Source organism: Chaetodon auriga, chromosome 17 (genome assembly GCF_051107435.1).
Source record: "Chaetodon auriga isolate fChaAug3 chromosome 17, fChaAug3.hap1, whole genome shotgun sequence".
NCBI classification, from domain to species: domain Eukaryota; kingdom Metazoa; phylum Chordata; class Actinopteri; order Chaetodontiformes; family Chaetodontidae; genus Chaetodon; species Chaetodon auriga.
Window position 1 is genome coordinate 19,167,643 of NC_135090.1, and position 135,440 is coordinate 19,303,082.

General features: G+C 43.2%; 3 protein-coding genes across 8 annotated transcripts; all 3 read left to right on the forward strand.

Moving 5' to 3' along the window:
- Positions 1–18,352: 18,352 nt before the first annotated feature.
- hivep1 (HIVEP zinc finger 1) lies at positions 18,353–73,245 on the forward strand. 6 transcript variants are annotated; one of them, XM_076754789.1, is made up of 9 exons: positions 18,353–18,451; positions 20,787–20,921; positions 59,883–59,936; positions 62,786–68,583; positions 68,699–68,832; positions 68,961–69,136; positions 69,894–69,995; positions 70,709–71,241; positions 71,513–73,245. In XM_076754789.1, the coding sequence occupies exons 2-9, from the start codon at positions 20,882–20,884 to the stop codon at positions 72,635–72,637; spliced, it is 7,962 nt and encodes a 2,653-aa protein (XP_076610904.1). In that variant the 5' UTR covers positions 18,353–18,451; positions 20,787–20,881; the 3' UTR covers positions 72,638–73,245. The 6 variants fall into 6 exon arrangements, with proteins under 6 accessions (XP_076610904.1, XP_076610905.1, XP_076610907.1 ...); XM_076754790.1 differs by having other exon boundaries at positions 18,382–18,816; XM_076754792.1 differs by lacking the exon at positions 18,353–18,451 and adding an exon at positions 19,461–19,629.
- Positions 73,246–76,054: 2,809 nt separating this feature from the next.
- On the forward strand, positions 76,055–79,141 carry edn1 (endothelin 1). Its single transcript, XM_076754830.1, has 5 exons — positions 76,055–76,277; positions 76,562–76,712; positions 77,046–77,195; positions 77,448–77,552; positions 78,126–79,141. Exons 1-5 carry the CDS (start codon positions 76,145–76,147, stop codon positions 78,262–78,264), a joined length of 678 nt encoding a protein of 225 aa, XP_076610945.1. The 5' UTR covers positions 76,055–76,144; the 3' UTR covers positions 78,265–79,141.
- A 46,031-nt stretch (positions 79,142–125,172) lies between these two features.
- LOC143335187 (cyclin-dependent kinase 5 activator 1) lies at positions 125,173–129,106 on the forward strand. The gene is made up of 2 exons (XM_076754424.1): positions 125,173–125,684; positions 126,410–129,106. Exon 2 carries the CDS (start codon positions 126,595–126,597, stop codon positions 127,585–127,587), a length of 993 nt encoding a protein of 330 aa, XP_076610539.1. The 5' UTR covers positions 125,173–125,684; positions 126,410–126,594; the 3' UTR covers positions 127,588–129,106.
- Positions 129,107–135,440: the final 6,334 nt, after the last annotated feature.

Genomic DNA, 135,440 nt, shown 5'->3' on the forward strand with positions numbered 1-135,440 from the left:
GGCCTGCTCCCACATCCGAAGCATCTTACAGTGCTGTGGCATGAACTGGAGGAATAACTGGGAAAAAAAATGATCTGCAGAGGGTTTACTGGCTTTTCAGGTTTATTCTAAATTATATATCCAGTACATTGACTGACAGCCACAACGTCACACCTGTGAGTGAGTAACATCCTTATAAAGTAGATGTTATCACCAGATACAACAGCTGACTGACAGGTAATTATCCAGCCATCCTTCCCTCCGTTATCAACATCTACCCGCCTATCCTGTGCAGGGTCCCGCAGGGGCTGAAGTCCATCAAAGCTGACGCAGGGTGAGCGGCAGGGTCCTCCTGCACAGGTGACCCGTCTGTCACAGGGCGGATACAGACGCTCGCATTCAGACTTGTACACTTTGACTAGTTTTTGCTGGAATTTGAAGAAGCGAGTCTGCATCTAAAACCTCTGTGCAAACACGTTCACGTCTGCAGAAATGTCATCCACTCTTGGAATTAAATGTGCTTTGAAGAGTCTTTTTCTTTCTTTGCCTTCTGTTAGAACTTTGTTTCTCTTTCATTTTGAGATGAACAAATCTGATTTGATGTCTATCAGATGCTCTGTGTGTGTGTGTGTGTGTGTGTGTGTGTGTGTGTGTGTGTGTGTGTGTGTGTGTTTGAGGATGACATATTTTACAGAGTGTGATGATAAGACAGGCTGAGATAACATCACGCCGCACGCTCAGGATGCTTTTCAGACACAAGGATGTCCTCCTTCATCCGCTCCACCGCTTTGTTATGTAATGTGCTCGCTTCGGTTAGAGCTGCAAAGTGTCGAGTGGTTTCTTGATTCAAATGAGTTGTGCTATAAACAAGCTTCATCCTCATCAATAATGGATTCGCACTGTAAAAACGTTTGTCATCCCTGCTCTTCAGGACCTCCACATCCTACCAGAACAGTTATGTAACAGCAGGCAGAGGGCAGGACTGGGGTTCAGTCTGAAAGAGAGGGCGAATAGTGAAAAAAGAAGAAAACCTGCAACTTACTTACATCATTAATTCAACGTAACAAATGAAATCCAAATAAAAAGCATTTTAACATGAACTGTCCTCAATAAATAGCTGATATTTGTAAGTCCAAACAGTCTGCAGCCACCACAGATTACGAGACCTGGACACAGACAGAAAGACACTGCAAACAATGTGTGTCTTTGTAGTCACTTAGCATCTGTTTGTAGTTGTTTTTTGTGTCTTTGTGGCTCTTTCCAGTTATTCCAGGCTTCCTGGAAGTCATGTCAGGCATCTTTGTGGGCACCCGAACCTGACAGGCCTGTTCAGTAATCCATCCATAATACTAACCAACAAGCCAACAACTTATCACTTAAATGCACATTTTGAGGAATCACATTAAAAAAAAAAAAAGTTTGATGACCGATTAGCTGTTTCCAGAGAGAGAGAGAAGAAGAAGAAGAAGAAGAAGAAGAAGAAGAAGAAGAAGAAGAAGAAGAAGCTGAGACTAAAATGCATTTACTTTATTTTTCTTTTTTGCAACATTTGCAAAGTTAGCTTGAAATTCACCCAGCACTTTACATGGAAACAGAGTTAATGTCTGACTCCTGGGGGGCCGATCTGACGGCCGCCCCCTTGGCTCTGCCTCTGTGTAACGTGAAATGCCACACACAGGGAGGATGGCATTCTTCAAGATGGAGGGGACAATGGCAGACCCCTATCAGGCCCCCTCCAGACCCGCCTGGCCGGACCTCAGCCTTCCTGCCAGGCCCGGGCCCTGACATTTTGATTGAGCACACTGGGTCGGTGGCGGTAACAAGCCACCGCTGAGATGTCGCTGCTGATTTGGGCTCCGGCTGCCATCGCTCAGCGAGGGGAGGGACGGGGGCACTTTCGTCCCAGCCGTTGCTCTCAGACGCCGGCTGGGACGTTGACCTTTCAGCCAGTGTCGGTTTGGAAGTAAATGGTGATTAGTGCATTGGTGCTGAGCAGGAATGTGACAGTGATGTGCTGGCAGGTGTGAAGCGAGCCTGCAGGTTGCTGAGCACCGGATGAGAGAGATTCAGGCAGGTGAAGCATTATGTAATAAAACATAACGCTGGATTTGTGCTGACTGCAGTCTCTTAAAATAGTGACTATGCACCAAATGTGATCAGCTCTCGTCAGAGGCAGCGTAGGGAGGCGATGGAGTATACTTTACCGTGTGTTTGAGCATGGGTACAGCAAGATGAGCCACTCTTCATTTTCTAGATTAATCATGTGATCACAGATTTTGGAATCATTTCATCAAATCTGAAGAAGGCCGCAACTAACTTTAAGTGGAAAAATGAGAATTCTGACTTTATCTTTGCAGATATTTACACATATTTGTGCAAAACCTTAACTAAATTACAGTCCTATCAAAATAAATGTGTTTTTAGAGCCAATTTTCAATTGTTTGTTTTTGCAAATTTGCATCAGTGAAAATCCTGTTCTGACCTCCATAAAAATAATCCAGAAATGTCACTGAATCGGATTGTCATTATTGACTAATTATGTAAAATTGGGGCCATAATTTGTCACAGTCTATAAGTTTTTGGCTTTTGATTTAAAATCATAGGACTCAGCCATGAGTCCTATGATTCAAAACTAATCACGATAATAAACTTTATGCCAAATACGCACCTCACAGTGCTCCATAATAAAAAAAATGACATACACAAAGTGATTCATAGAAAGAATCAATGTAAAAATAAAATGGAGAGCAGACCTGCTTTACAACAACACTAAAAACAGGATAAAAATAAGAATTAAAATACAATAAAAAGTATGCATAACATCAGATGGAAAAAATACTCATTGAATAAGAGCAATAATATAAAGTTAAAAATGGAGTGCCTATAAAATCAAGTAAAACACAACATTTTTAAAGAAGTGCAGCCGTGCAAAAGAGCCAGGTAAAACACACAGGTTAGAGTAAACAGTGATTTACAGTCAGACAAACTGGAACAACAGCAGGTAAAGACAGAAAACAATGCATTAGTTTGAGAAGGTCTCAAAGCTGCGATGGGAAGCAGCTTTGGGTTGAACATCTAAAATGGTGAAACGCTTTGGCTCAGTGAGTGTCCAGTGACTCAAACTGCCAAAAGTGGTTTATTTTAACTCGCTCCCCCGTCCTGGCCGAGGCCCGCTCGTTTCTAATGTTCAAAGGATCCCAGTGCATGTACAAAAACATTTAGCTGAGGATTTATTTTAGCTGAGGTTTTGTGTGATTTTTGGATTTGATATTTACTCTCCGAAGCCTGTGATTGAAGAAAACAGGGTTTGGATGATTGACGTACGTAATCAATACTTTGATTAACTCCTCATGTTTTTCTGGAGAAGAGTGAAGTTTGTAGAGAAAGTTCCTGGAAAAGATGTCTGTAATCTTAATATTTCACCCTGCAGCTTTGTTTATACGGGAGAAAATGATCCTACAGGAGGCTGATTTACCTTATTTTATTTATTTTCAACATCATTCTGGGAAATAATGTCTTCGGTTTGTGTTAAGAAGGTGCAGTGATATTATTATAACAACATCGTACAGTTGGGAAATGTCTAAACTAATACTCTTTTCTTCTTCTTCTTCTTCTTCTTAGAGATAGGCGATGGGTGGGTGGGTAGATTGTGGGGTAAAAATAAAGAGCAAAGAGAATGAGTCACCGTTCCCTCAATCCCAGTCTGGATATAAATACATCCACATAGACACTCATACACGCACACAATTCTCCACGCGTGGCTGACATTACATAAGCTGGAGCGTGGGAGGTGTGTTGCGAGGCATGTATAATTCATCAATGTGGGACTCAACTGAGGGGTAGCTCTTATACCCAAGTGAGCCCCTGAACGCATCACTGATGTTTGATTGATTTGATGTTCGATTCTGCGCGGACCGACCCGAGAATCGGACCGCAGGCGGCCCAGAGGCTTCACGCCGCAGAGCGGTTATCAAATATGACGGAGAGTGAGGAGAAGGATCAGACTGTCACAGGAGCAGAAACATGACGACGTGCTGAAAGGTTTCCCAGGAGCTGCAGGAGGAGGACAGTGTCACCGTGTCCGCTTCAAACGCACCACAGTCAGTTCGGCTTCAGTCCGTTTTAAGCCTGCAGCTGTGAACACAACACTGACAGAGTCACCGTTTAGTCTGATGTGCTGGACATCATCACTCAGTTGGAGTCGTGTTTCCGGCCACCTGATAAATGTAAGTCTCACATTCACTCCTTCAGTTCTGTTTTTGGTTATTTAGATTGTCTGAGAAATCGCTCGGGGTGACCCTCATTTACGAACACACACAAATCGATAAACAGAATCAGTGAAAACAGTTACAACCAGGTAATGCTAAAGTACATTTTTAGTGTGTCCACAGCAAGAATTTCTAGCTTCAGGTCACACTGCAGCAGAGTCTGCTGCAGCAACACTCACAGCAGCCCCTCTGAGATCAGTCCTGGCACGAATGGGAGACCCGGCCAGTCACTGGAGCAAGTTAAAAATGGGTTCTAATGTAACATTGATGTCATGTGTGAGAGCTGCAGCCATCACCAGTAATAAAGCTCAGAGCTGAGCAGTAAACTAAATATAATCAGCGTGGTGGCAGCAGCAGCATGTCTGTAAATTACATCTCCATCGTCCAGAAGTGACAGGAAGTTGATTCAGCTGTCCTCTTGGTACAAACCGAAGGGACGCTGGTTTATGTCTGTAGAAAAAGAAAAGGCTCCTAATTGTGCCGTTTAAATGTAAATTTGGAGTCAAGCCAGCCAATATTTAAATAAGTGACAGTAGAAATGCAGATTATTGTGGTCTATGTTTTTGGATCTTAAGAAAACCACCAAAGTTTGATCTTAAGATGACTTAGAGGATGTGGCAGTGAAAGGGGAGTTACAGCAAAAGAGGCAGAGTCATTAATGTAAACGTGAACGCCGACTCCAACATCTCCTGAGTAAAATCTCTGGTTCTGTAGCAGCTAAATGCTCCACTGCGCTCATCAGCTAGTCGCTAACTGTGTGTGTTTGCTGTTTGGAGCTGAGCAGGTGGTGCACAGTCGGACTGACATCGGCTGACAGATGCTAACATGCTCAGAGCTGAGGGGAACTGCAGGGTTTGGTTATGATTCTACGTGAGTCCGTCACGACAAGAGAGCCCTTTCACATACAAGCAGTCACTAATTTCAACTTTGTCATTTGAAATTAAGGTTAAAGCTGCTTTAACTGACAGTATTTCAGATGATAGATTGACAGTTTAACACATTTCAAACACAGGAAACTGATGTCACATTCAATATAATTCATTCACTTTATTCAAGCTGAATAGTCCTACTGAGTATCAGTCCTGGGTAATACAGGTCTGTAAGTGCCTGTTGAACTTTATTCAAAATTTTAGTGGAGATCCCAAAGTTTCTAAAGATGCAAATATACAAATTGGGGAAACGTAAAAAAATTCCATTTGACAAAACGCTGCAGCCAGTTTGAATATTTCACTGAGTATTAACATGGTGTGGCTTCAGTGAAGAGCTGCTACAAGCTGACGGCGAGTTTATAAGTTATTCTTTCACACAGAGAAGAAAAGATTTTTAAAGCCACTTTGGGAGAAATACAAGTGGAAAACTGAGCTTTAATTGAGTTACTTGTGTCCTATATGTGCTGTCATTAGCAGCCAGTAGGTCTCACAGAGTGTGGCTTGGTATTTTGAAATCCAGGTAATCACCTGTCAAATACACACACACACGCACACAAAATACACACACACACACACACACAAAATACACACACACACACACACACACACACACACACACACACACACACACACACACACAGAGTGGTGGAAGAAGTGTTCAAATCTTTTATTAAAGAAGAAGTTGAAACAGCAACTAAGTATAAAAGTCCTACATTCTCAACTTAACTCAGGTAAAAATATTTAAGTGATGCCAGCGACATATACTGTAAAAGTACTACACATTTTTATATGTTACACTATTATATTTTTAATCTAGATGTACTGACATGCAAGCAGCTTTTGAATATTGTAGCTCTGAGGTAAAGCTAATTTCACTAATTATATAAGCTGTCAGGTGGTTTTCGTTAAGGACTGAAGATGATCTCTTTATAAATATCAGTTTTAATTCAGGTTCAGAAAACAGTCAAAGCAGGTGCAGGAAGTGCTGGTGTGTTTCTGTTTTGTCCACAGGGGGCGTAAGAGAGCTGAGAACTCAGTAACAGCTGCATGAGTCTCCACTGCAGCTGGACTCCTGATCAGTAAACTAAAGCCAAAATACTGGGCCAGTTATATCCAATATGTGTGCTGCATCCTCCTAAAACTACTTTATTTTACACAGACATGGTGTTATTATTTTTTTATTTTTTTTAACTCGTCTGTCTATCAGAGAGAAAAGAAAAGCCAAGAAAGCCGAGCCGCTGCCAGCAGTCGTATCAAGAGAGCAGTGAGGATGTGAGAGAGCAGCTCTGGGGAGAGCCTGAATTTGATTTTGATTACGGCTAATATACTTAAAGTACTTGAAATCCCGTGTTTCCACTCCACAGTGCTCAGATATGAGTGATTTATTCCCACTGAAGATTGTAGAAGAAGTGAAAGAAGTGTTGCTCCATTTATGAAAAGCCATGAAAAAGGGGTTTTATCTGATATTCAGAATAAACTCTATCCAAAATTTCAGATGAAATATGTGACATGTTGTTAATATCTGAGGTTGATTGTTTGACAGTTTCGATATTTCTTAATAGTTTTATAACACTTGAAATATTCTGCATGACCCTGAAAGTAAGAAGTAACCTGCTTTCAGGCTCTCAGGTCTGTTTGGGGAAACACTACATTTCATATATCAACAACAGAACAGTTTCATTTCCTCATAAATGTCAGATGACAGTATGGTTAAAGGATGAAGGAACCAAAACAAACCGGTTTAATCAAACTATCAGTCCAAAGAAAACACTTTGATTCAATGCAAAACATGCAGGAAGTTTCAGCTTTCTTAATTCAGTCCCAGCTGAATGTTGTCCTCAGCATTTTGGGAAAATTTACTGATTTGCTTTCTTGCTTGACTGAGATGAAAAAATTGTTTGTTAAATATGAAGGTGGAGCTCAGAGACGGTTAGCTCAGCTCAGCATAAGGACTGTGAAGTATCTGTGTGCGGTGGTGTCTTGTTGTCAAGTCTTGACTTTTGTACAGACTAAACAAATAAGACGTCACATGTTAATTAGTAATAACAATAAACTTTATTTGTAAAGCACCGCTCATGCTAGAATTACAGCTCAAAGTGCTGGAGCTCAGAGGGATAGAAAATGAATCAGGAATCAGATGGAGAATAAAACCCACTTGATAACAATGATAAGAATAAAATAAGGGTGCAGACAGAAGCATCAAAGGACAGTTATTTCTTTAATACAGTGGCAGAATTCAGAAAGAATTTCACTTGGTCTGCACACTCTGTCTTTATGCTAAGCTAAGCTAACTGTCTCCTTGGCCTTTAATTTTTTTTTTTTTTTTAATAAACAAACATTACAGTGGTATCAGTCTTCTCATTTTAATCTTGGCTGGAAGGCGAATAAGTGGACTTCTGGCTATAAAGAAACCCCCAGCTTCATCCATCCGAACGTTCTTAGTTTATCTTTGATCGTGGTCATCGTTTGGGTGCACTAACTCTGAGTTTGGGGCCTTGTCCGACATCTTTTTATCCAGATTTCATCATGAAGTTGTAATAAACCAGAATTTCAATGTGACACAAACCTTAAACGTTCATTCGCGTGGATCTGAGGTGGACAGCATCACAGAAAAGTAGATGTCCGTGTCAAGCACGGATCGTTTACCTTCCAGCACTCAGAGAACAATTAATGGATCAATAAATTGGATAGTGGCGCTTTCCCCAGCACCGCTCTGACACTCCCCAGGGCCCAGCTCACAGGGACGGCCGACGGTTACCGAGTGCTGCGTGTAACCCATAAATCAGCTGATGGTTGAAGTACCAGGGGAGCAGCATCCGGCTCCTCCTCGCCTCTCTGACCAGTGCAGCATTTTTCCAGGCAAACCCAGTGCGTTTCTTTGTTTCCTGCCCTCTTTCTTTTCCACTGAAGGGTCTAAAAGTAGCAACAATACAGCTGACATGATTTTTTCCTTCTGTTTTTTTTTTCCCCTCTTCTTCCCGCAAATGTTTTCCAGGCATTCAGAGTGCAAACAAGTGGAAAGTGCAGACACAGAATGAAGACTCCCACTTGAAGGATGGGACTGAACTCTTAGGTAGCTAAACGCTGCGGTGTCATATTCCAGTTATGATGTTAGAAAAAGAGCATTTTTCAAGAGGCTTTAAAGATAATCTGCGCTCATTTGCTACGCCATGTCCTTTGTGTTAAAAAAAAGAGGTCGAGTTCATGCCAGGTTTTGGGTTGACTTTTTCACTTTCACTTCAGTATTCCCCTAAGCGATCTGCAATCTCTTTTGTAGAAATAGTGATCGCATGAGTCAGTGCAGCATTACGCCACTCCATCTTTATGAAATGTATGACTCTTAACCCAGAAATGTTTCAAAATCTCTCCAAATATTTTCATTTTCCTTCACGTCTCAGGTCTCTGACTTCCCTTTTTTCCTGATCATATTTTCATTTTCGTGCCTAAAATCAGTCAAACATGAGGATACTGAGTACACGTACCTCTCAGCCTTTTACAACCCAAAAGACAGTAGTACCAGCTAGTTCAAATATTTATAGCATTACTGTGTACTAAGCTGAGTGTTACACATAACTAAATTAAAATGGGGTTGCACCATGTAATTTAGTTCTCACACAGAGATTCATCCTCAGTAAATATTTAAGCTAACAAACTTCCAGGCGAAACTGTTAGCAAACTGATCCAAAACAAAGCTACGTTAGCCTGCTAACATATGACCCGTTTTATAGAGGAAAACAGAGAAAGTGGGAAGATTTTAAATTGCATTTCACAATAATCAACATAGTGTACAAGGAGGTAATTTTCCAAAATAAATCAAAACCTAGATGAGCAAATACAAAATGAACCCTTCCTCAAATGAGTATCATGCTAATGTCAGGCTAAATGATTAGCCAAATGGATCAGTTCCTTTTGACAGTGACGTGGTTTGGATCTTTATCGTGTCACAGGTGCTATTGCTCAGTGGTCCCACAATCAAGAGGAAAAACATGATTAGATTTATAACACTGTGGTCTATTGATTAAGATAATATGTAAGAGTGTAGTCTTTCTGTATTATCTGGGAGTCAGGGAGGAAATTCGCTTTTTTGAGATTTTTATATTATTGGAAGCGTTAGCTAACGGGTTAATGTTCATATGAGGCTGGATAAGAAGTTCTGAACCATCACAGCTGGTCATCAGATCAAATAAATCATCTCATGCATCTAATACAACCCTGTCTGGATAGTTAAAGCCTCCCAGACATCAAAAACAATGCAGCGAACATCTCATAGTGTCGTCATCAGTAGCTATGGGCCTGTGTTTACCATTGCTTTCACAATACATATTAGCAACAGTAATCTAACAGAACGCAGCCACTCACTTTGTCTTTTCTGCTCCACCCTCGTACGGAATTATTAATTTTCTGCTCTTTCTTCTCTCAAAATGGTGTATTTACTGTCATATGAGCAGACACTCAAAGCATTTTCCCTTATTAGCACAGCCCTGGCCTTCCCAACAGCAGGGAATTTTCCCTCTGTGGTAACGTCACTGGAAATGTTGACACAACACCAGGCTTCTCCTGAAAAACACTCTTCTACTTCAGGATCCAGGATTTCAGTCTGGCCTCCCTCAACCCACATCCCCCTCAGCGATGCTGCGGAGGTGTCGTCACAGCTCCGGCTCGGTGTCGTACCCCGGTCTGCAGGTTTGTGTCTGCAGCTGAATGGAAACTCTGCAGGACTGTAGTAAATTCATTGGCACCAAGTCTGTGGCAGTGACTCAACGCAGGGCAACAAAATCCCAGAAGAAGGATGTTGGCCATGCTTTAAAGAGCGGCTTAAAAAGCAGTTTATTTTTTATTTTTTTTCCTGCGGACAATATGTAGGTCACATGGGAACAGTGAAAAACGGGGAATTTATTTTTCCTAAAGACTCATTTTGCAGGGCACTGAGAGCTGGATGGAGCCACTGGGGTCAAACGGGGCACAGAAACGGGGTTTACCTCAGCTATACTTTTCCGAGAAGCGCTGCATTTAAAGCTGGCATCGGGCAAAGTGATTTTCTCACCAGGGATTAGAGAAGGGCGTAAAATCTTTCACTTAACGACATCTTTCCACTTCTGCTCCACTGATTAAACATCAAATCCACATACTGTATGAAGCTTAGAGTCGGCCTTAAAAGTGGCTTTAGCTTGAGTGGATTCCAGCTTTAACCAAGATTTACACAAACAAAATCTCCATATAAACTAAGTCTAAATGTCAGCTTTTTTCCACACTTCACACACAGTTATACACACTTTGCATAATCTTGCTCTGTGCTGCATATGTTGAAACAAAGGCAGCCGAAGCCGTCTGACTTGCCATCGAGTATTCGCTGCACAGCTCTGCATGGCCATGACGGATGACACGGGAATACCGTCAATGTTCTCCCTCTGAAGGCCAACAATCAAGTCTGTTCACACACATCCTGACACATAATACACACACACTGCTTTCTTTATTGATAAGCATCTCTGGATCTGTGCCAGGCTGCTTGCTTTTGGACAGTTTTTACGATCCCTGCGTGCCGGAAGACGCCCACAAGACCTTAGTTTCATTTCTTAATATGTGTGTGAGGATGTTCTCTCTGCACTGACGAACTGTACATGAGCACATTATACACACATGCCTTTTCCACAGCATGGCCGGATTTTAACCTGATTCAGTTTGCTGGTGGAAACACTAGTGGAACGAGTCGTCCAAAAAAACTCTTTATACTGTGTCTACAAGCTTTTGAGACGCATTTTTTACTTGCACATCTCACGCAGCAGATACACTCTAATTTTAATGTCTGCAGCTGTCTGCATCAACTCTGTTCAGGCTCAGGTCTCAGCTGTGTCTCACAGGCGAAACTACGATCCGACGCATTTATTTGCAGTTTAAAACTGTTTTTTTTTTTTAACAACACCTGTGTAAATACGAAGTTGATGCCCAATAAAAAGGCACTGAATAAATATATTTGTCTACATTATTAAACTTTTATCAAGTTTATTTCTATCATCTCTATTTTCTTGTCATTATCTGACCTCATCCTTTGATTTCATTGTTTCTGGTTGCATGTTTGCACTTTTATTGTTGTTCATTATGTTTAATTAAAATTATTATTACACACTGAAAGTGTGGATGCTCCTCCTGGATGCACATAAAAACACCTCCATGGAAACAGGGCTAATAACAATGCTAACAAAGTGTCAGCATTTGGTGATCAATGTCAAACAAAGTATTGCGGTTGTTGGTGGTAGTTGATGAAGACTTGGGGGATCACCAGAGTCACTGAGATTCATCGTCTGGGAACCACGAAGATCTGTACGAAGTTTCATGGCCATCCATGCAGTAGTTGTTGAGATATTTCAGTCTGAAACAAAGAGGTGGACGACCTGAGTGATGACGCCAGGTACTTTTCAAAGATTTGGATTTCACTTTATATAAGCTGCAACAATAATGTGACTAACATGCCGTTATATAAAAGACGTAAAGACGCATTGCAGAAGTTTGAGGCAGTATTATTCTTCTGGGCGACTTTCTTTGAAACAGGAGATGGGTAAAATAACTGTGGGGCGGTGGAGGGGGAAATGTCTTTTAATTGATGAGTTTGCTGACATATTCAGCAGCCGGGAAAGCCCAGAGCTACTATTCCTGTCTCCTGGACCAAAGGCTGGTTCGATGGACTGTCAGATGGCATGTGAATGGCGCTTTGAGACGGCGGCGAGAGCTGAGAGAGTACTCAGCGCTGTACCCTTCAACACAAAGAGACAGCTCTTGTGCGGGGATGCCTGGTGTTGTTATTGTATGGCTCAGGAAGGCAGGAGAGCCTCCCTGACCTTGAATTCAACTAGCGGAGCTGATTGCTCACATAAAGTCATGAAAACTGACTCACACTGTCGCCATTCAACTACTGACAACATGCACATTGTGCTGCACAGCCTGAGTGAGAGCTGACATCCCATTTTGGTTGGCTTTGCGTTGATGGACAGCCATAAATAACAGGATTGTTTCAGTGCTGGTAGTAAAATGTGGTGAATGTTTAATTTGTTTATCAAACAGCACCGGGGTGGGCCATCAGAGCGGAGATGTTTCGCCTCCTGGTGACTGTAAAATATCTCTCAGGAGCAACATTTCCAGACACCAGAGAGAGGCCATCTCGTTAATAGTGTGTATCAGCGAGCGTTCAATCAACCAGTCGAGTCATGTGGCCGGAGAACGTCCTGTTGCCACAGCGGGGTGTGTGTGTGTGTGTGTTTATGCGTGTCTAAGGGTGGTTGGATGGGGGGTGGAGTCCCGGTGTTGCCAAGGCAACAGCCTCAGTTATGTAACATCATATGGTGCGCTGTAAACAAAAAGCATCCAGGAATGTGTACAATCCCGCCTTTTATCAGTGCTGTGGGGAATATATGGAAACAGACATTTTGCACAGCAGTTAGATTCAAACCTGCAGCCTGTCTCTCTAAAGCCTTGCTGCACTGTGGATTAAAAAAAAAAACACCCGTTATGGATACAAATTACACTGAGAGCAGTGGACATTATAGCCCCATAATTTACCTTTTACAACCATGCATGATACCTCTAATTGAACACCCTGAAATATAGTTTATTAGGTTAGAGGGGCGAGCTGTGCTTGTGGATTCTGTAATGGTGTTTAAGTGTCCGGTGTGATATGTGTGTAAGCTTATCTACACAGGACAGCTTGGGTGCCAAACCATTGTAGTGTATTTATATAAGGTGTTTATAGCCAGTTCCTTGCATATCTGCAGCAATAGGAAGTGTACAGAGAAAAAAAAAAAGGATAAAAGGACGCCACCCTATAAATACTTCAACAACATCAATCTTTACCCAAACGTCTCATTGCTAAGAGAAAGAGGACACCCAGGCATTACGAGCACTGTCTTTCTTTGGAAGGTGGCATTCAATAAATATCTATATTTGATACGAAGGGAAACAAAGATGTAAAACAGCACACGAACCCCCGTGAATGGTTATCGGTTAGCAAGGGACACAAACAGCAGCGCTTCCCTTCACATAAGAAGCTATTGTTCATGAGGACAGTTCTGCTGGGCAGCTGTGCTTATTTTCTGTTACCCTCAAGGATATTAATAGCCCCGCTGTCATTCACTAACACTGCTGTGGGGGCAGTTGAGGAAGTCCCCCTCTTTAATGTGACCAAACTGTGATTATACTGCTGCCCTGACAAAGGTCTTACTGACATGTCAGAGCTTGGGAGTGTCAAGAAGACTGTCCATTGAGTCGGTAAGTTGACAAACAGCTCTGTACCAGTGTAAGAATGTGAGGATTCAGGTCAAGACTAGCTCATTGAATTGAACAGTTTTCTAATCGTACAACACACAACACTCTATCCTGAGACTGTTCGGATAAAGACAAACTCCAAAAAATGTCCTTTAACATGAGGGGAAAAAAGAGGAAACCTCAGAAAGAGCAATAGGAGAGGCATCTCTTTTCATGCAACAGATGTCATGTGTACACAAACAACAGTTGGAACACTAAAATATGGAGAAACAATGAAAATATTAAGTAGATAGATGACAGAGATGAAGAAGCGACATGTATAGGGCTCTAATAAAAGCAATATTATGGATAAAAAGAGTTTGTAGGATGAGGTCAAGAGCAAAAATGTGTTTATCTGCTCTAACGTAAGATGCTATCACCCTTTTTTCCACAGATCACCAAGATTATTATGTGTTGTTACACATAAGCTATATTAGAATACCAGTTCAGGGCTGATCCAACCTGAGGAAGCCGAGATGCTAGTGTAACGTTAGCAGCTCCTTCCTGTCCTTGATTTGGTTTCGGGAAGTTTACACTCCAGAAACTTCAGCCAAATTTCCATCAGATCGTCACATTTGCCAAACTCTTCAGTTATTCCTCATCTTCTAGTCCTTTTTTCTCCTGTGAAAGTAAAGCACGCTGTTTGAAAATACAAACCATAAAGCACAGACCTAGCCCATGGCTTGTTTATCTAGAACCATTTTATAGGAAGCATCCAAATCATCCAAAGGTTATGTTACAATAGATTTAATTTCATTTTTACAAGAAATACTTATGTCAGGGCTGACTAGCTCTATTGTCCAATACACAGACAATGATGCACTTTTATTAACTTGTTTTGTGGGATTATTAACTCATTGACATTTAGCTTTAGCTCTGGGTTTTAGCGCTATATGATGGATGTAGCATTTGTGTGCATAACCATTTGACAGGTTTTACACATTAAAAAATCAGTTAGAGACAGAATATTCAACCAAGTCATGGAGTTTAAGCATTAGCGTTAGCTTACGCAAGCTAGCTGCAACTGACAAACCCCCCCTCCTGAGCCCCTCCCATCACATACTCCACTACTCCAACTCTGCTAACACCACAGCAATACTGCATTTTTGCTGAACCTTAAAGACACAAATGGATGGAGTCCAGCTTCAACCACAAAAAGCTCAGATTTGATGGCTACTCGTATTGACTTTGGCTGACAGGACGGCAGCTGAGGGCTCAATTAATAAACAATTGTTCTGCTCTTGGCATTGCCTTAGCTCAAACCAAACAAGCTGTCTTCTCAGGGAAAATGTGGTTATGTAAAAAGGTTTTCACATCACACACACACAAACACACACACACACACACACACACACACACACACACACACACACACACACACTCCACCCCCCTCCTTGCCTTTTTTTTCATCCTGCACTGAAGAACTGAAAACATCAAAATTTTTGTGTGGGTGTTCAGACAGCAGTGAATGCAAAAAAAAAAAAAAAAAAAACTCAAAGCAAATTCTCATTCTTAGAAAAAATGAGAAGTCATTGTGACAAAATTTGCTATTTCAGTTGATGTAATTATCAAAAAGTCTTTGGGAATCACTTTTACATGCATGCAGTCATCAGCACCCCTCAGTCATCGAAAATAAATCGCCGGAACGCACAGAAACGCTGGATCAATGTTCAGATATCTGGCTGTGAACACCTCGTTCCTATTCTTGCAGAAAAAAAAAAAAGTTCCACTATTCAAATGTGCCATTTTAAGTTGTTGCAGTTGAAAAAGGTGAGTCATAAAGCTCGACTGAGCCAGGAGTCCCACTCTGCAGTCTGCAGGAAGCCTGTGATATGATGGTGGGCGGCTGTCACACAATCACTTATTAATGGGTAGATTTGCCTCACTGCAGCAAAGTTTCTCTGGGTGACAGTGTGTTTCTCTGAGACGGCTTTTGCAGGAACTGCAGCTACTGAAGTTTAGTTCGGCAGTGTGGCTCCTCTCTTCTCATACTAAGGATTAAATTCAATACAAATCAGCCTGTCTCTAATTTAAAGAAAGTCCTGTCCATGTGTGCTGATTATACTGTGAGGCTTTCGGGTACACATGGACATTTTATGTGTTTTTGCTTATAGATTTCTGGTTGCTGGGGGAAAACTTTAGATTTATTTACGTATTTATATGAGAGCTATTTCTGACTATGTGGCAAAAAATAGCATGACCTTTTTGGTTCAGTGATGTGTCATCGCTGGACCATCACAGGATAAAAATAACAACATGGTGTCTTGGCATTAGGCACACCAGAGCACCCAGGCAACCTGTTTCTTCTGCTGCCAAGGACATAAAGATATTGACACTGTGACAAAAAAAACAAGAGCAAACATATAAAAATATTAAATTAGAATCAACTTATTTTATGTTTTCAAATCGTTTTGTTTGCAGACCTTTCTCTGACTGAGTGGGCTGTGAGAACATGTTGCATTATGGGACGGCCTTGTCTCATGGTATTTTCACATGTTTATTGGAAGAAAGGTGAAACTGAGCAACAAGTAGAATTTCCCTCCATGTTGGTGTTTTTCTCTCCACTAGCTTTAAGACAACAGCATTAACGGTTTGCTAAGAAAAAGCTTCTGTGGAAAATGTGAATTAACGAGGGGAAACACAAGCAAAAGTGAGTGTGAATTCACAAAGGTCATTTGAAACTTAACACGTTTGATATGCGCTCACATAGTTAGACCTACAGCGGGTGAGACACTGAGGATTTTGTGTAGGTCTTTTCTCAACTGATCAAAATACAAAAATGTTGGACAAATATTGCCGTTGAGATTGGGAAATACTAGCATTGGCTATCCTGTCTTTTTGATTTTTGCGGCAGGCATCACAAACTAATCTATGCCTTCCGAGTTGATGCTGTTTTTCCCATTTCTACATCATAAACCCACTTTGTTTTGCACTAGTTATCAATGCTAATACATGCTCACACTATCCATTCATCTGGTGCAATTCCTTCACATCTTATCATTTCTAAGTTGTTATATATTTTTTCTCAACTGTGCAATAACATTATTTATTATTCATTTTTGCAACAGTATTTTTATAAACTGTATATATTGTGCATATACATAGAATTAATATTTCTCAAGTGCAATACAACATATGCGTATTTTTTTTTACATGAATATTGGCAATAGTACTTTATGGGCAGTAGGATTTTTATGGCATTTAGTGTTTTTACAATCTGTAGAAATGTACATATACATAGTTGTTTTTCTATTCTGTATCCTGTACACTTTTTTTTTTATCTTGACCCTTTTGTGCCACTGTGTTTGCTGGCTGTAATGACTTAATTCCCCCGGTATAGGATCAATAAAGTCTTATCTTAAAAAGTAGTTTATTTTTAGGCTAATCTTATTTTATTTATAAAAGGAAGAAAGAAATATATTTGCTTGGGAGATACTGTAGCTATAGCTCCTGTAGCCTCCCAGTGTCTGCAGTTGATTTGGCACAGAGACAGTTGTTTTGGTTAAGCTGTAGCTAACTGGGCTACAGACAGAGCATGTATTGTTAGCAGCGAAGAACACGTTTAACACTTTTCAACATCTATGATGATCAATGATATCAACATTTGTAGGTGAGTTTTCAAACCGTTCACAGTGCCAGTTAGCTAGTTTAGCTCATTGCTAGCTAGCCTACAAAATGCCATTAGCTAGCGCACTTCTCTGGATTTTTGTTTGCTAGCTTGTTCAGCAAGCCGGAGGACAGACAGTATTGTCTGTACTTTAGGATAAGACGAAGGTATAAATGTTATGTTTGCTCCACTCCACTCGTGTTCTGTATTAGTGTTTTTGACTGGTTTATGATGGTCAGCTAGCCTTCTTTCACACAGATAGGCTAACACACAAAAGTCCCTCTCTGGGGCCAGTGTTCTGTTTGTCCGTTCTGGGCTACTGTAGAAACATGGCAGTACGAAATGGAGGGCGCTGTGGAAGAGGACCCGCTCCCTCTGTGGATATAAAGAGCTCATTCTCAGGTAATAAAAACAAACTTATGAATACTATATCCCATTTCTGCATTTATCTGTCAACTTTGCAGACTGAGAGTAACAATACAAAATATAATCAAAATGACTGATGCTATCAGTAAGACTTTATTGATCTCCGGGGAGAAATTCACAAGCTGGCCAGCAGCAACATTAATGTACTAATGCATCAGTAAGTATAATTAAATAATATAATACACATTATACTGGAACAGACCATTTTGCATAATTAACATAGTTTCTCTTTAAGTATATTTTATGCTGATACTCTTGTACTCCTACTTAAGAGAGATTTTGAATGCAGGACTTCTACTTGTAACAGTATTTCTACACTGTGGTAGTACCTCCTCCACCGTGAGGTTGCTTGGCACCGATGGAGGCCACGGCTCATGTATGTTTATTTTCACTGAGCACCGGTCCTTTGCAGAGAGACCCGCTGTTGCGTCCGTGCTGCAGGTTTGTGCACGGGAAAGCCCGGTCGGTAGTGGCGGAGGGGCACAACGTGACCTGACAACAAGGAACCTCCGGGAAAACCGTCAGTCCTAAACTATGTGCAGAGGAGAGGGTGGGTGGGGGTCCGTCAGAGGGGTTTACGACACTCGACACGACCTGCGGCTCCTCGCCGCTCGACCAGGAAGAAGTCTCAATACGATCCTACCGCGAGAGGAGGAGGAGAAGGACGGGGCGCAGGCTCACGAGCACGCATCGACGCGAGGGTGAAGTTCCGGTTTCAGTGTCAGCACGAGGAGTCATCGGTGCTGCGGCGGTGGCGCGGACGTCGGGACCCCCCCGCGGCCCGGAGAGGACCCCCTCATGGCTGAGAGGCGGAGACGGGACCCCCGTTGACGTCAGTGGGCCTGTCTGTTTCCTGCAATAGAAAGTGAGCGAGAAGGTGAAGGGAGAAAACACAGAGCTGTACCCCCTCCTCTTTACACGCAAAGGTGTGTTACAACCCTGCACCTGTGAGTATTAATAAATTAACTTTGAGTGCGCTTGATTTGTTCACCCCCGTGTTCTTCCAGCGGGAGCCGTAGCGGGTGTCTGTCAGTGTGATATAGGTCGCTGTCGGTAGCTGCAGCCTCTGAGGGTCGGACATGCTCTTATCGCTGTGTGTCGCTCGTCCGGTTTTAGCCCGCCGTGAACTTTGAGGGGTCTTCACGGTTTGACCAGGTGGAGGCAGGTGAGCTGGCCGGGTTTTTTTTTTTTTTTTTTTTCTTGGCGCAGTTTCCTGTGTGGAGTTGTGCAGCAAACCGTGCTCAGAGGACGCAACTTGAGCTCCCCGGCGCTTCTCTACGCAGCGCTCTTTGTTGCTCTTTTTGCGCTGTAGGTAAGCCACAAGCTATTTCTGTCACCCCGAGTGTGTTCGTGTGTTCACTGTCTTCGCTTGTGATGTGACCGGGCTGCATGTGTGCAGGCTGAGTGTTTGGTTTTGTTGGATAAGGGGGAAGTGTCCCGTTCGAGCGCTGTTGCAGAGACGGTGAGGGGTTTTCCCTGGCTCCTCCCTCACTTACAGGGCGTTCACGTGTTGCAACAGGCACAAAATACGCTATTCCCATGCATTGTTTTTGCTGACTTAATTCCATGCATTTAAATCCCATCATTTCTTTGCCTTCTGCAGCGTTTGTCACGGCTGCACCCCGTGAACCGGGTGCTCATTTCCCCTGCAACGTGTACAAAAACATACACATGCAGCATCGCTATGTGTTTATTTTTTCTGATATTGAAGGTTATTAATTATGTCAGGCAGTCTCAGACACCACCAATGCGTGAGTATGCGTGCTTTTCCGCCGCTGCTGCCCCTCGTGCACGTCATGCCTCTGGTTGATCCTCAGGTGTGAAGGAAATCATCACTCATTAGTCACCTGCAAGTTGCATTTCGGCCTGACGCGGTGAGGACATAGCGTTACAGCGCTGGTATGTGTGTGTGTTTTTTCTGGTGTCAGCATCAGGGTGTTTCCTCACATATCTGTGCACACACACACACACACACACGCGCGCACGCACGCAGAGACACGCAGACGGGCCGGCAGACGGACTGACAGACACGCCAGAGGAAATGTGCACGTCTCCCTCCTCCGCCTCATCATCCGCGACGTCGAACCTGCACCGAAGCAAAACTGTGCATCACCGCGGGATCCAGGTGAGCCGCTCTTCGTGTTTCTGTCGCGCGACCTGGACGTGTTTTTATGCGACCTGGTGCAGGCGCCGTGCACACAGCGAGTCTATACCGAAATCCACCGTGAGATGATGTCATTGCTCTAGCGCCACATGTACCAACTGTATGGAGGAAAAAAAAAATCATCATCATCCAGTTGTAGTAAGTGTTATGTAATATTGGTGAGGGGGGAAACAAAGGCTGGTTCCTGAAGCTCTGCTGCTCTCTGCAATGCTCTGACAGGGGTTGAGGTGTTGTGGGGACATGATGGAGATGATGCAAGGGCAAGAAAGCTAAAAAATGATTTGAATTAGATATTTATTCATGATTTGTGTTTTTTGGGGGGTCTATGCAGAGGTGAGCTTCTGCAGTTGTTTATGCATATCAAGCAGCTGACAAAAGCTTTTGCAGCTCTGTGGCTTTGACATCTCAGTAACATTTAACTTCAACACCCACCTTTCTGCCTCACGTTGTTTTAGCAAACCAGAATTTGCATGAAACCCATATTAAGCCTGTGATCTTTCGTTGTGCTAAAGGGCATCGAAAGCGATCAGATCAAATGTTTTCCACTGCGAAGGTGGGTTCAGCCGCTTCGATGTTTTGACTTTGTGCAGTGATCTAACTTCAGCAGGGAGATCGCTCTGATAGTAACCTCTGTGTGGCCGCCCAGCTGCCCTGAGCGTTCATCACCGGCGTACACAGGACCTTATTGTTTGCATCATTCGTCATTCGCGCTGACATTCGTCAAAGTGAAGAGCGGGCGCTCTGTATCAGCCGCTGACATGTCAATCAGACGTTTCCCATAAACAGCGGCAGCGTCTGAGATCAGAGTGGCAGATAGCAGCTGCTGCAGAGGTTATATTGATATGGGGAGAACATATTCACACCTCCTCCCACTGACAGCAGACAGTAGCCCGAGCCGCACTGCACACTATCACAGAGCAGCTCAGAGAGGAGAGGCCTGAAGGTCCGGCCGGGGCACCTGTTTGAGGAATAAACTCAATCGGCGACTCGGTCCTGGACTCGCAGATGGCCGCCGAGTGAGAGCAGAGGACTCCACAGGCTGCCAGGCCTGCAGAGCGCCTCGATCAGTGTGAGTTCACCTTTAGCCCATTCTGACTCCATGCATGTGTTTTCTGCAGATGTACCCAGACTGTGGCTCCGGAGTCGACTCTTCTCGAGGTCCAACGCTAGAATCCACTTTCCCCAACATGCACCTGTGAACTGAGGTGGAAAGATGCCGCGGACCAAGCAGAATAACCCGAAAAATTTAAAAGGTGAGTCCACACGTCCACGCTGTGTTCTGCATTTCCTGTCGGCTGATGGGTTTGGATGTCGGTCTGAAGAGGAACTGCTCAGTTGTCTCTTCTGACCACAAAGCAATTAGATCACTACATCCTGCTGGCTTGAGTTGTGTTGTTTGGCTTAAAATAGGATGATTATTTCCTTCCTACGTGGCCTGAATTACGATTAGAGCGAGTTCAGCTGAGAGCAGGTGGTCTTCCATCATAGTGGTGAGCGATACTGCCTGAAAAAGATGTCATGATATTGGTGATATTCATGGAAACGTGATAAATACTGGAAAATACTTAATTGACTTGTTGGAACCACTTGCCAGTTTGGTTTTTCAGACCTCTCATTATTATCGCTGCCCAGTGAAAACCACAGATCTCTAAATTTGGTGGTGTTGAATTTCATCAGCTGGTTTTCATGGATTGAGAAGAAATTCCTGCTTCTGAGGGGAAAAAATCCAATTGATCATCTGAGCTCAGCTCATGAGAAGTAGATGTTTTTGAGATGCCTGGTTTTCACAGGACAGCGACGTGTTGCTCCTTCCTCTGCGTTTTCTCACACCTGCCTGGCTGTCGATCTGACCTTTTTACAGTATTAACAAACTTTTCTACGTTACCTGAGTCGCTGTTTGTTGGATTCAACCGTTGTTGCCAGATTGGATCATTCCCTCCCATTTCAGTGTGTAGAAATGGTTGAATTTGGATCATTTCCTGGACTGAAAGTGGAGCCTTTTTGTTTAAGAGGAGGAAGATGAACGGAGCGCTGAGTTGACAGATGATGACTATCCAGAGCCTTGGTGGAGACTCTCCGCTCCACATCGTGCTTTCCTTAACGTTACTGGACTTGGATGTTTGAGCTCATTGTGCAGAATGATGGATGTGCAGAGTGTGACACTAGAACCTAATCTTGACCTAAATCTGAGCTGAATGTGCCCGTACGTGATGGTTTGGTCACATCGCAACTAGTTTGGAAGCAAATTGTGGTTCAATATGCAACAGAAGCTGAACATTATTAGCAGTTCTGGGCTAAACCTGCAGCAGTGTGAGATTTTCATGGTACTCATGGTAATAATAATAAACTTGTATTGCACCTTTCTTTAAAAGTAATGTTGTGTTGTTTTTGAACAAAAGCTTTATTCTAACTTCATGAAACTTGATATAAACTTCAAATCTATATTTTTTTAGTCACACGGTAGAATTCATTACCATAGATGAGCAGTACAGGGTCTGACACCTGTGACAGCCACGGGACATATCAGAGGGCCGAGGTGAAGGCATCGGTGGGGCAAAGCTGTAATATAGTTTTAATTTCATGCTTTCATGTGGGTAAAAGTGAACGTTTTACGAGAATTGGGTTGGCTGTGGTTTTCAGCCAAACATTGAAATCATGACATGAATACGTCAATAAGACACGAAGCTGATGAATCATAATGACAAACATTTACAACATTACAATTTACGTCTGGTACATGAGTACTCTGTGACGTCTCTGCGTCTTTCTGAGTCTCTTCTCTTCTGAGGTCTTTGATGCAAACAGATCATTCTGGCTTTTCTTTGCTTGTGTGTGTGTTAACATACAGTCTGCGGCTGCATTGTTTGTTCCTGATCTCTCGTCAGTGGCTTCAGTTTTGTCTCTTCTGATGTGACCGGTGTGTGAAAGGAAGACGTGTTTGTTCAGGATTTGGTGCATATGAATGTGTCGTCGTGAGTGAGGAAACAGACACTTTTTGAGGTGAATCTTCAGGGATCCTCATGCAGCCGGAAACACTTGGATATAAATCGAATTAGAACAAAATGCATTAAAAGTACATATTGAAGGTAATTGGGCTGACACATACTGAAGCTGCAGCAGCTCTTCATGCTAATGCAGAACACCAATTGGCTTGAAGGATTTTGTGTTATGTTGAGAACTGACAGATTTACGTGTCAACAGACGTTTGCAGTTCACAGATCTACGAATTTGCAGCGTTACATGCTGGGTGTGAAAATGTGCATCACTGCCATTCCCCAGCAGTCGATCCGCACGGCAGATTTCCTCATGTCCCTGAGCGACGAGCCAGCGGGCCAGTCCCTCTGTTTATTCATCATATAAACACTGTGCTTTTTTTTCATTGAGCTTATTTGGCCAAACAACATAAATAATTAAGTTTTAGAACAGTACATTACATCGCCCAACAGAGGACGGGAGAAACGGCGGCCAAATGATACTTGGTTCTATTTTTAATGGTGGCTGTTCCCTCGTTTCTCCTGGTGCAGGCAATAGACTGCAGCTGCTGCAGTGTTTGGGGGATTTTTTTTACTTGATGCTTAAAGATCTGGACTTGAAAAGAGTGTAATTGACAGTAATTTGATTGGGATGGAAGATCCTTATTTCAGGGGTGGGTTTAGAGACTTGAAGGGACGGAGGGGCACATTTGTATGATGAGTAAAAACGTGTTATGACTCATATTTGAAGCCTGAGTTCTCAGCAGTAATAAAATACATTATTAATAGTCTCATTGTTTCTTCAGTGTAGTAAATTAATGCCAAATAAACAACTCATACCAATAAATAGCTGCTATTTGTAACCGCAGACACAAATCAACTGTGTTTTTGTTGTTCTCTTTGTGTTTGTTTTGTGTCTCTTTGTAGCCATTTTGCGTCTCTTTGTGGTTGTTTTGCGTCTCTTTGTGGTTGTTTTTTGTCTCTTTGTAGTCCTTCTTATGTCTCTTGTGGTTGTTTTACATCTCTTCGCAGTCGTTTTGTGTCTCTTTGTGGTCACCCCTCTGCCCTCTGAATTTAAGATGCTGAAGTCTTTTAAATTGGGTAAAAAATTAAATTCAAGGCTCCAGATGCAGATTCAGTCTCTTTTGTTTTCCCTGAACACACTGAAGTGTCTTCAAGGTATTAACTTAAACTTGATATAACTTGCCGTCTCCACTTCTGGTGAATTTCTCAGCACGTTGTGGGAGCACCCGGTTCACTTCCTCATCATCTGATAACTTGTTGAGACATTTGTTTGGCTTCTTGTTTTGCCTTTTGACCCAGTTCGTCACCCCTCCTCCCGGGCCTGCACTCAAGGCTTTTCCTTCATCAGAGAGGAAATGATAATTGCGTGGCATGCTATCACATGCTTAAACTCCGCTGTGGAGAATGTCTTTCCCTGGGAACTCAAAGAGCCCTCCTCATACTTTGTGCCCTCAAGCCATCACATAATGATGCTTAATGTCCAAGACTGGCTTGAAAAACTCTCAGCTTGGTGCTAAATGAGGCTTCAACTCAGTGTTTTCTTTGCTCTATAAGGTAGCAGTGATTAATCTTAGCACAGTTACAAACATGCTAGCTCTTCAGGAGTCCTCTCTGCCTCAGAGGTTGCGGTCTGACTCTGGTACAAAGGAAACCGCACCAACCTCGTCCCTCCTGGTCTTCAGGGGACACAAAGAATGAATCGTTTTATTGACGCCGTCCCGACCTGGCTGCTCTGCTGACATCCATCAGGTGAATTTAATGCCTTTGGATGGAACCAGTCAAAGCTAGCTGTCAGTAAAGCTTCAGTCTGAGCTGTAGACTAAACTTTGCGTGAGCCATGATAAGATGTTATCTTCAGCGGTTTTCACAGTGAATATCTCGACTTCATGAATACAGTGTCTGTTTATTTAAACCATAATTTAAAAAAAAACCCAAAACAAAACAGTGTGGACTTAATTTAGTGCAGAAAGTAAACACCCTCTGTCAGTAGTTATAATCAAATACTGTCCAATAAAATGTCCCTGCAATAAAAGTGTAAGAAGCTTGTGATGATCGCTTTCTGTTGGCATTGTGGGAGACTTATTTCTATAGTTTTATTTATTACTTCAGGCCCATGTTACTGGTCCTGTCCTATTGGACTGAATTATATAAAGTTTTTAACAGCTTCATAGTGAGTTCTTCTTTTCATGGCTAAATTATATTTTATTGATTTATTTTGTTCTTCTTTTTTCTCTTAACCTACACATGCACACACGCCGTTTGGCTAAACAAATTTGAGAAAACAAATAGCACTGGTGTAACATACCGTAAAGGAACTAACGTCAGAATCAGAACGGGTTTCAGTTTGACGCCTGCTGCGATCACCCACAGCTCAAAGACATGTATTCAAATGTCTGGTTTTGTCCGACCAACAGTCCAAAAAGATATTCAGTTTACTATCATGTATGACAGAAAAGCAGCAAATCTGCATATTTGAACAGATGGAAGTGGAGAATTTCTGCTTGAAAAAATATAATTATTATAATGAATTACTAATCATTTAAACTATATTTTTTAAATGGCATTTTGCATTATTTTAAACCAGGTGTTAATTGAGATTTTTGTGCAGAAAGTGATGGTGATAATGGGCTGTGTGATGGTTTCCTTCAACTTGAATCAATTTTCACAAATTGATCCTGCTGAAAGCTGATAAATTGCGATATTGGTTCGACTGTAAGAAAGACCTTTAGACAGACCTGAAACTGGTAACTCAATGTGAAACTGCAGAAATGAGCAAAAAATGAACAGATTAATACAAAGATCAGAGAGGAAGAAACTTTGAGGTTTGTTTTTGATAATCCTTTGGGCGACTTCAGGAGAGCATTCCCGTCTGTATTATTACCTGAATCATATTAAACCATCGCACTCCGTAAAGAAAAGGAATCATCCGCTGTTTTCAGCTGCGCACTCGCTTATTTTCTGATCCATTTTTTCTCTTCTGAGATTTCAGGAAGGGAAACCTGCTCACAGGTGCTCAGTGAATCATTCACCCTCGAGGGATAGTCGTCAGGTTCATTCAGAAAAGTTCACAAAATAAAGACGAAATGCTGAAACTGCGCACGGCTTCACTCGCTTAAATCTTAATTTTCGGAACTTTAAGCTGCACTTTTGCAGAAAATACTGTGATTTTTAACGCGGCCTCAGGTGTCTCAGTATATAGTTAATGTGCTGCTGCTTGCGTGTCGTCAGGAAAGATCCTCTGACGCACTTTGTGGGCAACAATACAGGAAGTTCGGAACTCCTGTCCCCCCTCCTTTGAGTCTTTGTTTACTTTTCTCAAACAGCTGGTCTCCAAGCAGCTCCGGAGGGCTACACAGTGGTTTCCCCTTCAGACAGACGCTCTCTCTGTGGACATGAGCAGAAATACACAGAATACTCACTGCTGCCAGGCAAACTGTGGACTAATGAAATATTAGGGTTTCTTCATGTGTACAGTAAAAACTGTAAAAACAAAGAAAAAGTTGATTTATTCGGACGACAGCAGTGTAGTTTCCACCTGTCAGACTCTCTGCATGAGGACCACAAGATGTAATTGAAAGCTGCTAGTAAGGAGGCCTTGAGTTAAATGTCAAGCTGTGCGATTTTAGCTGGTATTCAGGGTATATGATTGGTCCGTGAGGTTGAAATATAGTTAAAAAAATGGTATTTATTTGTCTTGTTAAACACAATGTAAAAAAATCTTAAAACTGTCGGAAAAGTGGAGCTGAACAGACGTCAGTGCTGAAGTAGTCAGTCTAACGACAGCTTTTAAATACAGTGATTTACTCCAGTAATTAAAGTTTGTAAGCCTCAGAATTGAAGGTAATGTATTGAAAATAGCTGGAGGAGATTCATGGTGCCATAATACTTCTCTGTTTTTCTTAAAAGCTTGTAGCTGTGGATCTTTAGAGCGTTTGTTTCCATCGATGGTGAGTGAAAAGTCGTGAATCGTCCATTCGGAGTCTGTGTTTCTGCACCACACAGGAGGCTGTATAACAACCAACATTAGTGACATAAAGATGAGAGATATTCAGGATCTTCTTAGTTTTAGACACCAGGAGCTAGAAATCCCTCATTAAAAAGGAAACACACAGACTTTAACATTAGCATGCAGGAGGCAGGAGGTGAAAACATCAATACTCACTCTGATTGTGAGTAGAATAAAAGCTACTCATGCTATTGACATTTTTAACATCTACTGTGTACAAGTGAAGCATTGAAGGAGCTTTATGTAAGAATTTTAATTTAAAGCTTTCAAAATTAACCAGAATTAGCAACCGAAATGCCAGTTTTGGCATGACGTCAAAGACTAATCTGTTGCAGAGATATCTCTTGAAATTAGCATGCTAACCAGTTAGCCTCGGGCCGTCCTGTCTTGTAGTTCCACTTAGTGCCTCAAGAGGTGATAGTGAGTCACTGTAGCATCCAGTCTGCCCTCAGTCCAACAACACCAACATGGCTTTCTTGCCATGTTTGGCTCGTGGAGCTGACCCAGCTGTATCCCCGGCTCAGGCCTCCGGAGGTGGGCGCTGACTCATGCCCGACCTCCCTCCCTCTCGCTCCTCTCCCGCTTCACGCCTCTCCTGTCCTCGCCTGATCCCGCCAAGTCTCCTTCGTCCCTGGAGTCAGAGACAAACAGTCCCTCGGTGCTTTAAGCCTCAGTCCAGGCGGTCAGCTAATCGGACCGCTAGCTGTACAACAAACTGAGCTAACTAGCTAGTAGCGGCTACTGTTGGCGGTTACTTATCTTAACTTTGTGGTGATGCTGCCCCCTGTTTGTGTGGAGGATGAATTCTACAGGTGGCCAATTCTTACATATGGATCCTTTTAAAAACAACAAAGTGAAAATACTAACATGAAGTGGATTGAAAGAGAGAAAAGTCACAAATACAGTGAGGAGAAAGGAAGTTCCTACGATGGTTAAATACCTATTAAATACACAAAATGTGCTTGAATTATTTAAATTCCAACAGATTTGGACGATTTACTCTCTTCTTTTCATTGAAATACGGGCAAATTACTACCAGAGTGTTGCTTTTACACAACCTTTGGGTCAAAGACGAAACCAGGTTTTCAGTGCACCAAAAAATAAAATTCGTGCACAACTATAATATTTGTCTTTTTTGGGTACCTTGGACTGTCTAGTTCTTAACTTTAATATTTTTTAAGAAGTGAATTGTGTACAACATGTGCTTTTACTCTGTTTTTTAAAGGGTGGCCCTTAAAATGTCATTCAGTGTAATAAAACTTTTTTTTCCAAAACAATATGTATGCAATCACAAAAATGAAATAAGTCAAACTACTTACTAAAGTACTATATGTAGAGTGATCATTAGAAGTATAATGATGCGATAGGTCCTAAGTCTCCATATTATGAGACAGTCATTAATCTTCCAACAAGTCACTTCAGCCCACTTCCTCACATAAAGTTGGGAAATGGAAAGGAAAATCTATTCAAAATCCATTGTAATTCACGTGTTGGTATGTGTAAGTGTGCATTATTCTAAACCAATACTTATGAGACATGTACTTCATTTTTTTATGCCAATATGGGCATTACACCAATGGACCACAATGGTTACACCAAATGACCAAATGACGTGTTTTTATCAGAAGCTATGTAAATTGATACAGATCACAGCAATGTTATTATTACTCTTAGTATACCACAATATGCACTCTCCTAAATACATGACAGAGACCAATTTTGAAAAGAAAATTGTATTTATTATTTTTAAGAGCATGTAAGTTAACAAAAATGCTGCAGGGTATAACAGTGTAAAAAAAATGTGAAAAAAAACCTTGAAATTGTAGACGGCGGCTACAACAATCTGAAGTCTACATTTATACAAATTAAATCTTCCACAATAATGGAATTTTCAAATGATATAGGTATGCCACAATTTATGGCTTAGCATTACTTACACACACTGTGTTGCTGCTGTAAACTTGTCCCAGTCTGATTTGACAAGTTTGGACTGCCTCATAGTTAAGGGCTCTGGCTCAGATATAACAGCCTTCACATCTGATCTGAAATAAAAAACTTTGTCTGCTCTTTCTGGCCACACAAAAGCATTCTTTTGGCTGCACTGGCTGGGAAAGAGGTCTGGAAAGCTCTTCAACGGGAATGTCAGGGGAGTCTGGTGTGAAGTCCAGTTTTTTGGCACGTTTAGCTGCCCGGTGCTTCCTTTGATTTTCCCGCCACTGTTGTCTTTTCTTGATGACTTCATGCTCTGACAGAAACTTGATTGGTTGATGGTCAGGATTTGCACCCAAGGCTGCAATTTTTCTCTTCTTATAGTTTTCTCTTCTTTTTGCAAGTAGTTTTTCCCGTTCTATTGGGTTTGCATTTATTCTTTGCCTGTGTTTTGCCACTGCCGCTTTGTTGGAAGGCATCTGTAAAAATATATAAATAATGTCATTAGAAATATATAATATCATCAATAATGACAGCATACATCATACATAAAAACAATATCAACATCGGTAATGGAAATGATGGCCATAATAAGCTTGTGCCCAGGTGTGGACAGTTAACAAGCCAGGAACAAACACTTTGTCTGCAGAAATGATGTTGGTGTTTTACAGCTATAACAGCACTGATTACACAGAATGACACTGTCCTTGCACTGAATGACATTATTATACATTTTACATCTTTTATGGGCAAATACATAGCCACCTACATTAAAAAGTGCATATGATCTACACAGTTCAGTGCAATTACTTCCAACACATACTGCAATACATTTGTTTCAATTAAATTTCAACTATAAAAGTGACTTTTGACATTTCACTGAATGACATTTCATTTTGTGTCCATTGGTACCACATCATAAAAACATGAATATATCACATATTTTAGAGAGGAAAACTCACCTTCTGCTACCACCTCCGAAGCCTTCAGGAGTCCTTCTAACGATGGAACAGGTGTTCAGCTGACTATATATTAGATTGGTCGTTAAAAAAGGCCAGCTTTATCTCATTACACTGAATGATCTGTAATTAACTTAGAAGTGGGCACAAAAGTCCCCTAATGATTTCAATATCAAAACGAAGGAGTATTGCAAAGTGCTTTTAATATGATAAGACCAACACCTGTACAATTATGCCAGGGTAGTTACAATACAACTTTATTTATTTTTTCACATGAATATTTAAACATGTTTCATTGAAATTGTAGTTCGTACCATTACACTGAATGACAAATATGGACTTTATGAGCTTATTTCACATATGCAGATTCATTTTTTTTCATCAAAAGTTACTGACATTACAAAGTGGACCATGTACTTTCACCTGATGTATCCAAAATGTAATCCTCTCCTTCTCGGGGTACTTTTATGTGTCCGTACTCAAAAAAAAGGGCGTCTCGTCTTTGACCCCTTTGTAAACGATGCAGTAAATTAACACATCCACCTCTGCTTTAGATTCAAATGAAGTCGCTGTTGTGCAGCTCACTGGAGGATGTGTGGCCTAGTTAGCTGCAATGGAAAAATGTGACCCGACATTAAAACCCACTGATTTAGAAATGAGTGCAGTTTATTAACCTTTCTGACAATGTGCACAGAGCTGCGTTCACTCTCTCTCTCTCTCTCTCTCTGTATGTGTTGAGTGTCTGTTAGTGTTTTCATCCAGACAGCCTTCAGTGGCTACGTGATGTCTGTGTGGCGTTTGGTTTTTCTCTCCCGTTCCTCAAAGTGCCCCTGAAAATGCCCAGACTTGTTACCAACACCAGTGTTTATAGAACTGACTGTGCATTCCTCTTGTCTTGTAAAAGGCTCCTCGCACCAGAGCCCATCAGGTCTGGTCTCCTGCTTTAGCAGAGAACATGCTGCGTGATAAATGGTGAACAACTGCAGTGAAAAGGGGGAACATTTAACAAGGTGGAAAATGTTTACCCTGTAAAGGCCGACGCACGGGGACGGAGTTTCTCATCCCTCCAGCATCCTTCACTGCGCTGACAAGGATGTTTATGCGCCGAAATGAAGTTTGCGTATTTTATTACATTAACCTGACGGCCCGTTAATGCTCAGAAGTGTAATGTGCAAGCGATGTTGGATTCATTATGTTAAAAGCAGGTGCAAATTTGTTTTCATGAGGCAGAATTGAAAGGATAAGGACAGTTCAGATGTCTGTCTGTCAGCTCATGTTGTTTTTCACCGCCTCAGTAATTTGCAGCAAACTGACAGCAACAGTTTCCTGTTAATGATCAACTGTGCGTCTGACCGTGGTTAAATATGCAGGGTCAGAATAAACTGCAGCAGCAACCTGTATTATCAGGTGTACGCTAACCCAGAGACACCGGACACAGTCTGCTGCTTTAAAGCTACAGCGTGAGTCCATTTGAGGAGAACTTCATTACTCAAGCATGATACAAGTGTTGAAGTACTTGAGTATTACTATTTGCTGCTACTTCAGGCTTCACTCCACTACCACAGATTTTGTACTTTTTACTCCACTACATTTATTTGATAACTGAAGTTACTTTGCAGATTCAGATTAATAATTCAAACATATAATCAACAAATTAATTATTATACCAATAAGACTTTATTTGTCTTCAGGCAGTATATACGATACGATAAGATAAAACTTTATTGATCCCAGACTTAAGGAAATTAGGTCGTTACAGCCAGCAGGTTAAAAAAGCTACCAGTGTTGTGTGTTGTATTGCACTTACACAGGAAGAAACATTGAATTTCAGTCTATGTATGCACAATATATACAGCTTATAAAAATACTGTTGTTAATGTGGATAATAAATACAGTGTTATTGCACAGTTGAGAAAAAATATACAACAAAGTAGATATACAGTGATGTATGTAAAATATATATAGAAATAAACATGAAAGTGCGATAATATCATATACATTATTCTGAAATGAGCCGTTCTGTATTAGGAGTACTTTTACTTTTCATAGTTTAAGTTTTACTTTGATGCGAACACTGTTTGTGTTTTTTTACTTCAGTAACTTTCACTTGTAGCAGAGTGTTTCTGCTCTTCAGATGTCTGTCAAGTGGAAAATGTCCACACAAATGGTATTGTGGCTAAAAGCTGCAGTGTCGGTACAGTTCAGACTTTACGTCTGGAAAACGTGAGAGTTTGTGTTTTAGCTTGACTCTGAAGGCTCTGTAGGGTGACGATGCCGTGCTGTTTACACTGTGCTTATGTAAAAGCCTCAGAGGTGCAGAGAAAGAGTTAACATCCTGGCCCCGGCAATGGATTTTTACATGTTGTGTCATGCTCAGGCAGCCAAACCAGTGTTTCCGTACGGTCCCTTCAAATTACAGTGTGCGAATGCAGCGAGATTCACACAAAGGGAACTTCTCTCCCAGAGGCGGGAATAAACCGGGGTTTTAGCAACAGTAACTACAACAAGACAGGCTGAAACTAGTTCAGGGATGTCTGTTTAACTTGGTGCTAACCTCAGAGAAGCTTTCACTTTGACAGAGAGGCAGAGCTGCGACAGGGAGGGAGGAATTTTTACAGCCATATTTTGTGTGAATGAAACCGAATCTGGCGACCGCTCACTTTGCCATCCTGAAATGTGGGTTAATGTCTATTCCTTCTTTTTAATGGAGGAATAAAAGCGCGTACTTGAGTCATTTTTCACTGTGTGCTGGTTTTAATGGCAGGCACATCCACTCATGGTTCATTGTGCAAAAGACATTTTTTGATGATGGAAAATGTGATTATCAGGGATCGGGGACTTGTGGCCTTTTTCCATTTTGTGTGAACTCTTAATTGTGAGGTGCATCTCACAAATGGTGGTGTTTTTCATCACCTTGGGCCTTCTGCTAAGTGAAGGGCGGTTGCTGCGTGACAAATCAGCCCTCAGGGTAACTGCACTGTGGTGGGGAAGAGAGGAACCTCCCTAACACCTGGAAACATCTGGTTTTGAGGAAACCAATTTGTGAGCTGGCTAGTTTGAGAGGATTTCAGGCGGCAGCTTGTTTGCGTAATTAGTTTATTCTTTTTTTGGCTTTTGGGTTGAAGTCACAAATTGGTTGTGAACCAAAATGCCAGTCAGATGTTTACAATCTGCTCTCTGTAACTTCACTCAGAAACAAAAAATTAATTGAGTTTGGATAAAAAAATTGAGTTAAATTTTATCACTTGCTTGCGTGCTGAAGAGACCAAACACCTTGTATTTGTTTTCTAATAAATTCAAGGAATCAGAGCTGCAAACATTTTCCAACTGTGCTGCTTTTTAGTTTCTTTTTTCAGTATCTCGCTTCTTCCTCTATTGCGAGCTGACATTTGTCTCCCATGATAACGGCTCTGTCTGTCTTTAAGTGTTGAACCAAAGAGCTCATACAGAAGAATCTGTTCCTCCCTCTGGGGTCCTTTAATTACTGCACTGGAAAGGTCAACCCAGTTATATACAACTGTAACTGAGTGAATGATCAAAATTTAAATAATTCAATCAAATAAAAAGGCTAAATTCACTTCAAACTGCTTGTTGTGTCTGAAGCACAAGGACGTTCAGTTCATCAGGTAAAACAGAGAAATAATTTTAATTCTTCTTCTCAGGAAGCCCCACTTCTTCCTCCCACCTCACCTAAAACCATTTGCTGCGTGCAGACTCTCAGTTTGAATGTCTGTCACACTCTGGCCTGTTTATCAGACGTTGGTGACTAATACCGTAGCTAACACCGCCCGCCTGCCTGTGCAGAAAAGGTCTTGCATGTGTGTGTTTCAGCCGTGTGCGTCTGTGCTGGTGTGTCTCTTGCGTGTTTGTTAAGTCGTGCACCTCCTCATCTGAGCTGCGAGCGTCGCTCTGTGGAGGCAGAGATGCATTTTCATGTGAGACAAAATGTTCTACGAACGATCACGCCGTCGCTCATTAGCAGCCTGCCAAAGCCTCTTTTACCTGCCGCTGCTGAGGCAGGTGTGTGTATGTGTGTGTGTGTCGCCGTGAGCTCGCCACCCATTCAGCCATTTACGTACGACCCCCTGAAGACAGATGACCCGACTGTTTACAGCCTCGTGTGTGTGTCCTCGGCTTCATCTTGTGTCTGCGACGGGGACTGCTGCCCAATCAGTCAAATTATTGGGCTTAAACTTTTCAAACTGAAGCGTTAGTGAAGGGCTCAGGCAAGCCGAGTTAAATTGGAGCTAACGAACGGTGACCTTCTACTTGTTAGGTGCGCGTACGCACGCATGCACCTTTTCCCTCCACAGGTGAGCTTTTGTGGCCTGCGGAGCCACTTCCTGGAAACTTGGTTGAGCAGCATTGATGTTGGCAAGTCAGAAAGGTGAGCGGGAATGACGAGGGGGGGAAACAGGGCGGGGGCCGGCAGGATTTGCCTTTGCTGGCGTCAGCACAGAGACGCAGAATAGTGGAAGAAATTCTCCCTGCGGTGGCGACGCAGGACCGATGCCGGGCTGGACGTCACATTATTTGGCGATGTGCTCATGACACACGGAGGAGGCGGAGAGCTCACATACGCACCGAGGATATATGTCCCAACAAAACCTGCCTCTGTTAGACGGGGGCTGCCGAGTTTCAGGGGGTCCGTTTTTATGATTGTGGGGAAAATGTGACGTGAGTTAAGCTGCTGCAGTTGGAGGTAAAAAAAAATAATATTAAAAAAAAAAGCTTTGGAAAAACTGTTTGAATTTTAAAAAAAAGAAGAAGAAGAAGAAGAAGCAAACATCCACCAGCCGGAAACCCTTAAAAGGGTTGTTGTGTGGGGGCGCTTTTCTGTGTGTGTGTGTGTGTGTGTGTGTGTGTGTGTGTGTGTGTGTGTGTGTGTGTGTGTGTGTGCAGCTGCATGCGTGTGTGTATTCAGAGCTGGCATTGCTTAATGGTTTGCACACGCAAAGCCCAATGTAGGGGTTGCCAGGGAAACAGAGCAGCATGAGTCTCGGTCTGCAGGTGCTGTTCCTTGTGTCCTACTGCTGGAACCTCCTACGAATGTGGAGGGAGGGGAGCGAGGGCTGCAAAGATGAAAGAGGGCAGAAAAGCAGACTGGGGGGAAAAAGCTCAGGGAAAACCGGTAAGAGAAGAGCTGACACAGAAGTGTAAAAATAAAAATCTGGGAAATTATGACGTTGAAGTGGGATGAAGACTAAAGCCTGGCTGCAGACAGACGGGGTTCAGACACGCACCTCGTTAGGGTGACCTGATGGCAGCTTAAGACGTTGGTCTCAAGTCAACCGAGTCACTCAAGTCAGAAAAGATTAATAAAAATTAGGAAAGAAAGGAAAATGTGTGTCTTGTGCTGCCTTCAAAGATGGCTGTATCCTCTTACGCACAGAAAAAAAAGTTTAATAAACTTGGGCGAGCTAATTTTAAGTTCTTCAGATCCGTCTGTTTCCCTCAAGATGGTTGATTAATCAGAGCTTTGCACTAATGCAATCCTGAAGTGAACGTAAGCTGTCCCAAAATCCAAATGTTGATTTGCTTTGCTATCATCAGTATTTATTAGTTAAAAGTATCAGCATTCAGATTACTTTTACCTCCAAACTGTACTCAGCTGAGGGACAGCACTGAGTCCGGCTGTGTGTTTAGCTGCGTTAGCTCCATGAGCTGTATGCTATTAGCTCTGTTAGCTGTCAGCTCCATTAGCACTCTTAGCTCTATTAGCTGTGTGCTGTTAGCTCTGTTAGCTGTCAGCTCCATTAGCACTCTTAGCTCTATTAGCTGTGTGCTATTAGCTCTGTTAGCTCTCAGCTCCGTTAGCACTCTTAGCTCTATTAGCTATGTGCTATTAGCTCTGTTAGCTGTCAGCTCCATTAGCACTCTTAGCTCCATTAGCTGTGTGCTATTTGCTCCATTAGCTAATAGCTCTGTTAACTCTATTAGCTCCATTAGCTGTGTGCTATTAGCTCCATTAACTGTAAGCTCTGTTGTCTCTATTAGCTCTGTTAGTTGTGTGCTATTAGCTGGGAAAAAGGGTGTGTCCCCCGTCAGGAGTGAGTTCACTGTGTCCTATCGGATTTCAGTGCATCAAATTTTTCGTAGGTCTCTGGCAGAACTATGGTAACAACATGAGAAGACGTGGTCCGTTGTGCTCGGTTCAGTTTTTCATTTGCTAAGTGATAGTTACACATACATACTTAAATTTTGTCAATTTTGTCCCTGAGGAAGATCTGCTTGTCCCAAACACATTTTGTATTACTGACGGACAACATTTCGAGACCTGTGATCAATCAATCAGATGATCAACAGAAAGATAAGCATCTTGAGCAGCACTCCTCCTCTGTGTTTATCAATGAGTGTTATTTTGCTTTTATTGACTATCCCACCTCAACCAGGCCGAAAAGCTTTTTTGTGATACATGTATTTTTTATTTCCTGCGTTTCGGCTCATTGGATGGGAACACCTCAGTGAAGCTGAGACGGAGCGCTGATGTAAAAGACGTCCGGGTGACAAAAAGCTTCACTTCAACAGCTCGATGAAGTCAGAAACGTTGCGTCTTCCACGCCTGAAGAGGGCTGAGGTCCAACGTCACACTCGAGCTGTCAGAGAAGGTTTAGAGGGAAAAAGAGGAAATCACTCAGAGAGGAGGAGATGCCGCGATGCCGTCAGTTCAACCGGAGACCCTGGCAGAGAGCGCGGCGGTGAGGTTTGGGGTTTGACGGAGAGAAAACGGGCGGAGGTCGTTCCATAGCGATGGCTGAATGTGTGTGGATGTCAGTTACGATCTGGTGGGGAAAGCCTCTTTTGAGTGACAAGCCCAGAGGTACATTCATACATTCCTCCACTCCGCCGTGAATCCCCCGCTCTGCTCGTCATCCTTTTTCCAGTCTGGCCTCGTCAGATCATGCATTGATTCATGAGGCCGCTCAGAGGAGCTGCTGACTCTGACTTCCCTTATATATGTGTATGAACGCTCTGCCTTTAGTATTAATGAGAGCACTTTGCCGCAGCGACATAATGGTTCATAATTAAGCCAATGTTGGCGTTTTAATTCTGCTCACGGCATCTGGGACGTTGACCCTGATGTGTTTTCTTCAGTGATTACACACATTAAGCTGAATTTAAGATCATAAATTACTTTAAAGTCTCAGTTTATCAGTCTAGTCAGCCTTCGGGAGACCTCGTCCTTGACTCGAAGCGACAGGTCGTCTGCCGCTGTGCTCACCAGATGTTGAGGTGGAGGCGAGGGCAGGTGGGCAGATGGGTGGGAAGGCAGAGGTTAGCTGTGCGGTTTCCTTAAGGTCAGGCCGTGGGCTGTATTTATCAACACTGACACTTGCTGTTTCTCTGCTGCGTGGGACGTCTGCCATCATTGCTGCGGCATACCGGCCAATCAGAGCACAGCTGCGTGGCTCTCAGTCACATGCATCAGGCGGGGGAATGACTAACTATCAGGCCTCACGGGAACGGAGGCCGGCGCTGCGCTTACAGGCGACAAACTGAAGCGACCCCCTCCTCCTCAACACGTTTAAAGCCCCGTCAGAAGACGTGTCAGTTTCCTTTGAAACGTTCACACAACAGTCCTCTGCTCCATTTAAGATCATCCCGCCGCCGCGCCTCGCCGCCCCTTTAAAGCATTGACTTTTTTTTTGTCATCCCTCCTAAACACTTAGTGATGTGTGGAGGATGAAGAAGCTCAGAGGGACATTTTAAGAAGGCTGTGCATTTTAGCAGCACAACAAGCAATTTGAAATGATTAGAGAAAATTGCAGCAAGTCTTTTGTGGCGCTCAGCGACGGATATTCTGCTCTGTGTTTGTTAATGCAGCACTGCTGGGACCACAGAAAGCATCACGTCTGCTTTCACTGAAAAAACAAGATGCCTGTGAGTGAACTTCAGAGACGTTGGTGTTTCTTTACTCTCTGGACAGACCGAGGCTAGCTGTTCCCCCTGCTTCCAGTCTTTATGCTAAGCTAAGCTAGCTGCGTTAAAGTCCAGACTGCAAAGGGTTTCAACTACTACAAACCAGTGATTATTGTGCAGCGACAGGTCGCTCTGTGTATCCCAGCATGGGAGTAAAGTGGTAGAAATGTGGCACGTTTGCACTAGAAACCAAACCATACTTGAACCTTCACTAACAGATTTGTTTTGTCGGTAAAATGTCAGAAAATAGAGAAAAAGAAAAGTGTGATTTTGCCCAAAAACTCAAATGTAATCAAAGTACAAACTGATGAAATCAGCAAATCCTCACATTTGAGAACCAGTTAATGTTTGACCATTCTTGCTTGATTAATAACTTGATTAGTAAATGACTTTTGCTTAGTTCTCTGCCAATTGACTAATTGATTAATCAGTTAATATTTTACAAGCAGCCGTACAAGAACCAAAATAAAACACAGCCTAAAATTGGCAGCATTTGAGATTAAATCATGAACTATCGGCTCAGAGAATAAACAAATAAGATCTTGATTTTGACCACGGCTTCAGACGAGCTTTCGTCCTGCTCTGCTTTGCAGCGTAGCCTCACTCTCACTTTTGTTCGGCGCACACTCGCTGGCTCTTCAGCAGTCCGTCAGCAGAAAGCAGGATGCTGAATAAAGGAGCTGAGAGCTGTAAGTCTCCAGACTGTGGGTGTTTTACAGGAATCAGCAGACCCTTCGCATGTCAGCAAACAAGTTCCCTCTGCAGGGCCTCTTAAAGAGAAAAAAAAAGCAGGGGCCCCCGCCTCATATCATGAAGCCTGTTCATTCATAAACTCACTCTTTGTTTTGATCCTTTCCTCACTGCTTGTGTAGGCTAGTTGCCATCAGGAAATATGTTGTTTCGTCTGTGCGGTTTGTGTGTTTGTAAGGTATTGACTGAGCGAGGATGCGGAGGAGGAGTTGGAGGAAGTGAGTGTTGTATGCCCTGAAGTGTCTGTCAGTGTCAGGGGGAGGGGGGGGCAGGGGTGGGGTGGGGGCAGTTCGTCCTTGGCTGCACAGACTCGGTGGACTCCGGCGGGTCGATGGCGAAAGATTGAAAGCCCCCAAACAGTGTGTGAGTCATCAGGAAGGTTGAGCGGGGTCACCGGGGTCAGGTCAATATTTTAAAGACATAGACGCAGCTGATGGCCGACGCTGTATATAAACACCCAGACATATTTAGAGCGAGGTCACGAGGCTGCAGTGACAGGAGGCAGGCAGGTGGGAGAAGGTGAAGCCCTGCAAAGAAAACTCGTCTCATAGAAATGATGTTTATGTACAACGAATCCGCAAAAGCAAAAACGCTCTGAAGGAAACATAAAGCTCGAACACATAATCTGACAAGATGCAAAATATCTGATCTCAGTACAGTTTCCTGTCATGATGAAACCAGCATTATTAAACCATTTCATGGTTATGTTTAACTGCTGACTGGACTCGATTAAGTTGGGGAAAGATGGTGATTTATGGACTAAAGTAATCGACAACAACCCAAGAGTTAAATCACAAGAGGCACCAAAACAGCTGGAACAAACCATAGAAATATGCAACAAAGATGGCAGCAGCTGCAGCCTCAAAGTGATTTAAAGGCACTGAAATTAAAAATGCATGACAAAAATTATTTTACTGACTGAATCTTAACAAAAATCAAATCTATGGTGGATGTACTGCAGGAGTTTCAGCCAGAACCATCAGACGGGTGGCAAACACTCACTGCTGATAGCTACAGCAGCTACAGAAGCTCAGAAAATGATCAGCTCACAATCAATTTTAGCAAAAACTTCAATGAGCAGTGTTACAGCAGCAAAGGCAACAACAGCAAGATATGATCAATTAGTAATAAATTACAATAAATAAATAAAAGTTGATTGATTCACTGTAAATTATGACTGAACCATTTGTAATTGGTAACCTATCAAGGTCGAGTTTGCATAAGGTTAAATCTATCAGTAGGATGTTGTTACGTCCTGATCCTGATGCAAAGTACTGAACAAATGTGATTTAATGTGTATATACGTAATGTTGTCTCCATCATCATATTTAATATCTGTTTCATACCGGCCACAGTTCCACTCTGTGTGGTATCAAACAGGCCTTCAACGTCTGAAACTTGGTGAACCCTGCAGGAACGACGGGAAACTCCTGCTCCGCTGCCTTCAGCGGGGTCAGCCGGTCACGTCGCGCCTCCCATCAAGCCACAGCGACATGCCAGCTATTGGGTCAGTTGACCGTAGTAATAGGTTTTATTTATTTATTTATTTATTTATAAGGAAAAAGCCGCTCAGCCATGCAACAGCAGCAGCAGCAGCAGCAGTGCAGTGTTTCTGCGGCCGCAGGACAAAGATAAATGCCTCTGAAAAAGCCTGGAGGAGAGGGCGCAAAGCGAAGTGAAAAGGGGGAAAGCAGCAGCCGAGGATGGGGAAGGGGAAGATGGCAGAGCGCCAGAGTTAAGGGTGTGAAAGAGAGCGTGAAAGAGGGGGAGAATGATGCCAGGTGAGGAGAACGATAGGGACAAATGTAAAGAGGGTTAATGGGGAGGCTGTGAAAATATGTGTAAAAGGGAGGAGGAGGAGGAGGAGGAGGAGGAAGGGGTGCCTGCCTGCTGGCAAAGCTTCATCCTCTTGCGTAACATGTGCCATGTCTTCCTTTAGCCGCTGTTGCCATGGGGAGAGATGTTGGGAGGGGGTTTCTGGGCTCCCGCTGCCTCGTGGGTGGGAGAGACTCGGGGGAATTCTGAGCTGCGACGATCCCCGACTTCCCTCCTCTAAGTGAGCTCGCTGGGGGAGCGCTGGAGGAGGGAGGAAGGGGTGATTTAAGAATCCTCTGGTTGTATTTTTAGACCTCGCATTTTGGATGATTTCAGTTGAGGCACCGAGCAGAGCTGCTGCCCCCCCCACCCCCACCACCACCCCTCCAAAACCAGATTTAAATGAAAATCAGGAAGCCGCTGCCATGTGAAACTGTGAGAGAGGCAGAAGTTGTGTGTGGGAACCTGCAGGGCGTCGATGTGTGACTCATTCTCGGGTTCAGGTGTGCCCTGTAAAATGAAATCCAGGCATTGTTTATAACCGCGGTTTTATCGTCCGTGCTCACAGCGTGAGTAACACTGAGTCTGAGCAGTGTGTGCAGGTGTTGCTAAAGCCTGTCTGTGTGTGTGTGTGTGTGTGTGTGTGTGTGTGTGTGTGTGTGTATGTGTTTTTCAGCAAGTGAGCCATGGTGAAAACATGTAGCCCACCTGTCGTGTTGATATGAATAGTTGATAAATTGATGAGACGAGAAGATCAAACGTGCTCTCGTCTCTGTCGGTGGACGCTACAGACAGGAAGCGATTAGCTTAGCATAAAGACTGGAAACAAGGGCTAGCTTGGCTCTGACGTTCAAAAATCCACCTCCTCCAGCACCTCTAAAACTCACTAATTAACTAATTATCTCCTTTGTTTAACTCGCACAAACAGAGAAATGTAAAAAAGGCACTTAGTGGTTTCACAGAGTTACGTAACTGTTTTTGGTGAACAACAGTTGGGCGAAGTCTAATCACATCCAGACTCCAGCTCCACATTTAACACACGAGCATGAGGTTGATATTGATCTTCCCAGCGAGAAAGCATATTTCTTTGATCAATAAAGTGATTTAGATGATTAAAAATGACAAATATTCACCGTTTACAGCTTCTCAAATGTGACAATTTGTAGCTTTCACTCTTTGAAATCATCATAAATATAATTATCTTTTGAGTTTGGGCTGTCATTTGGTTAAAATTGGGAAACTGTGATGCCCGTTTTTTCACATTTTTATGAACTAAACCCTTGAAGGCAGCACACACAGGCGCTGTCAAAACACTGGAGTTGTCTTTAATGTGAGCCCACAGCGGTACACACGATACACATCAGCTCCTCGGGAAGTGCCTCATTTTCCTGCATCGGCTGCACGACGTTGCAGAGGGTTACCTAATAAAGAGGACGCCGAGTGTTTAGTACAGCTCACAGATGAAAGTAATATCAGAAAAAATGCCAAATGTTCTCCTCTTCAGGGTTCTCAGTCGTGAGCACTTGCTGCATTTCTTCATCTTATGTGACCGTGACAAAACAAGCAGTTTGAGGACTTTTTAGTTCAGTTTTATGGCCTAAAGATGAATTAAGAATTAAGATTAAGTGATACTGAAAGTAAAAATCCTTAAAAAATGACCATGACTTGGGTTCATCCTCAGCAGCCTCTTGCTTGTGTTGATGCGGAGGTGGTGTTGTGTTGACGTCCAGGTCAACCCCGTGCTGTACGTCACACGCCTTCATTAGCCTCGCCGTGTGTCCCCGCCGCTCGGCTGCTCACCCTCCACAGATAGGATTAATGTACAGAACGGATAGATGAGTATTTATAGCCTCTGCGGGGGTGTGGGAGGTTGTACGCCACAAGTAGGTTAGCTGCTAATCTGATGTTGACAGTGCGTATGAGAGCGAGTTACAGAGGAATTAGAGACCTGTGCTGCCTCAGAGCCTCCATCCTGCTTTGTTTTGCTTTTTTATAAAAAGAGAGAGCGCTGCCGCTCGGCTCGGGGAAGTCAGCGCTCCTGCAGGCAGGCAGGGAGGGCTTTCCCTGATTTAGAGAAGGCTTTAAAAAAAAAAAAGAAGAAGACGGAGAGGGAGGAGAAGAGAGGAGAGGAGGGGGGAGAAGGAACACAAAGGCAGGCAGGCAGGCAGGGAGGAGAAAGGAGCGTGGTTGCTCCGCTGACAGACGGCAGAGAAAACAGGCAGAAGTGAGAAGTGAAAGCTGTGTGAGGACAGACAGACGGCGGCCAGACGCTCGGCGCTCTGCTCCGCCGTGCCGTTCCACTTTTCTGCATTTCTTCCTTCGGGAGACGGACAGAGGCTCGGGAATGTCGGCGGTTATTGGCCGGGAAAGTGTCTGTCTGGGTCTGGAATGTCAGGTGTTCCCCCGTCAGCGAGTCTGAGTCCGGGAGGAAAAGCGGCAGCTACTCTCTGAGCGCTCAGCCTCAAAGTGTCGACTTTCTTTGGTCCACTTCTCCCTCCGAACAGGTACAGTGCAGAGCTGCGAGAGCTCGTCTTTGTGCTGATCACTTTGTGCTTTATTCCTCACCGCAGGCTTTTGTTTCCTCTTTCATTTCCTTTAATATCATTACATCATATCGCCTTGATTTTGCTGAAGTTTGCCTCCCACTCAGTGCTCAGTGTTGCTTCATGGGAGCCGTGGTGGGAAAATTCATTTAAATTGACCAGGATTGGCCATTTTCCACTTATTTTCAGGGCTGAAACTATCTTCTTGATTAACGGTAATTATGGTCTGTAAAGTCAGAAAATGATGACTGTCCCGTCAGTCTCCTGCAGCTAAAGGTGACATCTCCAGAAGCAGCCTTTCAAAGCCTAAAAATATTCAGTCTGGTTGCTTACACACATTTACAGTATTCACTTCACGACATTGTCAGCAACAGCAGAAAATCGTCTCATTTGAGAAGCTGAAACCATGAAATGTTTGGCATTTTTGCTTGAGGAACGACTCAGAAAATAGTTGCTGATGCAATTTTCTGTGAACGCGCTGATCATTTAATCAGCTAATTGTTTCAGCTGCGTTATTTTACAGCTTGACTCCAACAGAGAAAAGCTAAAAGCCGTGAAGCACGCAAGTTTCTGACGAGTTTATCATCATTAAAATATCTTTCCACGCCAGCCTGCACACTGCCCGTCCATCATCGTTTTATTCGCATCTCCTCTGAGGAACGGCAATTTTGGTCGAGGGGTTAACATCTGCGACGGCTCATTAACCCGCCAGCAGCGAGCACTAATGCTCCAGCGCTCGTCCGCGGCGGCGTGTCGGTCCTCCTCGTCCATGCAGCGGCAGCAGCTGACGTCCAACATGAGCGAGAGGACAGGATAAGCCTGAGCTGTCGGTGTTATGCAACAGTTCGGTCCAGAGATAGAGCAGAGCTGAACTTACGACACTTCTGACTTCTTCTTCCACACACCATGAGATCACCACGCTCACTTAGCTGCCCTCCCTCCTCCATGTAAGAATAGATGTACCTGTTATTATTAAAGAGGAGAAGCACTGAGGTCAGTTCCGAGTGCTGCTAATGCACCCCAGGCTTATTTGCGAGCATCTTTTCTTAATTGCTTTTCATTTGTTCTTTTCTGCCGTAATTTCATTATGTTCTTTTGAATGCATCATCTTATTAACTCTGCTGGAAACATCCACCTCAGCAGCGGCCTCAGGTAATCCTTTCGGCGTTGCAGGATTTCCTGTTTACTCACTAATTGCGTTTTCCATTCACCTGCATCGTCCGTTTGCCCTTAAAGAAACCAGAGCGGAAACACCAGACATGTGACAGGTTTTCACGCTGACGTGGAAAAGCTGATGCGTCAATAAAAACAGAGGTACAATGGAAACAGACAAACAAACACATGAAGTTTGAGAGTTAAACATCCACTGAACGAAGCAAAGATCCGTGTGGAGTCACGAAGAGACCAACATTCAAATCAACACATGAAACAAACATGGATGCCATATTTCCACCCTGTTTTCCATCGTTTGACATTTGACTGGCGCTCGTTTAGTCACGTCATCTCGTCGCTCCCTCTTCTTCTGCAGTGGTTTAGTGATACCTCACTGGAGAATTAGCGCCACCAGCTGTTTATCTCAATAAACTACCTCCCAGTATTCACGTAGCAGTGGTGGATGGAAACAATATTTCTCATTTTCTTTTGCAGTTTTTCTAGAAAATTGGTTAAAATTGTGCTGCATGTGGATGGAAACTTGATTATTAGTGGAGCTGCAACAATTAGTTGATTAATCACGTCCCCGCTTCTTACATTTGCTGCTTTTGTTTGTCTCACATTATTGTAAGTCTTTGGTTTTTGAGCTGTTGGTCAAACCAAACAAGCCCTTCTGGTGGGTGTTATTCACTCCTGGTCAATTTATAAGTCTGGTGCTGTCATTTCTGTGCTCTGATAGATGGCTGAACATGCGAGGTTTTATAAGACATGTCGATCACCACGTCCTCGTACTGTTTTTACACTGATATGATAGAAACGGAGGAGAGGGGAGTGGGCAGTGGAGGCTGGAAAGAGGCAGGGAGGGAGAAATTGGGAAATGGGGAGGTAGAAGAGGATGATGATGATGATGGAAAGGGGCAGAAAGTGGAAGGAGAACGGGCAAAATAAGGTGGGGAAATTGAGGATTGAGAAAATGAGAGGAGGAGGTGGAGGAGGAACATTGGAAGACAGTGAGGGAACGCCATGTCGCTCGCGCTCAGTGTGGTTATGTAACGTTACCTCCTGCCTACTGCTGATGGCAGAGGAAAGCACAGAGTAACAGCAGTGAATGGCGTGGAGGTGGGTGGCAACAACAACATCAGAGGAAGAAGTAGCCACAGTATCCATCAGAACCATATCAAAGGTCAAAAGCTGCTTCTACCTCCCTGTAATTCCCAGAATTCAACCTGTTATTGATGGTCGGTATTTTTGCCAGACTGTCAAACCTGCAGCATCACCAACAGGGTGGTTTAACCAGTTCATTTCTTGAAGCAAGATTGCTCAAAATGTGATGGTAAACATGGACACTTGCTGCTTTTGCTTGCCTTAAATTAGCATAAATTAGATACATTTGGGTTTTGGACTGAAAATACCAAACAGTCCCCAGTTCCAGCTCTAATTCTGAGAATTTGCAGTTTTTATTGGACTGGACATGTCAAACAACAAATTGAATAATACAGGAAATAACCGGCAGATTAAGCAATGACAACAATCATTAGTTAGACACCTAATATGTAAATTGGCAGACAGTTTGCAGGTTATGAGAGTGCACAATTTCACTCTGGCTGATGACTGTAAGATGATAACATTTTAACTGTCCTATCAGTTTTTGGACCATGTTGACCACCATGCAGTCATTCAGGCCTGTTTCTGTAAAAGTAGATAGAGAAAATATTCTTGAAAATTAGATGAAGTGATGTATTTCTGTGAAAATGGCCTGTTTTGGTTAAGTTCTGACACTGGGGCTAACACTTCACTGGTTGACACACACGGCTGTCTGTTGTAGCCACTGTCCAGATATGCGCCTCTGTGTTTACATGCAGCAGCAGCCATGTATATGTCAGAGCGTGTATGTGCTAAATGAGCTAGAAAAGCAGGTGGCTGTCTGGCGGCATTCACAGAAAGAGAAACCAGAGAGAGCCTCAGAGCAGCTGCAGGAAAGCCCTGTGGGAGTCTCTTGAGCTGGCCACTGGTCTCCCGGGGTGAGCTGATGGCAAAATGTAACAATATACTGTAACAACACACTGTATGGCAGAAAAACACTGTAACAAACCAATGTAACAACGCACTGCAACAACACAACAACACAGTGTGTGGCAGCGACACACTGTAACAAGGCACTGTAACAGCACACTATAATAAAACTGTGTGACAGAAACACACTGTAATAAAACAATGTGTGACAGAAACACTGTAACAACACACTGTAACAATATCAACGCCCCGTAGCAATACACTGTAGCAAGGCAATGTAACAATGTGTGTTACATTGTAGCAACACAATGTAACAAAACAATGTAACAATGCACTTTAAAAACATGACGCATGGCAGAAACACACGGTAACACGGCACCGTAACAACACACTGTAACAACACACTGCCTGACTGCTGTTCGTTGGATTGGTTAATCATATCAGCTCAAAACTGGCCACATCCTGAAATAATGATTCTGTTGTTCTACAACCAAGACAAGAAAAAGAGATTTGTTGAAATTAAACCATAATGGATTTCATGCTGCTAACGTGTCTCACGTGTGTCCATGTGCAACGCTTCACATACACTTACAGCCCTCATTAACATCTCAGCTTCCCCCTGAGGGGTGAGCAGTGGGAGGCAGTGGATGGAGGAGAGTGCGATGGTTGAGTGATGAGCCTTGTCCTGCAATCCAAACAGCAGAAAGGAGGAGGGAGAAGGAGGAAGAGAATAGGTGAGAGGCAGCCAAGACACAGAAGCTGAGCCTGAGCAGGATCCTACAGCTATTTTGTAACATGATCAATGACCTTGCATACCTTTAGATCCTTATTTCCTGTGTGAGCTCACTGCCTTTTGTTACACTCGCTGCCTCTCACTCTACTCAGCCTCGTAAGCTCCAGATCTAATTAAGAGTTGTCTCTTCCTAGAATGCTCGGTGGCTTCCCGTAGCGAGGATGGCGCTGTGATTAGATTCTGAGATACGAGAACAACATCTGTCAACTGGATGAAACTTATTGGCCAGAATTGTGTGAGATTCCTCTGATTGGACTCGCGGTTGAGTCAATGTTGCTCAGAGTTATAAATCTGACTCTGATGGTGAGGCGTCCTTACAGGCTTCTGTGGAATTTTTGACGATTTCACCAAAGATGGCCCTCGATAGCTGGATAACAGCAGTGATGGAAACAGTATTCAGATCATTTACTGAAGTAAAAGTACCGATGAGTGAAAAGTACTTGTTTTGCAGTAAAATGTCCCCTTGGATCGATAAATTTTATATGACATTATTAGATTGTAAAACTGGTGTGTGAATTTGCAGGCAGCTCTTCACTGTTGTAGCTGTTCATGGTGGAGCTGGTTTTAACTACTCCATATACAGTTTAGTCCAGTGGCTCCCGGCCAAGGACAGATAATCTCTTTAATTGAACTGCTAACAACTCACAGACATCTGAAACATGACGAGGAGCTCCAGCTCGACGTAGGGAGCGACAGGTTTAATCTTTAACAGGACGCTGTGTTTAGAAACTGTCAGTCAATAAATGTAGTGGAGTAAAAAGTACCTCTGAAATGTTGTGGAGCAGAAATAGCGTAAGTAAAGTACAAGTATCTCAAATTATACTGCAGTAAATGTACATAGTGATCGCGCCGGATTCAGCCTGCAGTTTAACCTTTTTGCTTCTGATAAAAGCTGAAACTTTTTGCCAGAAAATCAACTCGTTTCAGACGAGCAGCATCTGAATGTGGCCTCTGTGCGTCTCAGCGCAGTTCTGATCGCGACTGTATGCATTTAAGTGTTGAGACCAAGTCGAGTGAAAAGAAGGTTAAGATGGCAGCTTTCTGAACAGAGGAAAAGTGTCCAGCCCTGCGATGGAGCTTTGTTATTCATCGGCCCTCCCCACGTGGTTTTGGATTGGTTTCAGTTTGGTATTCAGAGTATGAAGGGGTCAGCGTGGGCGTCTGGTTGTATGCAGAGAGGATAGAATGTTTTTTGGCAACACAGTCGGCTCAATTCATGACTGTTCTCAAGCTGAATGACTGCGAGGACGTGTGTGTGTTTGTGGACATCTTTAACCTAGTGGACACCCGGCGCACAGAGGGCAGGGTATTAGAGGTTACTAGCTGGATTAGTTCATTCAGGCTCTGTTGCATTATCGCAGGCTCAGCTGTCATTAACTCAGATGTTCCCACAGGGATGAGGCGGCGTGTCCTCCGCTGCTCTCCACTTTCTGCTAACACACACTCTTTTTGCAGGGTGATCCCTCTTTATGTCATTTTTAAGAACAGTGGAGATTCTGCGCCGAGCCGTCTATGTGAGTCAGTGTTTATTTTTGCTTTCAACCCGCCAACACCAACTCTGTGCTGTTGCTTCGGCTGGCCCTAATTACAGAGCGTGATGTTGATCCTGGAGTTTCTGCCTGTAAAGTATTTGTCTTCTGTACTCCGGCAATGACACTGCGAAAAGTGCTCGGTCACCCTGTTTGTTGTCTCTGGCCTGGGTAAATATTTCTCTGATTTTCTGAACCTCTTTTGCGGCCACGCTGTAAAACCCTCAGAATTCCCCATAATGACTAATCCAAAAATAAAGCAGAGGGAGCTTCCTCTTTGTTCCAGAGTGGAGCACAGTGAGGTGAAATGTACAGACGGCCGTCACTCAGGCGCTTTTGTCATTTCACACCCGGCCGGTCGTGTTTATGTAACGCAGCGGGCTGAGCGCTTGTCTGCTGTCGGCCCGTCCGCCCTGAGCGAGGTGACTCCCGTCCTTTTAAATATCGACCCCAGCCACAGCGAACCCCCCCCACACCCCGGTGACCTGCAGGCGGTATCTGACTGAGACCCTGCAGCTTTATCTCAGCCTGTCAGTGTCAACATCTGTCACTCATTCACTGTTTACCTGCCGGCTCTTTTTTTTTTTTTTTTTTTTTTTTTTTTAAGAGCTTCGACTGAGTGGCACAGTTTAATGTTGACTCTCACAAGAGCCGGCAGTTTTCACGGCCACTTCCAGACTCTTGGTGTTGCGCCCACACACAGCCTTGAACGCCTCTTTTTTTGCAGCTAAAAAGAAAAAACAATATTGCTGCTGGGTGACTCCGTTTTTCATGGATTTCCTCAGTTAAAACAAAGAACGGCGGTTTGCTGTTTTTAAGCGATGACACAGGAAACTTTATTTATGCAGAATATTTCATGTGCTTTACGTTTCATCAAATCAAAATCCAAAAATGAGACAAATAAAAGCAACAAGAAAGAACAAACATGTTAGATTTAGACCTCGTCCAGACGAAAACGTGGTTTTCTTATCAGTGTTTGGATGTTTGAGGTTCACTGTGCAGAATGATGTTTGTGCAGAGTTTGACTCGTTTTGACTGGAAGGCCGTTCTCACAGTCAACGTTCCTCTGCGCTCGCCTCAAATCTGAGTTCAACACGAGAATCACTTCATGAGATCACAGCTAACAGTTATTTCATTGTCAGTTCTCACTTTGTTGCTTTTTAGTTTTGGTGATAAAATGATGATTTCCAGGATGAAAAACCCCAAAATATTCAGTTTATTATCAAGTAACACAAAGAAAATCACCACATTTGAGAAGCTCCTGTTTTTGTTTGAAAAACATTAATGAATCGACCGATCGATCATCAAAAAAAAAAACAGCTGGAAATGTATTTTCTGTCAGTTGACTCCTTGTTGCGGTGCGATGTGGAAACTTGAAACCTTCACTGTTTACATTGGGAGACGTCTTGTGTCCAGTATTAAACCTCTGAAACCAAAGACGTGTACACACTAAAACTTTCAATCAGGAACCATCTGATCAAGGAGAAAAACACATTCACTGCTGAGCACGGTATTTTAAAAGCCGTCTGAAGGGACCGTAAACGCCTCAGAGCCTCTTCGCCCAGCGAGCGAGCTGTTGGGCAACCAGCAGTTGGCAGGGCACTTTAAAATCCTCCCCCTCCGAAACAAACAGAGAGAGGGAGGGAGAGCGAGGGAAGGAACCCCTGGAGGGAGCCAAAGCCGGTTTAAGTGACGTCACCCGGCCCGCTCTGTTTGGGCAGGTCCCCCCCCCACCCCACCCCCCTCGCTTCCTGGCCCTTACAGGAATTCCCCTCCTCGTCACATTATTCTGAGGAAACCGCTGGCAACGCCCCGCACCGCTGCACAGCCACAGCTGATAGGGCGGAAGCGCAGACTTGTGACTGCTTGTGTTGACACAGGAGTGTGTGCACTTGTTGTTCTGTCTCCGGCTGCCTTTTGTGCCCAGACAAAGGCAGCTTCTGAGTGTTTGCTCCACCAACCATCAGCTGGTAAGAAGTGAACATTTTGTCCTGGGGGCTGCTGGGAAACGCAGATGTGCTGCGTGGTTTGGGGTCGCGAAGTGACTCTGGCCCGTGCTGAATGGGATTTCACGGCGCCGGCAGTGAGACTGAGGTCAGACGTGTGTGCAGATGCAGTTTTTGACTTCTGCTGAAACCCACCGTCCACAGCAGCACCTCCGCTGTCGTCAAGCCGAGCGTGACGGCTGTCGTCAAAGTGAACGACACAGGCAGGAAGCAGTCGGTGAGCTGTCACTCAAACGTGGCGCCACGGTAAGCAACGAGTGGGCAGAGGGCTGGTGGAGCCTGAGGGATCCGGTGTGTTTTGGGGTCGTGTGTTTTGGCCTTTTGCTGCTCGGTGGGCTGCAGAGCCTTCAGCTCATCTGACGGATCTGTGGGGCAACACGGCGCTCTGAACACACTGATGTGTAAGTGCTGCGTTTACTTTGTGATACAGTTGGAGTTTCGTCACTGTGAACTGTATGAATGTCACATATTTTAAGCACGTAGCTTTAGCTTGGCAACTTTTGAGCAAAGTGTTTTGAGCATCTCAACTTCTCAGAGCTCATTTTTTTAAGGATTAGTTTGACGTTTGGGTGAAAACTCTTACTTGATTTCTTGCTGAGTTGCATGTCTTTATGGTGAATATGGTGGTGAACCTAGCTTAGCATAAAGACTGAAAACAGCTGGCTGAGCTCTGTCCTAAGGGGAAAAAGTCATCTGTCAGCACCTCCAACGCTCAGTAAGTTACATGTGACGTCTTGTTTGATTCATCCGTACAAAAATGAAAGTGTAAAAATGACATTTTGTCACTATTTGCAGCTTTTTTTTTTAGCAAGTTCAGCTAAGCTAACCAGCTGCTGGCTGTAGCTTCAGATTCACCGCACAGACATGAGACATTAATCATTCTTCTTCTCATCGAACTCATTTACCAAAGAGATTCAGTTTAATTGAGACTGGAAGGTCGTTGTTGACCTTGCAAACAGCCGTTAGCAGAACAACCTCAGTAGCATTCAGTCGCTGCTCTGGAGCTTTCGATCGTGTCACATGACCTTCCTCGGCAAATGGAACCACTCAGCTGTCACAGAACTGCAGATGTGCACGTTCTTCACAGGTTTTCCAGGTCCCAGTGATAAACAAACACAAAGATAAATGTATGAGCAGTCACAGCGCAGGACGACTAACCTGTAAAAATGAACTCAATTCTTCTGTTTACTCTGATGTAAAACAAAGAAAGTTTAGATTTCAGGTTGTGATTTTTGCCTGAAATGTGAAACTCAAACAATGAACGATAACCAAAATGTCTGCTGATTCGTTTCCTGTCAATCAGCTCGTAGATGGAGACTAATTGAATTAACACTATAAAGTTAAATAAAAATGTGAGCTGCATGCGGCCCCCTCCCTCCTCCTCCTCCTCCTTCTTCTTCTTCTTCTTCTTCTTCTTCTTCTTCTTTCTGGGCTGCTGCACAGAGTTAACTGTGCGTGCACTAGTGTGCTTCCTGTCCCACGGGGTCGGCCGAGGCGTCGTTTGATGACACGGCGCCCGTCAGAGAGTCACCACCTGAGGGGAACTCGAGACGCTGACTGGATGAAGTTTGACGTGCAGCTTGTTTTACTTCCACTTTTTTTCACGTTTGTTATCTTTCAAACAAGAAGGTCAAAGTTCAGTTTCTCACGTGTGAGGATCAGTAGTGGAAGTGAAAATTTGTGGTACTTGTACTTTATTTAAGTATTTTATTTTCCTCTACTTCACATTTATGACAGTTTCTGGACAAATGAAGAGTTTACAAAAAATAAACGACGTGAAAACAGTGAAAGAATCAGTGGATTCATTGATTAGTGATCGTTCAGCGTCTCATAGTTTCACCTTCTCAAATGTTTGGATTTGTCATTTTTGTCTTAAATTACAGTAAAATGAATAATTTGGTTCTGGATATTTGTGAGAACTGATGGATTGATCAAGAAAATCTGCAGATTGATTACAGCTCGATACAAATTATTTAGAAATCAATCAGTGAAATGCTGCTTAAACACCAGGAATAACTTTCACTGTATGAAGTATTTTCACTTTGATGCTTCATATCCTGATAATACTTCAACATTTTTAATGCAGGACTACACTTGTACTTATATTTTTCCAGTGTAGTACTGGTACTTCTCCTGAAGTGAAGGACGCTCCTCCACTGGTGACGATTTACTGCTTTCCTCTGTTTCATATCACTGTAAACTGAATATCTTCACACTGAACATTAACAAGCACTTTTGTTGTTTTTGGCATTTTTTTACTTTTTCTGACATTTAAAGATTAAATCAGTGTTTCCAAACCTTTTTAGTCAGAAACCCTTGATCAAACCAGTGTTTTCTTCTGAGCCTTTGAGGCGTATTTTTGGGTTATCCGTCTGTATGAACGTGACATCTCAACACCATGTTAACGCCAAAAAAAAAACAAAAAAAAAACCCCACAACGTTTCTGAGTCCTGGATGTAAACTGTGACTTGACTGATCGGCTGAAACGTGAATCTGTGACCCTTGAACTGAAAACAAGAGATTAATCAATAATGACTATTTGCAGATTCTATTCTTAATCTTGTCGTCATCTTGTGATTTGTTTTACTACGTCTCAAAGCAGCCTTCACACCTTCCATGATTTGCGAGTGCGAGGGAAGGAAATCATTATTTGGTGTTTCTTGGCTCGGCTCGTCTGCATTGTGTTTGGAGTCTGGCTCTTTTTCCTCTGTTTTGGTGCAGGCAGATTTTTGGGGGGAAGGTTAAATGCGTGTGGTCTGAAAAAGGTGTCAGAGGGTGATGTTCACATTCAGCTGCAGCTCCGCCTGCACCACTAAACCCCCCCCCCCACACACACAAACACACACTGTTCTACCCACCCAGTAGGTTTCTCGTTATATCAATTTTTCACAAGGGTGCCCACGCAGTCCCAATAATCAGTGGCCTCCAGTCTGCTGCTTCTTCCACCTACAGTTTCCTGCGGGGGCAGCAGTGCTGAGCAGATACCGAACCAAACCACTGTCTTTGTCTGCGTGTGTGCAGGAGGGAGAGCGTGATCAATATTTCATTTGTTCGCTGGGTGTTTGCGGCTTCGTCACGAATTATTAAGAGGAAGGACCTCTGATTGTTGTTGTTGTTGTTGTTGTTGTTGTTGTAGAAAACGGGAGCTCGGACATCTGCGTTGTTCGTCGCTCTGTGTGGAGGATCTGCGTCTCTCCCCTTTACAGACATACATTATTAAAAGGTGGCTGAAGCTCCAGTTAGTCACCGCTGTGTTTCTTTCACTGCCCCGGCTGCATCTTTTCTATTCAACATGCAGTTTTTAATGCAGGACATAAACAGTCTCCCCCGGTGGAGCCTCTGCTGCCTCCCTCCCTCCGCCCTCCGCCCTCCACCCTGATGCTTAGCAGTCAGCAGCTGATCTCCAGGCTGCAGACAGAGCAGGACTTGCCTCAGTGCTCGTGTGGATACCTTTCGTTTCTGTATCAGAGGGGTATTTTTTCGGTATCGTACTTTTAATAGAATCGTGTTTCTGTGTGTATTTAACATAAAATCCAAAAACACAAGGAGCTGTAAGATCACTTATTTGATCAGAAAGCTTCTGATTTCAATAAAAATAAGACGAGATTACAAATCCAGCTTTCGAGTCTTTGAAGTCGGTGCTGCGGACTAAAAGCTGATGAAGTGATAAACAGAAAATGAGTCCCAGATTATTCTGATAATTGATTTATTTCAAGTTTATGTAATTTATCCCGAACATGCAGAATATTTGCTGGTTACAGTTTCTCAAATGTGAAGATTTGCTGAGTATCTGGTTGATTTTGGATTGTCGGTCAGACAAAAAGACATTTAAAAACATCACACTGGACTTCAGGAGAGTATGGAAGGCACTGTCATTCCTGACCAACAATCCAAAACCCAAAGATGTTCAATTTACTGCAACATAAAGCAGAGGAAAGCAGAAAAGCTGGAGCCAGCAAATGGTTGAAAGACTCCCGACAGTGTATCAGAGGGTCTCCCGTCCTCATTTAAAGACGGTCACTCGCCTTGAGGTCACAGCATTTAAAGAAGCTCGATCAGCTTCTTTTCCTGGGTTACATATGGAGCTGCTCATTAACACGTGAAACCAGCTACAAACAAAATGTGTTTGGCCACTTTGATGCTGTTTGTTAGCAGCTGTGTGGTTCCTCTCACCAAGTGGAAGACGTATTACTGCTGTCAGAAAATCTCAATGTCTCAGACTCAGGATCACGATTAGGAGGCTGAAGTGAGCAGATCATCAATTATCGAAACTGCTTCATTTCCCTGTCGGACACATTTCAGCTGTATCTGTACCTCTGCGCCCCCTCCCCTCCCCTCTGTCCTGTTGTGATGATTAGATTCAATAGAGCGAGCCAGTCCAGCTAATGTGAGGAAGGAGAGGGAGTCACGGCGCTCCCCTCGTAGCCAGCTGATGATGATAGACTGCAGGGTAATAGGACACTCTCGGAATGTCGGGGATTCCTCTGCTCTGCATCATCGTCTGTCCACGAATACTGAGGAGAGCGCTGTGTACTTCCTGTCGCAGCAGTTACCCTCTGCGCGAGTCTTTCAGGCTCGGCTTTCAGACGGTTCATCTCCCCCGAGGCCAGCGGGAGTCTCTTTGTACGGGCGTGTCCGTGAAGATAAAGGATGTGTCAGATGCTGACAGTAACCCTTATGGCTGCTTATTGCATGGGTCAGCTGCTGAGGGCTGCAGAAACGCGGCGTCTCCTCCGCAGGCCGCGGGAGGAACGCTGAGATAAGTTCGACAGACTTCCCTTAAAGGCGACGGGGGATGTTGTGACGATCGCAGCGTGGAGACGTCCTTGTTTAATGATACAGTCACCGTCATGTGAAGCCTGATTGCATTTTTTTCCAGAGTGATTCACAATTTTGGCTTTCACATGTCATATAAAACTGTCATTACGTAAATGAACAAATCTGGCATTTATCAAGTTAACTGAACTCAGGATTCATCTGCAGAATGGGACCATGGGACGTCTGAGGAGTGCTTGTTTTCTCTGAGCAGCATTCACTGCATACATTTTGTGTTTATTAACTAAACGATTCTGATGCTCTGATGCAGTTTTCATTTAAGAAGGGCTGCAACTATTATTGATTAACCTGCTCGTCTGCTTAATATCAGTGAAAATGCCCTGAAGTCACCACAAAGGTGACTTTTGTCCAACCAACCATCAGAAATCCAACAATTTTCAGTTCAGTCATAAGACAAAGACCAGCAGAGTCCAGAGACTTGGTTCTGTTTTTGCTTGAAAGTGACATAAACAGTTGATGAATCATCAAACTAACTGCTGATCGATCTCATCTGATGAATCGACGTATCGCTTCAGCTCTACATTTAAGTGTTTGTTAGTGAGAGAAGTCCTCGTTAGTGATTGTTCTAGGAATGCATCAGGCAGTGCGAGGGTGTGTTTGATGTTGGTGTTTGTGCACAGCCGGGTGTGTGCAGCAGGCTGGTGGAGGTGCTCCAGTTACATAATCTCCATCTCCCTCCCGCACAGTGACAGGGAAGAAGGGGGCAGCTGCCGACTCCCATCTCGTCATCTTCAGCCTGCTGAGGCATCGCTCCTCTCCTCTCCTCGTCTCCTCCTCTCCTCTTCCTCTCCCCCTCTCCAAACACAGCACTGGTTTCATGTGCACACTGCAGTCCACATCCAGCTGGCAGCGCCCCCCAGACGCCGACCTGCTATCGTCTAAACGTTGAACCTAATCCTCCTGGCTGGTCCTCGCTCCACTGCATGTGTTTCTCTGAACTACATGCGAGGCCATTTGTCCTGATACATTAAATATGGTGTGATAAAGTGAGTTGCTGCAGCACTTGTATCACCATCATCATCATCGCCGGTGGACGCCCATCTGCCCACGCTGTGGTCCACTGGCATTGTTCAGGCTTGTTGCTGGTATACTGGTGTAGTGTCGCGCATACTGATGACACCTCAACCCCCACAGATGCTGTTTTTGCAAAACAACTCGTCCCATCCCCTCCACCCCAAATATATATCTTTGATGCGAGCAGGAAATGCTGGAGCCAAGCGGCCGGGGCCATGAAACATGTGAACGCTGTGCATATGGACTCTATGAAAAGCTGCCACTATGCTGTTGATGGCCGCCATTTGGCATGTGGAGGCCCAGCAGGGCAGGCTGTTGAGCAAAATATGAATGTGTTACAAGCTGGCAGTGAGAGGAAGGAGGGTGTGTGGAGCCTGGTGGTTATTTGTCAGCCAACAGGCAGAGGGGGCACTGGGGGGGGGGGGGGGGGGGGATCCAGTGCCAGGCAGTTGTGCTGCTGCTCCATGTTGATTGAAGTTGCCACTTGTCTGTAATGTACTGCTGTTATTTATTAGACAGGCAGGGGTCTCGTTCCTCACGCCGTCTTGGTTTATCAGGTCCATTTTCCAGAGGCGACGCGGCGCTCCAGCTCATTAGCATGTGTTTGTATCTGCGGCCGCGTCTTGACTGATAATTGTCTGTCAGACGTTTTAATAGACTTGAGGTGGGCTTCCCCTCCTGCTGAGCCCCCCCACCCCCCGGCCACAACTGATGGGTTGTAAATTCACATCAGGTGGGCGTCAGGATTCAAAAGCACGCATGTTTCCTGCGCGGTGACGTCACTTTGGCCTTCGGGGTACAAATAATCACATTTCCCACTCATCACTAACAGAGCAGAGGAGTGGGCCGGGGTGGGGGGGTGGGGGGTGGTATTAAAGATCTGTGGTTGTCATGACAGCGATCAGCGAGGAGAGTAACTCCCTCCCCACACCCACTCCGGCCCCTCACAGCCTGATCCTCGCATATCCTTAGTTATCACGCTGCACGGATCAGAGATCAGCAGTTGGCCACCTTGACTCATTTCTCCTCGTCTCTCCAGAGCCCACGTTTGTAGGACTGTTGTCAAGCAGAGCTGTGAGGAGTTATCAGAGGAGTCAGGTGGACAAAGGAGGAGACGATGACAAACAGCGCGTCTTACTTTAACGGCCTGTCACACTGAACCGATGTGGATCAGTCTGCTCTTTGTTTTGAGTAAGATGCAATCTCACAACCGCATGTTTAAGTTACATTAGTCGAGTGTATTGAGTCACATTCTGCTCAATTATTAATGACACTCGACAGTCTTTGTGCTTATGATACAGCCTGCTTCAGCACATCCAGCCCCTTCGGCAGGAGGCTTGATGTGCTTTGCAGATTCTTGGTGATTTCTTGTGTCATTCATTGGTTGGAAGCAGCTTTAACGCTGGCTAAAAGAATCAGTGTGGCTTGTCTGCAGTGTGTCCTTATGAGTTTGAGCGTTCAAGAAATGACCTTCCTCTTTTTTGTTTAAGACCACACTTGTAAGCAGTTTAGTAATAAGTGGGGTCTTTTTGTAGTCGCTGGCCTCAAACTGTTTTCTCTCCCTTTGGTGATGGTGCTCCACAGTCTGCTCTGGTTTTCATCACCGCTAACGCGCAACACTTGTGTACATTCCTGTTATTGTTTTCCTGTGGTTACGGGACAGTTGCACAGATTTCAGATGAAGATGAAGTATGTAGCCATCACCCAGACCACCTTCAGCAGCCCCACTAGCCATAATGAGGGAAATATGAACGACCCTGTAATTATCCCTTGCCTTCTTAATGACTCGGCTCGGTGGATGGAATATTTTTATTTCCTTTTTGAGGCTAACGCTGCCTCGTCCCTTTCCACTCATTTGGGCTGCTGCTTCCTGTTCTCCTCCGCGCTCCGGAGCTTCACTTCATGGGTGTCATTCGGCATGAGGGGGTCTTGTTTGTGGCTTGTTATGTAAGAGGTGCAATCTGATCTATAGTAGCTCTCCTACCATACAGAACCACTAATCAGATTTTTGTTGGGCAGTAATCACTTTGGCCTCAGTTTGCCAGTGTGGTCTAATAGAAGACATGTGTATCAAGCTGTGCAAACAATGAAGCGCACGCTCGCAAAAATCTACCTCCAAATCTTCTAACCGCCAAAATAAGCATTTATTATCTCAAATTGGTTTGCAATAACACAGTCATTTACTTGAGGAAGCTGTGAGGTTGAGCTGTGGCTTCTCTGAGCGAAGCCTCGGGATCCTCTCTGTTTGGAGAAAAAACAAAAAAACAAAAAAAAAAAAACGGTGTCACTGCCAGGAAAACACAGCCTACCTGATTCCTGTTGTCGAGGGCGTTCACATGGTCACATACCTCTCTCCTCTCTGTCTACCTTTCTGTCAAAGACGCACACATAAACAAACACCCTGCCCTCTCATCACGAGCCTCGGTTGCTGTGTTTCTGCTGGCAGGGTGCCTTTGTTTTGCTCCACGGCAGCGCAGGGGTGGGGACGCATTATGTAATCTGTGGCGTGTGCCTGGGATATACAGAGAAACAGAGACATGGAGGAGGGTGTGACTATAGTAACACACACATATGATGACATAATCTACTGACCTCTTCCCTGGCCCTCTCGTGTTCGCCCCTCCTCCCTGTATTCCCGGCATTGCTCTGTGATTTTGGGAACCGCAGAACATCCTCTTTCACCCTCCATTAACGTTTGTGCAATCTAGGACAAGATTGTTACCATTGGTCCTTCAGGACTTGTCTTCCACTCTCATGTCATGTGCAGGGCAGAAAATCCACAGAGGGTTTATTTGTTCCATCTAGTTTCCATGGACATGGAGGCAGAAACATGCTCTGCTCCTCCGGTAATCACCCGTTTGCCTCTGCTGTTAATGTGTTGCACGCACTCTTGCACATGTAGGAGGCCCTTTGCTTTTGTTTTTACTGATTTACACACACAGAAAAAATAAAAAAGATTAGTTATTCGCCTGGATTTTATGCCTTTGCATAAAACCCTGCTGTTTCCTGCTACCAGAAGAAACTGATTATTGTAGTTTACAGTAAACAAAACTGTCGTGTGGGAGCTCAGCAAGTTTCATGCAATAGAAAGTGGAGAAAAAAAACAGGGAGAAAATATGAAAAAGCTGCTGATGGTGCACCACATCCCCTCAACTTCAACTTCATCCCCTCAAGAAAACAAACTGTTAATCTGGACTTTGCACTGTTTATTTTTTATTGATTATTATAAATCCAGTTTATAATTTCACCAGTTTAAACTGTGAATTCATCTTTTATCGAAAAGTAAAACTAATGAGCCTTGAACATGTATGTACACATTCATGCTGCACACACCTCCTCCCACAGAGGGTTTACCTCTTCCCTCTGTTCTGTGTGTATAACCCATTCACGGCACATTGAGCAGCGTGTATAATTAATATTGATTACAGTAACACACAGTGAATACTCTGCCACCTCCCACACATCCATATGTTTCACACAGAAGCAGGTTATTCACCTGCTGGATTGTGGGTGATGATTGAGACGCATTTGTCTTCCCTGAGGGGTGTAAACGACATTTCAATATGCAAATTGATCTGTGGGTTAGTGCTCGCTCTGATAATGAGAATGAACCCACCGTATTGACTTCCTTGCAAACTTAATCTGTATATCATACTCATGCTGTTATTTCTTTAAGTGGGTGTGCTTGCATGGCTGTGTTATTGTGTGTGCACACAGGCTTGCCCCCTTCATGATTACAGTAGTTTCCATAATGGAATAGTGCACTCTCTGTCAGCTATGGAAGAATATCTGTTTTTCATTTGAAAGACCTTCATCCCGCTGCAGCCGAGTGGGAAGCATCCCCGGTATCATTAGTTACATTCAGCGCTGCCTTCGCTGTGCAGCCAGAGTCTGTTTGCATCTGTGCAGCACCGTCCTCTGTGCTGAAAATGGTTTCTGCTGCTGTCTTACAGATAAAATTGAAGAGGCACAGAAAGAGCTTAAAGACCCCAAAGGCTCACAGAAAGGTAAGTGATATTTTAACTCTGAATGTTTGAGTTTGTTTTCTTATTCACCACCTGGTGGTTTAAAGGGGATGAAATGGATGATCTGACTAGATTTTCACTAAAAGCACAAAATAAATGTAATTCACATGAAGGGGAGTTTTTTGTGGTACAAAAATATTTATTGTGTGTGTATCACTTTTTGCTTTAGTTATTTAGCTGAACTCCACTATTGATCGCTATATTTACCTGCAAATGAGGTTAACTGTATTTGGTTCATGGTCGTTACGATAGCAGATCCAGTTGCAGTTGCGAAGCATCTGGATGTTTGCAGCCGTTACCACACTTAATGTTTCTGCTTCAGTAAAACTGTGTGCAGTATAAAAGTTTAATGTGGCTTCTACGTTCCTGAGTGAGTATTTTACAATAGCAGGGTTTTAGGTCAGTGCTGGCACACACTTTGTTTTTGAAAATATTTGACCCTGAATGTGTTTTAGCAGTGGCCATAATTAGAATATTAAATTCTTCCCTCACAATCTGTAATACATTGAAATTTGAAGACCTAGTTGATGATTTAAATATTTATTTTTATCCAGAAAAAGTTTTATGGCTTTTATTTTCTAAATCTGATACATGAACACAGTAATGTTTTCATATAGAGAACAGTGCACTGTGCAGTAACACGACAGTAATGCCATTATTAAACACACATGAAGAACATTTTCTTTTGTTAAGTGGTTTGTTACGTAACCGCATTCAAAGAGAAAAACCAGTTCGATTGAGCCAGAGCAGCTTCAGAGTCTCTGTTTAAGCTGAGTTTACCTCATCACTGCAACATTGCCCTTTTTAAAAAACACCCCGCTTATTTGCAGAACATGCAAGCTTTGATTGAATCATCCACTGTAATTAAGATTGGACAGAGACGCTAAATAGAAAGAGTAAAAATAAGAATATGTCAATCCCCCTCTCACAGTACAGCAGGTACTGATGTCCGTGTCTGCCAGTCAAAGGTTAATCCCCGCCTTTAAAAAGAAGTTAATTCTTTCACTAGCTCTTTCACACTTGACCATTTAGGCTTAATTTCCCATTAAAAATAACATCCTTCATATGGTTAATTGAGTAGTTACAGAATGTAAAATGTGCAATCACTGAGAGGGCAGGAAAATAATATCAAGCTTCACTACTGATTGGCAGAATTTGGTGATTGGATTGAATTTTACTTTGATCCAAAGATGGCCTCAACGACTTTCTCTAACAATGAAAGTTAAAGCTGAAGATAGACAGTGACAAATATTTGTTTATGAAGTATGTTTTGTGGTGGTAAAGCTGTGGTGAAGTCATGGAATCTCGTTGCAGACTTGTCCTGGTCGTGGGGAGGAAGGACTTTTCCATGTCTTTCAGCGGCGGTTTATACAAACGTGTTTCTTTGCAAAGAGTCTTTTCAACTGAGTTATTAAGATTTACTGGGTTTGTTTTGAGAGCATGTTACAGCGGCTGTGCGTGGCTTTAAATGGTCATTGGTGACATGTTTGTGTGGAGAATGGATTAACTTATGTAAAGACAAGGCGTTTCTCAATCTAATTATGCTAGAGGCTTTAAAGGAACCCTGACCTCATCTTGGGAAATACCTACCAAGCCAGGAAACTGTGACATGGCACTGCTAATCTTATGCAACATGTTCTTAAAAAACACTGAATCACGACTGAAGGGCCAAAATGACAAATTACGGGACACCATGATATGGGTGTGCCCTTTTAAAAACAGCGGCACTTTAGCACTGGAATGCAGTTTCTCCTTCGCCGTCTTAGATTTGTTTGTTACATTTTCTGATCAACCAAGCCTACATACATCGACGATCTGAAAAGCAAAGAAGGGAAAAATGATCGTTTACTTACGTAATGAAGCGTGGGACCCTGAGGTATTAGTCACACAGCAAATAAATAAAAGTAAGGGTGACGTGTCTGAATCTTAGAATATATCCCCCTCCAATTTCAATTAAAACAACAAAAGCATTCAGCTTTAGTGAAAGCTTTTCAAAAATTAAACACGGAAGGTGATGCACTGTACTGGATTGAAGTTATATCACTTTACCAGCTGTTGAGTACAAGATTTTGTTTTATATAACAGCCATGAATGTTATATATCAAACATGTGATTGAGTTGCATGCTAATTAAAGTGTTCTGCATGTTCATCAGCATTAAATTACAGGTTTGAAGAATGATCATATGAAGTGTTCAGCCGTGTTAAGCCCTATTTGTCACCAGAGTTTGGTAGCACAGGATTAATATTTAATTAATCAATTTCTCAGTAGTGAGGGGTAAAATTGTATATATATTCAAAATACTGTAGTAAATGAAACAGTATTTGCTTGCTTGTTTGCTTTTTTGGTCTGAGAAAAATGTAATGTCATCTCCTCTGTTTACAGAAAAGTGTCATAATTAGACTTGATAATTGATCAGTCAATATCTGAGATAAAATTATTGTTTTTTAGTCAGTTTTGGGGAGTAAAATTTTAGCCATTGTTTTCTTCGGCATGCTAAACTGTTGATGCAAATTAGGAATGACTAATATGTTTCAAAGAGTTACATAATTGACTAGTCTTTTTCACCAGCTTACTAATTTTTTAAACCAAATGACTAAATGTCTAAAGATTTTGATCCCCAAATCAAAAACAGCATGCTAGAATTGTTAAGTGGTATTAAGTTTCATAAGACAACAAGCCAAATTTCAATAATTAAGCACAAGAAATATAATTTATTTTCTTAAAATGGACTTTAAAGCACACTCTGCCCATAAGGTAGACTTTTGGGAAAAGTTTGCAAAAAGATGGCATCACTGTACCCACAGTTCTTTTCTGTGTCTCTCTCCACAGGGATATCTGAAAGCAGTCGAAGAAATGCAGATAACATAAAAGGCCTGAAGAGGAAAAAAGTTGTTGCAGAGAATCGACAAGAGAAAATTCCAAAATCTCCAGTGAAGAAGCCATTACAGTTGAAAACATCTGAAACAACACTCCACAGAGTACCATCCAAGGAAGCTACACTGTCTTGCTGCTCCTCGTCCAACAGTCCTTCCCACAATCCTTCAACATCACCCAGTGGGAAAAGAGACCCACAATATGCTCAACTGGTTGCAGCATCCCCTCACAAGGGGTCATCTTCCACCAACACTGAAAGGCTGAAACAGGAGGAGACATCTTCTAGGCCACCATCACTTGAGCCCACTGATGGTGAAGAGGGCTCCTTGATTACTGCTGAAGTGTCTCAGCCTAAAGACAGCAAGAGCCACGAACCCAGCTTTGAAGGAGATCCTTACCACAGCAGTGCTCCACTTGATGTTCTACTTAAGGCCATGGAGCCTGACTTTAGTACACTGGCTGAAAGGAAAAACTCCTTGCAGGCCATTGGAAAACCAGCACCCACTCTTAATGCTCAATCTAGTGGTGAATTAACAATGCCAGCTGTCAATGTTGGTCTCCAGGCCCAACATTCCCATATGCAGACTTATTATATTGACAAACAAGGTAACTTTATTGGCATTGCAGCACCACTACAAGGAAATGGGCAGACATCTACACAAGTTACTCCCATGCAGTCCTCTCCACTTGCTACACCGCATTTTATTCCTGTTGCTTCAAATCCAGAAAAGCCAAGTTTGCACATGAGCTTTAACACTGGACCATCGACTATAACTCATGCACCTATTCCATCAGGCACCAATACTTTGCCACAAAGCCAACCACCAGTTGTGCACACATGCCAGTCCCTCTCAGCAAGTGTTCCCAGCACCATTCAGGTCCCAGTTACACCTGGCAGCAATCAAGTTCAGATGACCACCGTAATGAACTTTGGCGCTGAACAGGTTTACAAGGACCAAAAGCCTAAGAAGCCAGGAAAATATGTTTGTGAATACTGCAGCCGGGCATGTGCAAAACCCAGTGTACTGCTCAAACACATCAGGTCTCACACAGGAGAAAGACCATACCCTTGTGTTACTTGTGGCTTCTCATTCAAAACCAAGAGTAACTTGTACAAGCACAAGAAATCACATGCCCATGCCATAAAACTGGGTCTCATTGCACGCTCTGAATCTGGAGGTGGATCGTTATCTCAAGAATCTGACAAAGCCCTCGGTACACACTCAGAGGCGGAAGAGAGTGGGGACAGTGATGAGGAAGGTAGCACTGCAGACTTGGACCCTGACTCATCACAGAGCAGTGTGGCAGCTTTGTCTGAAAATAGTTTACACAGTGCAGGTACAACCCAAGCAAGCCATGGGGAAGCTGACTCATCAGCTGTGTTTGAGTCAATTAAACCAGCCTCTGGTCAGAGGGCTCATGAGCCCAGAGTGACAGCTGCACTTCCAAAAGTTGTCGTATACCCAGTTAATGTCTCCCCTCTGAGGGCAGATAGCCCAAGAGTTACAGGTACAGCACCTGAGCAAGCTGCTGCACAACGGCAACGAGAGTTCCAGACTGCCAATCTGAGATCAAGCATCACAGTCCTGTCTTCTCTTAAAGAGGTGGATGGTACAAATCCCTCACTAGATACTGTGAGTGAAGATGAAGACCAACAGTGCAAGTCTCCACTGTTAGGTGGACATGCTCAGCTTCAGAGGCAACAAGCAACAGACTTTTCTCAACAGCAACAGGTTAAGTGTCTACTCAGTCCCCGCAGTTTGGGAAGTACAGATTCTGGCTACTTCTCACGTTCTGAAAGTGCTGACCAGGCCATGAGTCCTCCCAGTCCATTTGTTAAGATAACTCCACCAGTGGACATTGACATTGCCAAGAATATTCTTCCCAATGTCCCTCCTGTGGTTGCCACAGTAATGCATGTAGCAGCTGAGCAAAGGTCACGGGCCACAGAAGGACAGATGCGTCCACCATTAGAAGCCAAAGCACTGTCTCTCGAAGAAAGAATTTCAAAGTTGATATCTGATAATGAGGCAGTAGTTGATAACAAGCAGCTGGACAGTGTAAAGCCAAGGAGGACATCTCTCTCAAGAAGAGGTAGCATAGATTCCCCTAAATCATACATATTTAAAGACTCTTTCCAGTTTGATCTTAAACCAATGGGAAGAAGGTCAAGTTCTAGCTCGGATATCCCCAAGTCCCCATTCACTCCCACAGATAAATCAAAGCCAGTATTTCTTCTCTCTGTACCTTCTCAGTACCCGCCAATGGATTGTTTGCCAATAACGAGGAGTAACTCAATGCCTACTACACCAGGACACTCTGCTCTTCCCCTTAATGTTGCGCCCCTTCCCCATCCTTTGCGAATCTGTCAGTCATTTGATGACAAAATTAGTTCACTGAATGATGATGTATTTTCATCAGCTCCATCAACCCCAAATCCAGCAATACACTCTCGTACGTTAGTCAGACAAGCCGCAGTGGAGGACTTTTCCACAAGTGAGGGGCATGGTCTCCCATCTGTTCGTTCTATGGATGAGGGCTATCATGGTCCAAGTAGTTCCACAGAGCTGATGCAAAGAAGCAGATCTTTTGAGCACCATCAGGACAGAAACAGAAAGCCTCAACAGAATAAAGGCACAATGTATGAGTGTGAAACTTGTCGGAACCGGTACAGAAAATTAGAGAATTTTGAAACTCATAAGAAATTCTATTGTTCTGAGCTTCATGGTCCAAAAAATAAGCCAATCACTGTTAAAGAAACTGATCAAGATGTTTTTCACGTTAACATACTGCAGCCCTTAGTCCCTAGATCAACTAGTGGCTCTGGAATACTTGATCAACAGACATCAATTAGGAAGAGAAGGAAAATGAAAAGTGTTGGAGATGAGGATGATCAGTCTCCTACTGACACTATTCCACCTTGTTCAGTTAGTTTCGAGCTACCAACAGCTCCGGGAAGTCGAACTTTTTCTCAGCATAATGTAATAGTAGATATACAGCCCAAAAACAACCAGTCAAAGCTACCTCAGATTCAGCTCGTAGCAAGAGGTATTAATACTTCAGATTCCAGACTGTCACCAATACGAGAGACCCAGATCAGCACTTCTACTAAAGGAGAATTGCAAAGACAAGGCAGTGGTACTTCAGTCATTAGACACACCAACTCTCTCAGCAGACCCAATTCATTTGAGACTGAATCTATTGATAGGGCCTCTCCTGTTGATAGTATGGAGAAGGACTCCCAGAACAAGCTCAAAACAGATGCAATAGCAAATGTCTCTGTTGACAGCTACCATGAAAAAATAACCAAACCTAAGAGTGCTGACCATGGAAAACATAGGAAGGAACAATGCACTGATGGCACGGTAGCAGCAGTTGGTGAAAACTCTACGCCTGTCCATCAGTCTCGTCTGGTTCGCCAAAATAACATCCAAGTTCCTGAGATTCTGGTCACAGAAGAGCCTGACAGAGAGCATGAAACACAGACTACTGAGCCACCAGATAAGCCTGCAGATCAGTTCAGCTGGCCCCAGAGAAGTGAGAGTTTGTCAAAGTTACCAGCAGAGAAACTTCCACCAAAAAAGAAGCGAATTCGTCTTGCTCAAATGGACCACTCCTCAGGTGAATCCAGTTTTGAGTCCAGCCTCTCACGAAGCCTCAGCAGGGACAGTAGTCTTTCTCGTTGTTCCAGCATCTCAGCCTCTTTTGACAGAGATGAACCATCTAGGTCAGAGAGTCCTTCTAGAGGGGAGTGTGTCACCAAAATTGCAGAGTCTCAAGGCTTGCCAACCACCCTCAACACCCTTGGTGTGCCTGGAATGATGAGACGTGCTGCATCTGAACAGATCACTTGTACTCAACCCTCTGTTGAGATTTCATGTGACTACCGTAGCAAGTCCTTTGACTGTGGCAATGTATCTCCCAGCAGATCTCTGTCACCTATGGGGCAGTCAAAAAGTGGACAAATCTCCCAAGTTTCCCAGGTGCCACTTATTGAAAGGAGGAGGGGGCCTTTAGTTCGCCAAATGTCTTTGAAAATAGGCCCAGAGAGTCAGCAGCCTGTTCGGAAAGTCATACCTCTTGACAAACCTCCCATTACAAATGTTAGCTCTTTAACTCAGAATAGATCCCAGCAGATTCACATTGCCAATAGGCGCACCATGGCTCAGCCTTTTGTCCTGCATACTGGAGAATCACCCTTGCAAAAGAATGAACAAATGGTGCAGAGCATTAATTTGGGTAGCCCGACTCTGCAGCCACAAGTTCATGGCCTTCCGCACCCTTGGCATCAAACATCAAGGGTTCAAATTTGCCAAAAGATACAACAGCCGCTGAGCCAGATCTTAGTGTGTCGCGAGAATGTCCAAAACAAACCAGCCGACTCTGAAGAAAAGAAATGTTTTGTGCCCAAATACCAACTGCAGTGTCCCGCTCTGAGAGCAAGCCAAACATTTTCATTCTCCAGCACACCGGGAACTCAGATAGCCTTGCCAGTTTTAACAATACCTATTGCCAGTCCAATGTTGAGCATTTCAAAATCGTCAGATGTACTCCAAAATGTATATGTTGCTCAACCCCATCAACAGGCCCCTGAGATTAAGACACAGACTGTTGTTCTGTCAGGTGAACAGCAAAGGGACCCATTTGACCAGACCCAAGCTGGTGCTGTACCATTGCCACAGATCCTCATAACTCATGAGCAGATGCAACCTGCTCCCTCTGTGTCCAATAAAAATAGCCTCTCATCCACTCACAGTGTCGATAGTGATACTCATGCTGTACTAAGTGCAAAGAAGGACAGGACTCAAACTCAAGCGGTTAGCACGCATAACCATACTGGAGAACAGGCACCTTCTCTTGGGTCTTTACATTGTACACAGAAACTGGCATCAGTAACTCTATGCCCACAGCAGGAACCCACTGCTTCAAGTAAACGAATGCTGTCACCTGCCAACAGCTTGGACATCTACATGGAAAAGCATCAAAAGCGAGCTAAGGATGAGCATGGTGTGGCCTGTCTAACTGATGGCAGGTCAGTGAATTATCTTAATTCCAAGATGTCAGAGGTTACCCGGCAGCGGAAGCTAACACTTGTCAGACAGGTTTGCACAACTGAACCGGTGGACAGTCCCATTGAAACTGAAGCCCCACCTCTGCCACAGGTTAAAACAGATGGGGAGAAGGACTCACAGGCTACTGATGATGTTAAGCCTATGTCACCTGACAGCACTGGGCTAGAAAAAGACACAAGTATTGTTATTCCTGAGGAGGTAGCCCCTGCCCTGCATACTACACCTGGTAGCCAAGGCAATTCCATACCAGCTAATAATACTCTGAAGCCCCAAGAGAAAGCTGAGGAACAGAGATGGACTCCTGCCAAATCTCCTATCAGGCCCTCCAGTTTCCATGGTGGTCAGATGAAATTGACCACATCTGTATCCATGGTTAACACAAAAGATAGTCACCGCCTGTCTTTCCCCAGCCTGAAGACTGCCACCACTTTCACATGGTGTTTCTTGATGAAGCGGAAACCCCTTCATGTTCCACAGACTGACCTAAAGACTTCGGCATATGCTGTCTGGACAGTCAACCCCAACAATCATAACCCACTTGGGTTGCCCACCAAGGTTGTCATGTCTCTGTTTGACTCCAAGCAGAGCTCCAAGAAGATACACTACACATCGGCCATAAGAACTAGTGGAAAATCTGATATCTTGTCTTACTCAGGCAAGCTGAAAGATGTCATGCCAAGGGTAAGAACTAATTTTCTCTAGAAAGAAAGTTTGCTTTCTCAAAAATGTTTCTTATATTGCTGCCTTTTTTAAAAATCAGATAATTAAATACATCAATCACTTTTTTTTACTGCAGGTGCCAATAACTAAAAAGTCTACATCTGTTGAAACCAGAAGTAAAGTGCAACCAGAAAGTCAGACCAGCAATGAGTCAGACAAGGACATGTCATCTAAAACAGAACCAAGACGGGTCAAAATATTTGATGGCGGGTATGATTCAAAACTATTCATGAGGCGATTAATTCATTTTATATTATTTTACATTGAGAAATCTTACTTGTTTGGTTTTCTGCCTTCCTATATCTATGTGTCCCTCATGGTTCTATTGCAACCCCCAGGTACAAATCTAACGAGGAGTATGTTTACGTACGTGGACGTGGTCGCGGTAAATACATCTGTGAGGAATGTGGGATCCGCTGCAAGAAGCCCAGCATGCTGCGCAAACACATCCGTACCCACTCCGATGTGCGGCCATACCACTGTGTCCACTGCAACTTCTCCTTTAAGACCAAAGGTTAGAACTCAGTTGTTGATCAGTGTTCAAAGCCACAAATCTAAACCACTCTAACCACTACTCCTTTATTTGGTTAAAAATACTGCACTACTGTCTATCATGATATGATTGAGATGATCAGTGCAATATTTCTCATCCAACAAGAAATGCAGTGAGATGTGTGGATCTAAGTGCTTTCACAATAATCAGTTAGACAAAATCAAATAAATATATGAAACACTAATTTGGAATGTATTCTTATGTAAGATAAATACAGTAAATGTACTGATCCAGACATTAACCATCTATGAGAAAACAATTGCTTTAACATACTGGAGATATACACACACATACTGAACACCATGATGAATATAGTGGTGTTGTAATAATAAAATTATATACTGATTCAACATCTGAACATACAATTTGTTTCACCACAATTTGAGACATTTGAGACAGTGTGTTTTTAATATATAGCCTTGAACTGCTACAGTTCAGCTCTTAATTGTAGGAGCTATTAAATTAAAGATGTTGCTTCACCATCTCTTAAACCAAGACAGTATGATTCACCATTCTTTATCGAACTTGCCTACCCACGCCACACTGCAGAACAGTACTTGGTGTCAGAGCAACCCACATTCATTTAAAAATGTCTTTATCAGTTACTCACCCTTTACATACAGCTTGCCGAAAGACCGCATTCTCTTACATAAACTCCTTCTGTGCTATTGTTCGAGCTCTACCCACCCGTAAGACCTTACTGCCTCTCTACTTGCAGGGAATCTGACCAAGCACATGAAATCCAAGGCCCACAGTAAGAAATGCATGGAGATGGGAGTTCCTGAGGGTCTCATTGAGGATCAGGATGCAGAGGACTCAGGTACAGTGCTTAAGACATAGCCAAGAGGGAAACACAACTTACCGGAAAAAAAATAGTTCTCTGTAAATTCAGGGGTTTATTTACAGTATATTGTTACAAATGTAACAGTGACTTAATGCACCTACTACATCTGGGGACTTGTTTACCCCATTTGCTTTTGTTGCAAACAACAGGATTGCCCTTCTTTAAATAGTTCTCCTGTTAATGGCATGAGATGTAAAACATGGATTGTCCCTGCTTGTGCTCTGTTGCTATGCCGATCAATAGCTTTGCCATGGTCTAATTAGAAATTCTAAATGCAGCAGCTTCTTCCTCTGTTAACTCAAAGCGCATGTGGGCGGCATGCACAGCGTTTAGAAAGAGGAAATTGCTGCGTCTAATTTTAGAAAAAAAAGAGAGAGAGAAGCTGCCTGAAAGCATTCTATGGTCCCAGTCTCTAAGAGCATATTTGTTTTTCCTCCTCTGCCTGTGATGGAGCTCAGGGGCGTATGGTGGTCTAGGGTGTGAAACTATGCAGCAGCAGCACAAAACATCACTGAATTGTATTCTTAGCTGTGGATTTTCTCACTGTCTGACAATAGAAGATATTTAATGAATGAAAGTGGTTCAATACTACCAAAGGGCCCATCTATTTTCATACCAGCTCTGATGACTCATATGTTCGGTGGAATAGCAAGAATAGACTTCAATCTTACATATTCTCTTTTCTACAGGAGACCGCAGTCACGTGAGCAGTGCTGACCGTCAAGATTCAGATGGCGATGACTCTGATGGCCCTGATGATGAGGAGAATGATGACAATGAGGAGGAAGAGGAAGACAGCCAGGCAGAGTCTGGCCTTTCTACTAACCCCTCTGTCTCTGCCAGCCCACAGCATATCCCTTCCAAAGAGGCTGAAGTCCCCCCTAGCGCCCTCCTAGCCCAGATGTCAATCAGCTCAGTCTCCTTACCTCTCTCCCAGCCTCCAGCTCCTGAATCCCACACATCAGACTCAGAATCGGTCCCCATGATGAGCCCCGTGTCCCTGAGCAAGCAGATATCCATCTCTGGGTCCTGCTGCAACATAATGCCTCTCCCTTATTCTCCTCCACCTGTTGCTGCCACATCAGACTCCTACACCTCAGACACAGAGTCAGTGCACATGATGAGCCCAGTGTCACCATGCAGGCAGATGTCCATCGACTACCCTGACTTTGATGTGCCCCCTAGTCCCCCAGTGCCAGGCAAGGGCTCCAAGCTAGGCCAGGTGAGACCCATGTATTCTCATTGTGTCTCTCTCCACCCCTCCCTGCCTGCCTCACTTTTTTCCTATCCATACCCCTACATTGAATCCTGCATGCGAGGCACTTCCACAAAGCTCCTGTGAATGCTTTGAAAAAGGTGAATAATGTTATTAATTCTGATTAGGCTTGGTGGATCGATCCAAATACCATTCCATCTTAACGTCTTGAAATTTGCTAGGATTGTGCCAAAACTGAGTCAAGAAATAATATTCATTTTTTTCTCTCTTTTCACAGGACACCTCCTCTGCCCCTCCCGCTTTGGCAACCAGTGAATCGGGCATACCAGTGGACCGGAGCACTCAGACTTCTTCCTATGCTTCTCAAGGTCCCATGCACTTTCCCCCACAGGGTATATCCCAAACACTAGGCACAGACACCCAGACCCACCTGTTCAGTCACTTGCCCCTGCACTCCCAGCAGCCTTCTCGCTCCTCTTACAGCATGGTCCCAGTTGGGGGGATCCAGCTGGTGCCCGCTGGCCTGGCAGCTTACTCCACCTTCGTACCAATTCAGGCTGGCCCTGTCCAGCTCACCATCCCAGCAGTGAGCGTCATTCACAGAAACACAAGCCCGTTACCAGCTCCCAACACTCCACCCCAACCAGAGGGCTTACAAACCCAGCCACTTGTGGTTCAGGAACCAATCAGCAGTGTTGTGCCCTGCTTCCCCCTAGGGCAGGTCACGGGCCTGCAGGCTCAAACAATACAGCCAGTAGGTCTGGAGACACTTAACCTCATGGGGCTGACCAACACAGGCCTTGCATCCACCCAGCTGCTGAACCAGCAAGGGCTCACCCTCAACGCCACTCTTGGGCTGCAGGTTTTAGCTGCCAACCCCACCTCCCAAAGCAGCACCGGCCCCCAGACACATGTCCCAGGTCTGCAGATAGTTAACATCGCCCTGCCTGCCATCATTCCTTCTCTGAGCCCTCTCTCCACCCTTAGTCCTCTCCCTGGATCCTCAGAGAGGCAGGGCAGCCCGGAAGCTCCAGGGGCACAGCCATCTCAAGGTGAACATGGGCTTGGTTCCTCACGGAGCTGCATGTCTGCTTCACCGCCCGCCCCTTTAAAGGTCAGCAGCTGTCCAGAAGTGACCTCAGGCAGCAGGGCTAGCCCTGGAGGCAGCAGCAGAGCAGAGCTCACGCAGACTGTTGTCAGGGAAGAAAGGGATAAATCCCCGCAGCTGCATCGATCACCAGCTCCTGAGAGCCAAGCAGACAGTGCTAAGGAGTCATCAGCTGAGGGAGCCAGTGATCCTGCACCTCCAAGACCACCGCCAGTGACCAGCTGGCAGAAGGCAGTTGATGACTATAATGAGGTATCAAGTGATGATGAAGACAGACTGGTCATCGCCACCTGAAAACCCCAAGTGGAAAGCTCTTGTTCTTCTCTTTTTGTAATTCTTGTCACTTTGTAAGACTGAAAACACTTTTCAGGGGTTTGTTTCTTCACAAATCACCTTTCAAAGCACAGATGCTGACATTCATATTGTATGTGCAATCATCTGAAAATTATAATGATGACCAATCATTTTATTTTTACTTTTTTGTCAACTCCAGATATTTTTTTTTGTACATGTTGTATAGACAATTGTGCCTTTTATGGAGTTTCTTGTTTAGGAACCTGTACATAATTCCTTATAAATTCAGTAGTTGCTTGTGTTTATTTCAAAAAAAAAAAAAAAAAAGAAGTAAAGAGAGGCATAACAATGGAGGATATCAGTTTTATTTTGGAGGAGTTGTCATTCGTAAATTTATGGAATTATAAATGTTGTACTGGTATATGTACATTTCTATGGATTATGGGGCAATGTTTCTGTGTACAGATGTTGTGTTCAACTATTTATTATAATCCATCTAGTGCCCATTATGATTCATAAGTCCATAGGTATGTGCATTATGGTAGCTTTACATTGCTGTATCAATATTCTTAACTGTATGAGTAAACATTTGTTTACAAACATTAAAATGGCGTCACTGTATTTTGTCAGTTAAACATTAGGAACATATTTCAAGGTGGGCTCTGAACTGCACATTGATTAGTATTCATTCACAATCGTAGGTAATATGATTCATTTTAATAATCAAATTGGTGTGAAATCGATTCTGTACGTTTCGATATGTCATTATGAACGTATATTTATCATCTATTTTGCTGTTGATTATATGTCACATCTGATATTATAGGTGACACATTTTCCATATCAAAATATCATATTCAACAATTGATCAACAGAAAATAAATCTGCATACATAGCAACAAAATGCATTCACCAAATCATAAGTTTGGATAGTTAATGACTAACATTTGTGCACAATTTTTTGAATAGACCACAAGTTACTCCCTAGCTAATAGTTAATATTTGACCATCTACAGCAAATGGACAAGGTCTGGACCATCGACACTCCCTGATGTTCTTGCAGAGCCCAAACAAGCTTTGGACACGACGGTGACTTCCAATGCTTAAAATAAATAGCCAGTTATGTTGTGATTGTCCCAACTGGTAAGTCTTTGGCTCCTTTACTACCATTATGATAAGGTGGGTCTGCTTTCTACCCTTTTTACAACACTCACCAGAGGGAGGAATTGCAGTATCACTGATCTGTTTTATATGCAGAAAGAATAATGTAAGAGTTCCATGCTGTATACAGGAAAACAATGCAACCTCCTTCAACATCCACTTACAACAAAGGGTGACACAGTGTCCTGCAGAGATCATTTAGACTTAATCCTCAGGAGACAATCTTCATCACAATGATACCACTTAATTAGCTGGCAATCAAATGAGTGGCAGTTGATTAATAAATTATATTTGCTTTATTTTGCACCTACTGTATAATACGAGTCATGGTGGAGAGCTCTTAGAGGACCAGGCCCAAACATAGCAATCTGGCCTCAATGAGGGAAACTTCTCTCTCATGTCAAGAGGCTTTACAGTGATAACCTCCTTGTTCCACCCCATTCACAAAGTGACTCATCCATCTCAAGTACAGACCCCATCACTGTATCCCCTCCTCCTACAGGGCTGACTGAAACCTGCAGGGGAAGCCATAGTAAAGCAAGCAGAGACCCCTGGAGGTCATTATCTGCTAGTGCTGAGAAAACAAGAAGCAGGCTGATGAAGTGATGAACTACATTGTCGATTCAAGGATGGTGAGAACAAATCTCTGTTAACATCCCAGCAGCCGCATGGTTCAATTAGCTAAACTTAAGTGTCCACATTTTAACAGAAACATTATAAACCTGCCTCTAATGCTGCTCCACTGTTTCTGTCCTGACCTCCTGCCATTAGCACAAGCTGTTCCTGGCCAGTGGAAACTCTTAACACCAGCCTCTGATTAGGGGCCTTAGAGCTACAGCATGTCAGGATACTTTACCTAAGACTTTTCCACTTTGAGCATGCATGCACACGCGTGTGCACACCAACACACGCACATAAGCAAGGTCCATTTTCCATCGCTGCCCACAGCAAAGTGTCTCTGAATATGTGATTTAGGGAAATGAAGTACTCCTCAGTTTCCACAGTTTATAACAGCTGGTGATGGAGGAGAACCATTAGATTAAAACAGCCACTCTGGTGCCCGTCTGCACTCCTGGTAATCATTCATCAATTAATAAAACACAGCAGCTGTGGAGCACAAAGTACACGACCAACAGAACCTTATATTTACTGCAAAACCTTGTAGACTATAAATTTTGATTTTGATTTTTATATATTAATGAGACGCTTCATCCAGCTCATGCCAATTAATTGCCTGTCGCAATGTTTATCCTGCTCTAAACGGACTATAGATAAAAATGTTTGCACTGGTTATGTAATGTTGCCTCTAACTTACATTTAACCCTATAATACTATATTCTCAGGGACAGAAAATGAGGTGCATTAAACTTTGCTTTTTTTTTTTTATTTTATTTCATCTTATTTTTTTAATTCCAGCTCATTCTTCCAATCATGCAAAGGACAAACTGCCCTCCTACCAGGTGACCTCTCTGCAGCAGTGTGTGCACACAGAGTGGGCTGGCTCTCAAAGTTCTAGTTATTTTTTATTGTTGGCTTTTTGTCGTATCCTATGTTCTTATTTTCTTTGCGCCTTCAATTGTGATTTTAAATAAAGGAATTTGGTATCTGGCCAAATTCAAGAGTCCTGTAAATCTCACAGGTTAATGACTCCTTTGTTAATCGTCAGTGTTCTTGGTTTATTTTTTCCTCGTTCTGTTTTTAACATCGTTTTATGCTTTGAGTGGTTTTGTCTGCAGCTTTTCATGCTGCCACTTGAACCAGGTCATCCTCGCAAAATCAATTTCCATCCTCAAATGTAATTTGAAAAACATGTGTACTTGTCTTTTTCAGTGTTCTTAATACTCTATCTACAATCTCAATTTCAATTTACGGCAAAAGATGTCATTTCACTTCCACTTGATTTGAGTCATGTAAGAATACTTAAACTCTGTACTTCCTACACTTCTACCTTGTGATACATTTCAGTATGAAAACGGGGAGATTAAACCTGTCGCCTGACTGCCACCTGCTGCAAGAGAAGTGTAACTGCAACTCACCCACAGAGTCCGACGGGAGAGTGGTTCAGGTCGCGTTCCGTCACCCGCCGTCTCCCCCATCCACCACCTCAGACCCAAGTCCTCCACTTGGCCTGCACGGCTGCTTATCAGCCGACAACGACTGACAAACATCAGTGTCTGGGTCCAAGCCAAAGGACAGCGCTGTGCGGCGCTGCGGGGGGAGGAGGGGAGGTGGGGAGCACTTGTATAAAGTCAAAGGGCTGCACATGAGGGCCCACAGTGACAGAGAGACTCCAGACTCTGCGCTCCTGCGTCAATCTCTGAGGACGATCATCGAAACACACACCGGATGATTCATTTTCCACTTCTGGAGGATTATTACTTTTATTGGGTGATATTTTGTTTTAGAAGAGCCTGGAAAATGGATATAAACGTTTTGATTTCCGTGTTATCAGTGATGTACTCCTGGGTTTTGTGCACAGGTAACTTTCTTTTTTTTTTTGTACCCCCCGAACAGAAAAGTGTCTAATTTCAGCGATTTAACCTGGCCATTAACACCAATTTTGGATATATAACATAAGCAATATTTTAATCACTTAATTTGCTTTTTTGAAGTTTAAGTGTGAATCCAAACTCTGCAAAGCTGCAGAACAAAATCTTGCTGCAATTATGCGGATAACACGTTGGCTTTATGCATCTTCCTGACATGTAACTTTATAATAATAGCTTTATACGCAGTGTTTTGATAACGACGATTTAATTACAGTCCTATCAGCGCCCGCTGGAGAGACACCTACCGCCTCCACCGCCACCCAGGGGGGGCATGTGCGGACCAAACGCTGCTCCTGCGCCACTTTCCTGGACAAGGAGTGCGTCTACTTCTGCCACCTGGACATCATCTGGGTCAACACGCCTGAGTAAGTTACTATTAACTGTCTTCAGCAGCCTGAGTGCAGAATTAGATTATTTTCGGCTAAAATAAGAGTACATAAATTGCTTCTTGGAAATATTGGATATACGTTGAAATACAATAATTTGACGAATAGCAGCAAACATTAACGTTAAGATAACGTTTTTGGGGAAAGTGTCGTTTTTTGCTAAGTTTTGGCAGGTTTCTCTGAGAGTAAAGTGCAGTTTACTTTCACTTTAATGCGTGAAATAAGCCATCTTAAACGCACTTGACGGTCAAACAGAACGCGTTTAGCCCGACTCGTTCGGGTTTTATCGTTAATTTCCGCTGTTCCATCCAGGCGCGTGGTCTCCTACGGACTGGGCAACGCTCCCAGGACCCGGCGTGCGGTCGCAGACTCCATGGCAACCAGCAGCGGACCCCGGTGCCAGTGTTTCCGCGAAAACGACAACACCTGCGCAAACTTCTGCCGCCTGGAAAAACACCTGAGGTACGTGTCACCTGCATTTTATCACAGCTTCAAAACAGCTCGTGAACCGGCGATGACAACAAGAAGCCGAGCATCGATCATATTTGCTGTCAGTGGAACTAGAACTCGCCTGAGTCTATCATTTCTGCTCTAGTTTCCATCGCATGTGAGGACAAGTTTTGTCTCTTTAATGGCCCTCAATGTCTCGAAACTGTGAGCTGAATAATCGTAATGTGATCCCGCTCTCATGTTTTTCTGTGCTTTCGCTCTCAGGTATGGGACGCTGCCAGACACGGTGATCCGCCCCGCCGAGGGCGATGGTTGTTTTGAGGCGCCGTGCAGGCACAAGCTGGCAGCCGACACGGGCAGGATTAAGAGGTAAGACAACCCGCTCACACTGGAGGAGGAGAATACCTCGAACTGTATTTGCAAAATAAACGGACATGGTAATTATAACCTCACGCAACACGGAGGTCTTTTGTAGGGCAAAATATCCCAGGAGCATCATTTTTGCACGAGTAAAACTCAGTGAACCTGAGATATAGAAAGTCAGTACCCGTCTAAGAGGCAGAAATTTCAAGATTAACCCTCGAGTAAGGAATCCCCTGTATATTATGATGACAGAGCATCATTGAAACCTCTAGGATTGTATGGAATTTACCTAAAGTGAGCTGCATCAGCCAGCCTGCCACAGCTGCACTCCTGTGCCATCATGTTTCAGACTCACTCAGTGTTTGTGGCGCCATACTTGCCCTTTGACACATTAATAATTAGAAACATAAACTTCAATCTGCTCGAACCACTTGAAAGTGTGTTCTCCCTGATACTTGGCCTACTTAGTGGTTTGACTGTGAGTGACAGTGTGAATCCACCCAGCTCCAGGTTTACCTTTCACATCACCTGAGAGATCGATGGTTCGGATGTCTGACGGCTGTCTGTCTTTGTCTGCAGGATGAAGCGCAGCGACGAGAAACGGCCGTCGCCTCCAGCTGTCAGGGCTGCGTTGAAAACCCGCCTGCTGCTGGAGATGTGGAGGGCGAGACAGCGCCACAGGGCGAGAGCATGGGAGGGCGGGAGCACGGCCTCCTAAAGGAGACAGATAACCTCCGCACCTTGTCACACAGAGGGGGAAAGGCTTTCATAACCATGGGCCCTTCTCTAAAGCCATCTGCCAGTGGGGAGCCCTGTAGAAGACGGCAAACTCACTCCATGTTGGCTCCACGGCTGCGGCGTCACCGGGCGTCTGCTGCAGAGCATTTACAACTCGACTTGGTTGCACTTCATCAGACGGATGAACGAGGTCAGAGACAATGCAGGGAGTTCAGGTGAAAGAAGATAAGCTGAACTGAGGACTTGGCCCCCGGTCTGCTACACCAAGGACACTCACTGATCTTATAGGTGTCAGGGTCAGACACGGTTACTCCTTTGGACTAAAAAAAACACCAAACACCATTTCAGAAACTTGACATTAATAGAAGGATTTCACATAAATCCCTCTGTTACAGAAAATAAAAATCATTGCCGTATATGGATGAGGGCAGTCCTACTTATTATATTTCAAAATGGCATTTTTTTTTCTCATACAGTTGCAAAAACAGACCGTTATGTCAACACAGAAGGGATTGTGTGTCTTGTGTCACTGCTTTACACAAGACAGTTTTTCACTGACTGAAACTATTTACTGCATTTTATGTAACAGGTCGTCTCCTGTATGTCAGGACGCAGGTTATTGGAGCTATGCAGTACAGGAGCTGCTGGGAGTTATCTTTGCATTTATCCTAATTTAAGTTGTCACTAAATATGCTATGTACATTGTTGCTACTATTTATTTATTCTTTTGACATGTTGTAATTTGATGGCCATATTGGTCCATCACACTTGTGTCATTTCTATGAAATGTTTTGTCACCAAGGTGCCACATTTTGGCCAAACTTAAATAAATTTTTACACACTTTATTTAAAATCAACCGATCAGCTGCTTCATCCTTATTGTTTCATGTGCTGTGCTGTATTTTATGTGCGATGAATCAGATCTTTGAGGCTAAAATGGACCACTGACCTGAGATAACAGTGAAGTTGTAGGTGCTTCATCAGGAACAGAGGAAGTGACGGACCAAGACACTGAAGATCTTCTGAGAACCTTCAGTTTGAGAGAGAGGCAGATTCAGAGGTGACAACAACAGAGTCGATGTGGAACAAAACAAGGCAAAGAGCAATAAAACCGAGCTAACCCTGCCCTTTCATCTCCGTGCCAAACCAGAGCATACACTGCAATTTCTACATCAGCTGAGAGTGGGTTTAAGGCTGCTTCCAGCGGCTTGGATTTCAAAGACACATGCAGCTCAGTGTTTGTTTTCTGCTCTGTAATGATCACCTTTGTTTTAAAATACTTTTTGATATCTACCACCTTCCAACTCGGGCATTTCCAACTTTTGCTGACAAGTGACTCAGCTAAAATTCAACTAAGCCTGACTCACTCTTGCGTTATTCTCTTAACTACCTGCCTTGGCCTCTCCGCTCACTTCTGTCGATTACAGCAGATAAGGGCCTTTGGTTACAGCTGCTGTCCCCTAATCACCTTTCACCACTCCTCCTGCAGGGGCCTTGCATCTGTCTTTCTAACTGCAAACAAAACTCCTGGCACTTCCACGGATATCTTTAATTTCATCTTGGCTCATAAATCAGCTTCATTATGCTCCGGTAAATCACTCATTCAGCCACTTTTGGAGCTGCCAAAAAGAACACACCAAATCATAAAAAGCCAACTTTACAGGAAGTGTATTTCTGAGATAATCAAATCAGTTTTAAAATACATGTTAGACCAAGATGGAGAAATTTCTCAGCCAATAGACGAACGCGTAATCCACCAAACATGGATTTCAGTGGACAGCAAAACCATTTCTCTCCATAATACCCTAATAAGACTCACCCAGTGAGCACAGATTAAAAGTAAAACTTCCAACAGCGGAGCAGTAAACTCCTTTTTGGACAATGATTTAAGCAGACAGTTCTTAAAAAGTTAATTCTATCATCATAAGCACTTTCCTCAAACTTTGCACAGATTAAAGCCGTTCAATCTGTCAGATTTGTCCCCTCCACATCTCAGTTGTAATAGACGTCATATAAATAGCTCTTGGGTTCAGTTCAAACATCTATGCGCCCGTCCCCATCGCTCATCGCAGCGCCGCTTGAACTGGCAGCGGAGAACAATCCAAAGCAAATTGGTTGAAAAGTCTTATCTATCCAGCCCATTTAGCAAATAAGTCCATGGTGGATTCGGGCTCACTGAAAGAAAGCTGCCGGGTCCTCCTGCGTGCAGATTCTAATCAAATAACACTGAAGTCATATTTTCCAGACAAACCTACTTTTTGTTGTACAATTTTAGGATGTGAGACAGTCAGGACTGCAGATACAGTCTGGACACAATAGAGACAAAGTTTAGATGACACGCAAGAAATGTGTTCAGATGGATTTAATCCCACTTTACAGGTACAGAGCACGCTAGTCTGTGCAGCCAGACAAACCTGTTAATGGAAGCACATCTGCTGATATGTGCTCTCTTGGGATTGTAAAGGAAATGCTGTCAAGTCGACAGGAAAGCAGCATAATGCTCAATACAGCAAGTTATTTGTCCACAACATGTTACACAACAAGTGATACTGAATAATTGGAGTAATGCTTCCTAGTCAAAAGTGGCTCTATTGCAAACAAAACTAACTGGAACTAGTTTACATACTGGTGGGTAGTTTAATCAGTAAAAAGGCATTTTCTGTAAATTCAGGTGTTTTGTATGTGAAATTGAAATCTAAGACGCAGCTAAAGTTGTCAAATAAACATAGTGGAGTAAAAAGAACAATATCTCCCTCTGAATGGAAATACTTAAGTACAAGTACCTTAAAATTGTAAATATCACCGCAGCCCTTTTAACACACTGACTCCATAGCTTGTTATCAGATTGTCTTTATCAAAATGACTGCTGCATGTTTGCTTCTGTAACTTGGCTCGGCCGCTCTTATCTTCAGAATCATTACACGTCATGAGCCGCCGTGGCTTTATGAAGCTGCCGGTTCTGCAGGAGCAGTGCTAAAAGGAGATACCTCCATGTACCTGCTCACTGAAGAGGTTAACAGCATGCGGACAGGCCCGGGACCCAACACAATGGCACTTACCCTCTAAACTATGCAGCTCTATGCAGGGAACTCCCCTGAGACATTAGCTTTTGGCATAACTCATTAGCCTATTGAATAGAGCTCCAGCGAACATAATACCCCATTACACAGCGAGGAATCTCCTCGACTCAACAGGAATTCTCCAGCTCAGGAGGCAAACAATAGGACTATGTACGAGGAACGTCTGGGCGGGGAAGACTGGTCTCGACTTCTGACGTCTAACCAACGCCCAACTCTACCTCCACACACCCTGTTTTCCAACTAACACTCCCAGCTGTGCCAAAGCATCTCACGAAACCCTGCTGCAGCCCAACCAAAGGGGATTAATTACTGTAGCTGGCTGAGTCAAACTCAGGATTTGGTTGAAAAGGTCACCAGAAGTCAGCTGGATGACGGAGCACCACAAGAACCCTGTAGGGGAGATTTAAGTTGAGGAGTGTGAAGGTGCAGGAAGATGTTTCTCTCCTGGTGTCTGCTTTGTAAGAGAAAGTCAGACTGGCAGCTCGAGCGATTCTCGTCGCTGAATTTGATTTGTCATCACTTCTGCTGGAGAGGGGATGACACACTTCTCAGAGAGCTGATTATGGGAATCTGTGCAGGCATCTCTCAGCACTCTGTCTGCCTGTAATCCCACTCTCAGTCCTACCCAACCCAGCTACTGCCTCCCTCCCTGCCAGGAGCACAACAAGCACTGAAAAGCATTACAGGAATATCCCTGAGATATTCAAAAAATGCTTTGCTGACAGACATGAATGTGAGGATGAGTTGCGTCTGCAGCTCTGCTCCTGCTCTTCGTTCGCTTTATTCAACTTTACTCCAGTTTGAAATCAAAGAAAGTGGAGGAACGTGTCATCCTTTGCTCTTATGCATGTTTGCAGGGACGTGTCATCCTTTGCTCTTATGCATGTTTGCAGGGAATGTTGAGAACGCAAAGAACTGTACACTAAGTTTTATGGACAGTTTGAACTCTGTTTCCTAAATTAGCTCAGTCAGGAATGATGAAAAACACATATGCCATAGATTTTAAATATATACACATTACATAACAAATGTATACAGTTCATGCATACAGATAATAAATGCATAGCCAAATATACGCCCATTTGGTACTTGAAGTAATTATTTGCATTTTTGTTGAAGCGGCTAACAGCCTAAGAGCATTCCAGATGGAGTAGTTCACCCTGTCAAGCATTAATCAGTGTCTGATGAGACGAGGCCGGAGGGTGTGCTCTTCAGATACACAGTAACTTCAGTGAAAGCTTTAAAACAGCAGAATTAACTTCAAAGAGTCACATTCTCAGTTATTTTTAACCATGCTAGCAGTGTCAGTCCACAAATTTGCTCCTAAAACATCTCACCAAGCACTGGATTCCCACAACATTTTGCACAGACATTCATGGTTCAGAAATTTTGACAATTATTAGATGTATTTTCATTAAGTTTGCTATAACATATTCAGGCTCCCCAGAGGATGAAACCCAATGACTTTAGTGACACTCTGACTTCTTCTCTAGTGTCATCATCTAGCCAAAGTTTTACTCATTCACTGAAATATCTCAAGATCTACTCAACAGATTGGCACACTGACAATCACGGTTCCCAGAAGATGCATCCCAATGACTTTGGTGACCCTCTGACTTCACCTCTGGTACTACCAACAGGTCGACATTTTCAGGTGTTGAAATATCTCAGCAACCACTGGGTGGATTGCCACACATCAGGTCAAAAATTCAATTTGGCAATGCCATTCCCATCAGGCTCTGCTGTACTTTACGCTAAGCGCCAATAAGATAGTGTTAGCATGCTAACGGGTTAAACTAAGATGGTGAACATACGGACATTACATGTCATCACGTTAGCACTGTCATTGTGAGTATGCTGGCATTAGCATTTAGCTCAAAGTATCACTGTGTCTAAGTGCAGCCTCACAGAGCTGCTAGCATGGCTGGTGACAGTCTCGTTTCCTCGAGGGCTAATTTTCATTTAGAATAAAAGTGTTGCAAGGTTCTGCGAGTAATAATGCGCCCCAGATAGGAATGTCCCTTTCAGCTTGAGGATTTTTTTTTTTACTGCTCTAACTATCAACATTAAGTGCACATATACTGGACCTTGAATAAACACTGCACTATCTAAGAAAACACTGCCCTGAGCCAACAGTGCAAACAGACAGATATCAATCAGATTTGCATTTACAGAAGAAGAAAAACACATTAGGAAATTGGGACACTGGCTTACAGTAGCATGTGACATGTTATTAAGAGCATCTGTGTTTGTTTTGTTCTCCTTGGTCACTGTGTTTGTTGACATTGCTAGGCAGGTGGAGATGAAGCTTTTATTCTGTCACTCTTTTTTCTCGCTCGGTCTCTCTCAACACATAATGAAAATCCCTTCTGAAGGACTCATAAGGCAAATGTTGATAGACAATGATGGTGTGTAGGAGCAGCGAAGCCTTTTCCTTCGTGTGAAAGTCACTTAAAAAAAAAAGACATTTCATCAGAGATCAATGCCATTATCTCAGTTTTCATTTGTTAACGCATGTAACCTCTCAAAGCCATACATCAGTCTTTAGAATAAGTGTTTTGTGTTTGAGTTGTTCAAGCTGGAGCAGCTCGTCCATTGGTACACAAATAGCTTCATAGCCCATTGTGTCAGTCTGAGCCAACTTTCCTTTACAAGTCTATAGGTTACTGTGCAGTAAATGGCTTGGGTTTCCAACACATCAGAGACTTTGGAAAAAAAGAAAAAGAATGGGTTTTAAGCCTGATGGCAAACAAATTTGGAACTTATCCAAAAGGGTCTGACAGGATTTCAAAAAGTAATGATCTGGATACTTGAAGTAGTAATTAAACATTTTGGTCAGCAAACTTGCTTTCTTTCTGAGACTGAGATGCTGGATGCTGAGATTCTGTACACTTGGACAGCGCCAGACTGTTTCCAGTCTTTATGCTAAGCTACGCTAACCATCTGACCTGAGCAAGTGTTCACAGCTTTAAACTGCCAACCTGGACCAGAGCACCAGTACAAACAGTCCAGGTTGCTGTTTTGACAAGATGGCTGCCAAGTGATAAACTTCTGGGTTCGGCTCATTGTGTTAAGTCTTTTTATATACTCCATCAGCAGCCTCTTAAGCTCAGCCTTTCACTGTATAAGGTCATGCCAAGAAAACTGTTCATGATGGGGTCCAGAATTCTGCATTGCCCTCTGGATGGATCCCACAGCAGTCCCGCCAAAACAATAACACACAACGCTGCCCACTATGACTCAACTCTGCACTAGAATTCCTAATATCTGTGCAGATAGTTTTATAGTCTCATACAATCAGCTGTGTTTTTGCACATTTCTGTTGATAGAGTCCATGAAAATAATTTCAAATGGAATTAATCATCATTCAGTAATTTTTCAAGGAGAGACCGATAATCTTTGGCCAATCAGATCACATAACATGCTGACATTTCCGCTTCTAATACATGTTGTTTGAAAGAGTCTTAACTTTCTCAAAGCCTCTCTGGTAACAGGTAGCACAATACCATCATGCCACTTTGTTATACTGTACCATCACAGGTAAAAAGTAGAATCAATAGATTAAATGTCTTTGATGTGTTAAATTGACTGGATTGACGTAGTTCAGTGAAAGTTCAGAGATTTAATCCCGTCCTCAGAGGGGAAATAAGGGAGTAAGAACAATACGGGAGGAGCTGCAGAATGTGTTCTACAAATACGGGAGCTCACAGGACTGAGAACTGTTGACATGTGTGCACTGGTACAACGTGGATGCAACCCGGGATGTAAACATCCAGATTCTTTGAAGGGCAGAGCAGTGCAGGTCAACAGGTCTGTGCAAAGTGCATTCACAGGAATGCACTGGGGCACCTATGAGTGAGCCCTTATTGACAGGACCAAGGCTGGCACTCAACCGGTTTAACTTTGGGTTGTTTCCAAGGAAATCTGCTGTACATTGTGGGTTTCCGTGCCTATGTGGACATTCCTAAAAATGATAAGGTCATGTTATGATAAGGTCTCCCACACCAATGATTCCCATCCTTTTCAGCTTGTAGCCCCTTAGCATACAAACAGACAATATGTGATTTTACTGGGGCTTATGTGTTGGACTATTTCGTTGGTAGGCACACTGACTTCCTAGTTACACCACCAGTTGCCTGTCAACCTCACAGCGATGACAAGGCTCCCTAAAATAACTCCATATTGTAATTGAGCTCACATACTGTAATTCTCAAATACTACGTGAGGATGTACAGTAGCACAAAACACAGAATGAACTACGTTAACTGGAAGACGTGACCCATGACCAGTGATGGAGATGACCTTTAATATTTATTCACCTAAAGTCATCCAGTTTTAATTTAATTTTTAATTCAAAGCTAAGCTGATTACAGAGATCAGTTTAAAGGTTAATTTTATTAATTAACACATCATTCCAACATTATAATGAAGTCAATTAACCTAATAATTGAATAACCTTAATCAGCTCTTAGCCTGCTGACCACATGTCTCTGCTCCCTAAATTTATTTGAACATCCCGCCGTCATCACTGATCCTCCATCAGCAGTTTTTGTTCATTTGCTTTGCCTTCATACTCCATCTATACACACTTTCCTTTTGTTTTGTGGAAAATTTTGCACAAATCAGAGCCCACCGGATGCAATGGGTGTTTTCAAGGGGCGTTTTTATGACATGAGTGCAAAACCACTGGACAAAACATAGTATATTTATTCATTTTGAGCTGTTGCGAAAAACCCTGCACCTTTTGCAGTTTTGTGGTCGGAGGTGCTGAGCTGTTCTGTTACTCATCCATGGGTAGCCTAAGTTTATGTAAACACCCCCATCAAACGTCATCTGTTCTTCATACTAACTAAACTTTGGCAAAGTCATGATGAGCAGGGCTACTGTATACGCAATATTTTGCTATGCTGTGACTACGGTGTGTTGCTAGTGCTTCACAATGTTGCCGTGTTAAAGTTAATGAGCTAACTCAGGAAACACAATGACGGTAAAAACAATACTTACTTGCAAAACCATTCACAATCACGGCCTCCCTTTCTTGACGATGGCGTTGAAGCTTCTGAAGCGAACGTTCAGCTTCTACTGCTGGGCTGTTTTCAGGTTTGAGACACTTTGCTTGTATGATGCCCACATTGTCGTTAAAATAGTCCATCAGCGGTCACAGTGTCACAGTGGCTGACAGGCTGATTAAATCCACCTGCCACTTCACCAGTTCATCCACATTTGGCCAGAGGCCGGTGATAATTTCCAATCCTGCCTATGACCTTGACCCAAATTAGCTAAAAAGAATTACTGAGCTAAATTACGGCACATACTGTAGATGTGAATGATATCTACGGCTTGGTCATCCTTGAAAATTATCTCCAAGGCCGAAAGATTAAACATGACTGATAAACTGGGAGATTACCTAAAATGTTAACCTTCATTTCATTTGGTTATGAAAGCTCCTCTCTCCTCCTTTCTATAACACATTCCAGACATAGTTTCTGTAAGACTTTGTCCCATTTCCCAAAGTGTCTGTCAGTCTGCTCCACACTGAGGCCCCACATCTCCCCACTCATCAGTGAACACCATGCTCACAGCACTGCTGCACACAGTGCAGCTGGACTGGAGGCCCCTGCTGTGACGGGTCCTCTGGTCCCATCACATGAGAGACTGTAGCAATTATAGCAAAGACAGAAACACAAGGGAAGCAAACGCTTTGATTAAAAGTTAGGAAAACCAGCTAAAATCTAAAAACTGTGTTTATATGCTTCACAATTACTGATCTGTTTTTTTTTTCTCAACTTCACACATGCAAGTTCATGTATAAATTTCATAGTTTCTGGTTAATTGCTGAAGTGTAATTTGCTGCACTGGCACTTGCAGACCTCTGTGCAGTGATAATAAATCTAATATGAAGGACCTTAAAAACTTGGCACAAATCAAAGCCCACTGTATGCCATTTAAGTAGATGACAGACTTTTCAAGGGTCATTTTTATGAGACATGGGCAAAACCACTGGACAAAACATAAACACTAGTATAGGTATTTATTTTGTGCTGTTGTGCAATACCCTGCACCTTTTGCAGTTTTGTGGTTTGAAGTGCTGAGCTGTTCTGTTACTCAACCATGGCCAGCCTACATTTATGTAAACATCTCACTTACAGTCAGCTAATTTGATTATGTGACTGCCTGACTGCCCGGGCACACATTTCCAAAGTGCAGCCTGCACTCAACAATTCAACACACGGCCGGTAAAGCATCTACTTCCTCGGTGCAGTGCTGGTTCACGTCTGTGTGTCTCAGCGTGAAAGGAGCTCCACACAAAAACTTACACTGTGACCTGTCATCACAAGCAACAGCCACTGACTTCCAGACAAACTCACACACAAACTGAGCAACAGACACAAAAGGACAAAAAGACACTTTCTGCTATCACTCCATCATCCCCGACTCCCTGCCTCTACAGTCTCTATGTGCAGCTCCGATCATGTCGCTTTGCCCTGTCATCTAACAATATACCCTGTCCCTCACTACTTGGTACTATCTCCCTCAAACTAAACAAGATTGTGTGCACCTGCAGCATGTTGAGGCAGCCGTTCCCAAACAAAACTCAAACTCTGTCAACAGCGGGTGAGTCAGCTGTCAACCAACACATCCTCAGACGTTTGAAACCCAAACAACATGGAAGATTATCGGAACCCAGAGTGACTCTCCGCCTAAACTGATGCGCATAACGGAAAATGAGCCATTTACAATAACAGCAGGGGGGAATATTGCATAACAAGCAAAAAATGAAACTGAAAATCTTTTGTCTGTAACTGGCTTTTAACAGTCTGACATACTGGGAAATATGCCTATTTCTGTAAGTCTTGTCGCCGCTGTGGAAATACCGGGAAGTCAGTGGTCCTGGCCAAGAAATGGTCTGAACCATAATATTCACATACAGATTTAACAAATGAGATATAACGTTGATGGAGCCTGGTGAGACGTTTCCCCTTGTTTCCACTCTTTACACAAAGCTAAGCTAACCAGCTGTTGACTGTAGTTTCATATTTACCATACAGACACAAGAGTGACATCTTTCTTGCCATCTTCTCTGCAAGAAATTGATTAATCAGATTTTTCAAAATGTCAAACTGCTACCTTAATTTGTGATTCAAGTGTCGAACTCATCAAAATCAAAGTATTCTAGCAGGTTAATGATAATCAAAATTCTTGTGATCTCAGCAATTGCAATGGTGTCAAGTTGTCATGCTGAGAATCTGAGGGGGCAAACTTTTTATAAACTTTTATAAGTATTAGTGTTGTACTGTCGGCAGCCTTTGAAATCTCTACAAGTGTGACTTCTCATCAAGCAGATCCACAGGAGGTCCCAACCCCAACATTTGGACACCAACATAAGGTTTCTACATGTGGACCGGGGGTGTATTCCTCAATGGTGAACTACAGCAGGCTTAGTTTAGAAGATTACATTAACATTACAATGAACTGGACAATGGCACAGTAGACATGCAACAATGCAGCTACAAATGCACTGTGCTATTACTCCTCCCTCAGTGCAGGTTAACTAGTGACTCCAAACTGCCCACTGTGAGTGTGAATGTGAGTGTGAATGGTTGTTTGGCTCTGTGTGTCAGCTCTATGAGGAAATGGTGAGCTGAGCAGGGTGTATCTCACCTCTCACCCAATGCCAGCAGGGATCGGCTCCAGCGGATGGGTAGATGGATAACTGACTTGTGTTTAGGTTGGTGATTTACCACATTTTTATTTACCATATCATCGTTTGGGGCTTCTTTCATTTTCTGTCGCTGTATTTATTTAAAAAAAATAGTAGACGTTTTAATATACAGAAATATATTTAGGTTTGTCGACAGAAAATAATGGACAAGTCATTTATCAAGCAAAAAATATCAAATCTGAAGACATGCAGAAGACGCGGGACATTTAAAAACGTCACGCTGGACTTTAATTAAACGAAACAAATCAATGATGATAATAATTGTTAATTGCAGACCTCGATGCACGGTGCAGATGAACAGGATGGTAAATCTTCTCTCTACAGTTTGGTTTCGGCTTGACCTCGTGTGTCCTAACGGGTGTGACTGCTGCAGGGTCAGTTCTCACCCTCTTTTCCTGGCAACCTCTCATGTGTTGACCCCTGCCTCGTCTGTGGGACCCCAATGTACTACCTGATCCCCACAGGGGTCTTGGCCCCACCAGGTCTTTATGAGAGCTATTTGGGCTCATTCAGGACGTGATGACCTTCCCTGGCCTCTGGGCAGAGAGGGAGGGGCAGGGGAACAACAGGGTCAATCTAATCCTCTCCTGCTCTGAATGGCCTCCATTTGACCATCCTTCACAAGCTGTGAGCTATATAACAGCCACTGGGAATGGACACGTGAGGGCACTGATTGTGCCACCATTGCCCTTTTAAAACAACTGAGATCTGGCGTCTTGGTTATACATAATAGACGAAGATAACTTGTGATGGTCTCTAACAGGTTGAACTAAACTTAACTCTTACTGTATGTTGAATACAAACTTGTGCTCCTTAGCATCTGGCAGGTGGGACAGTCTCTAACAGCTGCAACGTGCAGAAGCTACAACTGTACCACCTGCAAACTCACAGGTGGTACAGTAATGGTGAGCAGCTGTGACCCCAAACACCATATTATATGTGACTCTGACATGAAACTGACTGTAGATAAGGAAACTAAAGCGAGTCATCATTCTTGAGGTTTATGTTTGGGTCTGGAGTAAAAGGAACATGTATGTCACTCTTGTTTGGGTGCTGCAGTAAAAAAATGTAGTAGTTGTCTGACATCACACACTGTACCAAAACAGTGCTCTTCCTTGTAATAAATCTCATGTCTAGTCAGCTTGAAAACACTGAGCAGCATGTTCCATAATACTGAACATCTTCTTCTTCTATGAGTGTAGTATCACAGTACATGGAGACCATCCATGTCCAGAAAATTATCATTTGCAAACAGGTCACAGTAGCAGAAATCTAAATAAGAAAAGTGAAAGATCCAATAGCGCCACTCTGAGGTTGCAGTGTTAATTCTAACCCATAATACAAAACTGTGTCCCAGGTTCATACTACATGGCACACAGTAAATATCACACATTTCAAAAGTATGATGTTTAAGCAGGTTGTTGAATTTGCAATATACAAGAATTCAATGTGCTCTGTGCAAACAGGAAATAATAGTGCAAGCAAATGTCAAACTGCAACTTGGGATTGTTGTGGCCAATCAAACTCCACACAAAGAAAGCAAAATGTCACCACCATCTGCAATTTGTCTTCATTTTTGCAGCTGCAAGTAGGTCCGACAGTTTAGCTCATACAATTTCAGGCAATCTACCTGTTAGAGTCTGAGAAGGATAATAGGATCTGACGGTAAATGATGGAGGAAAGCTCATAGAAGATAACAAAAAAGAAGCCATCGCCAGGGGAGTTTGAATGAAATCTGTTCATTTTATTTTGATCATTCTTGTGTGTAAGTGAAAATTTGGCCTGAGAGACAGTGTCTGTGTTAGCCTTAATGTACGGAAAGTGAAAGTGTGCTGATTGTGACGCCAAACAAAAGGCCAAAGATCCCACAAATAATTCTGATTCATCCTCTGGAGACCAAGAATATCTCCACCAAATCTGATGGCAATCTGGTCAGCGTGTGTCAAAACACCTCACTCTGGATGAAGTGTTGGAGTGGACTGAGTGACATGAAGAGAGGAAGCATGGATTTCCTGGCCCCTGAAAAATGGCCCTTGGGTTAAACTAAAAACAACTGTCACAAAAATGGTTCAAATTTCATTTAGTCCAGTTTGTGTGGCTGAACACTGAGCAGGTCTGTGTCAGACAGAGTTTATTTAGTGATAAAGGCAAAGACGACTGGCACTGCTCTTCGTCGTCCTTTCAGTCGCTGTACCTCGTGAATGACACCGGCAGATAAGTTGAAGTTGTAGCTCAGCCAATGAGCAACACTGACTTTTATCTCTCAGTGAGAAACTGTGCCAAAGTTTGCTGTCTTTCCATATGTTCTGTCTCTGCTATTTTAAGCATATCCTTCCTGTTCTTTTACATGACAGTGCTTATTCTTCTATGCAAATAAGACAAATTGAAAACAATTAGTCTGGGAGGAAGATCGTTTTGCCTCACCCTACATCACGGTAATTGAAGCATAAAGCCCAGAAACTTCTTATTAACAGCAGCTATCAAACTTGTTGAGCTGGTTTTAAATGATGTGTTACATATCACTTCCACAGCTTGGCTCTGCAAATCATTTAATTAGCTTTGACAAGTGAGTCACATACAAACTAAGCATTGGCAGCGTAATGCCACTGTTTTCTCACAGTGTCACAGACTTCTCTCAGTTTCTGTTCTGGGCACTATGGGCTCCTAACTGGGTTGTATAAATTCATTAGACTTTATGGTCTCCCCTGACCCTGACATCCACTTTTCAGACCACACAGGTCACCGCCAGCAGAATCAGACCACCAGCAACGAGGCAGCAAGAAACCCACTGAGGCTGAGCAGAAGCAGCGTTCGATCAGGACAGAACAGTGAGACAGCAGCTATTCCAACACTAGTCTGACAAAATCACTGTCTAATTCAGTTCAATCACAACACTGTGTTGTGTAACAGTAATCAGATTTGAAGGTGAAGACAGGTGCAGGTAGATGATATAATTCTAATGAAAAGAAGACAAAGCAACCGGACACTTCTCTGCACTGCAAACACCCAGTTTGATGTTTAAGCAGTGAGTCACACAAACCTTTGAACACTAAGAGCGTCTCCATTTTGTTACGTAATACAAAATATCCTCACTTCAAAATGAGTCAATGCATGCATTCAAACAGGACTCTTTTGAGTTTTAGGAGGAAATACTGGAACAGATGCATACAGCTGAACATTCACCCTCCTCTGAAGCATGTGACCGCTGATGCCGACTGGCTGCACCTGGCAGAAACGAGATGTTTACGCAAAGATTCATAATTGATAAAGACAAAATGGGGTGAACTGTAATTGAGCTCACCAGTTCCAGTTGAAAGCAATTTTTTGTGGTGTGGTGACTGCTTACAAAGGAAAAGACCTGAGGGGCATGGAGGGAGATTAGTTTGATCTCGGCATTATGAATTAATTATTAAGCTGCCATGTTAGTAGTGATGCCGGGGGGAAAAGTGTGATGCGCGCTGATCCGAGGTCATCGCCCAGGTGGTGTGCTGAATGATTGAGACTGATATACAGCCAATCAGTGTGGTAGAGGCTAAAGGATTCAAAGAAGCCTGTTCGAGAGCTACTGTGACTGAACGCATTGAAAAACACTTTGAGAAGAAGGATGAGCTAAAAGTCAAGGTAGCCAGGGCAGACAAGCTAGCTCTGACCAGCGACGGTTACACAGCTCCTACAAACCGTACCTACAATCTTTTTCTAAACTTGCTTTAGTCGCCGAACCTTAACCACACCGTGACCATAATGTATGCCATGACCGCCAGCTTTACCTAATCTTAACCATAGTGCAGCAGGCGTGTTACCACTGGGTGTAACCCCAACATGTCCTCCCAAGAAAAGCAACAGCATGAGTCATTTAATTAAACAAATGGAAACTACATATGTGACAAGGCCTTCTAGCTGCTGAATTTAGGCTCTTGTTGGTCAGGATGAAACAGTCGTCAAACAGTGTGTCTGTTTGACACCTTCGACTTTCTGATAGGGTTTCTTTTCACAATGACGACAATTGTTCAGATCAGGAAACACTCGTGTGCTTTTCTGGAGTGTAATTATAAACTGTGTTTTGTTACGTACTTTGAAGGACTTGCTGTGTAATCTGGGGTTTTGCAGAAACATCCAATGCCGCGATTAGGTTGTTTAAATTCCAAAACGGCCAATGAAACTCAAACGTGTGCTATTAATGAGACAGATGAATAAACACCGGTGCAGTCCTTGAAGATTGTGTGGCATTCCAACACTGTAAAAATGGAAAATGCTGCGTTGTCCGTCAGAGTGAGTGGAAGTGATACTGGCATCGGGACACATTTATCAACGCGCTGCTCATATTTGTTTAGCTGAGTGTATCCTGTCCGTTGCTCCCGTTCAGTGTTTCTGTGTTCTCGGTTCTGCCGTGTGGCCTGGTCCGCCTCTTTTATCTCCTTAGTAAAACACCTCATATCAACGTTCTGGCCAGTGCAATACAGACATCCGGACAAATCAATGTAAATTTCCCCTTCATGCTCACTTGCCAAAAGCCACAGACAGGAGGCTGCAAACTGGCTGCGTGTTTGTGTGCAGCGCATAAGGACGCATCGCTTTCTGCACCTTCTTAGTCTCTGACCCTTTATCTGCCGCAGTAACGCTCACCGTGAGGACGACAGCAGCGCGATGAAACGGCAGCCTTTAGAACTGGGAGTGAAAAACATGGCGTGATTTATCTTGGCAGCTTGTTTGTTATTCTTAACAATGCATTTAGGGACCGGGGAGTGAAAAAAAAAAAAATCTAATACCCTTTGTAGATGGGAACAATTTTACCGCCCGGATCAAAACAGCCACTTTTCAAAAGTGACGTCTGGGAGAAACGCTGCTGCATGCCAGCGTCTCGCCTCACCTGAGTGACTTGTGTTGTTTTTGGAGAGGCGGGAAGTGAAAGACGACTGATGGTGTGACAGTCTGAGGCACAGTGGAGGACTGGTGGTTAAGTGGAAGAGCTTGAACACTTAATGTCACCGTAGCTCTTTATATCTGTCTGTCTGTGGCTGCTTCCCAGAGAGGAACTGCATCGAGAATGGTTCATATTATTAGCCTGAAAATTAGAGAAAACTGGTATTTTGTTTCAATTCATTCATTCAGCCAGAGGGCTTTTTCACTAAGTCTTCATTTTATATACTTTTCATTACAGTACATTAATTTCCCAGATTGTTTTATTGTCTACAACTGCACTAGTCACTGTTGTTGTCATGAGTTTGCCAGTGTATTTCTAATCACATCTCATCACAGAAAGCATGTTTAAATTCTTCTCTCTTGGGAGGATAAAGCTGATTGTATAGTTTTGTTACTGTCAACAAATCCCACAAAACAAACAATATATTAGTCTGTCTCTCGGTACTTTCCCACTTCCCTACTTTGCCACAAAACCATTTGTTCTTACAAACAGCTAGGCACTGTAGTTTTGAGCAAACGTTACTCAAAGAGGAGTAAATAGCGAATTTGCTGGGCAGACTTATCCTTTAATATCTGGATTGTCACCACAATGGCATTATAAAACCCTGTCAAGAAAACAATGTGATTTCTGTCATTTACAAACTGGAAAGAACTGGATTCTTGCACACAGGAACCAAGCTGAACCCCATTTCTCAGACTCAAACCATTGTGTTAAATGCTTGTTAGGCACTGAACCTGAAACAAGGATGCTCTCCTGAAAGGCCAGAGGAAGACAAGAGTCAGGGACAAAAGGCTGAAAGAAAGAGATGAATGAGGAGAAAAGAACTTGTCCAGGAAGGTTAGAGTGCACAGTGCCAGTATGGGGTAAAGTAGAATGAAGTGGGCTCCAAGCAGAACTACAGTGGGACTGTATTAGCGTACATTTCTTCTTAATATGCCATTACACCCACATATTGCTGATAATGAGTGAATTTACAGTGATCATGCTGTGGTGTGATTTAACACGCCGGCATATTTCACTTTCTAATTGACTGGACTGCTTTGTTCCTGGCTGTGGTGAGATCGCACCATAGTCCTGTTGTTATTTCAATACATTTCGCCATGTTGACGTTATCGCTTGCTTACAATAAACCAGGGTGAGTTCTCACCCAGTCTTGAGATAAAATACCTAAAATAGATGTAATCTGGGGAATAAATAGATGTGAGAGACATGAAGACACAGATAGAATCAGGTGAAGCAGTCATCCTGAATTCTGTCTCCATCCAAACACGCCTACAGAAAACACATTTCCAATAAACGCGAGTAAAGCAACCGTCATTCCACTCATGCCACGCTCATCGCAGTGATCTGCACTCGCACTGATGCAACCTCAGCTGAAGACGAAAACACTGTTCAATCACAGCGGATCCAAAACGTGGCACATATTTGAGTCACTGAGCTTCACGTCTTCCAGCTCATTTGATCCAGTGAATAGCAGCTGATGCGGCGTTTTTTCAGTGCAGTTCACCTGAGGACGGTGACAACAGGTCTGTTGCAAGACAACACTACTGAAACGTTTTATTGATTAGATACCTGGTTGTGTTTTACTGAACAGACATTCATGCTGCTTTAAAGAAATAGTTCCTTATTAACAGTATACCTATATATAGTATACATACACACACACACACACACACACACACACAGTATATCAAGCTCAACATAGATGAGAAGTGCTCAGAAGATTTCATATAATGATAAAACAGGAATACGTGCAGGTGGGGAAAATACTGACGTTTGGAGAGACGATGTTTTTCACTTGACAGCATTATTATGTCTGTGAGTTGTTGTTGGTGAGTGACAGGAAAAAAAATCTGAAAATCCCTGTTAACATCAGCTGAAAGAGTTATAACTCCAGACGACTCCATTTGGACATGTGTTATTTTAAATTTCTATGCAGGCAGATCCTCACAAACAGTGTTATCCACATTCTTCATCTTGGCCCGATGCTGGTGTCACCTCCTCCCTCCTCCTCCTCCCCCCCTCCTCGCCTTACTCAGGTAATGAGCTTCGGGGAAAGCCTGGTTAAGCATGAAATATTTTGGCAAAGTGCTGGTGACACCGCCTGTTTGCAGAAGGAGTCTAACTCTCTCCTAATTCCTGACCCGTCCCTCAGAGTTCCTGGGCAACAACACCATTGATCAAAGCTAGACCAAAGGTCACAGAGTTCAGGTCCCTGCTGGGCTGATTAAGGCCATCAAAGACACTGCAGAAACAACGGCTACGGTAAACACATGCAATAAACTTTATAGTTGCTCTCTGGCCATACCATGAAATATTGTCTTGTGTTGCTGAGGTGATCAGAAAGTCTAATGGTATGCACGTCTTCTGCTGACAGTGAGGTCACCCAGTCAGCCCTAATATAAGGAAACAGCCCCTTCTCTCCTCTGTCACGCTAATCCCAGAGCCATGAGCCTGCAGCACTGCCTGACAGATACACGCCTCAAAACACCCTTAACTGCTCCATTACCTCGCTGCCACAGGCCACGGGCGTCGACAGACAGCTTCTTACTGGGGGTAATCCTGCGGCTCGCGGTGGGTTCAGGGATATGAGGAGGTAAATGAGTCGAGGGGTGTGTGGTGACGGTGACAGAAGTTAAAGGCACAAGTGATGCCCAGAGGGAGCAGGGATGACGAACGCCACTAAGCTGACATGTTTCACCCTTGACTTCTTTAATAATAATAAAATCATAGTCTTAATTTCTAAAGCACATTTAAGAACAGAGTTGGAAAGTGATTACGAGTGGAACCACTGACTCTGAAGTGATTAATTACCACTGTGGAAACTGTTTTTCATGCCGTTCAAAGATGCAGATCAGTAAATGACTTCCTCTCAAATAAGAAAACAAAACCCTGATTATTTCCAACTGAGCTGCATGCGTGTAGGCAAGAGCCGTGGACTTGGACTCCAGTCAGATTTAAAAGACCAGTGTGTAAGATTTAGGGGGATCTACTGGCAGAATACGGCAGAAATTGAATATATTAAGTATGTTTTCATTGCACCATCATGTTTCTACAGTAACCTGGGCTGTACAAACCAAACGTTGGTTCTAGAGAGCAACTTCGTGAGTCTCATGTCGACCTACAGGATAGGGAGGGTGGATGTTGGACAGGGAGGGTGGGGCGAAGGGTGTTCAGTTGATTGCATTCTGCAGCTTCACCACTACAGATGCCACTAAACACTGGACCTTAAAGCCACAAAAATGAGGACTTGAGACTTGACTTAAGGTCTGATTTTTTTGGGCGCTCCTTGAACTTGACAACTATCACGTATTGAAATCTTTGGTTCTCAAACAAAAATGGTGTTCCTGGATCAAACTGTGAGACACATCCTTCAGCGGCTGATTTAGAGATTTGTCGACCAAAGAAAGCCAGCATAAACATTTTTACAGGGTCAGAAATTTAGAGCCAAAGTCTCACAATATGACTGCTGCCACCTTCACTAAATCTACCTCCCATTACTCAGCCAAAAGAAAAGTTGACAGAAGAAGAGGAAGAGAAACAGGAGGAGGAGGAAGAGGAGGGAGAGATGGTATTGAACAACAGGAACCTTGGTGGGAATGCCCGGTAAGACCTTGCCTACTGACTGGAACTCAGTCACATAAACAGGCTGAATGTGAGGACAGAAATCAGTTCAGCTTGTGAGGTCTTTCCAGTGCAGGTGGCACCTGGAGTCAGTCATCCACCAACGCACTGCACAGCATCCCCTTCCTCAGCCTGCCGCCTCTCTCAGCATCATCATAATAATGCACCCCAGTTTGTTTGTTCACTGGTCTGTTACGGCCGACAGACCTCCCTGCAGTTCTGCAAACTTTCCATGAGCTGCTGCATTCAGGTTGAGTGAAATCAGCTGGAAATCATGGATGGATTCGCTTGCATAACTCTTTTAAGACTCAAGCATTGTGAACATTTTATTCTTCGGCTTCAATCCCAAGAGCTCCTCTGGAACATTTTCCACATAGCAGGTGGACGCAATGATTAAGCGGTTTTCCATAATTTAGGAAACCACTTCACAGGTGGCATCTGGGGTAGTGAACACAAGACAGTGCTGTATAAAGTTTAGCACGCAAGGAAAGCGCAGGTAAAGCAGACAAAGAATTATATGACTAAGAAGCCGCACAGAGACTTGCGTGATATCAGGGGCGCCACAGTCCCCTTAGGGAAGATTACATGTACAGTAAGTATGCTTGCAGGCACCTGCTAAGGATTTTGGAAAAAGAAATTCCTCACATTCATGTTCTGTGTGTTCCACAGTGACCCCTCAGTTCACACACCAGCATTCCAGAGGTACTGGAGGAAGGCATGATAATTTCTTTCCAGCTTCACTAATGCAACAAGTCACAGCCTTTGTCCTGCACGCATTCCTCTGACACATGGAGCAGATTTGGGTAACGACGGCCTGACAGCTGATCTTCAGCTGATGATGTTTGGAGCCACAGGCGAGCGTTACATATGAGGAGGCAGGCTGATAGACTGTCAACATTTGCTGCCACAAGCAGCACAGTTTGTGATGGAAAGAGATTAAATCAACCACATCATCATGCAGAAACGACTTTGATCAGCTTCTTGGTAATATAAGAGACAAATGAGCTGTCAGGGTGTATGGTTGCTCAGTGGTTTGTACTATTACCACACAGCAAAAACGTTTGAACCTGAGCTTTTCTATGAGGAGACTGCAGAGGAGTCTGTGAGGCTTACTCCAGCAGTCACCCTAACCCTAACCCGGTATAGAAAGGTTACATGGATGGTAATATCCTGTGGTAACGACCATTATCATTTAAATGCTACTTCACAAATATTCCTACATCAGCACACTCGTCCTCTTGCAACACGCCTGGAATTCAAGGCAAAGACTGCAAATCTCTGGTAGCGGAATATGATTTTTCTACAATGCTAATTTGGTCAAGAGAGAACCTAAGTGATATTATCGCCCTTTGACACCGATTCAGCAAAGCACAAACATCACACCACAGAGCCAGGCTTCACAGTCCTCCAGTGAAATTAGAGAAGTAATATCATAGTGCTGCAACATGTGGAACGATCAAAGAGTGGCCGATGGTCCCCGTTCACAGGGGCGGTTTGCGATTTTCCAGGCTTGTCAGTCTTTGCATGACTGAGATGGCACGTTCACAGAGACCATGCAGCATTTCTGAGCGGTCAGATCACTGTTTGTTTAGGGTTGGAATATCTGTGTGTAGCTGCAGGAGGTCTGTGCTCGGTGTCAGGGCGAGACCAGAGAGGCCCCACCTGGAAGTACTTCTGCAGGGTCAAAGGTCAATGCTATTGAACCTGAGTGACAACATCTATACATAAACAAAAAACACTGAGTGTAATGAGAGAAACGTTGGGTTCACAGGAACAAAAGGTAAATGTAGTCTTTCTTTGCCACATTACTCTTTCAGACTGTCGTTTTTTTTCCAGTAAAAATAAAACACATAGCTGTGACTTTTTTACAACTTTCATTCATTCTACATTTTCACATTAAACGATAGAAGATGGAAGCTTTAATAATTTACGTCTACAAAATTGCATAGTTTATGTATCAATATGTCCTTTAATCAAATGTAATTCAGATTTGGTTTGATTTTTTGGTCAAAAATTTACAAAGTTTTGGAAAACCACTCTTCAGTTTAAAGGTAAGCAAACAGTCCACGCAGCATTAACTAATGAAAGTAAGAAGGAGACAAAAAGAAGACAAAGACTAATAATCGCAGCAGCACAGTGGCGCAGTGGTGCAGCAGTGGTCAGTTAGTCTACGGCTGAAACAATCTGTTGATTAATCCATTAGCTGATCAACAAATTCACTTGTTTCAGCTTTTTAGAGGTGAATATTTTCTGGTTTTCTTCTGGTTAAAGATTGTTGTTCAGACAAAATCTGAAAACGTCACTTCAGACTCTGAAATATACTCGTTCATTTTCTTAGACATTTTGGAACAGCAATCAATTAATCACAAAATGAATCGGCAGATCAACTGACAATGAAAGCAATCCTTAGTTACAGCTCAAAGGTCGGCTCAGTGATTGGAGGAGTTGAGCTGGACTCTCTGGAGGTGGTGATGGAGATGATGGGGATGCTGTCCAAGTTAGTTAGCATCCTGAGCAACATCTCCCACCCCGTCTTAAGGAGAAGAGTTACAGGATACCAGTGTCCCAACGAGCAGCACAGGAGATCATTCCTGCCAGTGGACTGTTCCTCTCATCCCGCTCTGTCACGGTAAGATCAGTGGACTGAGAAGCTGCTGAGGGTCTGACTGAACTCGTTACCTGGGCTTCTTCTGGCTCAGGGCAACACACCTTTTAACTTAGAACTTAGACTCACCTCCATTTTTCACACCTTACTGCAATTTGTACACTTGTGTCCAGTACATGCAGAAGTTTAAAAGGGCCAGCTTTCTAACTTTTCTGTGATAGTTGTGTTCAATATGTTTTTACATTATTTTTTGTACCAGAAAGTTTGTCCATGTACTGCTGCTGTGACATCTGAACTTTCCCCCAGGGACAGAAAAAGTTAGTAAATAGGTAATCTATCTATCGAAGCCCAAAATAACTCTACTCAGGCACAAAACAGACATCAGCGCATGTCTTTTGATTGAGTTTTTTGAGGTGGGATCCAACTGGAAGGTTGGTTTTTCCCTTAAAATTGAGTCTAAAATCGTTGTACAGTAGCCAGGTATCACAGTGTAAAACAAATAGTCAGTTCTCATACCCATTAAACTTTCCATAGGAAAACCATGCTGTTTTAATGTTGCGACAGAGAAAGCAAAAAGTTCGATCGACAGTTTTAATTCAAATTTAAACAATTGATTCAGGCCTATCAATTACAGACCAAACCTCTTTTTGACATGTTTGACCTTGATGTAACTGAATTGTTTCACACAATAATAGGAAGCATTAAAAAGCTTTAATATCAGGAGAGGCATCTCTGCAGACATTGTTTATCATGAGGGCAGGAGTAAAAAACTGACAGCTACAGGAAGGCATCCGCCGGGGGGGTTCCCTCGTATGAGCAGAGAAGAATAGGTGTCACTTGGTGTGGTAGCTCTGTGGTCAGGGTGTGGAGGATGCCAGGTAACCTCAGTGTAGAAAGTCCCTGATAAAACACACAAACTGGATGCCAACTGTGCAAAAACAATTTGATGCCTGAGGAGGTGCAGGAAAGCCTCCTTTAAGTAAACAACAATATCAACAACAGCTTCCACATTTCTTACCAAACAACAACTGAGCTCATCTCTGCAGACCAAGTCCCTTTCATGTTATGACAACATTGAAGAAAACATTACAGAGACAAGTCCAGGATCTGTGTAAAGTTTACAGTACATGAAAGAGGTCATGATGTTTTCTGTACTTGTTAGCCAAAATCATGGAGATACAAGCGTCAACAGCACTTTGACCCACATAGAACCTGAGTCCACGCTGGACCAAGGTCACCGAACCATCTCGACGTGTATTTAGTCTATTCAGCGACCGCTCCTCATAACATCCACGGGGGGCTCGCAGTCTTCGTGTCTCTGCTTACTGAGGCATGCCAGACATTCCCTCCACCATGTGTGAACGTGTGTGTGAATGTATGTGTGGATGTGTTTGTGTTTGTGTGTGCATGCTATGACCTGAGCACAGAAATGAACATAACGTGAATTCACCTCCTCCAAATTCCAAACACTTGTAGCGACCACGAGCCAAAACAAGGGGATGGTTTCCTGTTTTGTTCTCGGCTCTTTTGAAAGGAGAGACTCCCACCTTTCCACCACCCACAGTCCACCTACAACCCCCCTCAAACACACACACACACACACACACACACACACACACACTCTTCAGTTTCATAAGAAAAGGATGGAAAGTCTTGGGAGGGAAGCTGAAAAGCTTTCAAAGTCTCCATCAGTGAGTAGTTTTCCATTTCAGAGTTTTCTCTGCGGAGTGATTTAATTCACAGCTTTTGTGTCTTATCTTGCTCACAAAAAGCTACGTCACCATCTGTAAGCTACCTGTTCCATAAACATGCAGCTCTGCTTCCTGTTGTTCACTCCAGACTTTCCTAAGTGGCACAAGTGGTATAAACCGCAACAACACGGCGAGTAGTTAAAGGTACAGCACACCGTGAGGCCATGGTTGTCTTACCGTTCACCCCAGCGGTGTTGAAGTTACCTGCCATTAAATTCTGTCATCCAGTTATCCCAAACATCCCCAAAAAACGCGGTTTTCAATCCCTTCTTATAGCTTTCACCCACCATGTCCAGAAAGGTTAAAGAAAGTAGACTTACTTTAGATATTTCTTACCTCTTTGGTTTTGAAGAACTTTAAGATATACACTCAGTTGCCAATTTATTAGGCACACCTGGCTAAAACTAATGCAGTCTAATACAACAGACCGACAACAAATTATTCTATTACGATGAATTTTCAGGGTAAATCTGCCACAGTCATCGTTGTCATGTGCGGTGGCAGAACGCTCGACAGACGCACACCAGCAACAAAGGGGGGTGGCAGTCAACTGTCAATTAAGGGAGGTTTAGAAAGGGACCGCTAAATGTGGGCAATGGAGGATCAACTACAACACAATTGCAATGAATACATGGAGGTGTTGACATCCGTGTTTGACATTCTCATTCAACACTGCACTGTGGTTTAATGATGCCTTCATTCCAGTCTTACATAAGACACCTTTAAATCATGGCCATATTAATTAAGACCAACTGGAGGACAGCTGTCAACACAACAGGAAATTCCTAAAACTTGGTTTTATTCCCAAGAATTGTGGGGGTAGAGGTGTTTCCCCGGTTCCAGTAAAAGTAAAGAATAAGAAGCCGACACTAACATTTTTAGAGGAATCCTTGCTGTAAATAAACAGGGAAGGGAAGGGGGTTAGAGGGGAGGAGGTGAGCTGTGCAGGGAGGGAGGGAGGCTCTTTTATTGCAACAGTTGATTGTTCTCAGAGTCAAAACAACGCACGCTCAAGCCACTGTAGACTGGCATTGTAATAACAAACAATCCTTATTTTCTGCCATCGAGGTTTATACAATCTGAATTGTCAAGCAGTGGAAAAGGCGAGAGCTCGGCTGCAGCCAAAGTGGGTGCAAGTATCTGCCTGCACAACGAGGGATCGCAATAACAGGAACCACAGAGTGGCTCCTGCAGCGCTGCAGATAAGAGCCACGCTGAATGAGGACCTGAGGCTGCTCAAGCTGAATCATAAAAGAGCTCCAGAAATGAATAATGCTGCTAATATTCAGCTATTCAAGACAATATACTGCCAGGAATCTGAGAGGACAAAGCCAAAATGTTTAGCACATGACACATCAAAACGCCAGCCTTCGCCACCGTCCTGTGTGCATCATGGAACCACTTCTTATTCTTTAACAGACAATGTCAGGACAGACGGTGACACGTTGATGAGCCTCACTTGTCCGACTAACTGACAGCCATTTTCTGCTCTGATGCAATGGAAAACACAGAATGGCAATAACTTCTGGAATGCTGCTCACTTGAAATCCTCTTGCATCTACGCCCTCGCAGGCCATACACCCAACAGGAAGTCGTTATGACTGTAAAGGTGGAAGAATCGAACGCATCTCGCTGATTGGGCTGCGTCCTCTGTTTTGGACGAGAATCCAGCACGACTTCCAATTAATGTCAAATGTCTTGGCTGTTAGTCTCTTTGAGTAAAAATATTATGAAAATACTAACCAGTATTTCAAAAACAAATGCACTTATCGGCTTTTCCCATCAGCGAGCAGAGGAGGCCTGAGGAAAGGGCCTTCCACTGCGTTATGTAATGCTAATAAGACCATTTTTGGTTGCAAAACGAGGCCAGGCACTGCATTTATTTAACATCTTGTTTACCATACATTACAAGCCGGTATGTGATGGGCGTGCTCCTGCTGACAAACTGCAGAGCTGAATGCAGACACACGGCACTCTGTGATTATGAGACGCAAAATGAATCTGTTCCATCGAAGGATATACTTGTAACAAACAAACCTGTGGTTTGCACCGACTTGCATTTCAAGGCCTCGTAATCATCGCAAACTTAGATTAATCATTTTAAATATAGATAGCAGCTCGTACATGAAAGCCTCCTCATGCTGCACAAAAATAACATGACAGAGGAGGAGGATACAGCAGGTATATCTGGAAATTGCCGAAATTGGAACGTAAACATTAATTAAAGTATCATTTTAGCTGAATTTGAGATTTGTGGCCTAAATGCTAAAATTGGGGAGATATGGACTAAACAACCCTGTCTCCTAGAAATTACAATTATATGATACTAAACGGTTTGCCAAATATATTTTGAAGGAAATGTAATTGCTCCCTGGATTATGTTCACCGGCAGCGTTTTTTCCAGTCCTGGCATCGTTATTTTCTTGTACTGCAGTTGTGTGTGGTGAGGTGTGTTTTTAAAACACCATCAACTGATCCATGGTTCCAGTCTATACTGATCATTGCAACACAAGTTCTTTTGTAGAGAAAATCCAGTAATTGCGTTCACAAAATCAAAACAAAAGCTATAATAAGTCGATGAAATTGCCTGTTAATCCACACGGGGATATAGGAAAAGATTGTGTTTTTGGTTACATATTGAAAAAGTGAAGACGTGTCTCATGATTCGAGTGATTATCGACCTTTAATATTCAATAAAGGTCATATTTCTCTAACCATAACTAACTGCTTTGAGTTACTTTTTAGCCAAGAGTTAGATGAGAGGCTTGATAACACTGTCATGTATGCATTTATAGCAGGAAGCAGGATGAAGCAGCCAGCCTGGCCCTGTCTAAGCTTCCAAAATACACCTACCAGGTATTCTGAACTAATTAACATGTTGTAACTCATTTGCTTAATCCAGAGCCACTGCGCCAAGCCGCTGTAAACCAAGAAAATTACAGTATGTGACTGACCCCATGAAACCAAAACTTGTCGGTTTTAGATTTCACTTTGTGCACAGATTAAACAAACAAGATACAACATGTGCACTGATGAGCTTTGGAGGTGTTGATAGGTGTATTTCTGAACTTTACAGAGAGTCAGCCTAGCTGCTCCGCCTTCTTCCAGTCTTCATGCTAACCTAGGCTAACAGTCTCACGGATATTAGCCTAGCCTCCCCATGCATCGACATGAGAGTTGTATCAATCTTGTCATATAAATCTTGGCAAGAAAGTGAATCTAAACAAAATGTCCTTTAACATTACCATAAAAACAGCAATCGTGCTTTAGTAGCTACAATTATTATTGTGCAAACAAATGAAAACTGTTGTCAGTGAGCATTTTACATTTAGGAAGACCATTTTGCTACTTTGCAGGCTCATGAATTAAAAACTCTTCCTCGTGATGTTGGTAAAAACCATAATCCAGGCAGCATTACATTTCTCTTAAAACAAATTGGCAGCATATAAACATAAGTTCTAGGAAACAGGATTGGGGCTAAAATTACACAAAACCGCTGCAGCTTGAATTCCTCTTCTCATTCATGAGAGTCTTTTTGTCCTGAACAATGCCATTTAGCAATTATGTGAATTCAATCTGCAATTAAAATGACATCCGACATAAATTTGAGCATTGTGGCCTGGATATCAAAACTGCGGTGAACTGACAGACACAAAATTGCGACAGCTGTAATTTCAACTGTCCCCAAACAAGTTCCAAAGAAGCATCTTTTTAATCCAAAAGAGCCAGTGAAGCATTAAGGTGGTGAGAATTCAATCTCTCTGAACTATGGATGCCCCGAGGACTTTGGCATATGAGCCAGAGCCACATTCTCACCACTCCTCACGAGGAGTTCCCAACCAATCGAAACAGCTACTGTGCTCAGAGGAAGTGACTGGAAGGAGGGCGTCAAACTGAGGACCTTCGAAGAATATAGGCAAATAAAAAATAAGAGAAGGAACGAGGGTCCCAGCAGTCTGGTGACTCAGAGAAACACTAAGTTCTTTCAAAGGCTAAAAAACAATGAGCGTTCTGCCCCACTTTCCTGCCCTCTCACTCTCACTCTCTGCTGCTGTTTGGCTGTTTGCTTGTCATTCAGGTTCAACTGGAACACTCACACATGCTCATCATGGACTCTGCCACAAGGACAAGGAAGCACGCCAGGCCATTATGGCTGCCAGACAGGTTGTTGTGTTGGAGGTTTGCGCTAAAACTGACTTTGATCTGGCTGCTACTGTATTTCTCACTTGGATCCGAGCTGTGAGAAAAAATGTTGCTATGGGCAAAAAGTGTTTCATAACAAAACACTCCCTCTAAATGTTGTAGCTGAGTCACTCTGAGGTTTCAGTACAAGTTCAGTCTCAGTCCTCCACACGTAGTGCGACTCAAAGATGCCGAGGTGAGTCTTTAACCTATAGTGCTCAAGTTCAGGTGAGAGTCAACAGTTGGTTCAATGGTTAAAATCAAAAACAAAGGAAGAACGCAGACTAAGTGGTGTATCCCACACAGATATCAGCTGAAATACATGTTTATCCTAAATGCTTTAGTCCTGAGCCATTTTTCCAGGAAAGTCAGATTTTGATAAAAATCAACAATCACGACATTATCGGCACATTTCACCAAAACAGCGCATGTGCTGCATGCCACAGCAGGCGCCCGGCGAACCACCAAGCTTGTCAGTTTGCTTTACAGTAAACATTCATGAGCTCCTCTAGAGGAGGAGAAAGGAGGGTGATTTTATAAACTAATCTGAGATACTGCAGACAGAAACCAAAACATTATTATGTTCGGAGACAAGGACACAATCGCAACTTATAGGGACACAAGTGAAGCAGAGAGGGTCTTTGCTACTGTGGTTACCTTCAGCTTACTGTGTCTTCAAAGTAAAGAGTATAATCACAGGTGGGCTGTGCGTTACATGAGGTATACACTTGGTAAAACACAGAAAGACTTGAGTACAATGAAACTATTACTGCTTATTTGTATTTTTATTAGCAAATGTCAATGGCAAAACCATGCAGGTAGGTACTGTAGCTAAATGTAATAGTAATACAATAATTTATCAGCTACAGCTTTAGTTTTAGTCCTTTAAACATCCATATTTGCCATTTAGTTCACATTCACACATACAACACTATGCGGCCTCAAAAAAACAGATCCAATACTAAGATTTTAGATTTGATAAATCCCCAGCCCTACTTAGAGCAGTGAATTCATCTGAAGATCTAACTGCATAACTTAAAATGAATGTTGATTCATGTCTATTACTTGGAAAGTTTAGAGAAAAACACATTGACTTTTACACAATTAACGGTTATACACCTCATAATACATGATACATACATAATACATGATACATTTCAAATGGCAACACTTCCTGCACCTGATCAAGCTTTTGGACCTTGAGTCCTTTGGTTACATGCCTCTCTGTCTCTTTCCCACCCTCTCCTTGATTCGACTGTTTGCATATTTTGGTGCATCTTTGACCTTCAGCCACTTGCAGCGAAGGTAAAATCCATTAAAACAAAGCTCACAAAACATGGTGGAGCCATCTTCATCAAGGTTATTACCTGAGGAGCCGCCATTATCAGATATTAGCCATGTACACATTTAAAATACTAATTAGAGGAGTAGCAATGTGTAAAATGACTCTTTAATCTAACTTCAAGTTCAGAGTGTGTGAGGATCAAAATGTTGTGCATCATTTTATTCAACAATAACTTACTGAGAGTAAAACTCTTTCTGTCAAAATAAGCTCCGTCCAGGATAAACCTCCCTGTTCTCTGGTCCACTGAGCAGCACCAAACTTCAGATTTGACAGACCTTCCAATCTTTCACTGTCAAAAATATTATTTTTAAGAATCTGGTTGCTTTAACTCTTCATGAACTTTTCAACCCCTACTTCAGCAGGTGTAAAACAGGGAGTGAACCAAAGTGTTGTTTTGTTAACTTGCATGAATGGTCCACACCTACACCTCCTGTCCACACAGGCATCTCACAGAAACACGATGCTAATGTTGCTTTGAATCTGCCGGATATGTAAATTAACAATTGTTTAGCCACTTCACGTCAATAAGGTGATATGTCAGTATTGTGTTTACAGCATTTTACTCTGCCCCCCGGTGGCCAAAAAAAAATAATTAATGCAATAAACTCGCATTAATGCAAAAATTACTAATCAAAGGATATTCATGTTTGGAGGTCAGCCTGTATGAAAGCATCTCTCACACACACACACACACACACACACACACACACACACACAGTGGCTCTTTAACTGAAAGGTAAATGGTTTCAGGTAACAAACAGCTGCAGACTCTAACTTTCAAAAAATGAGTAGTTGTGGTAGGAATGAGGCTGTGGACATAGTGTTACAGCAATTACTGACAATTCAGCTTCATTTTTATTTTAAAAAAATCTTACCACAAGGTCTATTTGAGCACAGGGAATTGGCTCACTTGTTACAGAACTGCAGATGTTCACATTGCCAATTTTTCTGAGCACTTGATTTGAAATTTTCAACTAACAAAGGGCTGGATGCAAAAACTCATTAACCAGGTGGAGCTCACTGAATGCAACAAGTGAAGATTTCTTCATGAGTTCTTACAAACGCTTCTTAATCTGCACTGATCTCTTCACACATCTGCACTTCCAATAAAATACCTTTGGGAGCTCTGATTAGACAAATCTGTTCCACGTCTGCTCCTCAAGCCGCAGACACGCACCGTACACACACACATACATCGCTCTATTAATAACATTGCGTGCCGCCAGTTTTTCTGTCCCAACTCACACGCCATGACATCACAGGGTTTAACATATTCGCAGTGTTACAGAGCGGCTCGCCTTAAGTCGGGCTGACAGCCGGTGACATTAAGCAGCATTCCTTACATGCTGCCCTGTTGGGGAAAGCAGTTAGAGGATCATAACATATTTGAGTGAAGTTTGATGAGCGTGCAGAGCTGAGGGGAAGAGGCTTAAAGAGGATTTCGATGATCATGTTAGAGCCAATATACTGCATCGCTCAGTTCAGAGTGGAGCACATTTTCAAAAAAATATCGCTGTCACATCGAAAACACTCACAAATTTCATCTGTTTGAACATGTCTAATGTAAAGAAACACCGACTGAAGCCTGGTGTTGAGTTCTTTGTGTTCCTAAGGCATACTCCCACGTAATTTTACAGCAGCGTGGCTCATGTCTAATTACTGAGAAACAACACTTCTAACAATGGATGCGTGCCAGAAACATTTTCCATCAGGGCCCTTAAGTGCAACACTCAAGAAATGGTTGTAAGAATGGTCTACACAAACAATTCTCAGTAAAAAGCAGGATTTTGAAGCTTTGTATCATGAGGATAAAAGTAACTTTTAGCAAAGTGAGTCTCAAGTGTTGTAAAATAAGGACTACAATTATGTCTGGCCAAAAAGCCCTCCTTAAGACCATGAATCAGCAGCGGGTGGGCCTGCAGAGATGATGTGTCATGGCTGCGTCACATCATTGCAGCCCCGTGCACTGAGACTATCTATGATCCATGGTACCTAAAGTCTATATAGGTAGTATAGGTATTGGGACAGTCCTTGTATCTTTTTTTAGCTTCTCATCATACATAATCTAATACTCTAGACCTCTGGAAGTCTCTCCAACAACGGACCATTTGCAAACCCCCACCCGCTACGCCTGTCAATCCATCCTCACACCGCACATATGCAGTTTACGACGACACATGTCCCAAATTCCCCATGAAAATTCACAGTAAATTCTTCAGGACAGAAATGTTTCATCTTAGGAAAAAGGGGATCATGCAGACCAACTTTGTATTGATTTGCAGTGACCCTTCCCTCTGAAGGGAACAGCGAACCCAAACCATGCAGGCAAAATGCCCCCCTGAGCATAGCAGAGCCACTGGACCCCTCAGTGTAGGGGTCAAGCATTCAGGTTTATATCTTTCTGTTGGTGTGTGCCACACAAGCACACACCCACTTGTTGAGAATATGGTGAAGGATGACTCATCTGACATATCAATTTTTTCCACATCTTTGTAGACCAGTGCATATGGTTTCTGCACTACTGAACTCTCAGCCATGCATTCATCTTTGTAATGAGGGGTTTATGCACTGCAACCCTACTATAATATCCCTCTCCATGTAATTGTCGACGTTCTGCTCTTGCTGACTCGTGTGGTGGCGTTCTCAGTCACCTGAGGAGGACTTACTCTTCTGTTTTTCCTTACATATCGCACTTATGCACCAGCATCACGGTCATCAAATGTGCGCTCTCATCTGCGTTTTCTCCACCTATTAACTGATGTCATTCCCATACATCTAAATGAAGATGTCACTTTAGTCACTGTTACTATGGAAACACGAACCAGCTGAGCATCTGTGTGACTCAAGCTCCTGCCATCCATGCCACAGCAATGAAAGTCCCTTGTGTCTTTTACTCTTGAATCTTTGTACAAAATCATAATCGACTGATAGTGTAGTGTTATAAATATGCTCAGGAAAAAGAGCAAACTATCATTTCATTCTTACATAAACCTATTTGCTAGCTTAGCTTATATACTTTTTCAAATGGTATGTTTTTACTTAGAGGAAAGGCTTTTATGTCTTTGGTTAATGTGACAATATCTCAGGTAACACTGACTGAAGTTGTTGGAGTGTAAACGCAAATCCAATAAACAGCAGGACAGAGCTGCTAACGTTAGCCTAAACTCTGACAACATCCGGGATTAGCTTCCATAAAGGGCTAAAATGCTAACAATGGACATGTTAGTCAACAAAGCAGTTATTTTATGATGGAGCACATAATGCTTAGTTGCTAACACAAGCAGTAAGCTGGTTAGCTTCGCATGCTAACAGCTGCAGCTTATGTTGGAGCAGATAAACACACTGTTTGATCCATTCCTTGCACTTCTACTATTGCGTTTTTGGTTTTGAAATTGTAAAAAAGGCCTCCAATCTCTTTAAATGCTGAACGATGCTGAGACCTAAACACTTAGGCATGTTTATGCATGGCTAAAATAACGTCTTAGTCTCAGGATTTTAACTTAATTACATGTAAGACATAAATTGTACTCTGAGCGTCTTTATACACACGAGGTCTGGACTCACTCTGACACACAGTCACAGTCTACGTGATAGACAAAGTCAAAGGGATTTCAACACCATCTAAGATAAGAGATCACCTCCAATGATTGCCTACCTCCATAACTTAATTTGCGACGAGAGGAAAATTTGATACTGACACACCATGATGACTTAGATTGAGAGAGAATAGCTAACTCAAGTATTTGGTAACCAAGACCCTAAAAACATCATATGGAATGGCCATTCGCTTCCTGTCGCTGCATTAAAATGTTGTTTGTGTATGTTTGGGATCGGTTGTGTAGGGGCATTTTAGATAACCTGATTTCAAAAATATCTGAGCATTACTACGCCCTTGTCGAGAACGCATGCATCCGGTATGACATCTGATATGGCTCATCCAAAAGGCGTGAAAACTCCTCGGCATGACAAGATACGGGATGAATCGTGAGGAAAAGTGTACAGTCACGAATACCCTCATCGTCACCTTAACTTTTCAGCTTTGTCCAACCAGTGCCAAAGTCTGTTTGACTCAAATGTCAGTAATGTTGTGACATAACTAACTGGGTGATTTAGGGAGAAAACAGCACAATAAAAGACTCATGTACTGCAAAAAAGGATCCCGGCTGTCTGGCTGATAAAACAGACGTAAACTGATTCTGAACATTCCTGTACTAATGCACCGAGAGCAGTGTCAGTCACCATGTTTACAGGCAGCAGATGGAGGTGTGGCGCTTAGACTGCCGGCATACGGGTAGACCCCTGCCAGAGCCAGTCTCACCTTCCTGACTCATGATGTCATGGACCACCACCTCCGTCTGCCATCTCCGTCCATTCCAAATGACTGCTCATCCACATCCCATCAGGGCATGAGGGCTTGTAACATCGCTCCTCTGCTTTCAAAGCCAGCATTCAGTGACATAATATGTGCAGGTGGAGTAACGGTTACAAAATGAGACCAAAAAAACATCCAAATAAGATAAAAAGCACAAATTCATGTGAAAACCAATAAATTAAAAAAAAAAAATTGAAAAAAAAAAAAAAAAAAAAGCTTTGACCTGATTAACATCCCTTTAAACGGGCCTGTTGCCAGTCTGATTTCCTCTGGCTTGTGGACTCCTGCAAAGACTCAGCAGTGCAGGAAGCAGAATTGAATGCATCCCTCCAGGGTTAGTATATACCCAGGGGAGCCTGCTTGCCTTCCTTCTTTCTCTCTCTGACAAAGTAGGATTAAAGTTTGGCCAGGACTGCCGTGCTGGAAGCTGACAAATGAACATGGGGCTGGCAGCAAGACCGTGGTTATGAAACAACCCAAGCTTAATGTAGCACTCATCCAAAAATTAAAATATACAGTTTACAGCTATTACAGGCTTTAAAAGAGTGAGCATCCGCCCTGATTAAAGCTGATTGGGCCAAAATGTCTCAGTGTTATTGCAGGCATGCAATATTCAGTAAAGCTTGTCGGGCATATTTTATTCCTCATCTTCTGATTTCTGTTTGCAGCTAAGCACCACAACAAGATTTTCTTGGATGATGCACACTTCCATTCGCATTGTTCACATCAGAACCAAACACTGTGCAAATGTAAGCCATCCACAGTTACACAAGCACCCTGTATACAGCCACAACACACGTATTTACATATGTGCCACAGACTACTGAAAATTATGCAGAATTTTAAAATCAGGCTGCACAATTAAATTCCCAAATATTAAACAGGAACACACACCAGAGACACGAAACAAAACATGGACATACTGTGTCCCACTCCTCTACTTCCCTGTATCGACATTAACAACCCTGTTTCAGTAATTTGCGACAGGAATACTTTTCGAGATAAACATGAAGCCAACCCGGTTACGTTTGTAAAGAGGAAATGAGTCGCAAAAAAAAAGACATCTAGACTATCTCCAATTGATGTGTTGGTGCAGCCATACAAACATGCAGCCTGCAAAGGGAGGTTTTGAAATTACACAGATCTCAAGCCAGTTGCAAACATATGCCAACCCGATGGCCTGCCAGATCTCTGTGCTCTTCGCTCCTCTATCATCTGAGCATTACCTGCTAGTGTGCCTATTAAGCATGAGTGCAGTGTTTTCCAGTGACCATGGCAACAACGAAGACTGATTGAGCTACATGAGCAGGAAGTGCTGCGAGGACAACAGGATGTGCCCTGGCTCCGCCGTCGAGGGTCGAAGAATTCAAGGAAGTTATTGTACTTTGTGGAATGGGCTCAGGAATGCAAGATGTCTGCTGTTTCTTTTTTTTCATTTAAAGTCTGAGTCGTATCACATGTTGGAGGCGACAGGCTTTGAAGATAATATGACCCTGTGTGATACATGTGCGACACTGTGCTGGCATACAGTTCGTGGTCACCCACCTCGACATTCTCCTCTGACAGCCTGAAGGCTTCACAGACGGGAATAAAACCTCCATCAGCAGTTATTCAGCCAAGGGATGCAGACGTTTGGCCACGACAGCAAGGCAGATGGGAAACCTGTCACCTGGAAATATAGATGACAAATGTGGACCTTATAACCTCGCTGGAAGGTGGTTATCAGCAAAAACAGTGATAAATTCAGTGAGCTGTCAAAATCTGTTGGATACAGAGTTCAACATAAAATAAACAGCCAATGTAAAAGCAGGAACCTTGACCACTTGAACCCCCAATATACCCCTGAAGTTTCCCTTTAAGTAGCTTAAGCTTCAGCTTCAACACTAAAGCCATACTGTAAGACAATGTTCTCTATACAGTGCTTTCTATATGTTCTAAGAAACATTAAATCTGCATTGTTTCGCTAAAACAAAACCAGGAAGAAGGTGGTTCTCCAGTGTTACAGAAGAGCAAAATCATCATCTCATGCCTTGAACTTGAACTAAACTTATTGCAAGCTTAAACTAAGTCAAAAAATTCCATCCAAAACATCAGAAGACATCATATTTGTGACTGAACTGTTGCATCAAATGACAAAATTTCCTATTTTCATGTCCTGTAATTCCATACAAAACATTTGGTGTCTTCAAGTTTGTGAAGATGGATTTGATTTTTGCACAGACACATATTTGATCCAATTATTTATAGAACTTCATCATCAATTAATGTAAGCAAATGATCTTTTTAGTCATTTATCAAGCTAAACTGCCAAACACTTCCACTTCATTCCATGATCTCAAATATGAAGAGTGTTTGTGTTTCTCCATTCTGCCTTGGATAAACTGAATATCTTTGGGTTTGTGATTTTACAGGCCAAACAATGAATCGATTCAGCATTTTTGGCCCCTTAAAAAAGGTTGGGATGTTCGTATAAACAAATAAAATGATTAGTTGATAAATAAAAAAACAGACTAACAACATATTTTTAGAACTGAATAATCATTTGCAGTAAGTCACTTCAAGAAAAATGTCAAACATTTGCTCACTTCTCAAACATGAGGACTTGCTCTTTCTTTCTCTCTGTTTTAAGTCACTAATCTTATTATCTACAGGTTTTGGATTGCTGATTGAAAAAAAAAAAAAGCACTCTGAAGACGTGTCCTTCATGGTCTCTGGGAAAATGGCCATTGTTTCTATTTTCGGACATTTTATAATTGTTGCTGCCTATAATGGCATTTTTAAGCTGTAATTTGCTTAAAAGCCAGACATTACTGTAAAAATGAGCAAGTGTTTTACCAGATAAAAAAAATCTAAATCTGCAAAACATTGCATTCTACGAAACTTTAGCTTTCACATACATGGCTATGTTTGCTACTGATAACACTGCAAGCTTAATTGGTCATTTAAACCGGTCACTGCACACATCCTCTGCTCCAAGAAACCTTTAGCTGAGCCCTTAATCCTGACTCTCCTCTCCAGCCTGTGGCATCTATTCACACTTTTCCTGCAGACACATTATGTATCCGGTAGCCTGACACTCACACTCTTAACTCGTGCGGTGTTTTTGATCCTGCGTTAGCCACACCAACCCCAATTGTCCCTTCCTCCCCGTCTTCTGGATATTTCCGTTGTGACAGCCCTTCTCCCTGACGCGTGGATGGAGCTGTCGTCCCGTAGGTCAGAGGGCAGCGGGGTCATGGGTTAACACCACAGGCTGCTCTCCAACAACAAACAAGTTGTCCCCAACATCCCAAAACGGGGGCTGAAAGGCTTCACTCTCTGATTCTATAAATCCCAACACCCTCTAAATACACAGCTAATGGCGCAGTTTCTGCACACAGCTGCTCTGTGGTGTGTTGTGGCTGTGCACATGTCATGCTGCCGGACATAAATCTTTTCTCCATGTTGCAATCTGCTCTGTTGCATCTAATCAGTCTGTACACCATAAAAAACATGCAATGGAGTGAAACACGGCGGGCTAATGGGGGGTGAGGGTTAGCGGGCTGATCCGCTGACAGATCAAATGTTTGCTCTGCGCTGAAAGCTACGATCTGCCTGTGGGATCAGGGTGTCTGTCTGTGCGCCTAAAAGTGCAGTGAACTACACATCGTCCCCCCACGATGATGTGCTGTTCAATGGAGAGGTTAACAAGTTTGACCCCACACCCCCAGAGCCATGATGGTCAAAGACAGACAGGTTGGCCAACGCACACACATACAAGAAACCAGGAGGGAGGAAGTGTGTAAACTTAAGCCGTAACACGAATGAAGTTTTTTAGTGTCAGGTCACCCTAAAAAGAACAAATAATATTCATAATTTATTATTCTATCAATTGATTTTGGTAAAACTGGAAAATTGTGACAAATGTCACAGCCAACCAACCAACAGTCCACTTGTTCCACTGCATTAACATACCAGTCAAGCTGGTCATTTTCCTGGACTTGTGGGAATGTATATACTGAAATGTGGTCTCTACTCTGGTTCTGATCCCAACAGTAACATAAAAAAAAAACAGGTCATCAGTGTTGATTAAAGCAGTGCAGCTGGTAATAATAGGCCTCCACTTAATATGAGACAGTCAATTGAGTTGGACTACTTTTGCCAAGCCCTGTGCTATTATAAAAAGCATTTAGCACATCGCCAAGACAAAGTCAGGTCCAAACTAAACCGGCACCCAAGCATTTAACATCAATCAATGTACAGAGGAGCAAAGGCATGCAGCCAGGAAACATAATCACATGTATCTACTGCCCTCTACTGGGAAAGACTGTGAAAAACATCAGGTGCAACTCGAAGTAAACATAGCAGCAGCAGCAAAATCCTGCAACATTTCAGCTTTATAAAGCCTTTCTGAATTTGCCAGATATGAAGTCAATTTTGTATTTTATTTATTCAGTTAATTCTCCAAGGAAAGTCGTTATTTTATTTGCAAACATGAAGGTACAGGTGCTGTTTCAAAGCCCTCTCTACAACTGCAACTCTGGTGGGATTAAATTCCTAATGACTAATCCTTGGGCCTTGACTAATCGTTGCAGCTCTACATCTGTGTCTCCAATGGTCACTATGACCCTGTGTATTTTATTAAATACACCCAGGGACATCAGACTGGGTTTAGACGAGGACCTCATCATGAGGAATAAATGAACAGACACTAGAATGAACAGCCATGGACTTAGAGAATGCCTTTGGACAGGTCCCATTATTTTATAGTGCATCCCTGTGTACCCATCAAAACAGCATATCCCCATTGTAATAGTGAGCAAATACATGACATATAAAAATGTAGTTTTTGGTTGCAAAGTTCCATCCTACTTCTTATACACTGTACGCATCCTTCAGGATCCCAACAATACCATACTAAACAAAGCAAATGAAATGTCTTGTAAAAGACCTAATGAGCTACAACTACAGACAGCTGTAAAGCTACGATTAGCACAAGCACCCTGAAAGGCTAAAAACAGAGTAAACTTCTCTTTTACACACAAAAACACACAGCCACAAAACAGCAGTGATTTTCAAATTACTCCTCAGGAGTAATAAGTGTTATAAAGTGGCAGTTAAACGCCATTAAGGCGAGCGGACAACACCAAAATACAAACAAATTAAGCTAGCAACAGTTAGCCAAACAAACAAATTAAGCTAGCAACAGCCAAACGGAGTGAAGTTAGCTTACCTGGATGGCACAGAACAGGTGGACACTCACGACAAGTGAATTAGCTGTTAACCCTCACACCGGCCACTGTCCAAGCTCTTCAGTCAGTTTGGTTTGGGGTAGTTTTCAGTCATAACTCTCGACCTAAACATTAATATTTCAAGTCCGTCATGTTCGTTTGTCTGTCAGTTAGCGCACTATTTTTAAACGTCACAGGCCACACCCACTCCGGTCCGGCTAAACAGACGGCCGCCATTTTTAATTTTAAAAAACATTTTCTCATAAATGTCCTACATGTCTCACTCAAATGTCTCCAAAAGTTATAGATGAAACATAAAATGGTCACAGACACAAGTGCTTCATGTTCTATTAGTAGGTCGTAAACATTTCTTTTACTTAAATCGCCATAACTCTTGACCTCATCTGCTGGAACAAGTTTAGGTGCAGACATGATTTGGCCTTTAGGTGGCGCTACAGCAACAGTATGAATTAACATGGAGACACTGTGTTTGTAAAGTTCTTAACAATTCCTGTAAAATAAAATATGTGCCATTTGTGACAGTATCATAGGTCTTGTGAGTAAGTAAATTATACTCTACATAAATTTTGAGGTATTTGTACTCAAGTGCTTTCATTTTGTGCTGCTACTACCTCCCTATATTTTTGAGACAAATATTGTACTTTTTAGTGCTGCAACCACATTCATTTAACTCCAAGGGTGTAGCTACTGGTTGCTGGTCTTCTTACTAGTTAATCAATGCTGCTTGACCAAGATTAAGAACAGGAAATAAATCTGCATAAATGTGTATTTTTACTATTGAACAGCTCTCATAACTCCTCATTATAAACCTTCCAGTTTAAACAACAACTTCAATGGTCCACTAGAGTGCAGTATTACCATGTGCAAGCAGAACAATGTCAGGCCAGCACACAACAAGTCCTCTCACTCAGTCAATCAGAAACAGCCCGTCCTGGATGCAGTTTTGCAGACTATCAATCATAACTGTGTGCATGAAACACTCGTAAACTCTGTGCTGAAAGTTTCAAATGAGTCATCATGTCTGCATTCGAACTAGCAGAGTACCATCATGGGACACTGAAACTCTGAAACAGTAGAGAAAGAAGTACTCAGATCCTTTACTTCAGTAGAAAAATGTTACATTATTATTGTTGATGCATTGATGTGTATTTTAATTATGTAGTGGGTCAAAGTAGAGCTAATTTAACTATTTCATACACTGTTGGGTATTTTCAACAAGTTTTAAAAGCTCATCATGTGTTTTTTTTTTTTTTTGTGTGTGAAACATTAATTTGTAACTGCAGCTGCCAGAAAAAATGCAGCGGAGACAAAGTGGCATAAAGAGAAATACTCAAGTGAAGCATCTCAAATGTGTTTCTCAGCACAGCACTTGAGGAAACGTACTCCCAGATAGAACAACGATTAAAACACAGACAGACCGTTTGATTGTTTCATCGCCGTCATATCAGCAGTGGACAGTAAAACAGGTCATTATTTGATGAGAGCCTGAAACTGGCCTGAAACATCATGTAATCCCACTGTGTGCCTGTGTTGTCTTTGCCCTGTGTGTCGTCTGCTGCAGGTCTTTAAGAGGGAGATTAGAGAGTCTGGCTGAGTCAGACCGACAGATGTGTCATCAGGTGAACCTGTCTGACTCCAGCAGGAGCCACAGCTGAGCTCACTGTCCCTCTCTGCCCGTCTGTGGCCTCGTTCTGCAGCCCTCGTTATTGTCTCGGCCCGCTCTCGTTCTCCTTTCCTTTGCCATTTCTCTCCTCCCTGCTCCTCGCTCTGTTCCCCCTCCGTCTGTGCCCTCCTTTCTCGCCTTTCACCCACTCCTTTTTCTGTGAAGTCTCTGCCCTGATTTTCTCTCATTTCTGATGTCTCCATCCCTTTTCAAGTTCTCATTTTGATGCTTTTTTTGAAGCTGTTCATCATTTTGGTTTTTGACGTAGCTGCCTTTGTTTCTTTCCTTTAAAGAGCTGTGAATGGGATCCTTTGCCACCTGAAGTTCCCCTGTTGTTGCTGAACCCAAATCTCCAAAGCCAAACGATGCCAGATTAGGCCACAGCACTTGGATGAGCCATCAGGTTATACAGTTTTCAATTTAAGGTGAAAAAGACAAGTTAAACTCCTGAATATTCAAAAATAGGAGCCACAATAACACCAAGAGAAGCTGAGATGAAGCAGAGGAAACAGTCGCCCCTGATGCTGCTGCAGAAAACTCATCTTAGGTTTCATTTCAGTGCATTCATGGTGAAATAAAATAAGATCAGTGGGTGTGTGACAGAAAGGCAAGACAGATCCACTGTGTGTTTGGATCTGGATGAAAGTGTCTGTGATGAGAGTCGAAAAAAAAAAAAACAGCTGCTGGGCCTCATTTGTAACAGAAACGCTGGTTCAGAACAACAATTTATTTTATCGACTGCGCCAGTCTTCTTCCCCTGCTGCAAAATGTGGGACATGACAGCACAAATCACAATTACATAATGCAACTAGGTCAAACAACAGCAAATGATACCCGAAAAAGATTTGTGATCCAAAATTAGGATTTTAAACGAGGGAGGCCACAAACCAGGAGAACTTTAGGGAAGCACGACATTTCTCTTTTTGAAGGCTTAATGGACATTAAAGATTCTTCTTTGGTATCAGCTGACTCAGTGTGACAAACGTTTAGACGATGCTTCATGCCATTCATCCACCTTTAATCTCAGGATTTAAAAAATAAAACGTAAAAATGGGGATTATGATGACAGCAGCCACCATCACAGGCCTGTGCTCGTGTGTCCTGCATGGTGTGTGTGTGTGTGTGTGTGTGTGTGTGGGGTGGGGGGCTTGCAGGGATAGTGGTGGGGGTCACCAGTGGACAACAACAGCTCTTTTCATGGTTGTCAGTGTATCCGGGTCAGCTGTGCAGGAGATGCTGAGAGTCCTGCAGCTGTTGGACCGAGAGAGGAGGAAGAACAGGAGAGGAACGAGGACGGGGAAGGAACAGTAGTGTGTGTGTGTGTGTGTGTGTGTGTGTGTGTGTTGAATGAGGAGATCTCCCCTATACAGCTCGCCCGGCCAATCAGCCAGCTCACACTGACGTAAAAACCTAAACGGAGGAGAAAACAAAGATGGCTTTATGCCAGAGGACGAGCGCCTCCAGCTTGTTCTCTTGTTTTGTCTCGTCGATTCATTTTAATGGTTTAAAGTGACACAGATGGTTTAAACACATGATCAATCCACACATGTAACACCTGTCGAGGAAATCTTTTGCATGTCATGAGATTGTGAACAACTCTCAGATACAGGGGAGCTCAACTGTGGAGCAAACACACTGCAACACAATCTTCCTCTTTCACAGATTTTAAATTTAGGCTTAGAGTTATTTGGGGAAAAAAGTACTTTTGTACATTATGCTATACTTGCAGTAGCAATTGGCATATCTACGTATCTTGTATTTATTTTATTGTTGGCACAATTTGTTTTCTCTTTTCTGTTTTATAGTGACTTGACTTCTTGTACAGTTTTTTTCAATACTGGAATTGTATATTTCCACAAACCACGGATGTTGAAACTTTATGTTTCTTTAGGAACACTTTGACTCTCTTGCTGACAGTTAGAGCTCTCTCTCTACAAAGTTAGCTTAGCTTAGCATAAAGCTAAGCTAATCAGCTCTGTGAATAGGTAACAAAAGCTCACCTCTAAAGCTTCATGATCAACTTATTATTTCTTTGATGCATTAAAAAAAAAGCATGAAAACAACAACTTACAGTATCTTTGGGCTGAGCCAAGCTAGAAGTTTCCCCCTGCTTCCAGTCCTTAAGCTAAGCTAAGCTAACTGACTGTTATAAAATGCATTGTAGACTCCAGATATTAGAGAGGTATTAATCTTCTCAACTAACTCTGGTCAAGAACAGTCGAGTGAGTATTTTTCTCAAAATGCTAAACTCTTTCTTGCATTTAATTATGCTTTATTGCTGGTTAAAGGGGAACAATAGTCTACCTGACTTCACCTCTTCGACTGCTGCCTCGTGAAATGTACTGTAGACGCTGAAGCTGCTTGCATGATAAGAGAGGCAGTGAATGCACAGCAGGGGAGTTTTGTCTTTCCTCTCTTCTGGAGAATGACTCAGTAATAAAGCAGAGAGTCTGACAGCTTGTTGGAGATGCTGCCAAACAAGCTTTCAGACATATTCTGTGATGTTACAAAGTGATTCATGATCAATCAGATGAGTTGTTTGAACCAAAGACTTCCTGACAGAGAAACACTTGAGAGGCCCTTTGTTATTATGGTCTTTTTCACTGTTGGATTCACTGTTTTGGTCCAGAAAAGAGTCACTTTTTACCTGTGGTGGAAAGTAATTGAGTACATTTACTCAACTACTGTACTTAAGCAGCTTGCATATTCAAGGTACTTGTACTTGAGTATTCTATGCAACGTTATACTTTCTGCTGCGCTGCATCTCAGAGGCAAATATTGTACTTTTTACTACATTTGTCTGACAGCTTTAGTCACCAGTTACTTTCCATTTTGTAATTGTTCACACACTTCCTGTCCAATGAAAACATGTATCTCCAAATTTGTTGAATTTGAATGTTTCTAATGTTTTCTAATAAACTGAAAATCGTCCTCCTTCGGCTAAATGAACTCTTTAAAAAGCCCCTTGGATCAGCTGGAAAAAGCATCGTCACAAAGCTGAAAACAGGCTGTTTGTCTGAGCTCATGATGCTTTTTAGAGATACGTGGTTCTCACAGAACAGCCATGCTGCAAACATATGATGATCTTCCAGAATATGATGCATTACTGTAGATTAAACCAGCCAACAGTACATAAAGTAGCTCAAACGAGCTCAACCTTAATCATCTACACACTTCTACTGTTCATACTTGAAGTAAATTGTGCGGCTGATACTTGCATACATGATGACTTTGAGTTGGTCTTTCCCTCTTCTGACTGCCTCTGGGGGGTTCGTGTCCTTCACGGCTCCTGCCCCTGAGGGAGGACTCTGTGAAAGAGTCACACTCCCTCTATATGACAGGATTCTTCGACCTTACATGAACCCGGGACCGTGAATGGCTTCACGATACAAACAGGGCTGTTGACACCTTTAGGTGGATGATACGATGTTCTCTAAATTTACTGGACTTGTTTATTCGTGGATCTAAAGGCAGCGCGAAGAAAAGACTCCTCTGATTAACTTGATTCCTGGAAGACAAAGAACGAGCTCAAGGACCGGGGCTGACCTGGATGTTGAGTTGAGTGCTTGTGGCTCACGGTGGACTTGAATTTTATTGGTGTTTTTCTTTTATGAGTGTGTGATGTGTTGTTGTTTGATGTAGATACATGTTCAGTATGTGTGAGCGCCGACAGTAAAGGAGAGTTTTTAAATAAACCTCCTTCTATATGTCCTGTGTTTGCCTGCGTCTTGTCGTCCTCTGCACACTACCCCCCTTCTTATCTCATCTATCCCATAATCCTTTGTCTATTTTGTTTATTCTCTGGTTTCCCACACGTTATCATCTCCAGGGAACTTTTTAGAAGTTCCTCCTCCTTTCCCAGAAAAGTCATTAGCCGTTCATTGATGCCAAAGAGTCATTGGTACGTGAAATTAAAAAATGAGGAATCATAATATCCAAACAATGACTGGGTGCCACTTTCTAACATGGGATCTTTTGTAAAGGGTTTCTAAATTGTAATATTTTTTTATTTTATTAATGGTTAAGTAATAATCTTATTGTGTTGTAGACCTGTTTACTAATTTTCATTATTATTTTTATTTATTTACAGTAATTTGGATGTTTATACTGTTGGTTGGACAGAGTGAAAGTTTCACTTCAGCCTCTGAGCAGCTGTCATTATCAGAATTTCTACAATCCATCGATTGAAAGGGAAGCTAATCAGCAGATTAATCCATCATGATAATAGTTGCAGTCCTCAACGAAATAGTTCAAAATGAGCTCCACCTCAACTACAGCAGTAAAATCCTGCTTTTACATCAACGCATGAGTAATAATAATCTAATGATTGAACATATAACAGTAGACCACTTTGATACTTTGAGTACATTTACTTGATTATACGATTACATTTTCAATGAGCACTTCTACTTGTAATATTTACAGTGTGGTCTGCATACATGTGTGTTTATGATATATTGTGTTCATCAGTGCTTCAGTTCATGTCCACAGGAACAAGACAGAGCCCACTGAAGAAGCGCTCGTAGATATTTCACTTGCAAACGTATCTGATCCTCTTATACTCGGCAGCTCAGGCAACTCCACGACCTACAATACAGGATGAACTCGTGAAGAGTTGCATAAGAGGAGCTGACCTGTCCCCACGTGAGGGAGGCTTACACACTGCAGCGAACCCTCCCAGGTGTGTGTCACTCCCTCTCATCTCATCACGACCTCATATTTCCTTTTCAATTCCGTCTGATTCATGAAGCTTTATCTGTCCGTTCAGGTGATGGACGTACAGTTGAAGGCAGAGAGGAGTCACAGAAACAAAAACATGGTGTTAACTTCACCACAGAGACAGCACAGCAGCAGTAAATATAACAAAGATTTCAGGCAGGTTTATGAGCGGCACAGAGTCTCAGAGTGTTTAAGAAAGGACATTTAATCTAACATTTGTGCGCTAATGTTCCTATAAATCAATATGAACCTGTAATTTTACCTCCCGCTGCTTGACATGTATATTTCCAGGCTTCTGGGGGACTGTTGTATATCTTCTTTGAAGTCATTACTGCTTTATTGGGCTGCACGCATTCTGCACCACTCGCAGTTTTATGTAGCTGAGAGCGTTTATGAGACTGTCATTCTTTAGCAGGTGAAGTGCTACTTTGTGCAGAGATGGAGACATTTTACCTATCAGACAATGAGTACTACTGCTGCCAGTGCACTACTACTACTACTACTACTACTACTACTACTACTACTGCTGCTGCTGCTGCTGCTGCTGCTGCCAGTCCTACTACTACTACTACTACTATTACAGTGGGGGAATTTAACTAAGTACATTTACATTTTCAGGTTGATTGAGTATTTCCATTTTCTGCAACTTCATACTTGAATTCGACTACATGTTGGAGGGAAATATTGTACTGTTCACTCCATCTGTTTGATAACTTTAGTTACTTTTCAGATAAATAAGAAAAACATAGCATTTAATTTAGATAATATTAAGATAAGAGAGCATTGATCTTGGTGAAATACACAAGCTACCAGGCAAAATATGATTAAAAAAAAAAAGAGTTCCACCTTTACCAGCTGCAATTAAAGCATGAACACATGAATGTTTTAATAATTATAATGCAATAATATAATGCAAAATACTTTGCAATGGGCCATTCTGCACAATGAGTACTACCAGTAACACTGCATTGTGGTAGTGTTGGTTTCCAGTTCTATTATTCATCACCTTCACCATCATCTTATTTTGAAGTTTATATCTGAAGTTGGAAATCAGCTGTTGGGGAAACATTATGACCACAGGGTCCATTTACTTTGATCGTATCACATGATCGTCATCAGCAGATGAGAGGAAGTCGTTAAAAAAAAGCGAGTGAACATTTACGGAGCTGATGAAGATCATGTGATGTGATTGAGAGCTGTGGAAGAGCTGGTGAATGAACCTCGCGTGAGATGAGACTGTGTCCTCAACATCTCTTGTTTTCTTTTAAGTCTCATCTAGTTTAAAACTAAATGACTCAATTCATAACAACTTTATCTTATTCTATTCTAATATTAATTAGCTAATAATCAATAGTTGTATTGTTATTATTATTATTATTAATGTCATTTACGAATTGCATTTTATTCGGTCTGATATTTGGGTATAGGTTAAATTTGGGTTAAAGTTAAGCTAAGGCTCCAGAAAATAAATGTTTGTCTAAGTAATCTCCCCAAAAGTAATGAAAACTTAACATGCGCGCGCGCGCGCGCGCGCGCGTGTGTGTGTGTGTGTGTGTGTGGCTGCAGCTGAGCCCCGGTAAGGCGGAGTCTGAGTCGCGGGGAGGCGGTGTGAGGAGCCGCTCTGTGCGCTCACTGGCTGCTCCGCCTTTCGTGAGTGAGAGCCCGTTTAGAGGTGTCCGACTGCCGGGACCGATCACCGGTCAGTAGGCGAGGAAAGCTCAGAGAGCGGACTCACAGCTGCACCGGAGTCCAGGAACAGAACCGAGAAGTCTGAGGAGACTTTACGCTCGGGTCTGAGGGATGGAATGCATTGAAAGGACTCAGACACTGTGAAAGTTTGCATTTCGGATATGGAGACACAAACGAAAAGACAGTTAATCTCAGTAAAGTCAAGCATCCTTCTCGCCTGGGTCTGAGGTGCAGCGGAGGATGACACCTGCACCGCGCCTGGCGAGGACCGACGCGCTGTTCCACACTTGGCATCTTTGAAGAGTATGTCAAAGCTTCTGCAAGAGTCACTTTCTGCCTCTGATTGTGCAGACTGATCACCAACCTGCTCGCTGCCGTGTCAAATTTTCGGCTGTGGCTGCAGAAACAGCGCATTTGTTGCGCTCCTTTATGTCTTTGCACCATCGCGGACTGCGGCAACAAACAGACTCGCACCCGGACATCTCGTCCACACAGGTGAGCATCAGAGCAGCTCAGTGAAGATTCAGTTTTAAGATCAGTGTGTTTTTATGGTGTCACAGTTGTTATGATTGTAAACTAAAATAAGGATGTTTGAAATGGAAACTATTGTCTGTTTTCACAGAAGGGAATAATGTGTTAACCTGTGCTCTGTGCGCACCAGTCACCATCTTGGCTCCTGCATTTAATCATTAAGATAAAGATAAGAGTCCTTTTAATAGTTTTGAATCCAGGAATCTTCACAGGTTTCAGAGAATAGAGCTCATAGATTACATCAGGCTGAAGATTAACCCCTTGAAATCCATTTTAACTCATTTATTTCCCCTTACAGATTGGAACACAGTGTCCACTCCGCCTGACAGCACTGCACATATATTCTTTGTACATGTTCCACCTCTTCATTGTGGCTGTATGGCGCCCGCAGAGTGAAATATTCAACACAAAACAGCATGTTTTCATGGCTGCAGATGTAGATGTCTTTAAATCAATATTCAGCCTGGTATATTTGGAAACTTTGATCTCTTTCTCCACTAGAATTTCAAGTTAATTGGGTTCATACTCATGTTCGGCTTCACAGAACCAGATGGGAAGCAGAGAGGTTAATTTCAGCAAGGTGCACTTTACAGTATGTGGTCCACATTTAACTGGGGTTAGGTGTTATGTTTTTATATTTACAGTAAAATTGTCTAAATCCTCTCTTCCTGTGTATTTTACTGTTGCAGGTAATGCCATTTAAACCACATCCAGCTCACCTTGACATGTCTGCACGGCTCGTCTCTTCATGCTGTTTCCCTGTTGAGAGTTCCCATCTGCTGGATGTTAAGAAATAAAAGAGAGCTTTGCCTCAAACGCGTCCCCTCTCTGTAACAGCAGTAAGGCAGTATAATCTCTGGAGCACTGACTCACCATGGGCACTGTACTATCACTGTCTCCCGGCTCTCGGAAATCAGGCTACTATGACAACCGGCCGGGCTCACTCAGCCACTACCCGAGCCTCAGCAGCCGCTCTCTTAACAGCCAGAAAGACCGCGGGCTGAAGAGGGGTCAGTCCATCTTCCTCCCGGCGCTCACATGGAAGCGACTGGTAGCCTCTACGAAGAAGAAAGGCAACTCCAAGAAAGGCTCCGGCGGTCCCGTGGCCCTCGGGGACCCTCTCAATAACAACAACAGCATCAACATCTATCAAAAAGACACCGTGTTGCATCTCAACCGTGAGAATGTGAAGAAATCGCTGTCATGTGCCAACCTGTCCAGCTATGAGGGCCCAGCAGGACTGGGTCTGGGGCTCGGCTATGGCCTGGGGTTGGGCCAGGGGCACGGATGTGGCTACAGCAAGTCCCAACAGCTTTCCTCTGTGAAGAAAGTTCCCCAAGGGACAGTGACTTCGTCCCCAAAGCGTGTCATTGTCCAGGCATCCACCAGCGAGCTCCTGCGCTGCCTCGGGGAGTTCCTGTGCTGCCGCTGCTATCGCCTGAAGCATCTGTCCCCGGCCGACCCGGTGCTCTGGCTGCGGGCCGTGGACCGCTCGCTGCTGCTGCAGGGCTGGCAGGACCAGGCCTTCGTCACGCCGGCCAATGTGGTCTTCGTCTACATGCTCTGCCGAGACGTCGTGGACGGCGACCTGGTGGCGTCGGAGCACGAGCTGCAGGCCATCCTGCTCACCTGCCTCTACCTGTCCTACTCCTACATGGGCAATGAGATCTCATACCCGCTCAAGCCCTTCCTGGTTGAGGCGGGTAAGGAGGCCTTCTGGGACCGTTGCCTCGCCATCATCGATGCTACCAGCTCCAAGATGCTGCGCATCAACGCAGACCCGCACTTTTTCACACAAGTATTTGCTGAACTCAAGAGTGAAGGCGGGTGTGGCCCCCAGGACTATAGTCGGGTGCTGGATCGGTGAGAGGAAGTTTGAGCACCCATTCTTGCTGACCGCATGCCTTTTTGTACACTCATGCACACGTATACTTTACTACACGTTTGTCTCAAACAGACTCCTCTCCCCGTTTCTTATTCTGCTGCCCTGCAGGACCACTGAAGGCCTATCTTGACAGAGTTACGTAGACATATTTAATCATTCCACCTGTGTTTGTTGCCATCGTCACGTTCCATCCACAGATAGAAATCAGGAATTTTTCCCTGCAGCATTTTCTCTGATAATTGGCTAACAGAGGCCCATGGTTGTGTTTGTTTTCCTGGAATATCCACCTGAGTTTACTTGAACTGAAGAACCATTTGGTGCACCCGTCCCATCTGACCCCATGTGTCGTCCCAGCTGTCCCTCTGGACCCAGCATCCTCACCCTCCTATTTGAATGTGATCAGTGTGCACAGGAGGAGAAGACGCCATCATTACTCACAAAACGCCATCAAGGATTTTTCAGTGGTTAGACTCTAAATGTCCGAGCGGAGTCACAGAAGAATGAACCGTGGCACAGACAATGTAATCCACCTAGGCAGTGTTATATTTTCCAGGACAATACAAGGAGACATCTTGACATCCGCTGCTGGCTAAGCCCCGTGTGCCAGCAGTGAAAAGTGACTCAGACTGATGGGAACAGCTGAGAGGTCCAAGTAAGGTCCTGCTGGTCCTGCTGTGCGCTGTGTAATCACTAAAGCAAAACGAACAGGCAGTGTTTTGTGGAGCCTTTTGAGGGTCGTCTGGCCTGAGGGGACAGTTGCTATTTCTTCTCTTTACCCACTCAAACCTGCCACTGGACTCCTTCTCTTTTTCCATTTTATCTCATCTCAGGAGAGTTTTATGTTGGAGGCAGAATGTGGACTTAGTATCGGCACGGTTTGTGTGAGTGCGTGCACGGCTATGTGTGTGTAGGCATTGTGCAGTGGACGGCAGCCAGGGTCATCAGCTGTTTACTCCATCCTTTGTTCCCTGCGTCTTGTTGACGGGGCACCCACAGCCGTGGTATTAATGAGATTAGCAGATTACTGCAGCCCCTCCCCTCCTGCAACCTCTGCCCCCTTCTTGTCCTCTCGGCAGCCCTGCGTAGCTTCAGTGACTAATCCGGGCCAGGCTGGACCGTGCTGGACTCTAAACACACACGCTCGTGCACAAACACACACACATTTAAATACGGCGTCGTGTGCGCTTTATTCTCCTCGGTGCATGAATAAAACGCTGTGTGACGCACGTGTGCAGCTCAGGGTCCAGTGCTGAGGCAGTAAAGCTCTGTGAGAGATATCCCGGCAGGAATGGCACATGAATGCTGATGTGGTTGAAGGAGTTTGTTGTTGTTGCCTCTGAATTTGTCCCACTTTCCTATCAGTCACTTGTCATCATCTGCCATTGATCAGTGAAGTTTAGGGTTCATCTTCAGTGCTGATAGCTGGTAGTCGAAAGCACAAATTAGCTGCTAATTATGCAACAGAGTGGCGTTAAAAAACAATAAATGATTCAGTTACATTAAAAACAAAAATAATGAACCCTGCCTGTATCACAAGGACAGCGGTGTTTGGCTCATGACCCTTCCTTCCTTTTATTTTAACATTTTTTAGGGTCTGCAAAGAGCAAAGATTAGAGGAAATATTTGTTTTTTTTTTCTGCTTTTGCACTCTGTTCATCATCTTGTGACAGGCAGGTTGGGAGCCACTGGTTTCCATGAGGATGTTGTTGGTTCAAGATGTGTTGCCCACAGTAGCATGTGGCAAAGCCTTAATCTTATTGTGTTCAGGCATCAGGAGGCTTTGGTGCTCCACTTCTCTCACCCATGAGGCAATCGCTCTTGCATGTAGCTTTGACACCACAGTATATATTCACTGCCAAGGTCATACAATGAGCAAGCATCCCTGTAAGATCTGACCTTTACATATACGTGCAAACAGGAACGTGCACACATATCTTGAGAGGCTTTTGCTGTAACTGGAAAAAAAGAACCCTAACCACGCTGCCTGCACGTTAGCCACCCAGCTAGCTGGCTGAGATTGGTTCATGTGATAGCATAATAGAAAGCAATATGTGCAACGTGATGCAAATGTGACAAGCTGTTCATTGTTTGGAAGCACATGGAGATTTTTACTCTCGGGGCATCTCACTGGTTATACCACTCAGCATTAATCATTCCCACAACTTCAAAAGTCTCACCCGGAGTGATATTCAGTATCACATGACAGGGCAGCCCAATCTCCGCAGGCATGCATCTAAAAGTAATAAGAGCTTGGACGCTATGGTGATTTAATTTGGTCCAACTTCCACATTTACAGGCTGCTCATGTTTATGCAGCCACAATAGCAAAAACAAAGTGCAGCTCAGCCAAAAAGGGCAAATGGGCTGCTGCTTGGGCAACTTTAACCCGGCCTTGTGTACATCCTTGTGTGCAAACAAACACACTCTGGTTCACATCCCCTCCTTGGGTAATCCAGTCCTAATCCTCCCACCCAATCAAATAGAGAGATGGAGCGAGGGATGAAAACAAGGGGACATAAGTAAATGGTTCAGAATCCGATGAGATTCGGTGTCACACTTCTCGTACAGTTTTGGCCCTTGGCTCAGCCTTCAAATCCTGCTCTAACAAACCGGAGGCCCCTGAGAGCCACAGCCCAGCCCTGCTGCCTATTCCAGCTCACCCGGGCTTATTGAAGTCAAGCCTGCCTCCCTGCTCGCCTGAGGGATCTCGCATGAGCTCACACCAGTCAACCAGAGAGGAGTGACGGCAGTGATTCACGCTCAGAGAGTAGAGACACCGCCGTCTCTTTTTCTGGAGCTTTGACTGGCAGCCATTTTGGGCTCGTTGGTGCAGCTCGCTCTCTCTGGCCTGGCCCCGGCTCTGACAAGGACACTTGTGTCTTGACTCACCCCCCCCCCCCGTCCCTCCCTCTTCCCCCCACCAACCCAATTTCCACACACACTCAGCTGTTGTTCCCTGCCTGTTTCATTAGATTTGACACCCCACACCCGCCAGCCATTGTCAGGACGAGGAAGGGCAGAATAGGACTGTTTGTTGGCATCACGTTGGCTGTGTTTGTGTGTGAATGTGGGTCAAAGTTAAGGGTAACATCTGCTTCCACCATCCGCCTCCTGTAGACGTGGACGTTAATAAAATCAGAAGATACAGTCCAGCGTGTTCTTATTAACCTGACAACTACAATAAAGAACAATCTGCAGCAGGTTTCCTTCAGCGGCACGTTGTAACTCTTCGTTTATTGAAAGCTCTTGCTCATATTTGGTTCGTTGTTCCCGCTCGCTGACGGCTCAGACACAGAGGAACCATGCTCATTTAAGCCCAATTGAGCTTTAACTCAATTTGTCGAATGTGACGTGTGTTGGTCTTGATAAAAAAATCAACTGTCCCCTCTTTCAGTACCTCTGTCAAATCAGCCGCCGAGCTGGATCGCGTCGCTGTTCATCCAATCGTTTCGCCAAGTGGAGCAACTTCCAAGCCAATTAACTCACATCTCAGCTGCAGCTCTAATTCTGTTCATCCAATCAAACCCCTCGGCACGAGTCCCGAGCTCTTTGACTGACGGCAAACAAACACATGACGCTCGTGACATCTCTGTGGATAATGTAGGACTCTTTTCACTTGGAAAGTGATTGACTCCAGATATTTAAACAAGATTAAATAGGACATTTAGTGTAAACTGGAACCTTTCTCTGTGGATGGGACCTTCATCTGGGACTCAGATGGGCCTTAGACTGGCTCTGTTTTGGAGACTTTTTTTGTTTGTGTGAACAATGTGATAAAAGATTTAACAGATAAGTCCGGTGTTATTCTATATTCTTCTTATTGTCATCAAGTACCATGCATTAGACCATATTTTAGTATTTTCAGACTTTCCTAAATTCCCATTTGTTTATACTAAAGATACAGATCTTTACAAACATATCAAAATACTTTCCTAAAAAAAAAGCTGGGCACTGTCGTTTTTAGCAAATGTGACTCAAACAGGAGTAAAAAATGCATTTGTTGGGGACTATTTTGTCTATATTCATTCTAGTGAAGGAAAGTGGATTTAAACAGCACAGAGGAATAAGACACATCAGGCTGTGGACACATTGATAATCAATCAGTTATTGATTTCTTTTGCTGACAATAAGAAACGTATCGTATATCACGAGACTTTTCCCTTAAGTCGCCACAGCTCTATGAGTTGTGTTAAGTTATTTCAGTATGCTGCTGCTGCTGCTGCTGCTGCTGCTGTTGCTGTAGGTGGGTGTGAGATTTCAATGGCACACCTTAGACTGATGATGTAAATATGTGGGTGTGTAACAAAGAGCAGTTAAGTATGAAAAAAATGAACAAAAAGAAATAGTGTTGCTGTGTAGTAGCATGCATGCCAGCCGGGTAGTTTAGAGATGTTTCTTTTCTTTTTTTTTACCTCTGCTTTTGATTTTTATATGTGACGTTTTAAATGAAAGATTATTTCTTTGGTAACTTAAAACTGGAGTGTTCCTTCATAGGAAACATGATGTCAACAGTATTAAAGTCTCTTACGACTGCAGATGTAACTATCATCATTATGGGTTCTGTTCACGTTTAGAAACAATAGAGACACAAATAAATAATCAACTCTCATTCTTCTCAAGCCTGAAATAGCGAAGCATGTGAACTCATATGAGCTATGACAGAATTATAACTTAACATTCTTAATTTAAACTCGTATAACGGTCTCACACCGGACTTCATTCGTCGGTTTGCTAATTTAGCTGTGGTCATGATGTGCCATATACTGCAACAAGAATCTCCCCGCCCCCCCAGACTCACACAGACTACAGTATGCATATAGAAATGATCGAGTTAGTGGCTATCAATAGCTTTCCTCATCAATGCACCAGCTGGTGACACAAAGGCAGCCGTTGTACGTGTGGCGTTTGTCGCAGGCAGCTCCAGCTCCGCCTGCGTCCTCCCTGATTGTAGCTTTGCCGCTGATGCTTCAGCTTTTCTTCGCGAAAAGCTCTCAGATTTCACAACTTCACATTCATCACAACGCCTCGTCCGTGTTGTGTCAACACTGGACAGATGTTGGTACAGAGATAAATATATAACTGTCTAGTGTCCATCTCCATCTCCTCCTCCACCTCCTCCTCCTCTTCCACCCGGGTCCCCCTGAGTTTCCATAGTTACCTTCCTCAGCCATCATTGTAACTGTCACCAAAATGAAGCAGCACATCACCTCGAGTGACTTTCGTAAAGCCACTAAAAAGCGTGTGCGTAGCTAAGAGTAAAAACACTGTCGATGGGGAAAACTTGAAGAAAAACAAATGTGACTGTTTCATTTGTCATGTTTTTTTTGTTTGTTTGTTTTCCTTTTTCATGATGATGATGTTTACTATGTTGATTATTTAATAAAGTATTGAGCTGAAATCCAGATCTGGTGACACTCTCTTCATACACGTGCAGCTTTTCACAGTTTTACATCTGCCGGGCTCACACACTTAACTAAAACTGCCTTTGTTCTCCCCACAGCACACATGATGTACTCCGCCTGCAGTCCAGCTAACTTAAGACTGGCAGTAAATTCATGTGGGACATAAAATAGCTTAATGCACAGCCACACAATAGCCTGGCGCTGCAGATGGCCTTTTGGCTTCCTGTCAGGGGGGGAGGCTGCGCTCCATCTGAGCATGTCTCTGCAGTCAATCACCACCCTCTCCGCTCCAACCACAGGTGGAAATACTGCGATGCTGCTCTGCTCAGCAACACCCTGCTCTCAGTATGACGTGAAGCTGTGTGCGGCGCTGAAACATGAAAGAACAAAACTCGGTGCTGCAGAGTTCTGAGCGCTTTGTTCTGTGAGTTTGAAGTAAAAAACGCAGAGAGGAAAGCAGGTTTAGTGGTGGCGGACAGCAGAGCGTCCGCCTCGGGCTGCTTCCCCTGTCACTGTGTGTTATCGCTGATCTGCTCTGTTCACATTCACACACATAAACAGCTGTGGATTTCAACTGCGCTCTGGTTTTTACACTAATCAGACTTTTTTTGACTCACTTGCTTTGGCACAATCTCACAGTTTGTGCATTTCCAGTGGTGGAACACGACAAAGTACATTTACTCAAGTGCTCTAATTAGGCACAATTTATTTGTACTTTACTTGAGTATTTCCATTTTATACTACTTTATACGCCTAATTCAAATTATTAATACAAAATATACATCAGCTAATGAATTCTGATGTATTTTTATTGGTTAAGGTACCTGAATGCATCACTTATTCTGATGAACAGTGCTTCAATCCAGCTCCCAACACTGTAAAGCTCACTGATTAACATATCGTTTGTTTAATGTGCAGTGATGCACCGACTGATGAGTTCATTTACTCTTTGTACGAGCTAAATGATTTCAGTGAATAACCATCGTCTGTAAACAACAGTGTCGCGTTGTTCTATACAAACTGATGTAGTGATTATGTTTTCAGAACAGCGCTTTGGAAAATGTGCTGAAGTAAATGTGAAAACCTGAAGTGTCTGTGCTCACACACTGCTAATAGTCTGCACATGAATAGTCTGATAGAGCAGCAGTTTTTCATTTTTACCAGATTAATTCATTTGACACTGCAAATTTCCCCGCTGTGGGATTAATAAAAGATGACTTTATCTTATCTTATCTTTTATCAAATAACAGATGTCTGCCATAAAACTAAGACTCAGAAATGACTTTTCAGTCAAAGCAGCTTACTTGGCGAGTGGCGATGCGTCTGTCTGGTCTCCCTGTCTGATGGTATTGGAAAATTATTTAAATGCCATTTATAATCTGCTCACAGCGCAGGAGCGAGAGGTCAGCGGGGTGAAAACCATATGGCGCTGGTCGGACTCGGGGTCAGCGGCAGAGGCTGGGGACACCTCAGAGGGCAGAGAGGTGACGGAGGTGAGGCCGGAGCGCTTTGATAAAAAGGAGAGGACAGATGAAATGAAACGGAGAGGCATCGCTGCAGATGGCCGCCACAGCCTGACTGAGTCCTTTCCAGCTTTCTCCTGTCCTCTGAGGACACAAATCACCCAGCTCTCTGCCTCCCAGTGTCACTTCTATAGTGGGGTCCCAGTGGCTTTCTGAAAGCCTTGGCTGCTGTTCGCTGCCTTTTATCAGCCCGCTGGGATCCAACATGCTTCAAAAACCCCCTCTGTCAATGCTTCCTATGGTATCCAGAGACATTATCAATTCAAGCGGCGATTTAAAACCTCTGTCACTTTTCTATTTCAATCTCACCACACGTCACCACTGTCAGCTTTCCATTTTAAAATGTATTCAGGAAAATAACATTCGATAATGTGCAACACAATCCACTTTTATAAGTGCACAAACAACCCAAACACAAGTGCAAGTACAAGACTTAAACTGTGTTCATGTGCTCACACAAAAGCCGCAACTGTTAGCGTGTCTGGCTAACTAGCTTCACAGTGGTAACAGATGGAACAAGCAGAGGAGCATTTCCTGAAGTAACTACACTGGTTTGTGGGGTTAGGCGTTACGTTAGGAAAAGCCCTTTCCACAAGTAACTGCCCTAAAAACTGGATGCTACAATATCAGAGCTTAGCTAACGTTAGCAGCTCCTGCTATCTGTCGGATTTGGCTAAGTTGAAATGTAGTCACCTGTTGTTTCTTGCCTTAAATCTGTGCTGTGTGAGATCAGGCATACAGGCATAGCAACAGGAACTAGTGGAGTTTTGTGAAAAGTCAATTCACAAACTCCAGTAACTACCATTATGACCTACATATGCATATTTGAAGTACAAGTTAAATGAGTTAATCTGTGAGGCTGGCAGAGTGGCAGCCATCAGAGTTAAGAATAGAGGATTTCCCCTGAACGT

Coding starts and splice junctions, on each gene's coding strand:
- hivep1 (XM_076754789.1), top strand. CDS start 20,882: ATGCCGCGGACCAAGCAGAATAACCCGAAAAATTTAAAAG. Junction 20,922..59,882: donor TAACCCGAAAAATTTAAAAG/GTGAGTCCACAC, acceptor GCTGTCTTACAG/ATAAAATTGAAGAGGCACAG. Junction 59,937..62,785: donor CCCCAAAGGCTCACAGAAAG/GTAAGTGATATT, acceptor CTCTCTCCACAG/GGATATCTGAAAGCAGTCGA.
- edn1 (XM_076754830.1), top strand. CDS start 76,145: ATGATTCATTTTCCACTTCTGGAGGATTATTACTTTTATTGGGTGATA. Junction 76,713..77,045: donor ATCTGGGTCAACACGCCTGA/GTAAGTTACTAT, acceptor TGTTCCATCCAG/GCGCGTGGTCTCCTACGGAC. Junction 77,553..78,125: donor GACACGGGCAGGATTAAGAG/GTAAGACAACCC, acceptor CTTTGTCTGCAG/GATGAAGCGCAGCGACGAGA.
- LOC143335187 (XM_076754424.1), top strand. CDS start 126,595: ATGGGCACTGTACTATCACTGTCTCCCGGCTCTCGGAAATCAGGCTAC.